Consider the following 144,179-nt stretch of genomic DNA (forward strand, 5'->3'; position numbering starts at 1 on the left):
CAGCAAACCCAGTGCTTTGGGTGAGCATATTTCCCATGTCCTCAGAAAAGAAACCAGAAGAGTGAAAACACAAATGGATGTGACTATATTTTAGTTTTGGGATGTAAACTCTGTTGAAGAAACAAGTATGACCGGATACCTGAACTATCATAACAGGGGTCGTACGTCACACAGAAGACCCCAGACTTAGCTCATGGTCTGTGAAATTTGTAAGTAAATACATTAACCTTGCAGGGTGTGCTTGAGTGCAAATGGGGATCATCACTATTTGGGATGTGAGCTCTTCCTGTGAGCCCAGAGTAAGGGTGTGGCTTCCTGGACGTGTGTTTTCCTTGGGGGTCAGTACTTCAAACAGGTGTCCTGCCCAGGCCCACGGGGTGCCAGCGCTCCTTGAAAGCAACTTTCAGGACCAGCTGCCTCTGGCAGGTTGTCCCCAACCTCTGGAAGTGCCCTGCCTCCATCTAGCCAGCACTGAATGTTGGGCACGTCTTGCCCTGCATGCTGGAGGCTGCCTCTCAGTAACATACACCCATCAGACCCCATCCAGCCCTGGGACCACTCAGATCTAATACTGTTGTGGAATATTGTTTTAACTGGGCAAAGATGTGTTACATTTGTTTATGCTGCAGAATATTAGTTTAACGATGTAAAGATGTGTTCCTTTTGTTCATGCTGCATTTGTGTAATTATGTAAAGAGGTGTTGTATTTATTTCACCTTGCCTCCACAAGGCACCTGATTGGTCTAATAAAGAGCTGAACGGCCAGCAGCTGGGCAGGAAAAGGATAGGTGGGGCTGGCAGGGAGAGAGAATAAATAGGAGGAGAAATCTAGGTTCAGAAGGGAAGAATGAGAGGAGAGGAAGAGGGACGTTCCCGGCCAAGAAGCCAGGCAGAGCCAGCCAGCCAGCCAGAAGCAATGAAAGGAAGATCTGCAGAGAAAGGTAGTAAGCCCCGAGGCAAAAGATGAACAGGTTAATTTAAGTTAAAAGAGCTAGCCAAAAATGTGCTTAAGCTCGGCCAGGCATTCAAAACTACTGAGAAGTCTGTGTGTCATGGTTTGGGAGCTGGTTGGTAGTCCAAAAGAAAAAGCCCGGTACATAATACCTATTCAAAAATGACCAAGACACTCAGAGGCCAATGTCCAGACCCACCTGGGTCAGGGCTGATCACATATCACCCCCAGTTCTTTCACCCCTTCCTTCCACTTGGCTTTGATGTGGACCTCCCTTCCTGGCCCTATGGGAACCCTTGCTGGTCATTGGCTCTAGCTGTGGGTGAGGTCAGGACTGGACACTTGGTTTGGCTGTTAGGATCCCAGAGAACCTTGCCTGCATGTTTGAATGGATACTGTTCTCCAATGGATCTGGATGTTGCTCTGCACTGGAGCCTCAGAGCAAAATGACGGGGAAAATAAAAAAAGCCTCAAATGAAAATCCTGGCACAGCCCTTAAGCCAGGTCCTCAACAGATACCTAAAAATGCATGGGATTGAATGCATCCATCTTCATACCTTGCAAAACTCAAGGGGCCTCCAGGTGAACTTCTATAATACTTATTTTTAATTATGTCATATGCGTGTGTGTGTGTGTGTGTGTGTGTGTGTGTGTGTGTGTGTGTGTATGGGATCCCTGAAGCCATTCCAAGTCACACCTGTGGAGGCAAGGCCCAAGCCTGAAGGCTTTCTAACCCCATACCACAAGCCATTCTGACCTTCATGAAATAAAGAAAAGCTCTTCAACCCACACATGCCTCACAGGTTGCAGTGTCGTGCCCCCCCCCCCCCAATCTTCCCACTATTTAGAGAAAACAGGTGGCAAACAGAGCCACAACAGCACCTCCACCCTGAGTGGCTCCTGCAGTTCACAGAAGGAAATGTGTAGAACAGCGCCACCTGCCTGCCTCAGGTACAAACTATAGTCGGGAGACTCAGCGGTCCCTATCCATCCCTCAGCAGGGATTATGTTTCTAAGACCCAAGACCATCCGTGGGTACTGGAGTTACACACTATGTTTCTTCCTTTACTTACACTCTTGCGATAAAGTTTAATTAGGCAGAGTAAGAAGTTAGCCATAAAACACAACAACTGTTGCAATGTGTTATAATAAAAGTTTACAACTTGTAGATCATTTATTTCTGGAAGTTCCCATTTAGTATTTTTGGAAGTGTGGACACTCAGAACTACACACACACACACACACACACACACACACACACACCAAATCCTAACTGATTTCTTTTTATTAACTGTTCAGTGGTTCAAGATTCCAAGAACAGTTCAGCTCACCCATACCTGGCCACACAATGGGAAAGCAAGGTCAAAGGCATAGATTTATAACCCTGGCCTTTGAAACAATGCCACATACTAACAGCCAACATCTAAATAGACTTTTATTTTTATTTTTCTTGTTTGGACAGAAAAGAAAAAGTCATTGGCCTTCGTAAGTCTCCCTAAGTGTTGGAAACACCTGAACTCAGAAAAAGTGGACCTTGTAGAAAAGCATCACAAATTAAAAATATATTTCTCCATGTGGTAAAAGTGCTTTCAATCTGATTAAGGGTACAGCAAAGGTTATCTTAAACACAATCTGAAATCGGACCCACGACCCGTGGCATCGCAGGTCCCACCACAAGTGAGGGTACTTGTGGGGAGAGAGGACACAGAAGTGACAAGGTGTGAAGGGCATACTGCCAGCTCACCTCAGCTCACTGAATGAATGAGGAAGAATGTCCCAGAGCCCCCACTGAGGACATTGTGTATCTGAAAGAAATTAGGTGGCTGTGGAGATCAGATGAAGGGGCTGCAAGGTGCAGAAATCACTTGTTTCCCATCTGTGGGGACAGTGGGTTCGCCTTGGGGCTGAGGCTCCCTGGGATGTGTCAACCTCTGACAGGAAGGGCCTGGGTTGATGGATTCCACATGCCTTCCTGTCAGCTGCTGCCTGCCCCCACTGTGGGAAGTCTCCAACCCCAGGCCGAGTCACCATGTGGTTCCCTAGCCAGGGCCTCCCAATCCAGCTGTACCTTTCTGGGGGACCACCACACACGGAGAAAGGATGGTGGGGGGTTTTGTTTTCACAATGCTACATATTTCTCAAAACAAGTAATTCTGCCAACAATGACATGGTGACAAAGTGCACAGCCTGCAGGCTCCCCAGGCCTCGGTAGGTGTAGCCGCATCTGGCCCTTCCTACACTGTCACAGGCCAGACACAGAACTGTGATCATGCAGGAAACTGTGAGGGTGTATGGGGCGGGAGAGGAGCGGACACATTTTGTTACAGTAGACCTTAAGCAACAGTAGGAAAATAACCTGAAGATATATTGAAAAATAAAAAAACGGCATCGCTCTTCACTGTGAACCTGTCGGTTCCCTCTTGGCCCTGCCCTCCAGCAGCCCCATGGAGGACGCAGCAGGAACACCCTGTTTGTAGTCAGCAAGCTGCAACCGTTCCTGTCTCATCAGCTGAGTTTTAATGGCACCACATTGCATTTCTTCTTTCAAGGGAGCCATCTAAGGTGATCACACACATCCCTAGGTGCTGAGTGGTGGCACCGAGTGGTCCATTTTGCAAGCTTGTCTGGTTTGAACTTTAGCCTGTCATAATCTCTCAAGCTCTGGGGAGCAGAGCATGGTCCACCGGTCCTATTGCTGGTACCTTCTGAGGTCACAGCCTCTCCAGTCACCTGTATCAGGCTCTGGGGAGCCCCCTTTTCGAGGGGGTGCTGAAAGCAGACCCTCTGGCCACACGTGGCCCTACAATAAGCAGGCAGGTGACAGGCTCCCTCTTTGTCCCTGCCACCCCTGGGCCAGCACAGTCTCAGTGGGCTGGTGATGCATCCTCCAGGCCCAGCAGCTCCCTGACAAGCCTCTCTCCAAACTGTGCCCGGCTGTACCTCTTCACGTGGTAGGCATCTGACATTTTGTACAGGATGTAGGCGTTGTTGACAGCAATGCTGATGGCAAACCAGAACACCTGCTGCCACGTCTTGTTTGGCTTGTGAGAGATGAAATACCTGGGGACAGAGGGGAGGTACAATGTTGTGAAGCTATTTCCCGAGGTTTAAACACTCCCTGGTGGAGGGGAGCTCTTTAAGACTCAGGAAGTAAATGAAACCCACAAAGCGCAGGAAGAAACAAACCCCACAAGGCTGAGGGAGCTCTTGGAACTCGGTGGGGTGGGGGTTGGTTTGCAAGGTCCCATCCCAAGGCTACATCAGCCCTGGCAAATACTGGGAAAGGGAGACTCTCCAACCAGCTGAGAGAGCTCCAGGAATACAGGTTCTGTGAGCTGTCACCTACGCTCCTGTTAAGTGACCATGATAAACTCACTGGTTCACCAGGTTAGACTTGGGTGGAACTATTTCTTTAATTTGTCACTAGTGCCCAATCTGGGGTCGACAGGTGTTTGCCCACCTCTCCTCAGAAAAGTCACATAGCAGGCAAGCTGGTTACAGCTCCCAGGGAAGAAGAGCTCAGACTCTACAGTTCTGCCAGTGTCTGCAGACTCCCATTTGGTGGGGGCACCAGGGACCAGCTGTGGGCAGGGCTCCGTCACAGTGAACTTCACTCAAGGAAAATGAAGAGAAAGAAGCAGCTATTTAGGGATGTGAGAGAAGGTGGGGCTCTGACAGGCCCAACCGCAGCCCCCAGCATCCCTCTTCCCAAAGTCCTTCTCTAGGCCCATCCACACCTGAACTGCTTGATCCCATAGCTCCAGGCCTGCGGTGTGCTCTCTCTTTTCCAGATGTTTCCATTATCCATTTGTCCTTCCTTGGGGAAGATGCAGGACCCTGGGACTCGCCCTGAGGACACTATTTATGCCCAGAACCTTATCACAGGATTTTCTTTCCTTATGTATTTTCTCTGCATCCTGGCCTCATCATGTCTGAAGACCACCAGAGTGTCTAGCACAGGACACTACACCCTGTGTCCACTAAACCACCACCACTTTGAAACACTGTGACACTGATGTGGCAGGTATCCTGTCAAGGCAGAAGCAGTGGCTTCTCACAGGAAGGTTAGATGCTCCAGAGAAGACACAGGTCTTGCTCTTCCCTCCCGACCAGATCAAAGGCCAAACAATTGAGGTTCCCCTGAGGCAGCCAAGCCAAGCTCGGCTACTTGGTTAGCTGAAGCAGCTTTGCTCTAGGTAGGAGACTGTGATGGAGGCATCTATGTGCTCAACAGCCTCCTCTGGTAACCAGGACACCTAGCAGGCTGGCTCTACGTACATGTAAGCCACACACATCTACTGTACACACTGCATGTGCCTTCTGTACACTGTGTGTGCACAGCACAAGCCTACACCTGATCTCAGGCATCCTTGTGTAAAGGAACCAAGGACTCAGAAAAAGACCTTGAGCTGACTCCTGGCATTGTGGACAGATGGGAGGGGGCAGGATGGACAATGCCCATAGAGGACAGAGGCTGAACTGTATGCCAAGATGCCCACGCTGGGGTATGAGCAGGGAAGGGGTCCTTGTGCTCCAATCTTACGTCCTTCAACATGTCTGGGCCGACTCTATGAACCCTACACACCACTATGCCCATGTTGCTTGCCCTCCACACCCCCTCCACCGCCATGCAAACGCACACAGGTCGCCCACACACTCACTTGCTATACTTGTCATCGTATCTACAGATATAGCTGAGATGAGCAGCAAAGGCCTCCACAGCCAGCGGACAGGGGATTTCCCCACTCCTCCTCTTGATGATGACACCTGTAGGGGAGACAGGAGCTCAGTCCCCTTCCAGGCACTTAACAGCTTCCCAATGTTCTTGGCTGCCCAGTTCCGTGGAGTGCGGTGGGGTGGGGTGAGAACTGGATCGGCACCATCCGTCAGGTGCTTTAGCAGAGCGGGGGGAGGGGGCACTGAAGGCAGCAAGGGCAAAGACATCTGCCACCAAGACTCTGTAGCTTCATGGGGGCACAGGGACAAGGACATACCCACAGGCAACTCTAAGAGGCACATATAGACTACTGCCATGACAGGCCTGAGTGGAGCTGAGGGAAAGCAGGGCTCTCTCTTCCTCCACATACTGGTTGACTTGGTCAAGGGCTGCTGGGAGGGGAACAGTGGCAGTTTCTCTGTTCCCTTTACAGTGTAGGTGGGGCCATGTCCCAGAGAAACAAGAAGGACACCACTTCCACACCAGGTCAACCCCCTCACACCTCTCAAGGGACTCTCCTGGGACCATGAGATGGAAGAAAACTCCCTACCTTCCCCACTTCGTTACCATCCACTGTCCCATCTACCCCAGAATGTTTTCTCTACACATACAAAGGGGGTGCAGACAATGCACCTCCAAAGCCATGGCACAATTCACAACCAGCAGAGCCTGGGGACCAAAAGGAAATGCATAGGACCCCACCCTTCCATTGCACCAATGGCTGCTGTGTGATGCCTGTCTCCTGGCCTGCTTATGCACTGTCTGCCCAGCCTCTGTGGGACACAGGGACAAAGATGGAGGTGTCCTTCCTAGCACCATGTGCACTGGGCATGCTTAGGGTTTCCCACTGTGCTGGCTAGCTTTAGGTGACTCTACAGAAGCATACATTTATGTGGAGAACATAAACATACACACACTGCACATGTGAACTACACATGTAAACCACACATGTAAATGACCGTATATACACTGTACACACACACACACACACACACACACACACACACACACACACACACACACGTCACACGCCATACCTCAGGGACATGCATGCTACACACCCAGCATGCACACAGGAATGCAAACTGCTGTGAACATACCATCCTGGGAGCATCTCTGTAGATTCTCTTGCAACCTCTCAATTTTTTTTTCTCAGCAGTTTAACACTGTCTTAACTGTCAGTTACTTTAAATACAGGCTCTAGGCTAATTAAGTCCCTCTGTTCTGAATCGATTTTAAGTCCCCAGAGAATTAGTGAGGAAAACAGCAGGCCGCCTGGCAGCCTGGATTACACAGGCATTTTGCTTCCAGGAGTCTGTGATGATAAAATGATCTACAGATCTCACCCAGAATGGAGCCCATCACCACGCCCCAAACAATAGAATCATCACACCCTAACAAGCAGGTGAGGCTACAAAAGCACTTGTCAATCAAATCCTCCCAGCTTGCCAAGGCAAGCTGAGGGTTCATGAGGCTCTTCCCTGCCCCTTCCCAGGACAGAACAACAAACCACTATCAACACAGACGGCATGAGGGTCCTCCAGGCTTGTGCTCTAGATGCCCCCCACTTCCTACACCCATACTCACACTCCCGACTCACCTTGCTGCACAGGGGAGTAGGCGTTGGTCAGGAAGCGGAAGTGCCCCTTGTTGTACCAGCAGATCAGAGACATGTTTCCCTTTGTCCTGATCTGGTGCTGGCCCCGGGCAAGTGGGGTGGCAGGGTTGGTCAACATGGATTGAGGGAGGCCCGTGCAGTCACTTTTCCTAGAGCTCAGTAAGCCACAGCAGTAGATCCCTGGCAGGAAAGATGCAAAATCTCACATGTGCCATTGTCAGGGTACCCAATCCACAACCCACGGAAGGAGAGACTGGTGAGAGCAGGACCCTCCAGGAGCAGCTGCTGAGGTGTTTCCTCTCTGCCCCGACCCCTTCCTCTATAGGAACTCACCCTGAGGTCACTAAGGCCACAACTAATGTAAGTAATAGATAAATGCAACAATATGGCCCAACAATGTAGCCAGAGTCCTTGGGACGACATGCCTGGCAGTTCTTAGGGCTCTTGTCACTGTAGACAAAGCACATGGTACTCCACTGCAAAGAGCTCAGTAACCCTACATGCTTCCAAAAATTTATAGTGATGTCATTTTTATATTACCTAACCTTAGAAAAAGACAAAATCCCATACTCAGTCACTCTCTTCCAGCCAGAGTTCTTTGTCCATCTTCTAGTTTGCTGAACCAGGGAATGCCTTTACCTTTGAATCTCAGAAGCAACACTTCTGACTCCTGGGGAAACAGCCCCAATGGTCCAGGCCATGCTCTGGTACCAATACTCATGCTGCTCTGCACATCTGGCACTGCCCCCCCCCCACGAATCCAACTCTTAGTGCTGATAGCAAATCCAGGAGTAGACCATCACAAATATATGCACACCATCAAAGCTTACACCTCTATATACATGCCTCCACGGACAGGCAGCAGGCTAGCTCCCCACTGTGCTTCATGGAGAGCCAGATCTCCTCCAAAGCAGCTGTGTCATGTGTTCTAGGATCAGTTCCTGTAGCTTTCCTTCCCCCCTCAGTCTGATCTCTTGCAGAGCTCATGCCACAGATGAGCTCTGAGCCTGCCTGCACCAGCCAGTGCAGAGGGTCACCCTTACCTAGCCTGCAATGCACAGAGGTGGGCTGCTCCCTCACTTCAACACGGCTTCCAAGGCCTGGGATGTAAGCTGCTTAATTCCTTCACAATACAGGAGGGTTTAGTTTTGAGGCCTGATACCCACTGTGTGGCAGAGCACAATGCCTCCATTCTAGTAGCTTCTATCTACAAGTGATAATTTCTGAGCTGTCTCCAAGCACAGCTTAGCATTTAGGTCTTCATTTTTACATCCAACTTCTATGAAAGCCATGGAGGCTTATCCAGTCCGCAAAGAACAAAGAGAACCCCTTGCCCCAAGAAACCTAAGACCTTTCTGAGGCCCATGGGATTGTTCCTGACCACAGAGGTCTCTGCCAGATGGGAAGGAGACTCACTAGTGATGGTGGGTAATTCTCGTACTTTTCAGACCCTTCTTACTGGGGCTTTTCCTCCAAGCCTTTGATGGCCAGAACCATACAGCAAAGGACACACACACACACACACACACACACACACACACACACACACACACACACGAGTGCCCAGAAGACTGGCAGAGCTCTGTGCCAATGCTGTCTCTAGATGGTGAGCCCAGGACTCACACACCTTGAGGTCACCAGAACCCAGACACAGGGCAGCAGAGACACTTATACAGTCTGTGTTAGCCACTACTCCTGTCCTCCTTATCCATTCACCACTTCCCCAAGGAGCTGGCTGTGTTGGGATGGCCATAGGACAAACCTTGCTTCTCAAATTCTTCAAACAGTGTGAGGCTGGTGATGCTGGGCCCTGTGAAGATGATATAATTCTTTCCAGCTGCGTTCCGGCACAGGCTCCGGGCAACCATGCTGTGGAGCTGTGGCTTGTTCTTCAAAGCGTCCAGGCCATCTGGGCCACCGCCTTCCTTCAGGTGGACATAGATCTTGAATGGAAATGCACAGAGGTCAGAGAGTGAAGGGTAACATGGACTATAGCCTGAAGCTGCAGGAAAGACGGGGTCAGAGAACACTGGGAAACCACTCCATTGTCTCATCAGCCTCATGCAGTCCTAGGTCACCACCATGGCAGCCCAAAACCTGAGCAGCTGGAGTGGTTTAGCCTGGAAGCTTCTTTTAGGAAAAGTCTAGGTGGGAAAGGAGCAGTTACAGAAGGCAAAACTGGCAGTCAAAAGTAATGTAAACCTGCTTCTAAGTTCCCAAACATAAATAAAAATAAAATTAAAAAAATAGAGGCCAGGGTCACTTCAAGGGCTGGGCATGTTCTTATATAGGTACTGCCCACTGGGCAAAATGACTAGTCAGCTCAGAGACAGGCAGAACGGGTCTCCTCTGTCTCACCATCCCTGAGACACAATGGAGGTCAGACACACTCCAAGGGCCAGGGAAGCAAAGTGCTACTGAGCTTAGGAGGCAGTCCCTAACACACTATCCAGACCAGCTCCATGACTGTCACCAAAGGATTGGATGTGGGAAGAGGATGGAGTCGATGTAGGGTAATGACCAGTCCCTTCCCCTAAGGAGAGTAGAAGTTCTTGGAGGTGCTTGGAGACTTCTGTAGACAGATGCTCAACAGACACCACCACTCTCCTATGCCTGCCCTTCCCTGCATCATGCTGACATTGGCGCAATCTGATCATGGCAGAACTGTTAGGAGCTGGGTTACCAACAATGCTCTCCGGGGAACACCCAGAAGGAGCATGTGGAAGACCCAGCTACCATGTCAAGACCCATCCTGTCTGATGAGTTTGGAGGTCATCTACCAAGCACAAGTGTCCTTGAGGAGAACAGCGAACATGAAGGCCCAGCTCTGTGTTTAGGTCAATGCACAGGAATGTGATTTAGCAAGAAAGCCTTCAAAAGAGTGAGCAATACTTCACTGAGAAGTAGTGTAGAATAACAGAGCCACCGGGCTCAGCAATGGCCAGAAAGCTTGTGGGTCCTGACCTGTCATGGATCTCCTGTAATACACAGCTGTTTTGACTCCACATGCATTCACACTTAGCTTCAGAAACACTATGCTCCAGGGTTTTAAAAAATGACTGCATGTACCACAGACATATATGTTGGCACCTAACGCTATAGGAGGGAAGCCTGTGCATAACATAGGTGGCTCTTGTGTTCATGGACCACAAGGTTGAAGTCAAAACATCAGCTGGTGTGTTTCTACCCAGAGCTCAAGAGCCTCCTGGGGCAATGAGACTGAGAATGTCCATCACTCTCAGAGCCATGAGGATTGTCTATGTCTCTACCCATATGGCTTCTGTCAGTCTTGTTTATATGGGCATGGTGACTACATACTCAAATGGCTACTTCTGTAGGTGGTTAGAATGCAAAATGTTCTCCACATTTGTGTGTTTGGACAGTTGGTCCCCAGCTGGTGATACTGTTCTGAGAGGTTATAGAACCTTTTGGAGGTAGGGCCTTCTTGAAGGGTGTGGTATGCTGGCCTGGAGTATTATATCCTGGTCTCTGTTTTCTATTGAGCTCTCTGCTTCCTGACTATCAACACAATGTCCCACTGACACAAGCCTGAGCTGCCACTGTGTCTGCCTAGCATTGAACTAGCAGAAACATCTCCTAAGCTGCTTCTTGTTGTGTGTTTGGTCTTAGTGACAAGAAAAGTGACTAGTACAGAGAACAGTAAGCATTTACTAGGGCTGGGGAGATGGCTCAGTGGTTAAGAGCACTGATTGCTCTTATGTTTGGTCCCAGCACTCACACGGTGGCTCACAACAGTCTGTAATCATTCCAGGACATCCAATACTCTCTTCTGGCCTCCACAGGCACCAGGCACACATGTGGCTCACGTACACTCATAGGCAAAACTCATATACATAAAACGAAAAGAAACAAATCTTAAAAAAAAAATAAATCATTTACTGGAATTACAGATGTTCTGGGTTTTGTGTGGAGGGGTGCCGAAGATAAAATTAAATTAGGAGGAGACACTAATTATAAAGACCTCCACCAGTACTGATAAGTACAGCTGAAAACTGGTGTGTTCTGGGACACAAGTTTGTGGTCACTGGTGTGTACTGCCTTCTGTGCAGGTCTGGAGATGACCGGGACTCGAAGCTAGGCCAGGATCTTGCCCTCCTGGGACTGGCAATTTTCTCAAACACCAGTAATGGGCAGCTGAGAGTTTTCCCTTGGTATTTGCAAGACCATCTGAAATTGCTCAGCACCTTGCCCACTTTGTCCAGGCACTCTTCTCAAGGTGCAGCCATGGTGTAACATGGACTTCTGCTGAGCCAACAGCCTTTCCCTGTCAAGAAATGTGGAAGCAGCACCAGAGAGGTGCTCAGAGACCCCCAAGTGCAGAGAACTCACTACTATACAATAGTAAGTTCTATGCTTTAAAAATTAAATTCATTAATTTATTGCATGTGTATATGTGTATGTGTACACATGCACGCCTCTACCTGTGAACATGCCACTGTGCACCATGGTGAGTGTGTGGAAATCAGAGGACAACAAGGGGGAATTAGTTCTCTTTCCATCATGTGGGTCCCAGGGATCAAACTCAATTGTCAGGCTTGGCAGCAAGCACCTCTACCCATTGATCCATCTCACAGAACCTCTATACTTGTTGTTTAGAGATACAGTCTCACTATGTAGCCCAGGCTGGCCTGGAACTCAACAGCATTCCTCCTGCTTCTCCCACTGATTTTTTCAAATAACATGAGGGCCACTGTGGTGACTGATCTGGCCACTGAGTTGCACCAGCTGACATTCCACTCATTGTCACTGGGGTCTGGTGCACTGGGGGTCTCTACAAAAATGAGCCAGAAGCCCCCCTACACTCACTGGCATGACTCTGTGGACGTAAAACAGGCGAATCTTGTCAGCAGCTGTGTGAGGAGAAAGGAAGGATATACATGATGCAGTCATGGGCAAACTGCACAAAGGTGCATAACTGGTACTTACAGGAAAGACACAGGTGAAATGCTGGAGGTGTGTGGCCACGCCAGAGAGCCCTGAGGCTTATATACATCGCCTCACAAGAGATACTGGAGACACAAGAGTGTGGGTGCTAGAGTGGGGGCATGGCTGCATCACTCACTGCTTGTGCAATTATAAGCATGCTTGGAGCCTCGCTTTCCTGGTTCATGAGAAAGATTTGATGCATGCAGCCTACAAGCCTACTGTGAAGTCAGGCACCCAGAAGTGTTTTGTTTTGTTTTAGCATATCTTGTTAGACAGTGTATTTCATGTATGACAGCCTGGCCTTGATCTTGTATGTAGCAGAGGATGAACTTCTGATCCTTATGCCCCAACCTCCCAAGTGCTGGGCTTACAAGCATGATCTACCATACAGGCTATGAGGTGCTAGTGATCGCATCCAGGGCTTTGTGCATGCTAGGAAAGCGCTCTACCAATTTACACCCCCAAAGTGCTTTTTAAAATTCAATCATCACCACTATCCTAGGATTGTTGCATGACCCCCAGCAGACATTTGACAGACGGTACTATTCCTTGTGTCTTGTCACACACAGTGGCTACAACTTTTGCAGTTTGAGATATGACAACAAAATGAGCCCAAACCTCCCTTCTTCACAGCTTCACAGGGAGATTCCTTCTTAGCACAGATCTTAGCAACCCGGCATTCAACTCTATTTCTCTTTCCTTATCAATTCAAGAACTTTCACCTTGCATCTAGGAGAAGCACTCTGCCATACATTTTTTGACAAATCTGAGTGGTCTGCATCATGATTCTTTTGTTTGGAGGTTATTATAAGGAAACACAGCTCATTTTGGGCACAAGCACTGTGATCTGATGTGGACAACAGCAAGGTGACTTATGGGAAGGTAGAGTACATAGAGTTGATAAAACAGTGTGGATATGCTGGGCAAATGGATGACTCACTTCTCAGATGGACCTCAGATTCCATCTCCCTACTCGAGAAAGGCACAGAACTTAAGAGCTGGTTATTTCTGAAGTGTTTTGCATGATATTTTCAGATAGCAATTCATTGCAGGTTAACTTGAAATTGTGGGCTGGTCATGTAAATGTGAACAGAGAACACAGTGCAAGTAACAGCACTTGAGACACCTGTAAGGTTGGAGGTAGCAACACAGCAATGACTAACAGGCAGCAGACAGTCAAGGTCAGCACTCTGTTGATGGACCCAGAGATAGAATGGGACTCCAACCACCCCAATGGCCTGAATGACATATGATCATCTCTATATTTGTGCCAGGGGACATGCATGGGGCATGCGGGCCCTTCATGATTCAGCCTAGAATAGTCAAGGACTAACCAATCTCAAAGCAATGACTTCAGCCATTGCCCAGTCTCTGCCATGGTCCTAGATGAACTCTATATAAAGAAGTCTGATGGCTTTCCCTCCTGAAAACCCTCCAGCTATCAGGGGCTTTTCTTTCTTTTCTTTACCCTCTCACCTTTACCTAACTCTCCTTATTAAGACTTGATTCCACTGAGACAAACTTAGAGCCAGTATCCCAGAACATCTTTGGTGCCTCTGAATGTCTAGCACCATTGGTCCTTGGATCATGTCAAAAACTCTATATGACAGGGGTGGAGTCAGGTATGACTGTGTCCTCTCCAAAGACCAGCTACCCCACAGTAGGCAAAGTGAGACCAGACTGGCCTCTGCCGGAGTGCTGGGGCCAAGTGTGACATACAGTGAGAAGACAGTGAATTAACTGGGCCTGTGGTATTCCACTTCAATGGAATACCTTCCCATCTTTCCGATGCCCGCATATCCCCAGCAGCCCCCATTTCTGACGCCTCTCACCCCCTCCACAAAGCCCCTGGCTCACCTGGATGATGAAGCCAGTAGAAGAGCACTGGCGGACCCACAGGCTGAATTTCCGCTTTTTCCTCTTCCGCAGCTCACGCTCAGTGCATGTGGCGATGAACACAGGGTCCTCATCAATCAGGGGTTCATGTAGCACCTTTGGGGGGTAGGAGGGAAAGAAGTTCTCACAGGGCATTGTAAACTCGGCTCTCAGCAACACCTTCGGAAAGCTGTGTGACCATGACTAAGTTTCCTGACTTCCCTGACCTGGAGTCTCCTTACCTGTGAAGGGTTAGTGCAATTACAGTGGCACTCTAGGGAGGGCTCAGCTAGGAAGCATGGGTTTACTCACCTACATTCTGGTGCAAAGAGGTGTTCCTTTAGCAGAGATGACCGTGGTTCTTGCTATCCTCTTTACACAGTCTCACACTGGCTGTGCCTGTAGTCTTCACCAGCATGAGACACAGGTCCATCTTTGGTGACTGTGAGTATCCTTGGGTCATGTCAAAACCCTACATCACTCAGATGGAACCAGGTATGACTGTGACCTGTATTGGTGATCTATATCACTGGCCTAGAGTCTTCAGGCCCAACTTGTGTCATTGTGTGTGGAGGTGTAAGTGTGTAGGGGTAAGGGGGGATATGTATGCACGAATGAAGGTGTGTTGTGGAATATTATTTTAAGATTGCTACATTAAGAATGCTGTGGAACATTTGTTTAATGATGCAAAGATGTGTTGTATTCTTTTATGTTGCATTTGTTTAACTCTGTGAAGCTGTGTTACTTTGCCTGTCTAAAGCACCTGACTGGTCTAATAAATAGCTGAATGGCCAATGGCAAGGCAGGAGTGGGATAGGCAGGGCTGCCAGGCAGAGAGAATAAATAGGAGGAGAAATCTAGGGAAGGGATCTAGGAGTGAGAAAAGGAGAGGAGGACATCAGGGGCCAGCCACCCAGCCACACAGTAAGAAGGAAAGAAAGGCATACAGACTAGAGAAAGGTAAAAGCCAAGAGGCAAAAGGTAGATAGGATAATTTAAGAAAAGCAGGCTAGAAGTAAGCCAAGCCAAGGCAGGGCATTCATAAGTAAGAATAGGTCTCCATGTATTTATTTGGGAGCTGGGTAGCAGGCCCCAGAGAGTAAAAACAAACAAACAAACAAACAAACAAACAAACACAACTATAGGGGCTGGAGAGATGGCTCAGAGGTTAAGAGCACTGACTGCTCTTCCAGAGGTCCTGAGTTCAATTCCCAGCAACCACATGGTGGCTCACAACCATTCATTATGAGATCTGGTGCCCTCTTCTTGTGTGCAGATATACATGGAAGCAGAATGTTGTATACACAATAAATAAATAAATCTTTTAAAAAAAGAAAAAAACCACAACTACAAAGGTGTCTATAGGGGTCTGATTCCCTGGGACTGGAGGGACAAGTGGTTGTGAGCTGTCCAATAGGAGTGCTCTAAAGTGAGCCTGGGTCCTCTGCAAGAACAGGAAGCATTCTTAGCCACTGAGCCACCTCTCCAGCTCCTACACCCCTAAGCAATTATTAACTGTATTTCACCTATGTCAACTTCTTGATAACATGATTCTATGACCTTTTCAAAGACAGTACAATACAATGAAAAGACTCCAAGTAGGTTTGTCAAACTAAAATGCTTTGGAGACTTTTGAGAACATTGTGGCAATACAGTACACACAGCAATTCCCTCCCCAGTTCTACTCCACAATTATGAATGAGAGTGCATATCTGCAGTTAAATAAGATGATGTGCAAACACAATGATTTCCACTCTACGAAATGCTCTAGATTGAGGATCATCAAACCACTGCCTATTTTTGTAAACAAAGTTTACTGGAATAATTCCCTGTTCTCATCCACTGCAGCTTTATGGCCACAGGAAAGAAGGGACAAGACCCAATAGGGACCACATAACATCTAAAGCAGTCTTTGGCCACGTGCAGAAAAAGTTCCAAGGACCTCAGCTTCTAGAGATGGTGGTTAAGTGTGTCTCTCTCTGCAGATTTGAGTCAGTCCATGGCCTGGCATGGGCACTATGGAAGGTGAGCTCTGCACTGGTGACCCAGAATTCCTTTGGTAACAGTGCCTTTGGTTCTATTTTTTAAAAGGCATCAGCCTCAGGGCTTTATAGATGGTTCCTCTTGCAGAGGGTCCATATTTGGTTTCCAGCATCCCCATGGGGGCTCACAACCTTGTGGAACTCCAGTTCTAGGGGATCCAATGCCCTCTTCTGATTTCTGTGGGCACAGCACACATGTAGTGGACTTCCATACATGCAGGCAAAACACTCATATACATAAAATAAACATCAGCCACACCTCATTGGTTTGCACTGCCACACTCTGTCCCTTGGATTTTTACTGTTGGAAAATCCTGAAAGTGAGTTCAGGATGTACCCCTACCTCTGCTTGGGATGGGAACCGACAAGTTGGACTGCCTGTGCTGCAGCCCAGACCTTCATGTCCAATTCTTCACAGGCCCTGACTCATTGTAGCTTATGAAACATTCAAAGCCCCAGGTGGAACCATCTAGCAAAAATGGAATATCTAAGGAGGTCACAGGAACAGGGAAGATGGCATCCAGGTGTCCCCAGCTCCCTGCTCTTGCCCTGCCCTTCTCCTTGTCCAGATCATGCATCTGCTGTTTCTCAGCCACCCAAGCGTCCTCCTCCTCAGTGAGCCAGTGGGCAAATCTCCACATGATCTTCAACCACATTTATAAGCGAATCCTAGCAGGGCCAGCAAGAACCTCTGAGTTTCACTTCTCCTCTAGGGAAAACAGCCAGCATCTCTTGTCATACCATGCTATCCCCGAGTTCTCTCTGTGCAACAAGCTACTCAGGTGTGCCAGGTAGCATGTATGGTACACAAAACATCTCTTACTTATTTGAATATCCCTCTCCAGGGATATTTCTCTGATTAATCTGACTCCAGTTTTGATGAAAGTAATGCCTCCTACTTGTACATGAACACACACGAAAATGGCTTCTTTTCTTGCTGGCAGATTCTGGGGTCTTCAGAGGACTCTGTAAAATCTTCTGCAAAGGGTAACATTTGCTAGAATGGTAGTTTTCAAGATTACACACTGAGAATTCATGTGTGTGTGTGTGTGTGTGTGTGTGTGTGTACGCACCCACGTATGCTATTGCACACATGTGCCTGATCATCCATGTATCTGTGTGTTCAGGGCAGAAATGATGGTGGTGGTACAGGGAGCTGGCTCTGAGTCACTCCTGGGAACCAGAGCAAGTCTGATTCCAACTCCGACAAGAGTGTGAAGAAGAACACTGTTTCAACTGGTCTCAACAGGAAAAAGGCAGACAAGTTCCCAGGCAAGAATTAGCTTGCCATCCTCTCCCACCACCCCACCTCTGGCTCTTACAAGATGGCTGGAAAGTTCTAGAACACTAGGGAAATCTGTGCTGAGTGGTCAGAAGTCTATGGACCTGAGACATGATAATATTTCCCACAAAAGCCCAGAGTTTCCAGTTGTGCAGAATAGAGGAATATTACAGACTCTAGTAGAAGTGAACTTTGGGAGCCTAGCAGGAGCCTCTTAAAGATGGTCATGGGCATAAAGAATAGTGCATCTGTGTAACTGGGTCTCTCCACAGAGGGCACTCAACTTACTTACCTAGGCACACAACTTCTTAAGTTGAGTTAGAGAGCTTTACAGATACCAGCCACCTCCTCAATGTGCCAGATCAACAGAGCGATTCTGAGGAGAGTCTGAGATTCTGACACCAGGCTGTGTGCCAGTGTGACAGTGCTGAGGACAGGTGGACATGGAAGGCAGGGTGGACCAGGAGCTGAGAGCACCTAGAGCATCCACCTCCTGGAACAGGTTAAGGGCATCTGGAAGGAGTCGGGGGGGGGGTGCTTGGGGCACCAGACCATAGAAAAGCCTCCAAGTTCTGCCCTGAGTAATCAGGTGGACCTTTGCATGTAAGAAGTCCCAATGACCAAAAGAGTAACTGCAATTCCAGCTCACCCCTTCACTGTCCAGAAGGTGAAGGCACACTACCAGGTCTATGCCCCTCAGTGAACACGACAGGGATCCTGAGGCTAGACTGTGTAAAGCCTGGTGCAAGAAGTGCCATGGAACAGGAAGGGATGAAAAGAGCTGTATCTCTGAGCAAAGGGTTGAATTCCAACTGTCTGGGAGTTGGAGTTCAAGCCCCCACTATCCTTTACAAACATGTTTGGATCATAAGGTCAACAGTATGCTAGTGACCTTAAAACGACTTGCTCAAGTCACTGTAAAAAATACGGCTGGATAGGGAGAAAGGACATCCTAAACCCTGTGCTTAGCCAAGAGAAGTCTCAGGGAATTTAGTGGCACCTGGTGCGTGCGCGCACGCACGCACGCGCACACACACACACACACACACACACACACACACACACACACACACACACACACACACTTGTGGAATCACATACATGCACACGTGCACACACACACACCAATGCACACTGGCCTCACCTGGGTCTGAGATGGCCTGAAGGCAGCATCAAAGCCACTCTGCAAGGAGTCAAGGAAGGGCTGGACCTTGTAGAGCCCATGCGTGGTCTGACTGGACCGGAAGGCCACGACATGGAAGTACTTGAGGATCTTCTCGAAGCGGGCCTGGCTCATGACGAGGGCTAGGCTCCGGTTGCTATAGAAGCCTCCACTCCAAATGCTGAGCACTGACTCACAGTGTGAGACACTGGTAGAGATCACATATCCCAGGAAGGCCTTCATCTCAGCCAATGTCACCTCCACCCAGGCACCATCACTGCCAAAGCGGTCCTGGAACTTCCTGGCATACATGTTGGTCTGTACTACCATGTTCTTGAGCACGTTGTCTGGAACAAAAAGCTGGAAGAAGTCCACTGCACTAGCGCTGGGGGGCATCTTTCTGGTTGGACCTAAAACCCAAAGAGAGGCCAAATGTTCACTCCCAAAGCCAACACTACCTGACAGGGGCCAGGTCCTCTTGGCCTTGGGCCTCAGGCCAGCAGCCCTGTCTAGCCTCCCTTTCTTCCTGAATCTGACACCTTGCCCAACTGGAGGGCATGGCCCAGCTCTCCCATCTCCTGGGCTTCTTGCCATTCAGGTGCTCTTGTCTTGTCTCCTAGGAGACATCTCTCTGTCTCCCAGAACAGACTCATCATTCCCACCTTCTTCCAAACCTGTCTCCCATAGCCCAAGCCCTGCTGTTCTGTTCCTTCCACCCCTGACCTCCTGTTGCCAGGCCCACCCATGTAGGCTGCCCCCACATATACCCTGTAGGACATCAGTGGCAATACCCTTTCAAGAATCTAGCCAAACAAGAGTCCTGCCAAATGCAGCCCACCCAGTGAAGAGAGATCTGAGGAGAGACATGGATGGGAGGGAGCGTACACAGCTCCACCATTACTCTCTAGCATGCATTGTTTAAGGAAAGGGGACTCTGTAACTACAATGCTTCAGTTGCAGCCAGTAGAAAGCAAACTTTATTAAGCATTCCCACATAATCTTTAACTATTAGTGGATTAATTTAAAGGAAGTAATACGCAACAGTTTCACCATTGGGAAACAGGCCTCACAGATTTTAACTGGTACAGCCTCTTTGCACATGTGTGTATGTGTGTAAACACACACACACACACACACACACACACACACACACACACACACACACACCTCTTCAACTTACTATAACATTCTCACCATGAACCAAAAACATCTTAAGTGGAAAATGCATGTGTCACCCTAACCAGATTGCTCTAATTCAGTCACAGCACACTGCAGGGTATTGGCTGCTTCCCTCACAGTGGCAACTGACCCAGAGCCACAGCTCAACATCACTGTTCCAAACCTCAGGAGAATTATCAGCTGACATACTGCTAGCCAGAGAAATATCCAAGTTTAAAATGCAAATATGGTTCCTACTCAAATACACCACTGCTTTTGCCTTACCCTAAAGTCAAGAACTTTGGAACTTTGTCTCTGCTCTCTCCCTCCCTCCCTCTCTCTCTCTCTCTCTCTCTCTCTCTCTCTCTCTCTCTCTCTGGGTTTGTGGTTTGTTTGGGTTTTTTTTTTTTTTTGTAGCCTTGGCTGTCCTGGAACTTGCTCTGTATATCAAGCTGTCCTCAAACTCAAACTCAGAGATTCACCTTCCTCCTCCACCTGAGTCCCGGGATTAAAGGCATGTGTCATCACTGCCCTGCTTAAGTCAACACTTAAGCTGAGGTCTCGGTCTCTCTCTTTCTCTCTCTCTCTCTCTCTCTCTCTCTCTCTCTCTCTCTCTCTCTCTCTGTGTGTGTGTGTGTGTGTGTGTGTGTGTGTGTGTGTGTGTGTGTATTTGTATGATTTAGGAGCCACTTATTGCAATTCTACTAAACAGGCTTGAAGCAGCAGCATGCTCTGATTTGTAGGAGTCAAGCTTTCTTTTGCATCTGTGTGGCAATTTTTAATAAAAACTGTGTGTATTCTCCAGAGTTCCAAAGACTTTACTTTACCAGCTTGTTCAGTCTGTGAAAAACCAAACTGTTCACAGCAAAACAAAGATAGCTAAAGCCAATGAGACAGCTGGTTTTTGAGCAGTGGCCAGATCCAGGGATGTAACTACCTACATTTTGGGTGGGTGTGATGTGTATCTGCATGTTTGCATGTGTGTGGGAACCTGTGCATTTGCACATGCACATGGAAGCCCAAAGTTGAAATTATGAACCTTCTTGATTCATTTATTTCCATCTTATTCATTGAGACAGACTTTCTCAATCAAACCCAGAGCTCACCGATACGGATCCAAATGCTAATCCTCATGCTTGCTTGGTAAGCACTTTAATCATTGAGTCACCTCCCTAGTCCCCAATTCCTTAAAAGTCAGTTCACTGTACACCAGATTTGCCAATTGCTCCCAGCTTTAGTTTTCTCTTTGTAGGATGGACTGAGTGAAATCAAAAGACTGTCTACAAAGTAAAATGAACAAGGCCACGTACCAGATTCCCAGCACAGCGCTGGCAGGAGACAAACCTAATGCTTGGCAGCTATTTCTGGAACACCAATAGGAAATCACTGAGGGTTTTGCAATGCCAATCCTGTTTTCAGTTCACCTAGACAGCAGGGCAGCCATCATAGTCACTGTCCCCAGTGACACTGTAGAAAGGTGGCCCTGCTGGCACCAGCACCACACTGACCCAGGAGGCAGTCCAGTTGGCATGGGAATACTGAAACACAGGACTATGTTTACTGGTGTTCCATAACTGCTCCGGTGAACATCTCAGCATTTCAGTAGGCTGGCAGCCTCCTGTGGGTGGAGCCATAAATTATTCAGAATGGTGGTCAGCAAGGGGGAAACCAGCATTGTAACTGCAGCATCATGCTGACTGGGAGGCGTGGGATTTTCTCTTCCTAAAGCAATCCTCCTTCCCATGCATGCCATTTCTAGATGGAGTCTCAAGGCCTGCTCCAGCCTGCTTCACAAACACTGCAAAGTGGCTGGCTTCTCTGACCCATTCAGATTGACAAGCTCCCTTGTTGGTCTTTCTTGGTTACTGTGATCTCTGCCACTTGGAATATAGTGACACAGGTTGGTTACCATGAAGAAGGTGAGTGGTTGATCCAGCTCCTACCCCAGCCTCGCAATAGAGCCACTTAGTTTTCTGCATGGCCCATATAACTTGACGTCAGCCCCAAGGGGCACCACCCCCATACAGCAGAATGTTAGAAGTAGGACATAGCCCATGCTCTCCAGGTGACTTATAGCTGGCTGGCTTTGTAGCTCTGCATGGGACTTTGCCTGCTGTCTGTGGAGATTACTAAGGATGCTACATGCATCCATGGGAACAGCAACCATGTACCTCTCTCCTCTATGACACCCTCCTGCTGTGGGGTGAAAAGGGTAAAGACACCTAATGGGTAACTAAAGGAAGCAGAGACCTTATGTGATAACTGCAAGGAGGTCTGGGGCATGGGTGGTGACTTGTCATCAGGGTCTAGTGAGAGTGAAGATCTCAGTCCAGAGCAAAAGTTGCCGCCACAGGTCACCGGGTTAAGGTCCTGCCTTTACCACCCAGTCCCCCGAACACTGCTTCCTTCCCCTCACTCTCCTCATAGCCTACTGAGCTCAGAACCCCTGAGGGAGTGTCTCTTATTCAACTCCACAGACTGTCCTCTTTGCACAAGACCCAGGATCCACTCAGACATGGCTGCCTGTGACATACACTCTCTGATTCCTATTGAAGCAAGAAGGCCAAGGTCATGGCTGTCCTATTCTTTCTGCCCTCTAGGCTTAGGATGTGGTGGGCTCAACACTTTGGACATTAACTAAGTAGGAGAAAGGGCATCACACTCCATGAGATGCAAAGGACATCTTTGCTGAGTTCAGTAGGAAGAGCAGGGTGCCTGTGTCACTGCTTGGTGACAGGTTTGGATCAGCCATGTCCACCATACCTTTAAGGGTGCCATGGAGGACTGACAGGACAAATAGAGGTCCAGTGCATGTGAGGGAGCCCACCTGAAAAGTCAGGATGTTTTGGGTATTGGTGGGGAAGTCGTAAATGCACAGCCTGCTTGGAGGCAACAATGGGTCCAGTCTTGTCCCAGCCCCTCAGCCTCCTTTCTCCAGCTAGGAAAGCCCCAGGGAACCACTCCTGGTGTTCCTGACTTCCCTCTGCCTTCCTTCCATCTCAAACACTAAGCCAAAAGCAAATAATACAACCTTTATAGTCTCCAAGTACGAGAACCACACAGCCTCACACAGGCAGGACCAACCTTGGCTGCAAGGGGCTTACTGGATTGTTCATTCTTCATTTATGCTACACATTTCTTGACCATCAATGTAGGTGCCAATAAACACCCCAAAGGTACAACGAATTCTCAGCTCCACTCACTGGAATGGAAGAGTGTCTTCTTGTGTTTCCGGAGCAGCCAGGATGCCTGGGGTAGATATGGCCATCTGAACACGTTTCGGGGCAGATACTGTCAGCAGCTTTGTGGCACAGATAAAGGTCAATTCATATTTGAAATGCTGAGTTTAAAAGCCTGCTATCACTTCTCATGTAAGTTCAAAACCATCACTAGACTGTCCCGTATCACCACAAACTGCCACTCTGGAGACACTGGGAATCTCATTTGGTGAAGGGCGGTGAAGAGGCCTGCAGCTCACTGTGTGCCTATAATTCCAGCACTTGGGAAATTGAGACAGGTGGTTCAGTGAACTACTGTGAGTTCAGTGCTAGCCTAATTTATATAGCAAGTTATAGGCCAGCCCTGTGCTTTATAGAGTGAAATCCTGCCAAGAAAAGGAGAGGAAGGGGGAAGGAAATGGAGAGGAAAGGAAAAGACAGAGGTGTTCCTTAGGAATGATGAGGAATAGAGGAAGGCGACAGGGCAGTCAGTAGTTTCAGAATTCAGTCTGGGACGGGGGCCAGCAAGAAGGAACCCTCAGACATAGAAGCAGAGCAGGAGACTGTGCTGTGCCTGTGCGCCTGTGTGCAGAAGCCATGTGTGCCCTTGGTCTAGGCCTCAGTCTCTGAAACCCTGGCTTCAAATCTTTGTTCTTATGTTCAAATGAACTTAACCAGAGGGTCACAGGGGTTCACAGGACAGGCTGGACACAGAAAACACATTTCTACTCCCATAACCCTGCCCCAGCATTTAAAAATAACTGGGTGTCCAAAGAAACAATCAAAAAGGGGGTAGCCCAGGCTAGTCTTGACCTCTGGAGAAGCCAGAGGCTCTACAAAGCTCGAGGAACAGGTCTGGTTCTTTCAGTCCAGACGAAAGGGTAAAGCTAAGACCTTTAACTCAGGCCAGACCCCTGTTTAAACACAGCTCTTTAGCAACAGCAAGACTGAGGGAAATAGATAGGGTGATGGTGATAATGACGTCACTGGCAACCACATGGCATAACAGACAGGTGTGGATGCAGCTCCTCTACTACCTGACCTAAGCTCCCTGCCCATCGTGGGAGCTGGCTCTTCCTGGCCTATGTGTGTTGTGTGCAGTGGAGACAGGACCAGACTTCCTTCCCAGATGGACCCACTTGGACGCCTGGCAAGTGGCTGCCTCCCATTCTCCTAACTTCTTCCAGCTAGAAGGCACCGAAGGTACAACCCATCCATCACAGCTCATATAGACCAATGGTCCTTCATGGACACACAGCCCAGCTCATGGGACCCAAAGAGATCTTTGCCCCACCTCCAGGCCCTCTGCTTGCTTTGACTTTGGTTATGCACTGGGGCAAAAAGTTGTAGGACACTGGGGTCAATGGCAGCAAGAGCTTGGTCCCTACATACCCATGTCCTCCTCATCGTACTGCTGTCCCAGAAAAGCGTGCAGGCTGGAGCTGCTTCTCCCTGGGTGCTAATTATATCCCTCCCCTCCCTTGTGTACCCACCCACGCCCTGCCGGGAGAGAAGAGAAAGAAGAAAATGAGAAAGGGGAGTTGGGGTACAGAAACTGATCCCAAGACGACGACCGCACTGCTCAGAAGCACAAGAATGACAAGGCACAAACTTCAGTGTCCTCATTTGACAGTGAACACTGGGCTGGGACAGAGCAGCAGACCCAGGAGACCAACAGGGCAAAGGGCTGAAGAGATACAGGTAGGGCACAACTATCTCTTTAGGACGGGCGCTGGGATTGCAGGGATCTAGCTTGCTGTCTTCTATCCACATTTCAACATACTTCAAGAGAATTAGCTCCAAAAGGATTGCCAAGGGAATACTTCACTTGTTTATCCATAAATATAAGAATGTCGAATTCACTTCATTTAACATACATACAGCATTTGCCATGCTTTTACATGTAGGCATGTGCTCTGTCTAGACGCTTCACAAATGATAATTTATTTGTTACTGGATACCAGCTCCAATCTGTTCTGTTATTAACCCCATTGACCTCAAGGGGAGACTAAGTCACAGAGGGATGTCGTTGTTGTTTTAGGGCCATTTCCACGGTCATGCATCTAGTAGTGGTTGTGGTGGTCAGTCTTCATCATCAACTTGACTGGATTAAAATCATCATGGAAATACCCCTGGGAGCATCTGTGAGGCTACTCCCAGACACTTAACTGAGATGGGGACCATCCCCAGGCTAGGGTACCAGAATGCACAAAAGAGAAGAAAGTGATCAGCAACATTCATCTCCCTTCCCTTCCTTACTGGAGACACAGTGTGACCAGCAGCCTCACGCTCCTGCCTCTGTGACTTCCCTTCCACAGTGGATCTACTTCTGAACTGTGAGCCAAAATAAACCATTCTAACAAAGCTGCTCCTGTCAGGTATTTGTCACAGCAACAGAAAAATCGACTAATACAGGGTTAGAACCAACAGCCTGGCTCTGGGGAATGCACCCCTCACTTCTCCACCTGGGTCCATTTTATCAGAAGAGTCCCCTGTACCAAAGGCCTTCAACACAACTCCACAACCTCAACACAATACAGCTCACGACTAGATGAAGAAAACCAATACCCTGAAAGCCATTATCTGCTGAGATCGAGCCCCATGTTTTAGGAATATAACCCACAGGCACAAGACAAACGTGCTCAATGAATATAGAATATAGAGAGACATGTTCCCTAATGTGACTAAGGCCTCCTCTTTCCTTCTGAATGTAGATGGAGTTGGGCGCTCAGCCCTGTCCAAGACACAGTCCCCACACACTTCAAAAGGGAGACTTATATAGAAGCTTCTAAGTACAATGACATTCATACAGCAGTCTGAGATTTTGAGACAGAATTTCATATATCCCAGGCTGTCCTTGAACTCACTATGTAGCTAAAGAAGACCTTGAACTTCTGATCTCTTGCCTCCACACCCTAAGTGCTGAAATTACAGGCATGTACCACCATGCCTCGTTTATGTATGTGGTGCTGGGAGTTAACCCCAGGGGATTCATGCATGCTTGGCAAGCACTCTACCAAGCGAGCTACATCCCAAGTCTGCCGAAGTATTTTTAAACTGCAATTTAAGCTTTCCAGCACAAAAGCTCCTCTAATTGCCCCATCTTGTGGCAACAGCTATTCTTTTCTAAGCTTCCAATTATGCGCACTTACAAAGACAAAAGCAGAGATGGGATAAAGTCCCTAGTGAGGACAGCCCCCGGGTGGAGCTTTTATTTGGGATGCAGACATTCTTGAGAACCAACTCAGACCAGTGGAAGGACAGCCAGCTGGAACCTAAACTCAACACAATTCAGAGTCTATTTTTTTTTTTTGAAGAACCAAAGATGCAAAAATGACCATTACCCATCCTCTTTACATGCATGCCATTACTTAAAAGAACACAGGATTTGGGCTGAAGAGATGACTCAATGGTTAAGAGTACTGGCTGCTCTTTAGAGGTCCTGGGTTCAATTCCCAGCACCTACATGGCAGCTCACCACTGTCTGTAATTGCAACTCCAGATGTTCTGACACCTTCAAACAGACACACATGCAAACAAACAAAAATGCACACAAAAGAAAAAAGTAAAACAAATAATTTTTAAAAACAAAGCAAGAAGAAATGTGTTAAAAACAAAAAAACAAACAAACAAAAAAACATAGGATTACAGACTCAGGGCAAGCATTTTGCTCCCAGTGAACTTGTTCAACTTTTACAGCCCTTCAGAAAGGAAGCTGCCAGTTGTGACTGGTGTGTGGGACACTAGCCTTAATTCAGCCTATGGTGTACCAGGAGGGCGGTTTAGAGCTTATCACATCCCTGAGGAAACTTTACAGATGAGGGCCGGGCACAGGGCTCAGACACACTGTCCACAGCACCCTTTGAAGGAGGTATCTAAGTCTTTGCCCAGACCAGCTCCTTTCCCAGTGACACTGTCCTCCCACTCTGGTGCTAGCAAAACCTGTAATGAGCTACTCTGTCTTGGAGAGGAGACTGGGTGGACATGAGGGAAGGAAGGATGCAGACAAAGACTCCTACAGACAGGACATCAACTCAGCCGTTCAGTGCTGAGAGGTTTGTGTTCCATTACAGTGAGGACAGCAGAACCCTCCAGAGCATGTCCCAGGACACCAAAGACAGCTGCATTCCTGTGAGATCAGGAAACAACCAACTGGAGGTGTGTGATGGAAAAGCAGGAGCCTTTTACTCAGCATGGACGCTCTGCCAGTCTCTGCACCAGGCTGGACTTCACTAGAGGTGGCTGGAGTAGTTCCACACTGTCAAGTTTCCCTGGTTTCCATTCTTATTAGAGCTAATCCCACCCTAGAAAGACCCAAATCTGTATCTCACCCTGCTGGTCTCATACACAAGAATACACACATCTAGCATGTGAGCAAAAGGGCAGGCAACTGGAGGTACAGAACATTGTGAGCCAGCCATAGCAAACACAAGATGTCTTTCCCTCTGAGGCAGGACACAAAGATCTAGGGTGACACAGGGAGAAAAGGCTGGGAGAGAAGGAAGGCTCTGGGACCTGATTTGCTTTTACTGATGAAAAGGGACAGTCTTCAGATTCCACTGACAGGGACTCACTGAAACAATGTGTGTTTTCTGAAAGGCGTCTTATCAAAGACAATAAATTGTGCTTATTTAAGGGCCAGATGAAGCGTTCCCCAAGACACTTCAATTATGACTGTCAAAAGACCATAATTAATCAAGGCTGTGGTTACTTACGGATATGCTGTTGCTAGCATTCCAGTCTCTCGGATGTAGAAGATACCTTATAAATCTAACTCACAATTTTGTTTACTGAGAAAAACTCTAAAGCTTGTTACAAATTACACTCTCTGGGCAATGTTAGAAAAAACAAGGTGGTTTCTTAGCAACCTTCAGATATCTAACTTGAGAGCCACAGATCCCACATATATGTGCAGAGGAATCGGACTCTCCAGAGCCCACACTTGTCAAATCAGATGGCTTCGATGTCTGAGAGCACTTGCCCTTTTTTTCTTTTCAACAAACCCAACTCTGCTTCATATTCAGCTCACTATGAAATGTATTTCATTGTCTAAGCCCCGAATCCTAGTTTTGCTGGAGATCTCTGAAGAGAACTCCCTGGGCTGCTGCTGCTGTGGTGTTGTGCCATGTTGCTTTCCCCAGTGACATTACCACCATCCACCCTCTTTCCCTTAGTCCTAGAGAGACTTCCTTTGTATTTGCACAAACACAAAGGACATGGGACACATCTGTCCAAGGAAAGCCCTGTGAATGGAAGTAGACAACAGGGACACGACACTTCTATCCCTTCCTAGTCACCAGCATGCTCTCCAGAGATGCCTTAACAGCCTGACAGTCCAGTGCAGGTGGACTCACTTGACAAGAGCCGATCAGCACAAAAATGCTTCTTAATTGATTCTCACCATGGCCACCTGAGGTGTCAGCAGTGCCACTCCAAGGCCTGCAGCAGGTGGCCTTGCCCTCCCCAATCTTCATCTCGGCCATCTCCTAGTACACCCCCCTCCCTTATAGTACCCTATTGCTCCAACTAAAGCTCTGCCAAGTTGCTGGCTGAAAATGAAGCTCAGCAGATGAAGTCTAGAAGGAAGGGATTTATTTTGACATTGGCTTCCAGGCACAACGGCTTCATGTAAAGGCAGGCTGAGAACACAGTGGCTATGAGGTAAGGAGGGCAATGAATGCATGGCACTATGATGGGTGCCCAGATGTCTATGGACATATCCCCACAGCTGTTTCCCAAGTCAGCCTTACACCATGGTGAAATAGGCGACCCCTGTGCAGAGATAGCACATGCCTCTGCCCTTGAGTCAATCCACCAAGTCTATACATGTGCAACAAGGAGTCTAAAGCCCCACCTGGTGCTGGGGCTGAAGGTCGATGCCTGCTTTAGTTATGGGGACCAGGGTGCTGGGGGTCATGTTCTTGCCATGCTCCCTATAGGGGGGCAATCAGAAGGAGAGTTTCTTTCCAAATATCTGAGCATTTCAAATTATTTTTATTTTATGTGTACCAGTGATAAGCATATCATGTACATGCAGTGACCTCAGAGGCCAGAGGCCAGAGGAGGGCACCAGATCCCAGGAACTAAAATTACACATGGTTGGAAGAACCCACATGGCAGCTCATAGCTGTCACTCGAGTTCCAGGGGCATCCAATGCCCTCTTCTGGCTTCTGTGGGCACTGCACACATGTAGTGCACATACATACATGTGGACAAAGCACTCATACACACAAAATAAATCTTTTAAAAAGATCATAAAGTAATATGGGGAAAACAGCCCAAACTTACTTAAAAATTTAAAAGGTGTGTTTGCAAACGTTAAGGCTAAGGGTGAGTCACACTTACTTCAGATAGAAGGATCCTAGGGGATCTCCAACTTCTTTATACATTTTGAATTATGATTTCTGCAACTCATTGTCACAACTAAACATATGGCTGGTAAAGCAACAGAGTCCCAATGGGTGTGTGTGTGTGTGTGTGTGTGTGTGTTGGGCAGCGGGGCGGGGGGGGGGGTGGTTGGTTGTTGCTGGGACCAGAACCCTAAGCCACAGTATAACAGTTAATATTGTGAACTCCACAGGATCTAGAACCACCCAAGAGACAGGCTCTTAGGCATGTCTATGAGGAATCTTCTAGATGTGATTAACTAGTGGGAGACCCACCTTGAATGTGGGCAGTATCATTCCACAGGCTGGGGTCTCAAGCCATATAACAAAGGATGTGAGCCAAGCATCAATTTATACCGCTCTCTACTTCCTGCCTGTGGATGTAATGTGACCAGCCACCTCACCCGTTCCTGCTGTCATGCCTTCTCCACCATGATGAAATGTATCCTTAAACTGTGAGCCAACATAAAGCCTTGAGTTGCTTTTGTGAGGTAGTTAGTCACAGTGCTGAGAAAAGTGACCAATAGACAAGCCAAGGATGTAATCTAAGTGCTCAGGCAGTCCTAATTCCTGATGTTCTGCCTGTCCCTCCAAGTGAAGGTCCGGTTCCACCTGCAAAAGCTACGCAGGAAGCCATGATCTCCATCCTTTCTAGAGTGGGCACTCTGTGTATTGCAATCAATCTGTCTCTGGGTCCCCATTTATCCCTAACAGGAGCCATAGAGCCCCATGGGGAGCAGATGCAGTGTTTAGCCCCAGACAGCTTTCAGAGCTCACTGTCCCCAGTGCTCACCACCTTTCCTCTTCACAGACTAACTTCTCTGGTTTCTCCCTCCTGCACAAAGTTTCCAAAAATGAATAAGAAAGCAGACAAGGAAAGCAAAATCACCCAAATGTGTATGTGAGGGCTAAAAGCAACAAACCTCAAAAGACACATGTTTAATGAGGCTATAAAAAATAAAGGAGCCCAAAAACGTTACTATGACAGTCAAATACTTGTTTATGCCTTCCACTGGTTATAAATAGCCCTCTCAATAAACAAGGGTATTGTTTGTTGAACTCAGGAAAGAAAATACAACTGTTAGCAGATGTTGGTAAAATACAAGCGAGAGTAAGAAGGCTTTACATGGGTGAGCAAGTAAGGAGAGGACATGACAGCCAAGGGCAGAGGCATCTCACACACACCCTCTTCCAGATGATTTTGAGTTGGTCCCAGACCCAAAGGCAGTTAAAATGTCTACACAGATGTTCCAGATGTACCACGGAAAACACTAACTCTATCACCCTGGACCCTACTGCAAATGCCTATAAGATCAGGTTGGACTGAGTTTTCTAAAACTCTAGCTCAGCTTTCCCTCCCTCTGTACTTTTTGTATTGTTGTGCTATTTATTTTAATTTAGTTTTTGAGATAGAATCTCATTCGGTGGCCCAGACTGGCCTAGAACTCACTCCATAGACCCAGGGTGGCCTCAAACTTATGGCAACCCTCCTACCTCAGCCTCCCAAGTGCCTGTGATTACAGATGGGAGCTATCACACCTGGCTCTTTTTGTAGAAAGGAAAAAATTCACAATAAAGTAGCAGGCCACAAATAGAATAGCACTCTTCCTCCACAGTTCTTCTGTTTTCCTTTTTATGTTTATTTGTGTATGTGTGAGCATGCATGTATACATGTGTATGTGTGGACATGAGCATGCCATGTAGTGCATGTTTAAAGCAGAGGATAACTTATGGGAGTCAAGTCTCTCCTTCTACCATGTGTGTCCCTGGGATCAAACTCAGGTTATCAGCCTTTGTGCTAAGCACCTTCGCCTGCTGGGCTGTCTCACCAGCCTCCAGATACCATTTCTTTCTTCTTCCTTCATTCTTCCCCAGTGACTAGAGAGGCTGTGAATACATGGTGTCTGCCTTGCAGAAGTGCTGCAGGAAGGAGTGAGGAGCACCTGGCATTCAGGAAATGCAGGACACTCCTACCAGTGTTACCACTTTCATTTCCTCCAGAGTAAGCCAAGAGCAGAGTGTGGCCAGAGCACCATGGGTGATTGCACTGAGTGTGCCATTATGAAGGCATATTTCCAAGACAAGTCTAGAGAGGGAATATCTTGCTAAGGGGAGGACTCAGGCTGAATATCCTTCATGCCCAAACTTGTCTAACAGTCCTTGGAGAAGCCCTTACTCCCAGGCTGAACCACCTTTCCAGCTGGATTCTCTTGTCTTTTCAGGCTGCAGGATCTTTGCATACTGGGGTCAAAATGGATATAGAAGAGAGTTATCCAGCAGTCTCATCTACCCCCAAACAAGTTGAGGACCTGGCCTCTGTGTTCTTCCCAGCCCTGCCCATCACCTAATGGTCTGTTCCCCTCACCACTGCTCAGAGTTCTCATTCTGACTCCAAGGGTTGCAGAGCCCAGGCATTATGCCAAAGCCTGAGGGCTGTGAGGAGAGCTGAGATGTTTCTCAGACAGCAGAGGGACAGAGCAGACTGGAGACACGGGCAGATGGGTTTGTGTCCCTGTGCAGATGCCAGGCAAAGGACTTCATTTCCTCCTCTACAGAATAAAAGCTGAAAATGTGCCCATTCCGGCTCTCTGAACAACTACTCCAATCAGTCAGTGTGTTCTCAATTCACTGCTGCTGCTCTCATTGTGGGAAAGGAAAAATGCCCCCCCACACACACACACCAGCAGGGCACAGGAAAAAGGCTAGATGGTCCCTGTAAAGTAGTTGTTAGCACAGTGAAGGCAGTTCTCAAAGAAGGGCAGTCATAAATATGGTAGGAACCAGGCAAAAGCCAAACAAGACACAACTTATCTATCGACAGGGCCTGGCAGTCCTCCTAGGATGGGAAAGTCCTCCAACTCCAGAGGCCCCTGACTCCAAGTACAAGGAACTACAGGTTCTTCTGACTTTAAGTCCACACAGTCCCTGGAGGTTCCCCTCCCTGACACCAGTTTCACAAAGTCTCTGGAATCTTCCTTCCACTCTAGGTATGTAACAGCCCCTGGAGCCCTTTGCCCCCAACTCCAGGTACAAGCAGCCCTCAGAAGCAGAGGCTGAAGAAATACTGGTACCATTTCCAACCCCCTTGAAGCTAATTCTCAATTCCAATACTGTGTGTTGCTGAATTTGAAGACCACAGAAGCAGAGAAGAAATGGCAACTGGGGTGAAGTGCTGAATCCTGCAGTGCCAAGCACACACAAATGCCTCACAGAGAAGATGTGATCAGGACAATGCCAACCCACAAGATGGCCTGGAATGCAGAGCCCTGGCTTTGCCAAGACAGTGCTGCCTGGAGTGGATCCCTTTGGCCAGAGGCTGGTGAAGCACCAGGCTGACCACAGTGGCTCAGGCTTTCCTGCAGAGCCTTAAGATCACCTTGTAGGAAGGCAATATCCTCCTCATCCCACCCCACCCTTTTTTTTCTTTTCTTCCCGTTTTTGAGACGGCTTCATTGAGTAGCCCAGGCTGCCCTCCAACTCTCCATCCTCCTGTGTGCCAGAATGACAGTTGTACATTACCACACCAAATTCTTCACATTAGTCAACTCAATGGGAAGAGTAGCTGTGCAACATCCTACACATTCAAGATGGGATCAGTTGCCTGCAGGGCTGTAGCAGCACCGATGGGAAAGACTTCCCTGGTCCATACAGCCACGTACCTGTGGAGGCCAGAAGAGGGTGCCTGGTCCTCTGGAACTGGGTGGTTGTGAGCTGCTTTGTGAGTGCTAGGAGCTGAGTGTGAGCTCTCTGCTGAAGTGCAAGTACTCTTAACTGCTAAGCCATTTCTCTAGGCCCATGTTTGTTTGCAGCAAGGGCTCACATATCCCAGGCTGGCCTCGAACTCATTTTGTAGCTGAGAAACTGAATTCTGATCCTCTGAAAGAACATCAAGTGCTCTTAATTGCTGAGCCATATCTCCTCACCTTTGCCCAGCAATTCCTAATCACCACATTAACCTAATCACCACATTAAATTAACCAGTGTATGGGCATGGCAGCTCTGAAGAGCAGGACACCAACTACCTCTGCTACAGACCAAGGTCCTGTGCCTCATACCCAAAGCAGCCTGGGTGGGGCACTTTCCAGAGTAATAAGGAAAATGGCAAAATAGAAGGGTGTAGCCCCACCCCAGAAGAGACAATCAGTATTTTCATGTCAACTCCCTTCACTTAATGGCATGGAGACATGAACCTTGCTTGGAATTATTAACTCAGGTGCCAAATCAGTGTCACATGCAGGCTGTCAGTCCTGCCTCCGGTGTGGAGCTCTAGGCAGGAAACATCCACTATATTGTAATGAGCAGTGACTCTAGTGTGACCATCCTGATGCCTGGACATTCAAGGCTGGAATGCCCTCACCTCTCTCTTGGTGGAACTCCACAAATGCCTGGCTGACTGGACAAGTTGATATAAGCTTTGCTGCCCACCTGTGCCCCTGCAGAAGGGAAAAGAGCTCTGTGTGCTCTTTGCTGGGGTCGGGGTAGGGGTGGGAGGGCCAGAACTCCAGGAAAGCCCTACAAGCAAAAGCATACCTGGCAGAGGAGGCACTGGGCAGAACCAGGCCACATCTGCACAGAGACCCCGCTGCTCAGTTTCTAGCCACCAGACCAATGCCGGCAGTACATAGGAGTGTTGAGCACCAAAGAGCCGAGCTGTCCCAACTAAGAGTGTGTAGCTGAAGTGACACAAAAGAGCAAAGGGCCAAGTCAACAGAAACCGAGGAACAATCAAAATGGGCACCAACAGGAAATGGTGGTACACACTATGTAATCCTAGCCCAGGGAGGTAGAAGCAGGAGGTTCATTACAAGTTCAAGATCAGCTTGGTCTACATAGTGAGGCCCATTTCAAAAACACAAAAGCAAAGAATGTGCCTCAGCCCTTGGTCACAGAAGGCAAAGTGATGGGGGAGGTCCTTCTAGGTATATGTTTGTCTTATTGGTTGATAAATAAAGTACTGTTGGCTAAACAGGGAAGCAAGTTAGGTGGGACTAGGAGTTGAGGAGGATTCTGGGAAATGTAGTAAAGAGAAGTCTTGTGGTCCAGGCAGGAAGTGATATAGCAGGCAGGCTCAGAATATATAAGCAGGGACAAGAAGGAAATCGCTCTCTTCCACCTCTTCTCTTCTCTGTGGAGCTGCCATGTGATTGCCTGGCAAGAGACGACGCATGCCACCAGTGTCCTCCGTAAGACAAGTCTTTATAAAATATATAGATTAATAGTTATAGTTGATAATTAAGACTGAGCTAGCAGATAAGAAATCCTAGTTACTGGCCAGCAGCATTGTACCTAATGTTAATCTCTGTGTGTTATTTTGGGTGCCCACGTGTCGGTGAGGCTCAGGTGGCTTGGCAGAAAGACTTATCATTACAGGTAGAGCTGCAGCAGAGTGGGGAAAGTGAGTACCCACTGCCACATTTTCCTCGGGGAAGAGGGAGAGTGAGGCAGGTACCTTCTTTGCTCATGTAGCTTTACAGTTTACATTTGCATGATCAGCCTTTAAAATGTGTGAGCTTCTGCCCAGGTACTAGGTAAGGAAACAGAAGCCTAAGCCAGGCTGCAGGATTCACTCACCCTGGCCACATTTTCTACCTGTCAATTCAGAGTGCCTGTTCTCTCAGCCTGGCTCATGAGGCAGTGGGCCACAGTCAAACCCTGACAGTGCACACAAGGCCAGCAGACTGACAGTAGAAGCCACCAGCCACTCCCTGGCTATCTCCATGCAAAGGTACCTTAGCTCTTGACTAGACTCCGGAGCCACTCAAATCTCAACCATTTCCAGGTTCCCACATGATAGGAACAGCACCTCCCACACAGTCAGAGCATCTGAAGCCAGAGGTAGGCTTACACCATGAGGGAGGGGGCTATCTCTTTCTACCCAGCAGAGGCCAACATCTGGTCTGTTCTGTGGAGGTTAACTGCCTTGGCAGATACCTTGTAGCAAGTGAGACCACCATCATGCTGTCCGAGTCCTCACTGGCCACTGACCCGAGTCCCAACTGTGTGAGCAGGGCACCCTTTACAGGCAGGCCAGACCTCTGCTCCTCTCTGAGCCCATGATAGAGCCACTCACTGCTCTTTCCTTTGAACATCACAGTTGGCACACAGGACTGAGTGGAGTTGACCTGTCCCCTCTCCCTCTCTTTTACCTTTTACTCCTAGAGCCTCAGTGTTCTGGGGATCCCTGTGGCCACACTGTGCCTTAATCTAATGCTTCCCCTTCCACATCATCCTACCCTGCTCTTCACCATCTGCAGAGCCTGCAAACCTCATTCAGCAGCCACTTCCTCTCAAAAACTTTATCGTGAAAAGGCCACATTTTTTTAAATCGGTATTTTTTTTCAAAGTTTTATTTATTTATCATGTATACAGTGGTCTGCCTACATGTGTGCCTGCAGGTCAGAAAAGGGTACCAGATCTCATTATAGATGGTTGTGAGCCATCATGTAGTTGCTGGGAATTGAACTCAGGACCTCTAGAAGAGCAGCCAGTGCTCTTAACCTCTGAGCCATCTCTCCAGCCTGAAAAGGCCACATTTTTTGCACCTTTCTCATACAAGGTTTGATCTCCAACCTTAACACAATAACTTAATGTATGATTCCATTCCTTGTGACCAAGTGGTCACTTCCTGTTGAGGGTTCTAGGCCAGTTGGAACCAATCAGCAACACGTGACACCCTGTGTTTGAGTGACAATGTTTCCCATGGTCAGGTAAGGGACATCCAGAGCTGACCACATCTGAGGCAGCACAGCACTGCAGTCTCGCTGACAGCAGGTGGGAACTCCAGCCTCTATTCTGCATGGTCATGATGGCATAGAATTGGCTTGTCACTGTTGGGAGGGTCACAGGATGAACATCTATCCAGGTTTGCAAAGGATTGAGAGATATTCCTGGACCCAAGACTTCAGCTCTGAAACCAAGACAATCAGAGCAAATTAGGATGCTCAATGTGAGGTGATAAGTTTGGTGTGAAGGTATGTCTCTTCAAGTGTCAGATGTTGGTTACTGTGGCAAGGGTGTTGACCCTTGTTCACAATGCCCTCTGGCTAGAATTGCTGGGGCAGCCACATGCCAGGCTTCTGTGCCAGCCCACTGAGTCACAGCGTCTGAGCCTGGGGCAACAGAAACAGTGCCTGGGACTGGAGAGCCTTTGAAGGACCCTATATTTGTAGTGTCCAGCCTGATCCCTAGCTGGCTTTCCCAACCTCCATTTCTAGCTACCCAAACTCTGATCTCAGACCTTGTGGACAAAAGGCTATGTGGGCTGGCCAGGCAAGCAGAGAAAGGGACAGAGGCCAGACGGTGAGAAGCCAAAACAAAGATGAGCAGAGCATGCCAGGACAATTCCCATGACATCAGAGATAAGCAGAGTGGGTGGACTCAGTGTACAACAGTGTACCTGCCTGTCCCCCCTGTGCATACCAGAGAGCCCCTCGTGTTAAGTGAGTTGGTTTGTAGGGTGCACTGCTAAGTTTAAGGTTATTGAGTATTGTGTTGAATACAGATGCTCGGAGTGGAGGAGAGAGGAATAAATGCAGATCCTTCCAATACTTTGGTTCTGACAAGAAGTGGGAAGCAGCAAGGCTAAGAGATTGAGGGATGTTTCTGGAGCTTGGCTAGATGGCTCAGAGTGGTACAGGGAGACTTCAGGACTGACACCCATCCCGATTCAACTAGCTCTGACACGTGGGGCTGTTGTCCTTTGCTGTCCTTTGTTTTCACAGCCTTCCATCTACTAAGCAGACATCAGAGTCTGGACACTCGGCTGGACATCTCTACATGTGTCTTCCCTTAGTCTCAAAAACTGTGCAGTCTTACAAATGAAATAGCCTAGCAGTAACTTGTTCAAGGCTCCTCAGGCAGAGGTGCAGAATGAGGTTAATTTGGCTCCCATGATGCCTGGCCACCTCTCACTTCCATTCCCTAATGTGGAATCTGTGGTTAGAGAACTGTGCGCCAACAGAACTGGCACCTGGTTGAGTAGCAGCCTTTCTCACTCACCTGCTTCTGTTTGGCTCACTCATTGTTCTGAAACACAGTCACCAGAAATAAAACATCAGCCCTGGGCAGCTGGCTTATCTACTCTTCTTAGAGCTGAGATATAGCAAAGTCCTGGCTAAAGAACTGATTTTATATAAATGTGTTTTCAGCCACTCAGCATAGCTCTGCCCTTGGCAAAACACACAGTGAAAGCCTTTGACTCTGCCAGCTAGCCTCGTGTACTGTCCGCTCCTTCCTCTCCAACCACATGCTCTCCCAGCCTTGAGGCTGGAATTTCAGCCTCCAGGTTCCACAGTCCCATCTCTCTCCCTGACAACCCCTATCCTTTTGCTTGCTGAATCATGGTGCCTCTGCTTGCAGGTCCTTGACTTGGAATAGAGAGACAGACGCCTGGTAATTACCAGGCTTGCTCCGGACAGCAGAAAACTGGCAAGTCACTGTCTTACTTTGAAGGGAAATTTTTGAGCTCTAAAGAGCCAGGCCAGACAGAAAAAACAGAATGGAAGTGTCTACCTTCCTAATTCAGAGTCTAGAGACTCAGAATCACGACCCTGAGATCCCAGGGACATGGTGGCACAAGGATGCTACAACCTGTCCAGTGCCATACTGAGCCACCTTATTTGTAAGTCTTCTCTGACAGACTCAAGAACACCCGCATCAGGAATGTTTAACTGCAGAATCCCCAGTGTGGCCAAACCCAAAACCATTCAATCACACTGTGTCTTCAGGCCTGCCATTGGCTCTTCCTTTAGATGACTGTCACCGGTTTTTTGAGTTGGTAAGATGCTTTTATGTATTTATAACATATGCTTTTGAAATATTACAAATATAGTACAAATTTCAAATGTGGCATTTTGCCCAGTGATGGACTATATCCCCAAATCAGGAAGAAGTTTTATGAAGGAAGGTTGAACTGGGGGCCATGTTCACCTCACTCCTGAGCCTTTCTTCCTGAAACTAGCATCAAAATCAAATTGAAGAGGCTAGAAAGACAGTTCAGCAATTAAGAACACTGGCCACTCTTCCTGTGATAACAAGGACAGTGGGCACCTGGCACAGAGCTGACAAAGAGGAAGAGCTGAAAAATTAAAAATGGCTTTACCAAAGCTTTGTGCTAGGCACTGCTGTAAGTACTTACCCACTCCCTGCCTCCCCCCCGTGTGTGTGTGTGTGTGTGTGTGTGTGTGTGTGTGTGTGTGTGTGTGTGTGTGTGTTATACATGTGTATGTATAACACCCACATAGTGGCTTGCAAACTGTCTGTTAACTCCTGTCACAAGGGACACAATGCCCTCTTCTGGCCTCTGTGGGCAGTAGGCATGCATATGTTGAACAGACAAACATCCAGGAAAATATTCACACACATAAATTAAAAAAAAAAAATCAAGGTGAAGCTGAGCCTGGTGTTGTAGGACTGTAAACACAGCTACTCGGGAGGCTGAGGCAGAAGGACTAGAAGTTCAAAGCCTCCCTGGGCTACACAGTGAGTTCAAGGCCAGCAACATTAAGAACCTGTCCCAAAATAAAATTAGAAAGAGGGCTGGGGCTATAGCTTAGTGGTAGAGTTTGCCTAGCATGCATGAGGTCCTGGGTTCAATCCACAGAATCAAAAAAACAAAACATCAAGGTGAGTTTGAGGTTTCACTTGGGGCCTGCAGGACCTCACTCTCCTCCAGAAACACAGTCTCTTCTTCCAGAGATAGCTCTAGACATATTCTTTCCACTTGGGGCCTGCAGGACCTCACTGCCCTCCAGAAACACAATCTCTTCTTCACTATCAGGTGCTAAAGTTTTAAAAGCAAGTGCCTGAAATACTTTTTATTTTTTAATAACCCCACAGCCTGGCAGACCAGCAGTCATAATGTAGAAGGCCATTTATATGAAATTTTAAATTTTCTGAAAGGTGAGCAGAGACCCAGATAGGTGCCGCACTGTAAGTTTCCTGCCCGTCTTCTGACCTCATTTCCAGACCCAGTGTTTCTGAGCCAACGGTAAATGAGGTTTTACTAAGAACACCTTTCTCTCTTGACCCTGATTCAATTCCTTGTGAAGATGTCAACCGTGTGGTTCCCAATGAAAATTAAAGGACAGGATGGGGCTTGTCTTGTGGCCCTGAGGGAAGGAGCATTTTCTTTAGCAGCAGTGAACAGGCCAGAGGCCCTGAGGCCAGGTGGCTGGGTCAGGCAGGTAGAAAGACAGAAGCTGCCTTGCTTCTCCCAAGTACTTGGTGGGTTGGCTCTCAACATGATTTTCTGGTTATCAGAAACTGAGAAAGCTGAGGCACACATTGGGGACAGCCAGGGCTCAGTGGGTCCACAGCCCCAGTGAAGGAAGTAAAATGGTCACAGAGACAGCCCCTTCCAGACTGCTTAGGAGAGGACCTGTCCAACAACCTTGACCTCATTTTCAAAGCTGTGGCAAGCTCCAGTATCACTCAGGCCCAAGTGACATCCCTAACTCAGCAAGGGGCATGCCAAAGACGGCTTTCAGGCTGTGATGGTTGTGTTGTCACCTTGACTGACCCCAAAATCACCTGGAGAGTAGACCCCGGGATAGGAGGGTTTTCTTAGTGCACCAAGGTGGAGAGACCCACCCTTTGTGAGCAAGGCCATTCTTAAACTAGAATCCTAGGCTGTAGGTGGACAGAGGGGGCTGAACAGCAGAATGCAGTGTGGCCAGCTGTGTCAAGCTTCTGCCCCTGTGACTTCCCTACGATGACGGACTATAAACAGAAACTGTTAGCTGAGAATCTTACCACTGGGACTTTCTAAGCCCACTATTCTGCCAACCAGTGCCTGTTGCCCAGAACCAAACTCCAGTATCCCTGCCCAACCATGGTAGATGGCCGCTGAAGTATAAATACATCCAAATCTGTAGATCACAGATGAGAAAAACCAGCACAGAGATTGGCTGGGACCCTTGAGACAGATACGCCAGGCCATCCATAGTCTATGAGTAGAATTTCAATGTGGCTGAAGGTAGGACTCTGGCATACAGTGGGCCAGCCATTCTACATACAGCAGGGCTGAATGAGCCCAACATTGCTCTTTCAAACACATACCCCAGCTTCCTCTGGTTTTATTACCCATATTGGCCCAGGAATAAACTGCAGAGTTAGCAGGAGAATATGAGACCTCCTGAGGAGTCAGCCACCTGTCACTGCTCTGGCAAAGAACGGGGCAAAGGGGCTCTACCGCTTTAGGCTGTGGTTGAGTCAGACCCGAGAACGGAAAGCAAGAACTTCTGCAGCTGGGTACGCCTATGCAGACACTTGTCAACCAGTTCTCTATCCATTTTGGCCAGTTTTCCAGAAAGGCTAGAAGGAAACTAAGGAAGCTGAGGTGAGCACCCTGCTGAGAAAATTCCTTCACAAGAGGAGACAACACTAAAACATTTTAGTGATGTTTCCAAACCTTTGGTTTGGAAAGTGAGTTCTGTGAAGTGAGTGGAATTTTCCTCATATAAGTATATATGGTTGGGACTGTAATTATAGCTCAGTTGTTAAGAGTGCTGCCTAGCATGTACAAAGACCTTGGCTCAGTCCTAGCACCACATAAACTGAGCACAACACCAATCCTGGCACTTGGGAGTAAAAGAAGGAGGATCTTCTGCTATATTAGGCCACCCTGTGTTACATGAGACCCTGTCTCAAAAGGAAATATGCAAACAAACAGGGCCTGGGGATAAGCACTTTCAGCCCAAGTATGAAGACTGGAGTTGAGATCCTTAGAACCCAAATAAATGACAAGTGGCTATGGGGCCCACCTGTAATTCCAGTGCTCACAAGGCAGAGACAGGGATCTCTGAAACAAGCTGACTAACAAAGGCTAGCCTGTATCAGGAGTTAAACTGAGAGACCCTGCCTCAATGAACAAGGTGGAGAATGACCAAGGAAGTCTCGATATCAACCTGGGACCTCTGCATGTACACTCACACATGTGCAGTACATGTACATACACAATCATTCACATGTAAAATACATACATGCAAAAAATAAGTAAAGAAAAACACATGGTGTTCTCATGGGTACCGTTTCCATGACAGATGAAATGTTGCCAAGACTCCCCAGGCTGGGTGCCTCCACCTACAAGGACCACAGTCTTCAGGATATTTGGGATGGGGATGGGCTGTTCATCCTGCAGGCGTGGGGCGTAGAGCCCAGAAGCTAGAGTTTTAGAAGGACCCATGGAAATGTGCAAGTTCTGCAAAAGGATTTATTAAAAACAGGAACTGAAAAGTCATTTACCCTATGTTCAGCTACAATACACAAAACTCTGCCTTAAGACACACTACAGTTTGGATCTGGAGTGTCTCATGAAAGGTCATGTGGAAGGTTGTATGCTCTAGGCATTGTGTTTGCCCCTAGGGTATGGAGCCTAGTGGAAGTTACGTTATTGGTGGGCGTGCCCTAGAAGGGAATGCCCTGCCCCAGTGATCCCTCTGACCCCTGGCTTTGAAATGAGTGGTTTTGTTCTACCACACACACTTCCCATGATGCTCTTCCGCATCATAGGCCCAAAGCGATGGAGCCAGCCAACCATGAATGGAAACTGTAAGACAAAACAAACTTCTCTTCCTCATAGGTCATTAACCTTGGGTATTATGTCATGGTAGCTAAGCCAAATCAAGAGCAACTCACAGAGTTCACCTGTGACCTGGGATGTAGGAAAATACAACCCATTTGCAATGATTTAGGACATTATCCTGCCCCAAATGGGGAGTGCCTACAATGGGAAATCTGTCCTTACTCTGTCCTCTAAGAAAAGAGGAAAGCGGGTTGGGGAGACAGCTCGTTGGTAAAGTGTTTGCTATATAAACATGAAGACTTGCACTCAACCCCCACAGCCTAGGTCTAAAAAAGGCCAGGATGGTGGTTTGAGGTTATAATCCCAGTGACTGAGAGGTAGAGGCAGGCGGATCCCTGGGGCTCAGGGGCCAGCCAGCCTAGCCCACCAGGTGAATTCCAGACCAATGAGACCCACTGATTTAAAAGACAAGATAGATGGCTCCTGAGGAAAGATGCCCACAGTTGTCCTCTGGCCTCCATACATACACGCACACATGTGCATACACACAAACAAGCATATACATAAATAAATAGAGAAACTGAGGCCCAGAGAAAAAGTGGCTTGCCCAAATCATATAGCAAGGAGGCAGAGGATAAGAAGATGAAAACTGCTTGAGTCAGCAGCTGACAGCCAAGCTGGGATAGCCTCAGCTAGGGGTCAGCAACTAATGGCCAAGGATAGAAGCAGCTGAACACAAACAATGCCCCATAATGTAGCGAGTCACCCTAGAGGTCACTCTGTCACAGGATAGCATTAGGCAGAGCAATTAGTCACCCTTTCCTGCATCCACTGGATCTGAGTGGCCACTAGTCTTTAACTCAGGTCCATGTTCCCTCTGCCTTTCAGAGCAAAAAGCTCCAGACATGGCACAACCCACCACACACCTGAATATACATACTGATCCATTGTTCCTGGTCTCAGCTTCCTTACAGACCCTGACATCACCCAGCAAAAGCCCCAGCCTCTCAGCCGTTTCTTGGCTCTTCTTCAATACATCTTTTCTGACAACAGCAAACAAAACCAATCCAGGCATGTTTGAGACACTGTGTTCCCAGAAGTCTGTCATCAGGCTTCAGAAAAAGTGAGGGCAGGCTGGAGAGTGGGCTCAGTGGTTAAGAGCACTTATTGCTCTTACAGAGAATCTGGGTTCAGTTCCGAGCTCCCACATGGCAGGTGTCTCACAACTGTTTGTAACTCCCATCCCCAGGGGAAGAGACACCTTCTTCTGACCTCTGTGGGTACCAGCACATAGGTGGTACACATACATACATGCCGACAAAACACTCACACATATAAGATACATAAATTTTGGGGGAGGGCAGACCCAAGTCCATGACCAGGTCTCTTACCTGGAGCACAGATATGATCACCAGAGTGGTCTTCTCAAATTCCACCCATCCCTCCCTCCCTGCCTGATTTGTACCTATAGCTCAGAATCAGCTGAGGATGTAGCTCAGCTGGCGGATTATCTGCTGGCATTGCATAAGCTAGGCATGGTGGTGCACGCCTATCATTCTAGCACCTGGGAAGTGGAGGCAGCAGGATCAGAAGTTCAAGGTTATTCTTGGCTATATAGCAAGTTTGAGGACAGCCTCAGTTACATGAGGTTGGGACGCAACAAATAAATAAATAAATAAAATGAATAAATAAATAAATCCTGTGGCCGGAAGGTGCCCATTTGCCTGCAACACCCTGAAGGGCCCACTCTAGAGTGGTATGGCTGCTTGCCAGCTTGTGTGCTTCATTTCATGCTGACTAGTCACTGTGCTGAAGTTACCAGGAAGGCATAACACACAGACAAAGACTGTGCTCCTGAGTGTCATGGGTGTGTGTGTGTGTGGGGTGACCGACAGTCAAATCTTGGAAACTGTGGCAGCTCAAAGTGCAGGTGCAAGGGTGGGCCCTGACTCACTCTTGTTTAGTCATTGAAGCACTTGGGAAGGAGTCAGAAACTGCACATGGAATGACAATCTAGCAGTTTTCCCATTTTGCCCCTCATTTTTGTCCCTGGGAAAACATGAATTTGCTTCATCACAAGGATGTGATGGAATCTGTGTAAACAGAGACTGTCCCAGGATGCATTGTCACATAGCAGTATACCTTAACCAATGCTGGTGTCAGGGAGAAATGTAACCACAGACGATCTTTGACACCGGCGTTTGATGGCTGGAACAGTTTCTAGGACCCCAGGTGCACACAGAGCAGTTCCAGTCACCCACAAATCCCACTTCCATGGTATTTGGAGTACAATTAAGACAATGCACTGGCTCCAGAGATAATCCCTACCCGTGCCATTACCAATGGCAATAAATAGAAGAGGCTTAAGACATGCTCAAGACGTTCGTCTGTGACACTATTAGACTAAATGAGTCCCCACCATGCCCCTTCTCTCGGTGCTCAGTGGCAGTGAGAGCAAGCTGAAAGGACCCAGCTGCCTTTCCTCTGCACAGGGAGCCAGACACGTATCCCGCTGGGCATGCGCTCATTTCACAGAGAGATGAAGTTAGGAAGGAACAGGAGATGAAATGAACAGTCACAACAGAAAGCTGGCTCGAGGCTTAAAGGCTGCAAAGCTTCCCAGCCAGATGTGCAGATGCAAACCTAACTTCCTTTGATGTCTGCTTCTCCATTTTCAGGCCTCTTCAAGCTATAAGACATTGATCCCCAGCTGACCCTGGTTCCACCCCACACCTGGACTGTGCTGAGGGGGTGGAGGGAACTGGCATCATATCACGAGGGGACCTGGGTGTGGCTCAGAAACCTCCAAGAGACTTGCAGTCTCCTCCTCTCCCTATACCCCACTGGGTAGGAGCAAAAGGTCAGAAAGGCAAAGCCCTGATGTCAGTTTTTAAGACAGGCCACCATTCAAGCCTCAGTCACAAAAGCATCAAATGGTCACTGAGTTACAGATGGCTCCTTCCCTACCAAAGCCCAGTTGCAAAGCTGTCACTTTATCTCTGTTCCCAGGAACGGGACGGTGCCTTGGAACTGCTGCTCTGTCCTACCCTTGCATCTGCTCACATGGCTTCATCCTGAGCTCCATGGAAACACATCCCTAGCCAGAAAATTGTCTGTATTTCCTACCTCCAAAACTTTGGCTCAGTGGCCCCATATCCTATTGGTCCACACATCCAGGTGAAGCCCACATGGTCAGGCTCTTATCAGCTCCTGTCCCTCCCCCAGGCTCCTGCTGAGGCTTGGAAGTTGATGCAGAGGCATGCCAAACAAAGCCTGAGGGTCAAGTTTGGAAGACAGAGCTACAGGGAACAGTAATGGCTACCAGGAAGGAGGGCCAAGGCAGGAGACTGATGGCAGCGATCCCCTCATGGCCCACCCAGCCAAGCACCTGGAACAGCAGGAGATGGGCAGCTGGGTAGAGAAGGGAGGGAAGACTTTGCTCCAGACCTGAGAACAGAACAGGACAGGAAGATGTGAGGAGGGGAGACTCACAATGAGAAGCCCATCTGGGACCTTCCACCATAGACCTCATGGGACAGGGGAAGGTCTGTCCTTCCTAGAGTAGACCAATCCAAACCCAGAGAGGAAGAAAAGATTGCACAGGCCCCTAGGGCCCACGCCTCCCTCCCATTCTCTGCTGATCATGCTGAGTGGGCTGAGAACCTTGCAGAAAACCAGATTCTCTCACCCATACTCTGCCCACAGCTCCTCAACAAATGCCCCTCACAGTCTCATTCCAGGCTCAACATGATTCACACCAGCCCATGAAGGAACACAGTTTCGGGGATACACGACTGCACCAACACACACAAGTACAAGTCAAACCTACAGAGCACACACCTGCATGAGCACACCCAAGCCTGAATGAGCACAACCATAGGAGCATACAAGTATGCCTGCATGTACATGCTTGCCTCTGTGAGCGCACACAGCTGCACACTCACTCTGAGCCTTGAACTGGTCACTGTAGATGGAGTCCCTCCAGCGATCCCAGCTTGAGACCTGTGAGGTAAAGCCCACCTGGCGAGCCTCCTTGTCTATCAAGTGGTGCTCCAACCTCACTGGCCAAATCTCTCAGCCCAAGTCCCTAAAAAGGCAATCTAAAGCAAAGCTTACTCAGCAGCACTCCGCTAGCCAGGATGACTAGCACATCACAAGAGCTAAGCACAGCCAACTGGAAATCCTGAACCCAGCTTTGATGGTGTCCTCTTCAATTAACCCTAACTTCTAAGTCTTGTTTCTGAATCCAATGTGACATTTTTATAGGGAAAGACACATCTTTAAATGGCATGCCAATCCAAGCAACACCAGGGAATTAAGAATATTTATCAAGTTGACTCCTAAGAACAGTGACATAAAGATGTCGCTGCTGTAAGGATCACTCCAGGGAATTTTCCCAACACTCCTCAAAGAACCCATGAGTGATACATATGCAGATTCAGTGAGAGCGGTGACCTCAGACTGCACATTCTCCCTTAGCTACCCTAGGTTAAAAAACAAAAACAAAAACAAAAACCAGATTGTTGGTGGCTTCTGAGTAGGGTGACATTTTCTTCATGTGATCCAACCTCTGCCACCAGGGGGGTTCCACATCCAAGGCTGTGAACATGCGGATGCCGAGTCACTCTGGGTGGCACACCCTGCCCCCATACACACAGGCTTGGAGGGTCCTCTGTTCAGGATCTGTGCCCCAGAGGAGCGGTAGGCCAGCAGCACCAGATCACCTACAAGTCTGTATTGACAGCTCTTGTTCACAGCAATGTGGTCCCAGCAGGTTATGGCTAGGGCCCACCCCCTTGAAAACATCTCTTCTGAAGCCCTAGAGTCTGCAAACCTCATCTGACCTTTCTCACCTCCTCTCATGGAGGACAGACACATCAGTTGGCTAGTTACCATAAGAAGTCCCCAGACAAGGAGTACAAGATGAAAGCCAGGTTCCTCTTGAGGCCTCTCCCCTTGACCTGTGAACCATCTTCTCTGTGTGGTCACATGTTCTCGCCCCTTTGTGTGTCTCTGTCCTAATTCCCTTTTTTTTCAAGGACACCAGTCAGACTGGACTAGGACCCCCTAATGACCTCAATTAAATTGTATTACTTTCTTTTAAGACCCTGTCTCTAAATAAAGTCCCTGTCTCTAAATAAAGATTAGATTTCAATGTGGGGGCAGGGGATGACGAGACAGGGTGACACACAGTTCAGCCCTGAACGGACAAGTGGTGACCATCAGCAGGCCAAATGCCGAGGACAGAATTCCAAACAGGTCTTGGGCAGAGCCATCTTCCCCAGTAGAGCCCACCTAAGGCCTCCATGCTTCAGCACCGACTCCGTGGTTTCCATGTCAGTTTCCAGGCACTGAGGACTCTGCAGCTCTGTGTATCATCTTCCACCTGCATCCCTCCCTGTGGTGTGCACTGCCACAGCCAGCAGGATGGTACATCCAGTTCTGGGCCTGCAAACAGCTCGTCCGTGAAGAAGAAGCTGAAGCTAAAGGTGGTCAGGACACGTGGATCACTCCCACTCTCTGATGTACAGCCCAGTCAACTGGCTAAAAAGGCTGACCCAGGAGCCCCGTGGAACCAACAAAAATCAAATAGCTCTTTCAAAGTAGAGTCCTGTTACTTAGCAACCTGACAGGTTACGAGGGTGGCATGTGCAAGGAACAAGAACTTGCCGGGAAGAGGGATCAGATTTAGTGCAGAGCTCCTAATTCAATTTAAATATCCAATAAACAGTATATGTTTGCCTATGGAAGTGTGCCCCTGAGAGACAACCTTAAACTAAGAGGTTGTTTATGCCACTGGGGTGAGTCACTCTAGTGCTACTCAAAGTCTGAACAGTCTCATTTAGACCAGCTTCCTCCAGCCTTTTCATGGAGCTTGTGATGGTTAATATTGTCAAACTGACAAGATCTAAATTACCTAAAAGACCATCCCCTGGTCATTAAAAAGACACTTTACATCTTTGAAGGACTATATATGCTGCTGATGGCATCTGTAACCTCTGCTAAATCCTAATCTTGCCAAGATGGTACTGTTTCTTTGCCCATGGTGCTGGCAATCCCTCCTTTACTCCTTTCTCAAGGTCAGTTTCTCAACCCATAAAGGCATCAGAATTCCAAACACACCCAGAAACAAACACTCCTTACCCCACCATCTATTACCAGGTTACAAGTATCCAATCACACACAGGCCCTATGGTACCTTCTCGACTCAACACATTGCTTTCAAACCCATGCTACACCCCTTCACACCTGCCCTTCCTTAACTTCCTGACCTTCCTCTTCTATGTCCCCATTTCCTGGGCTTGCTCCTAACCCCTCCTGGGGCCTTACTGCCACTGAGCTGGTAGGCCAGGCCTCAGGAAGGACTTAGCCTGCTTGTGTGGGTGCAATATCCACTTCCTGCATGGGTGCTTGGCTAACTCCCTCATGACCTGTGAGTGTGGACTTCTCAGGGAGGCCTGCCCATTCACTTAACTCTATGGTGATCCTTCCCTTGCTGTCACTTCCGAGACTCTGAACCTGCTTCTTTTGTAACATTTCTTCTAACACGCCATCAATCTGTCATGTTTCCTGCTGGCTATGGTCCCATTAGGAGCACGTGCCTCACCCAGGCGGACCTCGGTTCTGTTCGTAAGTGTGTTCCAAGAGCCTGGATCAGTACTTGAGATATAAAGTGCTCCGAACCAAGACCCTCATGTGCTTCCCCATGTACCACACAGGTACACAGGAGCAAAGGAAAAGAGCCATCTGCTTCCTGGGCACCCAAATGCCAGGCTCAGTGATGTTACATTCTAATGCCCACAGCTCCCTGGGAAGTGTGGCTGTGGCATTCTCTGCTTTGCCACTGACAGAAGCAATCAGAGATGCATGCCTATCAGCTGCAAAGCATTAGGTCATGGTTATAATCAATCAGTATCAAGACCTGTATGATCCCCTTACCATCGTGGAAACACCCCAAGTAGGGCCATTGAGCCGGCTCAGCAGGTAAAGGTGCTTTCTACCTAAACTGACTCAGTTCCATCCTTAGAGCCTACATGGTGGGAAAACCCAACCCCTCTGACCTCCACACCCGTGCCATAGCATGTGTACATGCATGTGCAGACTTGCTGTATTTCTTCAAAGAAACATATAAGATGTCTAAAGTCACCTCAGTGGTACCCACCTTTCTACCATACTTGGAATAGGTTAGAATGCAGCTTTTTAGAGGTTCATGGACTCTAGACAAGAACCAGATTTGGCACAGGCTCCCCATTTGCCTCAATAAACAGCAGCAGAGCCCTAACTCCAAAGCTGCTGCCAGAAGCAAAGTCTCATGGGAGTAGGGTGCCAGTTCCTTACCAGACCTAGATCCCAGGAGCCTGCAGGAAGTGCTGACTTTAAAAACCTCAGGAATAGAGGCAGGAAGCCTGCTGAGAAGAAACAGACCACAGGCCCCGGAAGAGAGGTTGGAGGGTACAGGTGTAGCTTGAATTTTAATTAAAATAATGACAGCACTCAAAGGGTTTCCCCTGCAATACATGAGGGGGTGTGTCATGACAGAAACACCGCAATGACACCTGATCTCCCCACTAAACAGTTCTGCCAGCAAAGGTGGTCACAATGATTACCAAATGACTGACTTGGGAGATGGAGACTGAGAAGAGCAAAGCAGGGGTGGAGGAAGAGAGCAACACAAAAGGTAAGGCCAGAGACTTCAAGCCTTCATTCTGAGATGCAGGGATGAAAGGGACAACCAAGGAGCAGCAACAAAGGGACAAGTTCTGCACAGAGGTAACAAGAAAAGCCATAGGGTGTTCACTGGTGACATTTCTTGGTCTAAGGGAAACAAAGTCCGCCTCTCAGGCAGAGTGAACTCAAACCTAAAAGAAAATGGATAGACTGGCCACGCCTCTGCCAGGGCAGCTCTGGGCAGGTGACAAGAACTGTAGTCAGGGGCCTGGGGATGCTTCCCTCTGCAAATCCACAGCTCTCAAGGTAGGAAATGCATTTTTGGAGTTGTGTGTACACCCCAGGCCCACAGCTAGGGGTAACATACAGACACACACACACACCACATCCACTACACACACACACACCACACACAAAAATAAATTGAGAATCTAAAAAGTTTTCCATATCAGAAAATTAGACAGTCAATACAAGAGTATAATAAGAATGTTGCCCAGATAACTTTTATATTTGTTTACTATTGCATGTCTATGGGTACTTTGGCTGTGAACCCTGTGTGTGCCTGATGCCCTTGGAGGCCAAAAGAGGGAGTCAGATCCCCTAGAACCAGAGTTACAAACAGATGTGTGCTGTTATGTGGGTACTGGGAATCAATCCCAGGTCCTCTGGAAGAGCACAAGTGCTCTTAACTGCTGAGCCAGCTCTCTAGTCCCAAAGCCTAGATAAACTTTATTTATAGAGTATTTATCCTTGGGGCTAGAGCTATGGCTCAAGAATCAAGAGCACTTCCTGCTCTTCCAGAGGACCCAAGTTCAGTTCCCAGCACCCTTGTCAAGTAGCTCACAAGTGCCTGTTAAGTCTCCAGATCCAAAGGATCCAACACCCTCTTCTGGCTTCTTTCTGTGGGGAACTACACACATGCACACAGACAGACAGACAGACAGACAGACAGACAGGCAGACACACACACACACACACACACACACACACACACACACACACACACACACTTTTTAAAAGAATATCCTTTCAGAGCTAACAAGATACAAGGCAGAAAAAATAGCTTAGGTTATAAAATAATCTTTGTAGAACTGTTTTATGTATTAAAATGCATAACACTGAGCTAAATAGCCCTTAAAAATTTACTGTAATTTTATAGTCATTTAATTTCATTTGGAATGTAACTGTTTCAGAGAAATGTCCTATCTGGGAATTCATCTAGTGAGTAGTTGTTAAAAGTAGAATAGCAAGAAGTTGGAAATTCAAACAGGTCAAAAATCCAGCATTCTTTATTACACCAACAGTCTCGACCTGAAAAGAATACACAAAGTATGAAAAAAAGAGAAAGTTCTAGAGAAAAACTGTCCTCACTCTTGAAACATAGGAATGTGAAATAAAGTCAATTTATTAATAATCTGTGATGCCAGCTGAGGTTGAAGCAGCTGGATTGCCCTATGTTCAAGACCAGCCTACACCACACACTGAGACCTTGTCAAAGAAGGAGGGTGGGACTACGTCCTCGTAATTTTCATTTCTAGAGACTGAAGTCCCACTCTACATAAGGGCTGATATGAGCACCAGAGACAGGCCACCATGTTTATCCACCAAGAGACAAAGGCTTGCTGAGATCTGCTCTGACTATGACTCATTGCTATTGAGTTCTTCCTGGAAAATTCGGTACTGAAAGAAAATTTCCCCTAGGTTAATGTGCATTTTCTGCCCCTGAGCAGCAGACATTTGGACATGGCAGCACATGGGCCTCTGTGGCCAACAGTCTGCAGATTAAGGAGGCTCCCAGACTTGTTTCCCCTTTGTTGCTCCCCAGGAACCCTGGGAACCAAGTGATCAGCCATGGGAGGGCAGGCATTCCTCACTGCACACCACTTATCTCTGCAGGAAGACACAAAACCAATGATTTTGTTAGCTTGAAAAAAAGCACTTTGGTGCACTGCCACATTCCTGGATTTTCCAAGTGATCCTAGGAACATGGACTATGTGCAGAAACTTGAGTTAAAACACACACACACACACACACACACACACACACACACACAGAGAGAGAGAGAGAGAGAGAGAGAGAGAGAGAGAGAGAGAGAGAGAGAGAGAAAGAGAGAGAGAGAGGTGGGGCCAACCTCTGAATCTTCCTCCTAAAAATGCCCAAAGAACACCCTGAGGCAGTGAGCAAGGTTCATCACTCCCAGCTTTGAATGAAATGGAACCAAGTCACCAAGGAAATCCTCACATCTATACTCAGACCTGTAGAGAGGAGTCAGCAGAGGAAGGGAAGCACACCCCAGATGAGGGGACCTCCCTGAACCCACTGAAAGTGAACATCTCTCTCTTTTCAATGAGCTCTTGGTAAAGCAGCTGCAGGCAAGATCCAGGCTCTGATGGGGTGAAAAATTATTAATACTGAGCTATGCCGTTGATCCTTTCAACACTCAACTCACAGATTTTAATGTAAATGCTTTTAAACAAAACTTCAGAAGGTATTCTTTTTATCTTACAAGTTCAATCTACAGTCAGCTTTAGTCATGCAAACATTTAGCCATTTGGGTAAAATGTGTATTTGATCTTGTGTGTGTGTGTGTGTGTGTGTGTGTGTGTAGGAGTGTCTGCAATCACATCCATGGATGTGTGACATGAAAAGATGGTAAGTTATAAACCTTGGAACTGTATGACAGAAAGTTAAAAATTTCTGGTGCAAAAGGTATTCTTCTTCTTTTTTTTAATTCTCAGTGCTGGGGATCAAAGCTGGCACCTTGTACGTGATAGGCAGGTGCTCGATCAGTAAGTTACGTACGTACGTTCCCCCCCCCCAGCCTACAAAGATCTTGATTGGGAAATCAGCATATTATTTTCAAATTACTGTGGAGAAATAGACATTTCATTATAAAGTATGGGAAGAAAAAGAGACATAAATAGAATTAAGATAGAAAATGGGGGCTAGGTCACATTCCTAGCATTCACAAGACCTGGCTTCAACCTCTGCAAAGAAGGGAGTCAGAGGAGGGGAGAGAGATAGATAGATAGAGAGAGAGAGAGAGAGAGAGAGAGAGAGAGAGAGAGGACTATAAATAACAGCCAACTGATATCTGACAAGGGCTCCAAAACAGTTCAATGGAGAAAAAGTGGTCTTTCCAAAGAATAGTGCTGAGAAAGTGAATATCTGCATGTGGAAGAACAAACGTACCTTACATCAGTCATTCTGAGCATAATTCAGAATGGAATGACTACGAACATAAGAGCTAAAGGGATTTAGTTCTGTGATGTCTTACACTGATTGTCAACCTAGGTCCTAGAATCACGAGCAATGGATACGCCTGTGAACGACTTCTTGCAGGGGGAAGACCACCTCTAAATATGGCCCTGGATTGCATAAAAAGGGAAAGTGAAGCAGAGTACTAGTGTTCACCTCTCTGCTTCCTGACAACAGAGGCAATGTGACCAGATCCCACAACTTCCCAACTACAATGGGCTGAACCCTTTGGCCCAAATGAACCTTCCTTAAGTTGCTTTTGCCAGGTTATTCATCAGAACAACAGGAAAAGTAGGAGAAGTTTATAGGAGAAAACACAGGGACACTGTGTAATGATTCTGACCTTGTCACTATTTCCTAGCTATGACATGAAAAGCACAAAGATAAACCAGGTAGGGGAGACATCATCAGAATGTACAGACTTTCTGCTTTTAAGGACACATTTGAAAGTTATTTATCTACTAGGAAACAAGTATCCAGAATATATAAAGAGCTCTTACAATTCAATCACAAAAAGGCAAACAAGGAAACATGAGAAAAGATTGGATTAGACTGTCCAGAGTGGGCTGAGTGAGGAGATTATTCAGTCAGTAAAGTTTGCCATATGGAACTGAGTTCAATTCCCCAGACCCACATAAAAAAGGCCAAACATGGTGGTGTGTACTTGTAATCTCAGCACTGAGGCAGCAGAGGCGGGAGGATCCCTCAGGCTCACTGGCTAGCCAGTCTAGTTGAACCAGTGAAATCCAGGAAAATTTGAGAGATCTGTCTAGAAAAAATATGGTGGTTGGGGCTGGAAAGACAGCTCAGAGGTTAAGAGCACTGGCTGCTCTTCCAGAGGTCCTGAGTTCAATCCCCAGCAACCACATGGTGACTCACAACCATCTATAATGAGCAGGCAGACATCCAGACAGAGTACTGTTTACATAATAAATAAATAAATCTTTTTTAAAAAATATGGTGGTGAGGAACTAAGGAAGGCACCCAAGGCTGACCTCTGGATTCATATGCATTTCACAAACAGGCACATGTACTAGAATACACACAAACATGTATACACACACAAAAAGAATATTAAAAAGATAATAAACATAAGGAGAGATGTTCAACTCCATGAGTCACTGGGGTAGCCCAAACCAGGACCTTCTTAGATCTACTCTGCTCTCAGTACACTGACTAAAATCAAACCCTATAACAAGTGTGAAGAAACAAGAAAAAAAAAAAAAGCCCCTAGCAAGCCACATACTGCTCTGAGACTTGCACAGTGTAGCCACAAAGGAAAATAGTCAGGGAGACCCCAAAATGTTACTGTAGGAACCAGCAACTCTTGAGGTACAGACCCAAGAAGGATGAAGACTACATTCACATGAAGATTTAAGGTTTTGGCTCTTATTCTAAAATGTAGTTACAACCCAAACAAATTTTAACCTACTAATGAACAAATAATGTAGTATGAACTGAGTACCTGTAATCTGAAAGTGAAATTCAAAATGCCCCCAAATTCAAAACTTTTTTTTTGTTTTTTTTGTTTGTTTGTTTGTTTTGAGAGAGTTTCTCTGTGTAGCTTTGGAGCCTATCCTGGAACTTGCTCTGTAGACCAGGCTGGCCTTCAACTCACAGAGATCCATCTGCCTCTGCCTCCCAAGTGTTGGGATTAAAGGCGTGCACTACCCAACGCCTGGCCAAAACTTTTAAAAATGGTATCATTCAGGTGTAGTGGTACATACAGGTGGCACTGGGGACCAAAAGTCCAGCTTGGGTTACATGTCAAGTTCCACGTCAGCCTGAGGTACTGTGTAAGACCTTGTCTCCAAAACCAAAAATTAAAATAAGTGAAGAAACTTCAAACAATAAACAAAACTCTTAGGGCTAAGGAGAAGCTGAAGAAGCGCCCCAGTAAAACAACATCAATCAAAGATCAGTACAGCACACTACAGCTTAGAGAGCAAAACAGAGTCCCTCTGCAGAGACCTTGGTGCTGCCAGTACACTATGAACATTTTACCACACTGCCTGTTCCTAGCCATCTTCCTGGAAGGCCCCCTGCCACCCACCCTCTCCAAGATCTCACTCCCACAAAACTTCTGAACCCCCCAACCCCCATGGGGGTGTCCTGTTTGCCTCAAGGTAAACTCAGAGTTCAGCTCATCAAGGTTACTTGAGATGCAACTACACAAACTCAAAGCATTCTCACCCAGGGTTCATTCACATGGGGAAACTCAGTTTCATTTGAAAGAGGCTACTCACAGCAAGATGGAGTCCCTTCCCCTTCTCTCTCTTTTCTTTTTCAAGACAGGGTTTCTCTGTGTAGCTCTGGCTGTCCTGGAACTCAGAGATCCACCTCTGCCTGGGATTCAAGGCGTACACCACCACTGCCCAGCTTCTTTCTCTTTTTAAAAATATTTATTTATTTTTATTTCTATGTGTTTTGCCTGTGTATATGTAAGTACACCATGTGCACGCAGTGCCTACAGAGGCCAGAAGCGAGTATCAGATCCCTGAAGCTAGAGTTATAAACAATTGTAAGCCATTAAGTATGTGCAGGATCAAACCTGGATCCTCTGCAAGAGGATCTTAACCACTGTGGCATCTCTCTTGAGACACTTTTCACCCCTGACTAATTTTTACTTGTTCGTACACCATGTTCTGGAATCCCATGTAAATCTCTTTCCCCTGATCACCACACACCAGGATTCATCTCTTGCTCCTCCATTTGCCACCCTCCCCTCCCCTCTCAGGTCCCAGGAGACTGAAGTTACTTATCTTCCTATCCGAGCAGGGCTCAATGTGCTTGCTGAATTAATACCTGGCATGTCTCACTCCCTGCTGAGGGAAAGTAAATGGGAAAATTGTCACCACCCACTACAGCACTGGGCCTCCACATGCAGTCATCCTGTCCCCCAGGAGACACACAGCAAAGTCCAGAAACAAGCCTGGTTACCATGGAGGAGAATGCAAAAGCAAGTGGGCTTAACATGTTCCTTGAAGCTATATGAAGCACAGGATAGAACCCCCAGACTAGAATAATCTAGTATAAAACCTCAACAGATATCTAAACTATGCCCAGCAATCTACTCTTAGATATTTGTGCCCAAAAGAAATGGATGGTTTAGAGCCATAAAAACACATGCAAGTAGGTGCAGAGATGGCTCAGTGGTTAAGAGTACTTGCTGTTCTTCTGGGGGAGCAGTGGTCAGTTCCCAGCACCCATATCAGGTAGTTCACAACCCCAGCTCCAGGGGATCTGATGCCTCTGGCTTCCTTGGGAACCTGCACTCATGTGCACATACCCACATGCACATATTTACATGTAATTTAAAATAATAAATCTTTAAAAAATTACAAGTAATTGTTTAAAAAGTTGAGATATGCAATAATGTGACTTAGTCTTGAAAGCATAATATAAGCAAAGTTACTTTAGATGACAGAACTCTAGAAGAGGGAGGTACTGGCTAGGAGGAGCAGGAGGATCCTGTGTGGGTACATGAATGCAGCATGTAAAAAATCACTGTGCCCCATGATTTTTTCAGGACACATGTACCCCATGTGTGTTACACCCTCTACATATACTTCATTGAGTGCAAGACTCTCCACAAGTCAAGGTGCATCCCCAAAATCTCATGCTGGTTTGCTATTCTGAAGAGAAGCTGCTAATCACTCTAGAGCTGAGCATCTGTCCTGATTAGCTTTCATTGTCAACTTGACAAAACCTAGAGTCACCAAGGAGGAAGGAATCTCCACACAATTGTTCGCTGATCTCCAAATGCACACCATGGCACACACGTACCCCCCCCCCAACACATCACATACACACGCATGTACAATAATAATTTTTAAGGCCTTAGGTTCAAGGCTAACCAGAGATATCATCCGAGTATTACATATCCATTAAAATTTTACAGCTTTAAAATTTAGTGGAAAATGTTCACAAGTCATTAATTGCAATTAAAACTCAGTTCAACCATCATGATGTAATCTTATATACAGGACTTATGTATTTAGCATCACAACTGGTTTTCTCCAGATAATGGAAGATTGTGGGACTAAAATTTTTTTGATAAATTTTTATTTTTTAGCCGGGTGTTGGTGGCACACGCCTTTAATCCCAGCACTCAGGAGACAGAGGCAGGTGGCTGTCTGTGAGTTCGAGGCCACCCTGGTCTACAGCGCGAGTGCCAGGATAGGCTCCAAAGCTCCACAGAGAAACCCTGTCTCGAAAAACAAACAAACAAAAAAAAATTCTTACTTTCTAGAGTGAAGATGTTTATTATGATGTTAAGAAAAATATACAAGCACAATTTTTAGAAATAAAGGTGAGTTTGACACTCTAGAAAGAGTGGGGAACCTTACACAGGCACTGTTAACATCCGTAGCCACACCTCCCGACACAGGAAGTCCCACCTCCTGAAAAGCAGCCCTATCTTCCTAGGGAAAGTAGAAACTCTTCCTGCTCTACCCTGACAAGGGTTGGTTATAAAAGTACATTCATGTGTTAAAATTCATAGAACAGTAACCCACACTCCCACCTAGTGAAAAAACAGTTCTATGTATTAACATGGAAATATGCCAGGCATGGTGGCAGAGCTGAAACAAGTTCCAGTAACAAAAGGGGGTGGAATTGCCTGTCCAGAGCTATAGGGCTGACTAGGGGATGGCGTCCTCATGTCTACCTGACCTAGTCTCTCCACCTGCTCCCACAGCTAGGAAGCTAAGACTATCTTCCTCTGCAGAAATGGCAACTTCTCTACCACAGAGTCTGTGTCAACATGACGGGTAATGACACACAGATGAGCAACATCTGATGTGCACTACACCAGAAGCTCCAAGTTCCCCATCTTGGGCAGCTTTGGAACATACAGCTCCCAGGAAGCCATCTGCACGTACCCTACATGGATGCTCAGCTGTTAGGCAGCACAGCCTGAGATTGCAGCTGTGGCTCCTGAAGTCCCAGGCTCCTCCTGTGGCCACTCAGCCTGGCATAGAGCCAAGACAGAAAGCTCCGATTCCCAGATTCCACAGGAGGGCCTTCTGCTCTCCCAGGTCATAGACCCCACTTAACTCTAGCCTTAAAAAGAAATATTTTTTCTCTTCTTATTCATTAGTTGAAAGGCTTTGCTAGATGGTGTTATTAGAGAGATTGACAAATGGTTAGAGTTCAAAGAATGACTATGGAGTGCTGGGCCATAAATGGGACATCTACATCACATCCCTGCCAGAAAGGCTCAGAAAACATTGTGGGGGGGGTGGAGAAACGTGAGAGCTAGAGGGTGGGGAGGAATGGGTGGTACCGTGTTTTCTGGACATGACAGAACCACTATAGTCAGGAATTCATAAGATCAAGATCAAGCCAGTCTACATTGCAGGATGGCTGGGGGTGGGGCACGGAGCTGCCGTGCCCCACCCCCAGCCAAGGCACTATAGGGAGTTGATATCTGCTAGGGGAGACAGTTTCCTTTAGGGCTGTGGTATCTGCTAGGTTGACCATACCCCATATCCCTGCATATACGGGCAGCATAAGTTAGACTCAGTAGGTTATAAAGGAGAGGGAGGGAGAGAGAGAGAGAGAGAGAGAACACAATGCACAATGTTGGGAGGCAGATGTGGGGAGAGGGTCTGGGAAGAGCTGGAGAGGGGAAGAGAGCATGAATATGATCAAAATACATTGCGTGCACTCATGAAACTCAAAGAATAAATATATCTAACAAATAATTATTACAAAAAAGTTAAAAATAAAAGACTATTAATAAGCCAAAGTAAGCCAAGTGTGATGGTGTACACCTTTAATCCCAGCACTTAGGAGGCATAGGGTGGCAGATCTCTGTGAATTTGAGGCCAGCCTGGTCTACAAAGTAAGTTCCAAGACAACCACATCTGTTACAAAGAGAAACCCTGTCTCGAAAATAATAATAATAATAATAATCATTATCATAAGTAATAGTAGTGATAATAATAAAATAAGCTAGCAGTAAACTCTAAGGGCAAAAATTTAACAATATTAATTTCCACCTCCATATGTTGCTCTCATCTTCCCAAGGTCAGGCTCCCACTGGAGTCTCAGGCAGTTGTTGGCAGGGTATAATGGATGGGAGGGGACCTGCCTGTGACCCTTCCTTCGAACAGCCCAACCACAGACAGTCACCAAAACAAACAAACAAAAACAAAGCTAGAACAGGAGAACCAAGACTGGTGCTGCCTGCTCCTCTGCCTCCTCTAAGGCATGACTGAAGGCCTGCTCAGAGGGGAAACCTGAAGGTCAGAGGCCCCAAACACAGGATGCCTGAATTTCACTGCTCCCAGGAGTCTTGGCACACAGCTGGTGATTTGCACAGTGGGAAGGCAAGTGAGGCTGACAGCTTGCTGGGCTATTTTAGGGGTACTAGTGGCAAGTCTGGACCCTGTGCTCCCAGAAAGCAGTTCAGTTTCCAGGAAGACTTTCCCATCAACACCAGGGTTAAAGTATGCCAACCAGCCCGCCAGCAGTTTGTATATCTAAGTCTTCCCAATGCACCCCCGCCTCCCCACCCCACCCCCACGCACCTCAGAACCCAGCCTGAGAGGTGAAAGAGCCACTCCCCTGCCATTGCTGGCTGGCTTCCCCAAGCATGCTCCATCCAGCAAGCAGAAGCCACGGAAAATAGGGGTGAGGCTGAGAAAACTTGAGCAGCCCGAAGGGTCAGGATTCTCACCAGTAACCACGGGTATCTCTCCTCCCCTCTTCTCAGCTTAGCACTGATGTCTCTCCACAATGTGCACAATCTCCACAGAGCCACAGAACCGCTCTGACAGCAACTCAATGCATAATGGCCCCCATCATGCACCTCTTTCCTCCCCAAAGCCTTAGCAAAGGTCTCCAGGTCATCAAAGGAGTCAAGAGAACAAACAGCTGCATTCTACTCAAGAGAAGAAACTCTCCCCAGCTTAACCAGCAACGGCAATGCATACATTTCCACACACTATCTGCATACTCACATTCATGCACAGATACAACTGTTTACAATGGGCAAGCCAGTAAGTTCCATATCAACCTAGAATCCCGAGCAGTCCTCACGGGACTGCAGCAGCCACAGCAATTGCAAATGTCCCATTATGAAACTGGGTAACTCATCAAAATGCCACTCTCTTCCTCTCCCCCCTCACCCTACCCACCCAATTATATCTGTTAAGAAACTGGATGGCCTAGAAGAGAGAGAGATGCAGGCAGCATTCCGGGAGGTATAGAGCAATTGTTGGAGTGTCCCTGTAGGTGAGTAGCTCAACATCTTGGCTGAGAGCTACAGCAACTGGCCGCCTAATAAACACATCCATCTCTCTGCACGATCCTGGGCTCAGGGATCTTCTCAGACCATCCTGGAAATCAGCATCTATTTTAAGCCCTGATAAATCACATTCCGGGTGCTTAAGGAGCTATCAACTTTGCCCCTTTACTCTTTCCCCATGTTTCCCTCAGGGAGATGGTTCCACAAAGAGGAAATTCTAAATTGGATCTAAATTTAAAAGATAGGACCTAGAGCAAAAAAACAACACCAGCCACAAATACCAGCAGTTACTAATGCCTTTGCCTATGGTACCTCACGGTGACTCTTAGGTTCAGGTACAAACTCTGGCACCGACAGGAAGCAGGATTTGAATCTAATGCCAATATCAGACAATACTGATGGGGAGTGTGCAGTGGGTAGAGTAAAGGGCTCTGAATCAGACTCTTGATTACAGGTTACTAAGAGGTAAACTGTGTAAAAAAAAGTCACGTTGGTGTGTTTACACTTCTCAACCCAGAATCTTCATCATTCTTACACTAGGCTTAACCCAGCACAATGTCCTTATTTTGTCCCGAGATCTATGAGTTCGCTGAGTTTTCCTCTGTAGACTTCTACCTTAAGTGCTACAACATGGGAATCACAAAAGCTTACAGCGTAAAGACTGCCAAACCGGGGCACTGGGCTGGTACAGTCCCAAGAGTCAATATGGAAAACAGCTGTCCAGCGCAGGAGATCCTTAATGGCACACTGGGAAATGTAGGATATTACAGAAGCACTATTCAGAGTATAGTTAATCACAGCCAAATGGCCCTGCTTTAAAATATACCCACTTAGAGCCTTGCACGACGATGGTAAACCTCCAAACCAGCTGCAACTTTGCCCATGCACACCGCAGCCTGGCAAGGTTGCAGACCATTCCCTCCAGGGTTGGGCCAACCTTTCTCCTTTCCAGCTCCCTGGAGCAAGGTTTCCAGATCCAGTCCCCGGGGCCTGCCTCCCCTGTACCTGCATTCTTGCTGGGCTGAACAATAACTAGTGACACTAAGCGTACACTAGCCTGGATTAATCCAAAGTGTGTGTGTCGGAGAGGGGGGTGATCATGCAAAGAGCATTCCCCTGGCGCCCATCCACACTGGTTGTGTGCACTTCACAGAATAATATGGTGTAAAATCTGCCTGCCTGGAAACCATGGAGTCTAAGCAGCAGCACCGGGGGTCAAATGGGAATGCAGCCTCCACTTTTGCAGAAAGCAGAGGGCTGAGTTGCTGCATAACAGCGGTATTTTAGAATTCGACTCTGCTGAAGCCAAGAGAAGTCACTGCACTCAACTCCAGTCATCTCCAGATAATCTGGTCTGGGTCTGGTCTATACACCTTGAAAGTAACTCGGACTAAGAAGAGCATGCGCCCTAAAGCAAAGGAATCGCCCTTCGTTCCTCTCAGTGAGAGATCGACGGGCACCACAGGAAGTTTCTCAAGGAAAACAGCTCAGTGAAGATGCTGGGTTGGCCTCTCTCACTGGGTTCTCCCTACGCTTCAGCTGCGACCAGCCTCACCCCTGGCACCTAGGTCCTACGTAGTGAAAATGACCCTGTCTCAGCCATGCCAGGTATGTGGATCCCCTACACCAGGAAGGCCATACTTTACTGACCCTACAGGTGCGACACTGCCAGATGACAGAAAGCCTCTGGCAAAGTGCTCGCATGGTCTCCACCCACGAGAAACCTGGGACCACCCCCCATGGGCAGTAGGGCCATCTGTTTAAATCCCTGCTCCCCAACCATCTGCTTCCAGAAAAATCACAGGTGTGGGTCCAGAGTGTCTGGAACCAGCCTGGCTCATACTCTAGCCTTCAGGCCGCGCCCTGCGCCCCTGCATCCCAGTGTCCCCGGTCGATCCTCACCACCGGTGTCCTCGAAGTGTGGGGGCGGGCGATCCCGCAGCGCAGAGCTCCAGCCCCCACCGGCCTCATCCTCCTCCAGCTCCAAAGGATCCACGGCTTGTGGTGGCGGGGCGGTCCCAGGAGGAGCGGGACGCTCGCGCTCATCGTCCGAGGAGGCGGCCGAGGAGGAGCGCGAGGCTGCTGAGGTGCTGTAGAAGGGGTTCCCGCCGCTGTCCGGGCCCGACTCGCCGAACACGTCGTCTGAGATGTGCAGGCTCTCGTACCGTGCGCGGGCTGCCTCCAGCAGCGCCGGAGCCCTCCTCCGCGCGCCCCCGCCGCCCTCGGCCATGGCCCCGGCCGCCGCCCTCGTGCCGACACCCCACAGCGCCTCCCAGCCGCACACGCCGGGCCCGGGACCCCCGCCGCGGCCCGCGGCTCCCCACCAGCGCAGCCCGCAGCACAGCGCGCGCCGCCCCGCGCCCGGCCGGCCCGCCGTCTTGGCCGCTCGGGCCGCGAGCCCGGGATGCGCCTTGGAGCTCGGGTGCCGCTAGATGCGGCCGCGGCGGGAAGAGACTCAGGCACTGCCCGGCGCCGCCGCGCCGCCGCCGCCGCCCCCGCCCGCTGCGTCTCCGCCGCGCCCGGCTCTGTCGCGTCCCCGTGCGCCCTCCCCGCGGCAGCCGCGTTGCGCCGCCGACCTTCCCGGGCGCGAGCCGCGGACCGGGCCCGCCTCCAGCACCTCCAGCCGCTGGCCAATGGAAATCACGGGCCTCGCGGGGGCGGGGATAGTCGGACGCCCCACCTTCTTGAGGCGTGGCACGCGGCCAGTCTGTCGCCGGGATCACCTCCCACAGGCTCCTCGCAGCCCGCGGGCGTGGGGAAGGAGGCGGGTCCTTGTGGTCCGTGAGCTCTGGCCCGCCCCTTGCGCAGCCGCGCCCGGCGCGGGGGAGCTGTCCGCCCAGCGGTTCTGAAATTCACGCAGTGAACACGCTCCAGGTGGGCAGCCCGCCAGGCTGGGCCGCGCGATCCTGTGAATTTCAGGCTACCCTCCAGGCTTCCCCGAATCTTGGTCGGTCAAACACTAAAACAGTCTCCTTCAACAACTGTCGTGTAAGGGCGGTAACACTGGACTAAAGTGGCTCGTCATTCCTCACAGTCCTTGACTCTGACACCTTCTGAACTCAAAATTGCTTCCAGGTCTATCACCACCTGCGCTCTGGTATTGCTTGCGCAGGCCTTGACACACACACACACACACACACACACACACACACACACACACACACACACACACACACACACACCCTGATAGAATAGAATATCTGGAACACACAATCTCTGGAACACACAATCTCAGAGAGGATTATATGGTCAGGAAAGAAACAGACGGGGTCGCCAGGGCTTCAGCGCTATAACAATGGAGCAGAGTTAGGTCTCCCCTCTTCTGGGGCAGGAGCATGAGGTTAGCCAGCCTCCCCTCAACAGAATGTCTTCTCCCCTCCTCCTCCCTAACATAATGCAATAAGTCACATTAATGGTAATTGGGTCATAAAGTCACTTTCACTCTGAAATAAAATAAATCCACGGAGATATGAAAGGTTTGAAAACCCTACTGGGTATACTAAATGATAATTACACAAAACAAAAGACGAAGGGTTGCTGTTTCTAAGTGTGCATATGTAAGTGTGCTGGGACCAATCTACCACCAGCTGAACCTTTCACTCGTGTCTTCCTATCCCCAGATCCTGTGACCTCCAAACCAGGTCTCTACACAATCGTGAATCCATTGATAGTCACAAGCAGACAGGGTGGGAAAAGGAAGGGACTTACATATCATTCCCTTCTGTGTAAGAAAGTATTTGCAAAGCATTACAACTCTTTTGGGAAAGTATGGCAAGGAAAGGGAGGTTTCTAGCATTCCTGTGTACAGAAAACTGCCAAAGGTTGGTAAAATTGGGTGCCTATAAACAGGCTTAATCAGAAAGTTCCATGTGGAATTATAGGTTAAAGGAACAAAACAAGACCTCATAGATCAAATTCAAATCCTGGGTAAGACTCCTGTAAGATTTTATATTATCTCTTAAAAATAATGAAGTGACTCCCCCAAAAGGGAGGGTGACATTAGAGGGTACAGTCTATAAGAAAGAGTCCACCCTTCACCAGTCAAGGATGACAAAAGCAGCTAATACCAGTGTGATTCTAGTTGCTTTGTCAGCATGGGAGCATTGAACAAAACAATAATGGCTAAAGCACAGACAGTCATTCATTGGTGCTCATACCAAGGAAATACAGGGCCTTTGTGCTTTCCAGCAGCTCATTTGGGGACAAACAGAGGGAAGAGGATTATATGGTCAGGAAAGAAACAGACTTACAGGCCTGAGGATTTAGTTCAGCTAGCAAACTGTTACCAAGCATGCAAGAACCCCTTGGTTTGATTCCCAGGAATGTGCAAACTGACTGTGGTAGTATAGTCCTGTAATCCCGGCACTTGGGAGATGAAGGCCATAGAATCAGAAGTTCAAGGTCATCCTCAGCTACATAGTGAGATAGCAAGTTGGAGGCCAATCTGTTCTTCCAGAAGACCAAGGTTCAATTGCTGGCACTTCCATAACAGCTTACAACTGGCTAACTCCAGTGTCAAGGGGTCCAATGCCCTCTTCTGGCTTCTGCAGGCACCAGGCACTCACATGATATGTGTCCATGGGAGAACACCTGCTGCTCTGAACTGCTGAGTAATCTCTTGGTCTCCCTTATCTAATTTCTATTTGATAAACTATTATACCCCATAATCTCTCTCTCTCTCTCTCTCTCTCTCTCTCTCTCTCTCTCTCTCTCTCCTTTATTTTTTTCTTTTTGAGACAGTGTCTGATGTACCTAGGCTGTCCTCCAACTTGCAGACAAAACAACCTGTGTTACTTACTTTTTTTTATTGCTGTAATAAACCATCATGACCAAGGCAACTTATAGAAGAAAGCATTTAATTGGGCTTACATTTCCAGATGGCTAGATTCCTTGATGGTGGAACAAGGCATCGGAGCAGGGACAGCTGATAGCTCTCATCTCAAGCCACAAACACAAGGTAGAGAGAACGAGCTTGAAAGGTCTGAAGTATTCTCATACCTCAAAGCCCACCTCTATCTCCTCCAACAAAGCTAAACCTTCTAATCTTCCCCTAACAGTTCTACCACCTGGGGACCAAATAACCAAATGCATGAGCCTGTGGGGGCTGCTCTCATTTAAACCACCACACACCTATAGCATTAAATAATTTTTAAAAACTAAAATTAGATGACTGCTTCAGTTCATAGTCAAGTACTTAATATATTATTTTGTTTAAGCAAGCTCTCCAAGCAAGAAAAAGTGAAAATATGCCAAGCTTTGGAGACAGACAACTGCTTTTTATACAAAATACAAAAGAGAGAGAAGACAGAACAATTAAGGGAAAAGAAATTCTCATCTGTCCTGTACCCTCTGCTTAATGCCAACATTAGTTCCTTGTCATTACCTTTAGTTGGAACATAATTTGTGAGTATAACTATAGAATGGATATTATACTGAAGTTGTTTACCTTTGAGTCATTTGAAAACATCCTCCAAATAATTTAACTTCAAAAATAATTAATCTTAAATTAACATTGAATTTTTAGTTTTTGGGTTTCTGAAAGAGTTTCAGGCAGTGAAAGCAATTAATCTATAGTAGACTTCTTAGGTTTTGTTAAACCAAAGGTGTATGTTTATATGTCAAAACCATTGGTGAGGCTAGGGAGATGGTTCAATGGTTAAGAGCACTTGCTCCTACAAAGGACTTGGTTTAATGCCCAGCACTCAAAAGGTAGCTCACAGCTGTCTATAATTCCCATTCCAGGAAATCTGATGTCCTCTTCTGGCCTCCAAGGGCAACAGGCATGCACATGGTATACATACATATATGCAGGCAAAACACTCATACACAACATAAAAATAAATAAATCTTTTTTAAAAAACTTGTCATTTTTTAATTGTGTCTGAGCCTCTTTTATTTACTTTTTATATTTTGTGATTGATTGATTGATTGATTGATTGATTGATTGATTGATTGCTGTACTTGGGATGGAATTCAGGGCCTTGCATACCTGGGCAAGAGTATTCCCAGCACCTGAGCCTCCTTTCATAGTGCACTTCCTTAGTTTATTTTTTTCCATGTTGATATGATAAAAATAGTCTGACTGGAACAATTTAAGAGAGAACAGGCTTATTCTGGCTCACAGTTTAAGGGACAGCACATGGTAAGTGCCACCTTGCCCAACTTTTGAAAAGGGTTCTGGGGATCAAACTTAAGTCTTCATGCTTATAAAGCAAGCAATTTACCAACTGATCAATTTCTGCAACCCCCCCCTTCACCTTGTATAGAGCTAAAATGATAGGAGTTGAGGGAACCTGTTTCAGTGCCAGGTTCCTTTCTAAGCAGCATCCAAAACTAATCAATAAGCCCTTTTATTACAGAGATTCCATCTCAGACTTGGGAGTTTTGGGTTAACACCCATGAGGTTGGTAAGCAAGAAGCCAGGGAAGGACATGGAAAAGGTGGGGAAGTAGTTTTTTATTTTTTTTTCTCTTGAGTTATTTAATTTACATATCCATGAGCTAATCTAAGGCAGCTAGACCCCTGCCAGGCAGCACACATAACTGATTAGTGTTTCAACCCACCTTTCTTAATCCAGGGTTTGAAATAATTTTTTCAAGTGAATATTATAAAATGCTTAGAGTGAAGAAAAAAAATACACATTGGCAAGTTTGGCTTTTATATTCTTAGATAACAGAGAGAGTTGAAGCATCTGTGCTGATTCCAAAACTCTGCAGAGTTTGTTTGTTTGTTTGTTTGTTTGTTTGTTTGTTTTTTTAAGATAAGTCATTTGTAGCAAGAGAAAAAAAAGGACTCAGAGACAGATATTGGGGTTCAAGCTGAAGATCAAGGAAGCAAAGCAGCCAAGCTACCAGTAAGCTCTTACCTCTAATAGGGCTGGGATGTTCCTATTCTCAAAATACCTGATACTGAGACCTTGCTCCTGTTTTATATACCTCCCTAGTGTTGGGATTAAAAGGATGTCATCCCAAGTGCTGAGATCAGCTTTTGTGTGAGCTGTTTCTCTTTAGAACTGGATCAGTCTTGTGTAGATCTGGGTGGCCTTGGACTCACAGAGATCTGTCTACCTCTTAATCCTGAATCCTAGGATTAAAGGTGTGTACCACCACCTCCTAGTTTCTGGCTGCTGGGATTAAAGGTGTGTGCCTGGTTTCCATGGCTTGTGACTTACTTTGCTTTTTGAATCCTCAGGCAAACTTTAATAAATCACAAATAATATATCACTACAGTCGTTTATGCTGCTCATGTTAGATTTTAGAAGTAGATCTGTCAGTCTTTCTCTCCTCTTCCTCCTCCTCTTCCTTTTCCTCTTCCTCTTCCTCCTCCTTTTTAGCTATAATCACCCAATATAGCTCATGCTGCTGGCCTTGAACTCCTAGTAATCCTCCTACAACAAAAAAACAAGGTGAAGAGTAAGGTCCAGAAAGCCTCACACAGAACTTATGGAATCAACTTTTGAAAAAACACAAGTTGGAAAAGAAGAAGGGAACTGCTGGCCAGGCACAGAGGCACATTAGAGCTCCGAATGCACTCTTTGTCTCATTGTGGTGGCAACATTGGGTGGATATTTAAAACGCTAATTAAGCATCTGATGCAGGAAGTTGTAGCTAGAATTGCTGAAGGGCTGCAGAGATGGCTCAGCAGTTAAGAGCACTTTCTGCTCTTCCAGAGGACATACATGAGTTCAGTTTCAGGAACCCATGTCTAATGGCTCATAAGTGCATGTGATTCCAGCTCCATGAGATCAAACACAGTTTTCTGGACTCCATAAGCACCTGAACATATGTGGTATGCATACAAACACACACACACACACACACACACACACACACACACACACACACACTAATAAATAAATAAATAAATAAATAAATAAATAAATAAATGTTTAAAAATAGGTCCTTAGAGCCAGGTGTTGGTGGTACACACCTTTAATCCCAGCACTTGGGAGGCAGAGGCAGGTGGATCTCCGTGAGTTCGAGGCCAGCCTGGTCTACAGAGCAAGTTACAGGACAGGCTCCAAACCAATACAGAGAAACCCTGTCTCAAAAAACAAAACAAAACAAACAAACAAATAAACAAAAAAGATCCTTAGACAGTGAAGCATGCTTGAGAAAGCCTTGTTACTATGCAAAGAAGCCAAAGACCTGGCTAATGTAACATAAAAGCCCAGCTCTTTGTACAGAATGCCCATTTGAGCTACTAAACTTTTGTCCTTCTTTGGCTAGCTTCTTCCCTTGGAAGTGTTTTGTTTGTTTGTTTGTTTGCTTGCTTGCTTTTCCTTTAAAAGTTCTCTAATGGGGTTGGTGTTGTGGCACACACCTTTTTAAAAACCATAATATTTTAATTGATTATTTGGGAATTTCGTACAATGCACGTGGATCATACTTGCTTCCCATTCCACCCAGGTAAACCTTCCCACCCTTGTTCCCTCCTCAACCAAAAAGAAAAAAAATCACCAAATCCAATTTATGTTGCCCATATACTTATTGGAGCATGGTCAAATTCCCAGTGAAGATAACTAAGTCCTCCCACAAATATGCCAGAAGCCATCAACAGTGCTCACACCTTTAATGTCAGCACTCAGGAGACAGAGGCAGATGGATCTCTGTGAATTCAAGGCCAGCATGGTCTAATAGCAAGTTCCAAGACAGCCAGGGCTACATAGAGAGACCTTGTCTCAAAAACAAACAAAAGTTCTCTCACCAGGGATGAAGCCCTTAAAAGGCCATGTTCCAGTATATCCATGCTTAGGGAAATTGTCTTATACCCTTGCACACATGGGCACTAACACCTGGACACAGTAGGTTTTTAAAAATAAATAAAAGAATATGTGAAGTTTGAAAGGAAAAGTAGTGATGGGGGGATAGAAGAAGGACTGGGGGATTTAGTCAAACCATGTTACATATGCAAATGAAATTCTTAGTTTGTTTTTTGTTTTTCAAGACAGGGTTTCTCTGTGGCTTTGGAGGCTGTCTTGGAACTAGCTCTTGTAGACCAGGCTGGTCTCAAACTCACAGAAATCCGCCTGCCTCTGCCTCCTGAGTGCTGGAATTAAAGGCGTGCGCCACCCGGCGAAATTCTTAGTTTTAAAGGGGGTCTCTTTGCTGTCTACTGTATACAGGTCTATGGCCAATTCTTTGTTGTTGGGCACAAGAACCTGGAAATCGCAGCAGGTGTTCACTAAGCCATCTCCTCATAGAATACTTTTAATGGTGGCTACCTAGGATTTATTTAGCTGTCATTTGTACCTCATTCCCCTCCCAGTACCTAAGTTAAGGAGGGATCATGCAGCAATGACCTATAGTAATTATTTGTGTCCTGAGTGGAAGGGCTGCTACACTCTAATTTGGAGCTTGGCTCTGCTCAGGAAAAGAACTTTCCTTCCAGCCAACAGTATTGTTATTCAGGAACCAATTAAGTTGCAGGGGTCACCTTCAGTGTACTGGGTCATACATGTTTCCTTAAGAACTGCAGAGAGCATGACATTCACTGGGAGATGAGAAGGAAGGATGAGGGACATTAGGAAGTAATCCGAGGTGTGTTTCTGGACAATAATGCTAAGCAGCCCTTTTGTTACCTGGAACCCTCATGCTGATTCCTGAACTGCAATTCATATTCACTTGTGGTAAAAGGCAGACACCTACAAAAAAACACCCACCAAGCTTAGGTGGGCCTTCCCCTCCACCTGCACCCTCATGGAAGAGAAAGATAGGAAATAGAAACACTCGAATTGGGACTTTCATAATATTTAGTTCAATTTCTACCCATTCTCCTAGCGTCATTCCCAGTAACTTTTTATAAATATTAGAGTTGGGGTTACAAACAGCAGCCTCGGTGTAGCTAGTACTCCCAGGATAGATCAGCAAACACATCACCCCACTTCCCAAAATTCTACTGTTTGGATGCACTCACTATCCTTTTATCAGCGAAAGCCATTTAAGGACAGAGTAACAAGTATCAGAGAAGGCTCTGGTGGGAGTCAGGTACAATCCCTCTAGAACAGAAAGCTGGTGTTCCCCATTGACATACTTCCCTAGACTTCCCACAGCCCCCCATAGACAAGCAGAACCGGTGGGACCCTTCCTTGTTTTGGTTTTGACACTCTTGCTACAGATACTATACTTGGTCCAAGAAGACAAATCAAGACTCCCTCAACCAAGATCTCTGCTCCTGCTCAGGGGCTCTGCCCCTCCTGTCCTCTGCTACCTGGCTGGAAGCCCTATCTGGTCTGCTAGACAAAAACTGGAAGTCACATACTGATACATTGCTGGGCACAAGAGATTGGACCATAATTATAGTATCCAAAAGGTAGGGATGCTCTGAGGGTTAGGAGAATGTTAAATTGACATCACAGCCTTGTGGGAAATGCCACATGTTCTTAATTGTCACATGTCCCATCTTATCAAAATAGAGGGCAAATCAGTATTTTAGATAATTGTTAGATTTTACATGCACACATGCAAATCCCATGCAAATATATGTAAATATAGGCATACAGGTATATGTGCAAAGATAATATATTAAAAAGTTAACAAATGTTTTTATATTCATCACAAGATCCCTCTCTACCTCCCTGGGTCTTGAGAGTGCCTAAGGTTCCTGAATGCCCAGCAGCAACTGAGGGTAGACCCTATGCTGCCTTGGGAGACCAGCAGGGCACAGAATGCTCAGAAGACAGTACTTTCTCACCAAAGCAGAGACACGGCCATTCCTTAGCAATGTAGCAGCTATCTGCTCCAGGCCTCTCAGCACATGAAGGCCCTCTTTTGAAGAAAAGTGCCATCAAAGGTGTCAGTGGCAGGGTTTTGGCTCCTAAAAGGTCACATGACTCTGACCTCCTCCTCCCCAGGCCCCTACCATTCCCAAACTGAAATCTTACTGACTCCAGGTTGAAACATAAGCACTTGTCTCCATAACTGTCCTTCTTTGGAATCAACAAACAGTATTCTTTTCAAGATGTTAATATGTTTTGTTAAGGACATCCCCATTGGTTGGGGAACCTTGTGTTTAGTAAGATAATGACAGCATAGCAGGATGGTGACTTCAGAATCCACTTCCCTGTCCTTTCCAAGTATCCAGGCACCTTCCTAATCACCTCATGGGCATGAGCAGCAGTCTAAATGTGTCCCTCAAATGCCATGTGCTTAGGACCCTCGCTGCCAGAACAAGAGTGTTAGGAGACTTCAATCGAGGTTATAGGAAACTGTGGACTGACATCTGGGAATGGAGAGAAGGCTTGAACAAATGCTAACTGTGTTGGAATTCTTGATTTTTCAGCTGGTTCAAAGGCTTCAAAATAGTCCTGGGAAAGGGGTCTTCTCCTCATGTTTTCCATAATTTTCCCTGTCTTCCTATCCTACTTTATGACCAGCTTTACTATGGGCAACCCACGGTGGTCCACGTCTACCCTTCAGATGGGCAGGGGCCGGGGTGGTGCTCTGCTGGTTTTGTCTTGCAGTTGTAAGTGTTTTAACTTTGAGATTGTGTCTTGGCTTACTGGAGAATGTTGCAGCATGTCACTCCTTTGGCAGCTACATGGTGTCTCTCTGGCGGCGGCTCACCCTCTGCGTCTTCTCCCCAGAATTCTCCTAGTCTGGTAGCCCCACCTACACTTCATGCCTGGCTACTGGCCAATCAGTGTTTTATTCATCAACCAATATGAGAAACATATATACAGAAGGACATCCTCCATCAAGGGATTTTTGCTTAATTTGAAGCAGAAGATTCACTTCTAACCTGGATCTTTGATGTAGGAAGACACCTTGAATCCAGATCTTTTGAGGGGGATGTACCAGCCTCTAACCTGGGCCACACCTTCTGATAGAAGCCTATGTAAGGACATGGAAGAAGGAAGCCTTTGCTCTGCTGTCACCTCCAGACCAAGTCCACTCATTTCTTGACTGGTATCAGAGCCTACTTCTTCAGGATTCCAGTGTATACTGAAAACCAGCTGAGACATCCAGCCTCCTGGACTGAACAACTACTGGATTCTTGGACCTTCTATTCATAGGCAGCCATTGTTGGATTAGCTGGACCACAGCCTATGTCATTCTAATTAATCCCATATTTATTAGAGAAAGAGAGACAGAGACAGAGACAGAGACAGAGATTCATTCTATAGGTTCTGCTACTCTAGAGAACCCTGACTATAATGCTCTTACATTAACTTAATTACTCTTCCCCACTTTTTTAGGAGACAAGTTCTCTAGCCCAGGCTGGACTCAAAGTTGCTACAAAACTAAGGATGACTGACCTTCTGATCCTCCTGCCTCTGCCTTCTTCTGGGTGCTGTGACTACAGATTTATGCCATTACACTCAGTTTATGTAGTGCTGTGAATTGAACCCAGGGCATCATATATGATAGACAGGCACCCTACCAACTGGGTTACATCTCTTAGCCCCTTTTACTTAAAGACTTGTATAAAGTTCCTGTCTCCAAACACTTTGTGCAGTATCAAGAGTTCTGACTTCAGCATATGGTTGTGGGGGTAGAAGTAACTATTCGGCTGCTTACAACAGGCAAATTACATCGAAACTAATGATATGCCTTAAAAAATAATATTACAATTTTTTGTGCTTCTCAGGTCTATACTAATACATACCTATAGCTTCCTAGTGAAACCTCCTATAGAAGAGCAAAGAGTATTTTCATATAACTCCACATGTCCACAATCAAAACAAGCCAACGGCCCCTAATTTTGGATCTGGCCACCTTATGTTCAGTGACAGAAAACACCTGCCTGGGGCTTTTCCTTTGTTCTAGCATAAAATTAACAGGGAGAAGAACTGAACATTTGGGCATCTCCGTGGAGTTTGTTTTTAATCCTACTTGATGCAGTCGTCCAAACCTAATTAGCTGCTGGCTACACAGAGCAAAGATGAGGTTAATTACATGTCACTAGCCACTGTGGCTCTCTTTCATTACTGCTAGTATTTCCGTTATTTTTACATGTAAGAGACAGGCTTCATTCAGAATCCAAAACTTATCAAATGAAAGATATTTGCTGGGTATCTTCTGTACCAATACACTTTTAATTGGTTAAAAAAAATAATAGCCATCTGCTTGCTTCTGTGAAGAGCCTATCTCTCTGTACTGTATCCATTGGGAACCTTTCTCCAGGAAGAATCCAGAATGTTCATAAAGTGCTCACCCCATCAGTGTTGTTGAAGACACAGAATCACAGCCCTATGTTGTCACTATAGCAGCCTGAGGTTGGAGACCTCAACTCAGGTAAAACTTAGCTTCAATGCAGAGAAGAATTTCAGAGTGAAACAGTACAAAATAGTGTTGGGACTTATTTAAAGGGGATCTTAATACAGATTTAAAAGCACAAGGGTCAAGAGAAAGTAAGACACTGGGGAGAAAGTGAAACACACTGGAGAAATATGTGTGCACATTCTTTTTAAGTTATTTTTATCTTTATGTTCTCATATGTGTATGGGTGTTCTGTCTGCCATGTATGTCTGCACACCATACTAGAGTTACAGACTGTTGTGAGTTGCTGTGTGGGTGCTGAGAATCAAAGCAGGATCCTTTGGAAGAGAAACAAGTACTCCTAACTGCTGAGCAATCTCGTTAGCCCCTCGTGCAAATTCAATAAAAATTCAAGTTCTTGTTGTATTGGGACCTTACAAGTCCTGACTAGTCTAGAATTGACTCTGCTGCCCAAGCTGACCTCTAACTCTCCATTTGCCTAAGGCTCCTGAGTTCTGGGATTATGGTTTAAGCCACAACTTCCTGCTTTTTCTTCTTCTTTGAGATAGGGTCTGACTATATAATCCTAGCTAGCCCAGAATTCATTGTGTAGATCTGGCTGACCTCAAATGACCTCAGACTCACTGTGTCTGCCTCCTGAGTTCTGGGAATAAAGGTGTGTGCCACCAAATAAGACATATTTTACTCTAAGTGTGTGTGTGTGTGTGTGTGTGTGTGTGTGTTAGTATGCACACAAACACATGTGTGAGTGCAAGTGCCTATGGCTACCAGAAGAAGGCGCTGGATTTCCTGGTGCTATAATTACTGGTGTTGTGAGCCAGTCAAAGTGGGGCTAGGAACCAAACTTGGGTCTTTTGCAAGAGTAGTACACACTCTTAACTGCTGGCCATCTCTCCAATCCCAGCCCTGATTTTATTTGTTTGTTTAAATTCTAGGGTTCCCACTTAATAATCCACTTTTTTGTATGGTGTGTTAAATAAAATTAACATCATTAGGAAAGTATCACAGCAACCAAGACTGGATGTCCATAATGCTCTTGAAAGCATTAGAGGATTCAGAAATGTGCAGAAAAGTGAAGAGGCAACATTAGTCTGTACATTGGTGCCAAATTCTCAAAGTGGGAAATACTTTGAGAAAAGAGGCAAGCTGGTCAGTTTTTGCCAACCTGACATAACGACAGTGTCACCTGGAAAGGGAGAATTCCTTTGACCATATGGTTTGTGGCCATGTCTGTGTTGTTTTTTCTTGATTGTTAATTGATGTAGGAGGACTCAGCCCACAGTATCATCCTTAGGCATGTGGGTTTAGGCTGTGTAAGAAAAGTAGCTGAATATGAGCCATTAAGCAGCATTTTTCCATGGTCTCTGCTTCAGTCCCTACCTCCAGTTCCTTCCTGCCTTGACTTCCCTGGATAATAGACTATAACCTGTAAGATGAAATAAACCGGTTCATCCCCAGATTGCTTTTGGTCATGGTGTTTTTCATTGACAAAACCAAACTAGAACAAGAGGTCATGAAAACTCAGCTAAGTCAACTGTGATTCAAAATTAATTTGTTGTTTGTTTTGGGGACAAGATGTGATGGTTAATCTTTATGTTAATGTGACTTGATTTATAATCACCATGGAAACACACCTCTCTGTGTGTCTTCAGAGAGGTTTGCCATTGCGTCATCAGGAAGAAAGCAAACTAAGCACCAGGTTTTATGTCTCTGCTTCCTGACTGTGGATACAATGTGACCAGCCGTCTGACAAGCCTGCTGCCATGCCTTCCCCCAGTGGTGGACTGCAGCCCTTAAAACCATAAACGAAAATAACTCCTTCCTTCCTTTAGTTACTTTTTGTAAAGTATTTGGTCATAGTAACTAGAAAAGTAACCAATACAGGGTCTCTGCATGTAGTCCAGGCTGACTTCAAATTTGTGGAGACCCTCTTGTCTCTGTCTCATCAGTGCTAGAATTACAGGCACCAGTCACCATTCCCAAATCTAAAACTTGAAAATAAACTTACTTTTCTTTGTTACAGAGGTATGGTCTTTCAAAGACAGGTTTCTGACACTGAGCAGCATAGCCTGCCAACAATCATCTAGATGCTGTGTGTTTGAGGATTACACAGCACACAGATTTACAAAACATTCAGGCTGGGTATGGAGCCTCGATGGCATGGGTAGGTCTGCAAGTGCATCTCAGTATACCTAAGGTAATAGCTTTTCAGAAGCCATTTGTCTACTTCTGGAGGTTTCAGGGTATATATAACTTTGCCAATGTAGTTTCTTGGAATTACAATGCATTTTTTAAAATTTATTTATTAGTTCAAATTAGAAACAAGCCTGCTTCGAAAGTCAATCCCTGCTCCCTTTCCCTCCCCTCCTCCCCCACTCTCCACCAACCCATCATCCCATCCCCCCTCTGCTCCCCATGGAGGTAAGGCCCTCCATGGGGGGTCCCCAAAGTCTGTCTTATCATCCTGGACAGGGCCTAGGCCCACCCCCATGTGTCCAGGCTGAGAGAGCATCTCTCCACGTGGGATGAGCTCCCAAAGTCGTTTTGTACACCAGGGATAAATACTGACCTACTACCAGAGGCCCCATAGAGTGCCAAGGCCTCCTCACTGACATCCATGTTCAGGGGTCTGGATCAGTCCCATGCTGGCCTCCCAGCCGTAAGTCTGGGGTCCATGTGCTCTCCCTTGTTCAGGTCAGCTGTTTCTGTGGGTTTCACCAGCCCGGTCTTGACCTCTTTGCTCATCACTCTTCCCTCTCTGCAACTGGGTCTAGAGTTCAGTTCAGTGTTTAGCTGTTGCTGTCTGTCTCTGCTTCCATCAGCCACTGGATGAAGGCTCTAGGATGGCGTATAAGGTAGTCATCAGTTTCATTATAGGGGAAGGGCATTTAGGGTAGCCTCTCCACTATTGCTTAGATTGCCGTTTGGTGTCATCCTTGTAGATCTCTGTAAATCTCCCTAGTGCCAGATCTCTCCTGGAACCCATAATGGCTCCCTCTATTATGGTATCTCTCATCCTGCTCTCCTCTATTCTTCCCCTGACTCAACTTTCCTGCTCCCCTATTTCCTTCTCTCCCCTCCTCTTCTCCCCCTCTCTTTCTCCCTGCTCCCTCTCCCCTCCCCCATGCTCTCAATTAGCTTAGGAGATCCTGTTCCCTTCCTCTTCTCCGGGGGACCATGCATTCTTCTCTTGGGGTCCTCCTTATTTCCTAGTTCCTCTGGTGATGTGGATTGTAGGCTGGTAATCCTTGGCTCTATGTCTAAAATCCATACCATGTTTGTCTTTTTGTTACTGGGTTACCTCACTCAGGATGGTTTCTTCTAGTTCACAGTCAGCAAGACAAAACAGCAGCCCACAGAATGGGAAAAGATCTTCACCAACCCCACATCTGACAGAGGGCTGATTACCAAAATATACAATGAACTCAAGAAGCTAGCCACCAAAACACCAAACAATGAAATTAAAAAGTGGAGTGCAGAACTAAATAGAGAATTCTCAACAGAGGAATCTAAAATGGCTGAAAGACATTTTAAGAAAGTGCTCAACATCCTTAGCCATCAGGGAAATGCAACTCAAAGCAACTCTGAGATACCATCTTACACTGGCCAGAATGGCTAAAATCAAAAACACCAGTGACAGTCTAGCCTAGAGAGGATGTGGAGAAAGAGGAACACTCCTCCATTGCTGGTGGGAGTGCAAACTTGTAAGACCACTTTGGAAATCTGTAATGGCAGTTTCTCAGGAAAATGGGAATCAGTCTACCTCAAGATCCAGCAATTCCTCTCTTGGGCATATACCCAAATAATGCACATTCATACAACAAGGACATCTGTTCAACGATGTTCATAGCAGCATTGTTTGTAATAGCCAGAACCTGGAAACAACCTAGATGCCTCTCAACTGAAGAATGGATAAAGAAAATGTGCGGAAAAAAGCAATGGAATCTTAAAATGCATTTTAAAAGCTTGAGGCTTGCAACAAAACTGGGGCAGTAAAAGATGAAACCATCATGCCAGTGTTGCAGGAAAGTGACCATGTGTAATTCCTCTGCAGTCTGGTGACCTCAGGTGACTGGATATTGTGTTTGTAATTACTGTAGTTAAAATGCAGACTTTCTGTAACTTTGTGTTTGGTGATGTCATCTTCAAACACTGCAGATTGACTGGACTTTGGTCACTACTATTATTAAGAAACAATAATCTAGAGCTGTGTGGGAGAAGCAGCCTCGTGACTCATATCTAGTATCACAGGAAAGCAGATGAGCCTGTGTCCCGTGTATTTCCTGTCAGCTCTGACCAGGACTTTCCCGGGAAAGAAGGGATACCCACAGCTTTAGCCCTGCCATTGGGTCAGGAGATCGTTTCTTTGCCTGGGGTGGCAGGCACTTCCTCACTTCCTCAGGCTGGAAACGTCTAGCTTTCCCAATGGATAGTAGTGCCAGTGTTTTTCCTATGGCCTCCTTGGCACACGGGAACAATGCCAGAAGACACTGTCTGTAGTTAGCAAGAGCAGTCATGTATCATTTAGTGACAGGATACACAGGAATCACTTTAAGAAGTGCACCATGAGACAATTTCATTCACATGTAATCCATAAGCCTGGAAGGTATAGCCAACTGTGTACCTAGCCACACAGTGTATATATGATACAGCCAATGAGTGACTCCTAAACCTACATGCATCAAACAGTGTGAGGTTAAATCACACCCAAGAAAAAGGCATATGATCAAGAGACAGGGTTGACTGGAGTGTGGCTCAGTGGGTGGAGTGTTTGCTTGCATGTTTGGGGCCCTGGTTCCATCCCCACCGCCATATGAGCCAGGGATGATAACACACAACTGCAGTCCTAGCATTCAGAGGACAGGGACAGAGGGATCAGATCAACTGACTTTGAGATGCTGTGTATCAAGGCTGCTTGTTATAGCCTGAATTCAGGATGTCCTTTCAGGCTTGGTCACCAGCTCCTAGGCTTAGGAAGTGATTATATCATGGGGGTTCTGTCTTTACAAATGAATTAACCCACTGACAGGTTGGAGTCCAGAAGAGACTGTGGGGAAATCGAAGCGTGTCTGGGAGAAGGAGGTCACTGAGGGTGTGGCTGTGGGGCCTATGTCTTGTCCGGACCCCACCTGCCTTCCTGCCTCACCCGTCTGAGCTACTCTCTTCCACCATGCTCTCCCACCACTATGGACTAAAACATTGAAACAGTGAGCCAAATAGACATTTTCTTCTTTGAGTTGTCCTGATTCGGTGTCTTGGTCCCAGCAATAAAAAGAAACATGCACAGCTGCTCTTGAGATGTGGCAAATTGCTCTACAGTAAACATATATTTTCTAAGTAGGAGCCACACTAAAATAATGATGGAAAGAAAACAGAACCACAATAGAAGCTGGTCATTCATCACTTTTCTCATTGCTGGGACCACATACCTGACAATGTGAAAGACGTCAGTTTTATTTGGGCTCCCATTTTAGGAGATATGTTCCATCTTAGTGCCAGGAACATGAAGACATCAACAGTAGAGGAACAGAAATCAAGCAGGAAGTGGTATGTAGCAATTAAACCTTATAGATGATTACAAAGTGGAGTCAGAGAAAGGTTGATAAACGGTAGCTTATTGGGGAAAAGTGCTCACGCAAGGGAGCCTGTGACCAGGTTTGCACCTGAGCAGGATGGACCCAGAAATGCTTCCTAATCAGCTCAGCCAGGCGAAAAAGAGCCGCGTGTGCACCTCCATCATTCTTAAACCCTTCTTATATAACTCTGACCAGGCCAAGTGGGTGTGGTCAGCAGTACCTCTAATCAGAATTTCTCCCTACAAAACCTCAAGTTCCACCCACAGTGACCCACTTCCTCCAGTGAGACTCCACCTTTTAAAGGTGTCTCCAAATAGGCCACTAGCTGGGGACAAAACATTTACATACATAAGCCTTTGGGGACTTATACATTCAAACTATTGTAGCTAGGCCTTATGCTATATGTGCTGGTTGGAACAGCATGGTAGGTTTGCTGACACCAAAGAGCCAAGGTACCACCTGTAATGTTGCCCTGGCTACAGTATTGCTAGTCATTTGTACTTTCCAGCTTTATTATAAACATACAGGACTGCTTTGTGCATGCCCTTCATCATCAACTGAGATGTGGTCATGAGTCTATTGCTGTAACTCACAAGAATATCCATCCTCCAAGGAGTCTTTGGCTAGAAACCCTGAGCTGATGCCACTATAGGGGAACTCCTGAGCAGAGTATCAGGCAGGCTCAGAGTTTAGGAGTAGAGCTATGTCTATCTCTTTTACCACCTGCCCTCTACAGGCAGGGCTCAGGACACAGCAGGGCAGCCAGGGTCTATTCTGATTTATCCTAGGTCCTCCTACCTCACCCATGTCCTGGGTTCTCAGATGTGGCCTTATAACTCTGAGATTGGGCTACTGGCCAGAAGCTCCCTCCCAGAGCCCTGCCTCAGCTGATGTGACTCCACAGGAGACAGCTGCTTGTTCTCACAGCCTGAGCCAGCTCTGACATCCTAACCTCTCTGTGTCACGGTGTCCCGGGAGGGATGAATGAAGAGAGACACGGCATGGAGCCAGCAATCACAGGCTCCCCGGAGCAAGCCCAGCTGTCTAGAGCAACAGAAATCATTATCCAGGTCAATAATGCAAAATCAAGAAATAATGACTTTCATTTTCTGAGATAATAAAATGACAGCACCAACCATATCTGTAACCTTTAGCAGACATTTACTCTGAGAATCAAAACGATGGTTTTAAAGGGCTTTGTCAACGAGTGGTTCCCGTAAGTTCTGTGTGAAAGAAAAGACAGATCTGAGTGAGGTTCAGAGAACAGGCTTCAGAACTGAAGGCTAACTTTGCCATTATCAAAATTGATTCAGTTTGACCCAGTTTTGCTTTGCTTCAAGCTCAGAAGCACTGTCGTCTCATGGAGCAACATTCTCCACATTCACAGATCAGAGGCCTGATGAGAGAGACTCAACCTGAGTAGGAGCAAAGAGAACCAATGGAGAACTGTCTTTTTAATTGCAAGACATGATGGCAACCTTAGGGAACACCTGTTTTGTGTTAGATAATAGGAGGCTAACTGAATTTCCTACCTTCCCTAACTTCATCCTGACAAAAATTCCATCAGGAACATATTGTGTTTCTCAGATTACACACAAGGAAATGGAAGTGTCAAGATCTCCCAGCTAGCAAATGGATCCATTTGACTATATAGCACAGCTTTCCAAGAGAAAAGAAAGAATTCCCCAACTAGTGCAGGCTAATGTTTTATTATTTAAGCATAATTATTTTTATTTTAAATTAAATGTGTGTGTGTGTGTGTGTGTGTGTGTGTGTGTGTGTGTGTGTGTGTGTGTGCATTGCCTGCAGAGGCCAGAAGAGGGCATTGGATCCTCTGGAACTAGAGTTGCAAGCAGTTTGTGAGCCACTGATGTGGGTGCTGGGAACCAAACCCAGGTCCTCTGGAAGAGCAGTAAGTGCTATTAATGACGGAGCTATCACTAGCCCTTGGTTAACATTTTAAAAGTTTTTTTTTAATTCATCTTTCATCTCTGTGCACTATGATGCCAATGTCTTGAATGACCCTTTTGTTAAGTTTAAACATTAGTCATATTTCTGGGCCCAAATCCAAAAATAGACAAAGAACTTTCATACCCAAGAATCAACACAGCAACCACCCAGGACAGCATTTCTGCTCTGCCACTGTGGGTCAGTTCTCTGGTTATGTGAACCCATCTGAAATAGAATTTTGTGTCCAACTTCTTCCCCAAAACACGAGCTTCTGAGATCCACACATACTGCTTTTTAGATAGCTGTTTGTTCTTTTTCATTGTTGCATTTCATTTCTATTTAAGAGACTGTTTGTTTACCTGTTTTTCTATTGATAGGCATTTGGATTTATCAGGAACAAGGATGTTAACTTCTGGCTCCATATGCACACATGTGTATCTACACCTGCACACACACACATGCCCTTACATGAAGGCACACACCAGTGCATAGTCCTGACTTCACTGGGTTGTAAAGTCAAAGAAGATTGTGCTTGTAAATTGTTCTTGTCATTTTTTTTTTAAAGAGAGACTTGGGCTGGGGAAATGACTCCAGTGGTTAGAGTACTTGACCCACAAACACAAAGACCAGAGTTCAGCTTCCTAGAACTCACACAAATGCCAGATGAGTGTGGTGCTCACATGAGTGGAATGTCTACAGAGGCCAGGTGGGTAGGTGGTCCACCTATAATTCCAGCATCTGGAAGGCAGAGTTAGCTAGCTAGCAACACTCTCAAATTGGGGAGCTCTGGTTCTGTTGAGAGACCCTCTCAATGAATAATATGAGAGTGACCATGGAAGATTCTGATGTAAAGCTTGGGTCTCCACATGCACACACACGGGCACCACATACATGCAAATATGCACAGGCAAACATACACACACATGAGACAAAAAAGAGACTTGGGGCTGGCATTGGTGGTGCACACCTTTAATCCCAGCACTTGGGAGGCAGAGGCAAGAGGATCTCTGTGAGTTTGAGGCCAGGCTGGTCTACAGAGTGAGCTCTGGAACAGCCAAGCCTACACAGAGAAACTGGCTCAAAAGCCCAAATTGAGAGAGAGAGACTTGGGTTTTCCTTTTTCTTTTTTGAAACAGGGTTTCTCTGTGTAGCCCTGGCCATCCTGGAACTCACTTATAGACCAAGCTGGCCTCGAGTTCAGAGACAAGTGCTGGGATTAAAGGTGTGTACCAACACTGCCCAGCTTAGGTTTTGTTTCTCATGTGATCCATTTGAGTACTTGATCCTGGAAGCTGGCCAATTGGTGCAGAGAGTCTGTGTTCCTGGTGACTTGGAACCTCCTGGGTAGGCCTGTTTGAGCCATCACTTCTGAAGGACCTGATGAGATCACTCTTGTCTTTCATGTGGCTCCTTCCTTTGGGGGGGCTGGCATGGGTATGGAATTTAGCACCCCTTCCTTGATTTCCACCCCATAGTTTTGCTTTCTCATGAGTTAGGTAAGAGGTGAGGATACAGCTTGAGTAAGACAGACCCATGGCCTTTGTACCAGCCCTCAACAGCATGACATGGGATACCTATGCTGGAGTCTGCCCCACCAGAGCCAAACCATACTGACAACCTTCCTCTGGGTTTCTTTCCCATTGTTCTTAGCACTCACCATCTGGGATGTCTCTTCTTTTTACCAAACTGCAATTTAACTGCCATTGTTTTCAGTTTCTGAAACCCTTGCTCTCAGAGTTCAACCTTGACCAATAAATAAGTTCATCAGCCAAACCGAGTTCTTCATTTGGTACCTCCCCTGGGTCTGTCTGACAGCCTGTGCCTTCTCAGAACAGGTGGCATCTCAGCTCCTCATGGTGGCTTTGGGACCAACAGAGGAGACAAGCAATATCTGAGCTCTGCTTTCCCTGCCTCCTCCTCCTCTTGCTTCCTGCCGTCCCCCAACCCCAGCATATGGTGTGGTGCTGTGGCAAGGGCTGGGGGCAGCTTGGTGAAGTAGGCTCTGTGGACAATCAGCACTGCCCCTGAGTCTCACAGGCTCTTTTTGTGAGCCTCAGATTGTTCCCACGTTTGCTGTACTGAAGAAGCCTTTGGGTTTTCTTCATGCCGTCTTAAGAAACTGCATTCTGTTCTTGTGCTATTCTGCCTTTGGAATTATGCCTTCAATTATGCAGCTTAATGTTCCTCCTTTTACTTTAGTTCTTTGTAATTGCTAAGCTTTCTAATTTCATTTTCTTCTAAAAATTCTCTTAGCACAAAAAAAAAAAGAAAAGGGAAAAGATCAAAATACTTGGGTATAAATCTAACAGTGTGTACAAGACTGTGACGGTTAAAGTTGACTGACAACTAGACAGAATCTAGAATTGCCTAGGGGACAAACCTCCAAGTAAGTATGTGAGAGGATACCTAAACCGATGTGAGAGGGCCCACCCTCAAATGCAGGCAGCACCATCCTGAATAAAAAACGATAGAGTGAGCTGAGCACAGCCTTCATCTCTTTCTGCTTCCTGACTAGATGCTGTGTGACCAGCTGCCTCACACTCCTGATGTCTGTCTTCCTTGCCTTAATGGGTTGCACCCTCAAACTGTGAACCCAAATATATGCTTCTTCCCTTAAGATGCTTTTGTTAGGTATTTAGGTAGAGCAACAAGGAAAGTTACTCCTACAAAGACCTATGTGGGAACACTACAAAGATCTGATGAGCAAAAACAAAGAGCTAAACACGAGACCAACATCCCATGTTTGTGGATGAGGAGATCTGCCCATTGAGCTGTAGCTCTGGTGTAGTCTCCATCAAAACCTCAGCAAATGATTGTGGAATGACAAACTGATCTTAATGTTCATTTAGAAAGGCAAAGGACACAGGACAGCCAGTGCAACAATGAAGGAGATGACAACTCAGAGAACTCTCCAACTTCAGACCTACCATAGCTTCGGTAACCAAGAGAGCACGTGGGATTAGCAAGAGAATAGATAGTCAGATGAGGGAACACAGCTTTCAGTGAATGGAACAGAGGGCCCAGAAACAGACCCACTCTGATACGGTCAGCTGATCTTTGGCAAAGGAGCAAAAGCAGTAAACTTCAGGGAGGAGAGTGTTTTCAATAACAGGTTCTGGAATAACGGGACATCCATAGGTAAATCCAAACATGTCAACACAGACCTCCCCAAACTCACTCAGATGAGATACATCAAGGAACAGAATTTCAAGATCATACTAGGCTGAAGGGGAGCCTGTGATTACAAACAAGATAGCAATTGGCCAGGCAGGACAGGGACCCCAAAGCAGTGAGTCTGACAAGGTCCCTGCTAGAGGCTGGGAATGCCAGAAGAGAGTTCTAGTCACTGGTTCCTTGTCTCTTACCCTTGCCTGGAAGCTACACCTGAGGATGGGACTGAAACTGAGGGGAGAGGCTCCTGGACACCCAGTGGTGGTTCCAAATGGACTGGTCACCTCATGCCCTGTTGTGGAATAAACTTTAACTATGTAAAGGTGTGTCATATTTGTTTATGTTGTAGAATATTACTTTATCTATGTAAAGGTGTGTTATATTTATTTATATTGCTGAATATTACTTTAACTATGTAAGGGTGTGTTAGATTTGATTGTGCCACATTTGTTTAATTATGTAAAGATGTGTTGTGTTTCACCTTGCCTGCCCAAGGCACCTGATTAGTCTAATAAAAAGCTAAACATCCAATAGCTAGGCAGTAGAGGGATATGTGGAGATGGGGGCAGGGAGAAAGGAGAGAACAAAGGAGAAAGAGAGGGAGATGCCCGGGGTGAGCCATCCAGGCTGCCACTAACCAGCCAGACATGGAATAGGACATACAGAATGAAAGAAAGGTAAGAAGCCCCAAGGCAAAATGTAGACAAAGAGCAATGGGTTAATTTAAGTTATAAGAGCTTGTGGGACAAGCATGTCATAAGGCCGAGTATTCACTACTAATAAGTCTTTGTGTCAAGATTTGGGAGCTGGTTGGTGGCCTAAAAGAAAGCCTGCTACAATGCCCCTCCCAGGACCTCCCCCAGTTTCTGCCATAATCTGTATAAAAAGCCCTCAGCCTATCAGCTCAATGGTATCCTGTTCCCAGGGATCTTTCCTGTTACCCAGTAGCTCTGCCCCTCCACCCCTCCTCACTCCCACCTGTGAATCTATACTAAACTCCCTAACGCTCATCTTCTGTGGTTAATGGATTTTATTCTTTGAATTCATGATGACCTCTGAGGTCTCAGTGAAGTTTTATGAGTCCTGGTTGTCCTGGAACTAACTATGTAAACCAGGCTGGCTTTGACCCCACAGAGATCCATCTGCCTCTGCCCCCACACTCCACCCCTGGTGCTGGGATTAAAGGTGAGCTCCACCATGCTGCAAAAGACATTGTTAATCAAGCTAATTTGGATGCTTTGCTCATCTCTTTAGACACATTCTTTTTATAGTTGTCCGACTTAATAGACATCTGCTTCTATTCTCTCTGCAAGTCCTGTGTATATTATTTTAATCATTTTGTATGTCTAAATATTTTCCATTCCCACTGTCATTTTGTGATGGAACAATGCGTAGCTTAGAAGTTTAGTTTTTGTAACCAAACATCATGCTGCACCCCTCCTCCAAAGACTTGAGGGATCATTGCAGAAAAGGGGGCAGAAAAAGGGCAAGAGCCAGAAGTGGTGAAAGCCTCAAGGAAACAGTGTCTTCTGGACACACCACACCACCTGCACGTATGAACTCACAGTGATTGTGACAGTATGCACAACCCCCAGTCAGGCCAAATCTCAGTATGGAGAGGTGAGTTTGATACAAATCCCACCCCAGCTGAGGAGCTACTGGCAGTTGTTAGCTGCTGGGAGAAGAAGGGCCAGATTTCTCTAAGAGCACAGACTATAATAAGTCAGCTATGCTCCAGTGGGCAGAAGGCAGAGGCAGGTGACTGAAAAGGAGGCCACCCTGGTCTACACTGTCAATTCCAGGCCAGCCGGAGTTACACAGTGAGACCCTGTCTCAAAAAACAAAAACAAAACAAATTTTAAAAAATCTAAATAGAGTATATGGGCAGCCACAAGTTGGCTTTGATGTAGGGGAAAAGAAGGGTGCAAATTTGGGTGGAAGGGGAGGGGATTAGATCTAGGAAGAGTTGGGGAGAGAGCGTTTCATTGCATCAAATACTCAAAGAATTAATTAAAAATCCATATTCAGTATGCCATGAACATACATAGTTTTTATTGGCCAAATAAAAATAAATCTTTTTGAAAATAGGTCAATTTTAAAACCCTTTTCTGTTATTGCATCTATTTGTTCACCTTTGTGCGGGGGTTGGCAATGATGTGGAACAACTTGCAAGAGCTGGTTCTTTCCCGTGTCCATGTGGTTCAGGAGCTGGAACTCAGGTCATCGTTGGCAACAGGAGCCTTCACCCATGAGCCATCTCATAACCCAAGGAGTCTGTTTTTATCACCTAGGTGTGTGATTCCCTCCAGGCTCATGCTACCATTGTCATTATCCTCTCACAGAATCACACTGTCATCTCAGGAACTGTTCTTTGCTCCCACTGGGTGGCGAGGGCTTTCTAATCTGGAAGGTGGCTCATTTCCATGGACACTGAATGCTTGTGCTTTCTCGAAGCCTGAGAGTGCATGCCCTCCTTCCCTCTTCTCGGTCTTCTCCATGTCAAGATAAGTTCCTACTTTCATGCCTACTGATCTTCTGTCCACTTGGTAGCTCACTTACAGTGTACCAACTACAGCCAACTACAGAGAGACACTTTTAGCTTTCTCACTATTTTAGACATGTCAAATTTACTTAATAAGTTTTAAATTTAAATTTCAGTTCCCACCAGTTCATTTTTACAACTTGGGCCTTTAGTTATTATTTTTATCTCTAGTATAACCTCTAGAAAATTTTACTTTCTTTAAAGTCTAATTGTCTCCTGGGGGGGGGGGCTAATGTTTGCCTAATAAATGCTTTTTCTAAGATCTTTATGTTCTAGGTACATCTTGTCATAAGAGTATGCATAGAATTATTTTTTTGTTTTTGTTTTTTATGTGTTTGAGACCAGATGTCACATTTTAGCCCAGGCTGGCCTCAAAATTGCAGTAATTCACCTTCTTCAGCCTCCCAAGTGCTGGAACCATAGGCAGGAACCACCGCACCCAGCTTAGAATTCTTTTAAATCCTAACACATTCACCTTTAAACACAGAATATGTCCACCTAGTCACTGCTGTAACAACGTACTGGTGTTTGTTGCTGTATTCTTGTCTTTGTCCTCATTTTTTCTTCCTGTACCTTCTCCTGGCATCTTTTTATTTTTGGACCTTTCTTTGGACTGATTTAGTCCCCTACCCTCCATCATTCAGTTTTTCTCTCTCGTCTCTGTTGGGAAATCACATCTCCGTTCTTTTTAAAGACCTCCATTGTGTGGATGCTTGGTTTGTTTGGACAGCTTCCTGCCTCCTGATGAACACAAGGCTCGTTTTCAACATTTTCTGATATATACACTCTTGTGAAAGGGCTTTTGCTGTTTTGGTCCCATCAGGGCTCTTTTGAGACTCGTGACTCATCCTGGCTCTTCCAGGACCCACCCTCGGGTCTATGAGGACTGAAGCTGGGCAGCATCCTGCACAGCGCTAAGACCTCTGGAAACCATGCTGACTGCTTTGGGATTCACTGGTTCCTTGGATCTAAATTTGGTGTCCTCCACAATTCTATGAAACATTTTTCTCCTAATTTTTCAGTTTTTGGAGAATGGGTCTCACATTAACCAGCTGGCCTCAAACACTGTGTAGTAGAAGTTGACCTTGAAACTGATCGTCATGCCTCCAGCCCGAGTACTGGGATTTCAGATGTGCACCACCATACCCAGTTTATGCAGTGTTGGAGGATTGAACCCAGGGCCTTATTCATGCTAGGCAAGCACACTACCAAGTGAGCTACATCCCCAGCTCCTCTTATCTTTTAAACTATGGCCTACTCTTCCACTCTAGTGCTTACACTTAAGACAAATGCTAACACAGACATTTTAGTCTCTATTGCTATCTCCCCTCCCTCCCTCCCTCCCCCTCTCTCTTCCTTCCTTCTTTCCCTCCCCCATCTCTCCCTCCCTCCCTCCCTCCCTCTTTTCCTCCCTCCCTTCTTTCTCTTAACTTTTTCTGACAGAATGTCACTCTGTAGCCCAAACTGGCCTTGAAGTCCTGACCCTCTCTGCCAAGAATTATAGTTATGCACCAGGTCTCACTAAAAAATATTCTTGACCTCTCTTTAATTTTACTAAGTGTCTCTTTTGCCATATCTAATCTATTGTTTAGGCCATCCATTTATTTGATCTCATTTATTAGTCAATCCCATTTGGTTTTTGTTTGTTTATGTCTTTTTTTTAATGTGGGAAATTTATTGGGGGAAGGGAAGGGAGCAAGGGCAGGGAAGAGGGGGGAGAGAGAAAAGAGAGAGAGAGAGACAGAGATCTGTCTGCCTCCTCAGAGAAATGGCCGAGTGTTTATGCCTTTTTCTTATGTGTATGAGGTTTGCCTCCATGTTATGTATGTGTACCAGATAAATGCCTGATGCCTTTGGAGGCCAGAAGAGCACATCAGATCTTCTGGAACTCAAGTTAGAGACTGCTGAAAGCTGCTATATGGGCACTGAGAACTGAACTCAGGTCTTCTGCAAGAGTAGCAAGTGCTCTTAACTGCAAAGCTACCTCTCCAGCCCCTCCTTTGATTTTAGATATCTTCATAGCCAGACTGCCCTCAGATCCATGCAGTTCCCTGTGATCTGCTCTGACAGCTGTTGAGTCTTCTGATTCTCTCACACACACATTATTGTTTTCTTTTCAGATTTTATGACTTGTACTGCAAGTGGCTTATACCCTTGGGCCATTGTCTAAGGAAGTCCTGTGGCCCAGCTGATATTCATAGAGAGGGCTTGTTTTGTCAGTCTCCTGGGACCGCTTTGAATAAAACATCTCCCCATGATATTTGTTGGCTGGAGAGTGGTTCTGTGGATTTGGACTAAAAACTCCTATCACTTGTTATTCTAGTTATGTATCCCAGGGTAAGTTTTTTTTTTTTCTCTATCACAAAATCTGGATGAGTGAGTGTGCTCGCCTGGTCTCCACAACAAGGCTCCTCAGTTCACTCTGACCCAGAAGCTGAAGTCCTTCAGTCTTCCCTTGTGCAGGTGTTTTGCCTCAAGTTCCTCCCTGGAGCAACAGGAGTTCCAGTGCAGACTCCTACACCCATGTACTCAAAACGATGGAGGCTTAGGTGAGACCTGCCCTCACTTGCCTATTTCTCATGCTCCTATATTCATTACTTTACTAAAGATTTATTTGTTTATCATGTATACAGTATTCTGCCTACATGTATGCCTGCAGGCCAGAAGAGGGCACCAGATCTCATTATAGATGGTTGTTAGCCACCATGTGGGTGCTGGGAATTGAACTCAGGAGCCCTAGAAGAGCATCTAGTGTTCCTAACCTCTGAGCCATCTTTCCAGCCCTATTCATTACTTATTACTATGACAGAATGCCTGGCAGAAGCAACCTAAGTTGGGGAATGGGATTTTTGACTCCCTATTATACCATTTGGTCATGGTAGGAAAGGCATCTAAGGCAGGCACTTACAGCTGATGCCTTTCACACGGAAGTCAGAGCAGGAAGCAGAGAGATTGAGGTATGACCCCAAAGGCCTACCCTCAGTAGCAAGGCCTACCCCAGCTAGCAAGACCTCACAACCACCCTACGCAGCTGGAGACCTATGGGACAAATTCCACATCTAACTTTTGACAGCCCCTGACTCTGCTTTCGCTCTGTTCCTTCTGAGTGAAAAGGAAGCATTTAGTGAGCTGTGTGGTGTTTTCATTACTATGGCTGTTCAGGGTGTTTCGACGTCCTAAGAGAGAAACAAGAGTAGCTCTGCCAATAGTAGTGGTGCAACCTTCTAGGAAGGCTGAAGCAGGAGGAGTGCAAGTTCCCTGGTCTACACAGGAGGACCTTGTCTCAGCAAGAGTCCAGCTTTGATTTTGACAGAAGGGTTTGGGAGATTTGATGGTAAAACTCAGCCCACAGAAGCCACAAAAGCTCTGCATACCAGGACTCTCCTCTGGGACAGACTTTAGATTAAACCAAACTAGCAAATTGACCAATTGTCCTGAATTATGGGTGGTGGCATTTCTGAAATGGTACCTGACACAGGCAGAGAGGGAAATTTGTTTTAAGTTGCCAATCTGTGTGTGTGTGTGTGTGTGTGTGTGTGTGTGTGTGTGTGTGTAAGCCAGAGATCAACAGTGATGTCAAGCATAATCCTCCATCAATTAGCTGTCTCACTTTTTGAGATAAGGTCTGGAGTCTGGAGCTTGCCCATTGGGCTAAACTGGTTGGCCAGGGAGCCCCAAGCATCCCAGAGGAGGAATTTTTCTAACTGATTCTTTTAAATCAGTTTGGATAGCTCTAGTGTGGAGGTAAGAGAGCTGGATGAAACTCCTCCAGCTGCCAGAGGAGCATTGCAGGGCCATTTTCAAAGTGTCCCAGAGAGAATAGCATCCAGGGTTATAATGAGCCCTCAGCAACACAGAGACTGCCAAGAATAGCTCCAGGCATCTGAAGGGTAACATCATCCTGCCTCCTGAGGCTTCTTGTTTCAGCTATATCCATGCCTCACAGAGCACACTTTAGACTGAGACCACTCAGATTGAGCTCATGGGAAGTGCATGTGATTGCACCAGGTTACACTCGACATGCATGGGAATCAGGCTGTGAAGCCACAGCATCAAAAGCAGCTCAGAAATACCTGGGTCACAACAGCAGTGAAATATCACAGTCCTGGGCTGAGACTAAATAAAGGAGGCTGCTGAATGTTTCTGAAGGGCATGCAAGCAGCTTTGTTCAAGGAAAAGGCATTTACCCAGTGGCACAGCCACATCGCCTGGCTGGAAAATATAATCTATTTAAATGGGGGTACCCAGGATGTGATGAGGCACCATCTCATCCCATCATTCATCCATAAACACTGTCAGCCATACTGCATACTTATCTGAAGTCATTTGTCCTTCGTTCACAAAACAGCTATTGACAATGTGGAAAGAGGACATGAAAGCCCATTTCCCCTGGACCTCTCACAGCACAATAGAAAGGCTAAGTCCAAATTGTCAGGTTTAAATTTTGGAAATCACTTGTTTCTTTCCTTGTCAGTTTACTCATTCTGTAACAGTGTGTGCATGGGAAAATGATGCTGGATGGATGCTATTAGATAATGAGACATAAAGCTCCATTGGCCACCTAACCCCCATCTATGTATCACCTATCTATATCTATCATCTACCTGTTACTTATCTATAACTGTTATATATCTACATAGCTGCCATTTATCTACCAGCTATTATTTGTCTGTATTTATCCAACATCTATCACTTATTTATATATCCAAGTGTGTCTATATCTATCAATTTATCTAATATCTGTATGTAATATCTATATGTATCTATCATCTCTCTATACTTATCATCTATCTATATAATCAATCATTTGTCTATACCTATCAATCTGTTATCTATATATCATAGCTATCTATTCATTACCTATCATATACATCACATTCTATCTGTCCTGCCATCTGTCCATCAGCCATCTATCATGACTAAGTGAATTTTATAAATGGAAAGTTGGATTGCAGAAATCCCATATCTGGAATGTATAGACTCCAGGGATAAGGATAGTCTCTCTCCCCTCCCTTCTCCTCTCCTCGTTCCTCTTTCACTCTTTATCCTACTGGGAAGCTCCTGTTAATTATATCCATGCTCATCCATGGCAAAGAGTGAGAAAACAGCATGTAATATCTGCCCTGTTGGAATTAGGAGTCCTGGAGTGAGAGACTGTGTTTAAAGAAGGAACAAGCTCTTGGTTAGACTGTTATGCAGATTCAGTTACTAGTGTGCTGCTGTGGGGTATTTATTAGTAGGGTGATGGTGAGGGAGAACTCTGATCACTTTGCCAAAGAGAAACCCAAGATGGCCTATTTGGTGCCACAACCACCGTGAGCCAGACAGCATATAAGCCTATTGTCTTCATGGCCAGCATGTGGAGACCCTGGACGATGGGCCAGTTCCCAAAGCTAGTTTTACATTATAGGCTGCTCTGTGCTCTGTGAATTCAGGGATCTCTAACACCCCAGTCCAGCTTGGCTGGTGGTGACCATCAGAGCTATCACATCCTCTCTTGAGGCTTTGGGACATGAGACAGGCAGCAGAAGGAGTCATGGAATGAAGACAAAGAGGATTGCCCGAGAGGAAGCACTGGAAGCCGACAGCATCCCCAGTCCTGCTGGTGGCCTACAGAGACCATTGCATGTTGTAGCCTGTCTTTGTGGGACTTCATTTGGATCCAGCCGATTTGCCCAGTTCACACCTGATAGGGGGAGTGTGGATTGAGAAACAGCAGGTAAAGTCACTAAGAGAAAGATAGAGACACGGGATAGAGTCAAGAGGGCAATCCAGTGAATACTGAATGCCCCAAGTTTATTCTTCAACATTCTTAAGTACCCCCAACCAAACAGAGAACATGGCAAAAGACTTCTTTATCATGTGTAAGAAAGAAACAGACTGTCTTCCTTTAATCCTCCAAACATTTGGTAACCACACCTTAGACTCAATTTCCCATTATCTGGCCTTGAGGGTCAAGAGTAACCACACTTCAGACCAAGTCTGTTGTTATTTAGGTAAGACATCCACTATCAAGATCAAAACATCCTGCAGTAGTCATGCCTTAGACCTTTAGGTCTTATGACTTACTAAGGACAGTTTTGATTGAACTTTCTGACCTTGATCCAAGATGACGCGGAGCCATCTTTATGGGCCCTGACAATTGCATATGCAGAGTCATATATCATCCTTCAGAGTGTCACAGGAGACGGTTGACTTAGATAGAATTATTTCTTTCAGAGAGAACAGTTTTGTTTTTGGCTCCTTTCTTATTCCACCTCATTGTGTGCCCCTTTCAACACTATGGCCACAGCACTCCAGTTTTTCTAGTAGCTTTGTTAATGTACTGTGAAAGACTGAGGTTTTGAATATGAAGGATATGTGATGTTAATATATAAATTATTGCGACCGATGGCAGAACAGTTCGTGAATCTGGCAAGATACTGAACTTGATATCTTCAGGAAGATTTGCCTGAAGTTTCAAGCTGGAAAGTTACAAGACTGTGTAGCAAAGAACGAGAAGCTACAAAGCTTTCTTGTATTCAGAATTGTAGGCAGGACTGGGAATGCAGTTCAGAGGTGCTTGATCAGCATGTGTGAGGCCCTGGACTCAATCCCCAGCACTGGAATCAAATAATAGCAGTAAACACACCTACTATTAAAAATCATTGTGCATGATGATTTTTGACATTGACAATACACAATTGATCCTGACATCTGCATATTGCCCCTCAGCATAGCTGGAAAAAAAAATCATGATACCTCATTATATGGCCTTTGAGACAGGGTGATTCAGCACTCCCAATCTTGTGTTGGAAGCTCAGAAGGTTCCTGGAGCCACTGGTCCCTAGTCGGCTAAGAATGCTTGGGAACACTTGCTCTGATGTCAGCAAAGAAATCAGCAGCAGCAACAGGGCAAATTAACTGTCTTACAAAAGGAAGGCCAAGGAGCAAAAGCCAGATAGATCTTTCTCGCCACACACACTCTTTTCATCAGGACTGCTACCAGAAGGTACCACCCATGTTCAGGGTCACCAGGACACTTCTCCAGGTGAAGCTCCATAGTCAGGTGGTTCTAATTTGTGGCAAGTTAACATTAAAAACAGTCACAAGTGCTGGAGAGATCGCTCAGCAGTTGAGAGCACTTCTGGAGAACCTGGGTTCAATTCCCAGCACCCATGGAGTGGCTCACAACAATCTGTAATCCCAGCTCCAGGAGTGTGATGCCTTCTTCTTGGCAACATGCATGAACATGGTACATAGATGTACATGGAGGCAAAACACCCATATATATAAAATAAATAAATCTCTAAATAAAATAAAACCGACTGTGATACAAAGGATATTGCATGACAGTAGAAATAAGCGAACATCACCAGCGATGATAACAAAAGGCCATTGGTGGGGGGTGTCCCAAGACATTTAAAGGACCTTAGGGAGAAATTGAGGAAATCAGGGTAAATTATAAACTTTAGCACAAAATAATATGTTTGTATTGGTTGATCCATTGTAGCAAATTAGCAACAAATTAGTGTGTTTTAAGATACTTTACTCCCGGCCGACCTGATCCATAACGAGAGCCCTCATCCAGTAGCTGATGGAAGCAGAGACAGACATCCACAGATATACACTGAGCTGAAATCTGGAATTTAGTTGAAGAGAGGGAGGAATGAAGAGCAAAGGGGTCTGTACCAGGTTGGAGAAACCCACAGAAACAATTGGCCTGAACAAGGGAGAGCACATCAACCCCAGATGCTGTCTGGGAAGTCAGTACAAGACTGATCCAGACCCCTGAACATGGATGTCAATAAGGAGGCCTCTGCACTCCAGGGAGCCTCTGGTAGTGGATTAGTATTTTTCCCTGGTGTAAGAAGGGACTTTGAGAGGCCATCCCACATGAAGGGTGCACTCTTGGCCTGGACACATGGGGAAGGGCCCAGGCCCAGCTCAGGAAGATTTGGTGGACTTTGCAGAACCCTGGTTGAGGGCCCTACCCTGCCTGGGGAGTGGTGGGTGGATGGGGTGGGGGTAGGTTGGGGTGGGGGAGGGAGAGGGAGAAGGACTTACATGTGAAACAAGCTTGTTCCCTAACTTGAACTAATAAAAAAAAAAAATTAAAAAAAAAGATACATTACTCCCAAACATGGCACTGTAGCATCTGAGAAGACAGTAGAAGCAGGAAGATCATGGCCCCTTTCGTGCCTTTCACCCCTAAACCAGAGCATCAAGACTTTGAAGGGCATAGTGGTTAATCTTCATTGTCAGGCTGATTGGATCAGGAAGAAACTAAGACTTGTGCTTCTGGGTGGGTCTGTGGGGGAGGGATTTCCAGACAGGAGTAAATGGGAGGGGGAGCCCCCCCACCCCCACCCCCAAGTGGGCAGCAGTTTCCAGCCAGAGGAAAAGGTTTGCCTGCCTTCCCTTCTTGCTCATGAGTACATCCACCCTGTTGATGGCCACTGCTGCTGTGCCGCATTCTTCTTCTGGCATCAGAACACAGCTTCCTTGGCCCTCCAATGTGGACTGCAGACCCGTGGCTCTGCAGGAACCAACCCTCCAGGGAAAGACTGGAACTGTAGACTGAGCAGCAAACATTTCTCAGCCTCTCTAGCACAGAGCCAAACATTGTTGAACTACCCAGCCCATACTGTGTAGAACAATCTAATAAATCCCCTAGTAGTATAGGTTCATCCTCCCACTAGAGAACCCTGAGTAACAAAGTGAGGTACTCTGAGACTCCCCTTAAAGAGATAGTTTCCCTGTACCTCAGAGACAGACAACCTCCTCAGAAAAGTCTACACAGGCCTCCTTAAGTTCCCCAGGTTTATTACTGCTAGACCCAACTTACTTTCACTTTCTAGGGGGCTGGGAGCAGGGTCTCACACTGTATCTCGGGTTGATCTGGAACTCAGGGGAATCTTCTTGCCCTGGTCTTCCCAGTGCTGGGGCCACATGAGCTTCCTTTTTTTCATCACATCTAAAACACACAGGTTTAACCATGACAATAAAGGTTTCCCCAGGGGAAACATAATTGACTCCTTTGCCACCACAAAAGGAGACAGATTTTCATTTATTAAGCAATTCGTGCTGACATTGCTGGTTGCCTCTGTATGTGTCCACTCTTGGGAGTTTTCATTTTAATTAGTTGTAACCTGTTACTGTTTCTCAGATTAAAGACTATGTAAAATAAACCCTTTGGTATGTGTTTGGTTTTTTTATTAGTATAAGAGCTGTAATGTTACCATTTAAGAAGCAGTCTTTAACAATATTAAAATACGGGATAACATACTAAATAAGTGGTTTACAGTAATCAAAAATAGAGCTTATTTATGAAGATCATTTAAAAATATTTATGTGTATGAGTGTTTTGCCTGGCTGTATGTCTGTGTACCACATGTGTTCCTGGTGCCCAAAGAGGTCAGAAGAGGGCATCAGATCCCCTGAAAACAGGGTTATAAATGGTTGTGAGCCTCCATGTGGGTGCTGCGAATTGAACCCAAGTCCTCTGCAAGAGCAACAAGTGCTCTTACCCATCAACAAGTACTGAGCCATTTCTCTCCTTCCATAAATGCCTTCATTGTTGTTGCTATTGTTACGTTTTGTTTTGTTTTGTTTTGTTTTGTTTTGAGACAGGGTTTCTCCGTGTCTTCGGAGGCTGTGCTGGAACTTGCTCTAGGCTGGCCTCAAACTCACAGAGATCTGCCTGCCTCTGCCTCCTGAGTGCTGGAATTAAAGGCGTGCGCTACCACCGCCCGGCTGTTGTTACTTTTTGAGATGGGTCGGACACTGTACCCAGGCTGGTCAGGAACTCCCCATCTTCTGCCTCAGCTTCGTTGATTCTGGAATTATAGATGTGTCACTATCCCTATCTCTCATTTTTAACCTCTTGGTTTCCCCTACAAGAAACTTGGGCTTTTTCTTGACATTTAAGGACACCACGTTGAATATATCTACCTCATGTTCTTCCATGAAAAGTGGAAAATACACGAGAATATTCTAAAGAGAACAGGACATGTTCTATATTATGCCATGCTTATACAAGTATAAAAACTCACCGAGCTAACTTTAAAATCTTTTTTGTGTTTGTGTTAATCATATTAGAAGAAAGAATGAAGGATGGGACAGAGGGGAGGATGGGGGTGGGGGGACAGGGAAGAAGAGGGCAGTCTCATCAAAGAATTCTGAAGGTTGTCAGTGACTAAAACATGGGTGCTCCACAGGGAAAGGGTGAGGGAGGTCGGAGTGTAACTGACTGACACAGCACATGCTTTGCATGTGAGAAGCCTTGGGTTCTGTCTCCAGTTTGCACATGTGTGATTCAGTAAGCCAGAAATGTTTTGTTTTGTGGAAGAGAGGTTCTGATATGAAAAGGGGGAAAGCAAGGAAAATTCCTATAAGCTCAATTTGAAGCCTGGAATGATATATGAACTCAAGAAGCATGTGCGCGAGCACACACACACACACACACACACACCACACACACACACACACACACGGCCACACACATACATGCACGCATGCACATGCATGCACACATACTCCTCCACTAGCCACCAAACTCCAGCTTTTTTTTTTTCCTGCAGGCAGTGAGGAGGTATGCAGGTGAGCCACCCCACATCCTGATAAGGCTGCCTTGGTGATGGATGAGATGCAAGGGAGCTGGGTGTGTGTGGCTTCCCAGGGACAGTGCAGGAGATAATTGGAGATGTGCATAACCATGGCCTGAGTGTGTGTTATTTTTAACATCCCCACAGGAGGGAAGAGCTTTGCTCCAGTTGCCAAGAAAATTGTGTTCTGAGTGATTTTGAAAGTCTTGGAAGAAATCAAGAAACTTCACAAGCCAATCTAGCTTGTGTGCTTGGACTATCCACCTGAGGACACGTGGTCATTTTTCTCTCTGGACATACATAGTGCCTTTGTGGCGCCCTGTGGGATGCTGGCTGGTAGGTGGAAGATCCTACTGCCTTATCAGGTGGCACTGAAGGAGGGCATTGGAACAGGTGCGACACCTTGGAGCCAATGGAAGTGCCAGGGCCCAGGGAGTGGTGTGGACAGACCTAGGATCCTGCTTTCCCAAAGCACATCAAAGTCTTCATCAAGATCCTGCAAATCCCTGTGTCCCCGAGCTTTGGAGGCTCCATGTGCTTCATCCCTGGGCCACTAAGGAAAGAGCCCCCAAATTGCCCTCAGCTTTGGACACAGGCCTGGGTGCAGCTGGCCAAACTGAGGTGTAGCTGGAGCTGTAGCTTTCCCCGACCTCCATCAGCACCTTCTCTATTCAGTGGTCTTGACCTAAATCTGATGTCAAATACTGATAAACACAGCTTCACACTCAGTACAGTGCAAGAATGTACCTCTGCATTCCTGACCTATTTCAATTTCAAATTCAGGATGCCACCTCAGGAACAGAGAGCCTCTTTTGATTGCTTATCAGTGTTTTCTAGAAGTAATAGGTATAGGAAAGATGAGGCTGCCTTATACTTGGCTGAGTAAATAGGAATGTTGGGCAAAAACTGCCCCTTTCTCTATCACATTCCAGTGCTAGTCCAAATATCTCCTACTACAACATAGAAGGGCCAACAATAGCTCTCCAATTCCCTGCTTACTGCTATGCATGTCACAGGGGCCAAAGCTAGTCCAACCTCCTCCAGGATAGAGCAAATATAGGCCAAGGATAGCCTAGCCTTCCCAATTGCAAGACAAAGATGCCAAGGCTAGCCCCAGTCTTACCCAGTGAATATCAATAGAGCCTTCAGCAATTGTTCAAACCTGCAAACCTCCCATTTCTTTGGTATCCCTTCACAAACAGGGGACAAACACCACACATTTGACAGAACTTGACTGTACTGTGATGATGGTGAAACAGCCAAGAAGATGAAGATGCTGTCCTCAGATGGGTACCTCAGCGTAGTATGGAAGATGCTATCCTCTGGCAAGTAGACACCTCAGAGGGGCAGAGCCTCATGCTCTGCCATGCCCAATTCAGTTTCTCCCACTGGGGTTATGGTTTGAATAGTTAATCCTGCAGTAACAACCAGTTAGCTCAGATTCCTTTTGCCACACTGAACACTCTTCAGACTTCACTGGTGACTGAAAGGCCACCAGATCCCTAGAGCCCCTGACCGCTATAGCTCCCTGTTCTGTCCCTGTGGTCCTTTGAAGGCCTTAATTTACCTCTGTGGCCTCGGCTTCCATGAAATCACCTTTCACCGTTGAAAGGCATGGAGGTGGACACTGTCAAAGCCTGTGTGACAGTGACATGTAGGAGAGAGAGGTCTCCATCTTCATGCCCCTCCATATCTTCTGAGTGGGAGGTTCTTAGTGTCCAGCAAGGCAAACAGACATCCATTTCCCATTCATGTTCCCAGGTCCTAGCAAGCACCAGAGAGAAGATAGAGCCAAGGCTCATCAGCACAGTACCTCTAAGGCCTCCACCTGTCTCCTAAAAGGTAGGCATGGCTGTCCCTGAGCAGCAGCCAACAGCAGCTATTCCCTAAGGAGATTGGATGAGCGGTAGATGACCTGTAGGTAGAGAGGGCAGAATGTTCCGGGAGTGAGGGAAGCAGCGCTCTCCTCCTACTGCCCCTACATGGGCTCTAGGCACTGGAAGTAGTAACTTCATGGTGACTTCTGTGCATTCCTCCAGACTACATATAAGATTGTATATTGGCCACTGGTAGCAGCCAGTATAGGGATGTTCTTCAAAGAAGTTCAAGTTGACCACACATCGAGGGCCAGGGTAAAAGACATGGCACTCTGGCCACCCTGAATTTGGAAAGATAATTTCTTCAGTCTAAATAGGACAGGTGTATCACCCTCATTGCCATCACCACCACCATCAACACTGCCTCCATCACCACCTCCACCATCTCACCACCACTGACCACAGCATCACTGCCACCACCACCAGGAGCATCATCACCTCCATCACCACTGTCACTGCCATCACCACCACTGTAAGGATTCAGGCAGTATGCTGGCCTGCCCTGTCACCTGGCAGAATGCACTCAGGCAGATAGGGTTCCGTGGTTGCTGTAGACTACACACAGGTGCAAAGGAATCCTTTAAGAGAAAGACCCCTGCCCACTTACGCTATCTCTCTTTCCCGCTCCGCTCTTTCCCGCTGTTCCCCTTAGGCAGACAGGGCTTTTCCTGTCTCCCTCGTCTCGTCTGTCCTCTCTCTGTCTCTGTGTCTCTATGCCTCTTTACCTTTTTCTTTTTCCTTCCCCCTCCCTCCCCTTTGTAATTAAGCTCTGTGTGCCTGGAATGTCTGTCCCCCACCTCGGTCAACCTCGACCAGCATGGAATCCACCAAGGTCCCCACACAAGATCCCCCATCGGCTTTACCAAAGCAATCACTTCCTCTCCATCGCCACTACCATCATCCATGTCTTAACCCCACCATCTACATTTCCACTTTGATCACCATTATCTTTACACCTTCACCATCATCATCATCACCCTCACCATGTCCCTCTCACCATCTCTCCTGGAAAGCTTGTTATGGTGACCCCACCCACCTGGTAGCCAAGGTCCCCAGCACAGAGCAGAGGAAACTTGACTTCATGGGTTCTGAACAGTGACCCTTGAAGGGTGTTCCGAGTGCAAGTCTGTGTTCCCTTGTGTTTTGCTTTGACTTCTTCTTCCTTCTAGGTTGTCTTTTCCTGTGGTGAGGAACAAGAGTTGGAAAGAATGAACTGGAGATACCTGAAGACTCAGCCTGCCTCCAAGTTTTTTGTTGCGTTTGGTCTGGATGTGAGTGAGGAGGAGTCTCATGGCACATGTTCGGTGGGGCAATAAATCAAATGAAATGATGTGTCAGGCAGTTATCAAAGCAGAAGGGGCTACAACTGGATACTAATAAAGCTTTTATACTAGAAGAACACATTTAATCAAAATGCTGGTCGGTAGAGGAATTACAGTGACTGGGTGGAGCTCCTGCCCCAAAGAGGTTTGTCTGTGTAGCCAGAAAGCATGGGGCAGGAGGTGGGGAGCTTGACACTGTTAGACCCCCGAAAACTCAAGTATCCGGGGTCTCAGGCCAGGTTCGCGGTCACCCCAATCACCAGGTGGATTCGAGAGCTTGCTGCAAACTGCATGAGGCTTTATTGTAATTTAACGAGCTAACCCTATGTTAGCTCGGGTCTTTCACCCACCTGCCATGGCGGACGGCTAGAAAAGACGGCTCCTACGGGCTCCCAAAAGATCTTATAGGGCAGCTTAAGGGGAGTGTCTAGGGGTACGCACAGGCTTACGCACAGGCTCATGATTGGTGTGCCTCCAGGCTTGGAGGGCTTGCCCTGTGTTGATTGGTCAACTGGTTGTTATGGCCCATAGGCCCTCCCAGGGTGGTTGCTATGCTCTCTACGTCATTGTCGTGGGCTTGTCCGTAAAGCACACCCAGGGTCGTAAAGCTTAGCGCCACCAGGTAACTTCTGATTGGCTCCCTGTCACGAGACAGGCATCTGACTTTCTAGTGTCTAGGTCAAGGTCATAGAAGCACGTGTTCGACCATTATGGCTGCCAAAAGGGAAGCCGGTTCCTTCAACACAAAATGAAGGCTCCTGGCAGTGAGGGACACCACAGGGTGGCAGGTGAGTGGTGTCCCTCTAAGTAGCAGATCAGGACTAGGACTTCAGATGAGTGTTTGCATCTCCACATCCAGGAGAGCAGGGTGACGTGGGACTGGTTAGAACAGAGGCAGAGGCAGGAGAAGGCGAGGCAGTGGGAGTGACCAGGACTCTGGTCCCAAGAGGAGGGGCTGACATAGAATCACTCAACCATATCTGTTTATCCCAGGAGGCGGGAGGGGAGTGGGGAATGCAGAGCGAGCGGAAAGGAGCATTGTCTGCTGCTAACCTGCGTGTCACTTGTGTAATGCCTGTACATGTGGCAAGACCACTTCAGTGAGGAACTGTTTTCTGGAATTTCCTTTTCAGAACAAACTTGCCAGATTGAAAGCGGAACCTTGTGTTTGCTGCTATGTCATTCACCAGGGGGGCTGTGAACTTGTGTGTTCTGTCTCACCAGCAATGGGGGAGAAACAAAGCTCCCCTGTGTTGTTTAATATGCACCCTGACTGCCTCTCTCCTGGGTGTGGCACCTGCCACTTGTCACCAGAAAGGGCCACCAGGAGAGGAAGAATTAGGACTTCAGAGCTGATGCATGCCATTCATGCTGACCTGCTTTGAACCGACCCTCCCCCCCCCCACCCCGAGACTTCTGGGCAGGAGGTGGGGAGCTTGACACAAAATGAAGGCTCCTGGAAAGCTTTTTAGGAAGTCTATAATTCAGTGGCTTTTAGTATATTTACAGAGTTGAGGAACTGTCAGCAAAACCAGTCCAAGAATGTTTTTGTCATCCCCAGAGAAATCCTCACCTTCTAGCAATGCCCTACACCTTCTCGATGTGGTCTCCTCCACCCCCAACCCCCAGCAGTGCTCATCTATTTTTGTCTGTATATTTGCCTGCTTTATGTTTTGCACAGATGGGATCACATCCCGGGCTCTCTTCTCTGTCTTTCATTTAGCATTGTGTTTTTGTTATTTTTCCCTCATTCCTCACATGGTGCTGGAAATGGAACCCATGTGCTAGCCCAGTGCTCTACACCCTAGCTACACACCCAGGCTAAGCAAGGACCAGAGAGTGCAAAAAGTAGGTGGCTTAGGGGTTGTGTTATAAGAGCAGACTCCGCCTACTGTGAATTGAAGGTCACTTCTCCCCTTCAGTGTCCCCTCTGAGCGAAGTCTCCTAAGGTATGTACGGATCGTTTGCTTATTTGATTCCAAATTCTAGAGTCCAATTCTGCTTCCCTCTGGCCTGCTCTGCCCTCCATGTGGGCACCCATGTGTTTCTCAGGCTCCTGCAGCCTGCTGTGGCCTCTGGCCTGCTGCACCCAAATGGACATCTCCTTTCTCTCCTGATCACTTCTGTCTCTTGTCCCCCAGGAGCTGCAGTCCTGCCTTGAGCAGCCTGATCCAGGAGCTGCAGTCCCGACTGGGGCAGTCTGGAACTCTTTTTTTTTTTTTTCCTTGCTTCCTCCCACTTGGAGCTACCTGCTCTATCCCTCTTTGTGCCTTCAGGGGCCTATACTTTGCTAATTTCCTTGCCTTCCCCTTAGGAGCTGTTTGCCCTGCTTCTCAGTTCCTGTTTGTTCCTCCTTGTCCCTTAACCATTCCTCTCCTTGTCCTACTCCGTAAGTGTCTCTCTGGATCCATCTTCTACACCCTTAGGGATCCCATCACATGGGCAAAGTTCTCTGTCAGCTCTGGCCTCCTACACCTAAAAGGGCCTCTCTACTAAAGACACTATTGGCTCCCTCCCCTCCCCTGCACTCCCCTGGCTGTCTCTGGCTCCAGCCGGCAGATCCCTAGCTTCAGCTCAGCTCCTCTTGGAGCTTATAGGAACATATCCGAATGGTGTTCTGTTGTGCAACCCCCCCCCCCTTCCTCCAGGGACTCAGGTTTTATTTTATTTCAGCCTGGCCTCAGGACAGAACAATGGCCAAAAATGGACAAAGTTGATTTCCAAAATCTCACAAATCAAAATGATCCCCAAATTGCTTATATCTAAACTTGTTCTGCTCTACACCTTCTCTACTTTCCACTCCTAAAAAGCTTTTGCTCTGTGATTTCTCTGTGCCCTGCTCTCAGAAAATCTCTTAAGATTATGCTGTAAACTCTTACTTCAGGATTTTTAACAAAATTTGGCTTTAAATTTATAAAAAAAGACTTGTAATTAAAAAATCTACACATAGGTATATGCATGTGATTCAACTGTTGTTTACTGTGTGTGTGTGTGTGTGTGTGTGTAACTTGTATTCAACTCTCATTAAAAAAAATAATAATTCTACTAGGAAAACATGTTTTTAAGGAGCAACTATGTGGCTCTCCTTCCTGTTGGCTGATGACTTCATCAGGGTGTAAGCAGTCATTTGGCTGGTGGCTATCTTTACTAAGGTTAAAGAACTCGCATGCTATGAGACTTCACCATCTTAAGATGTCATAAAACAACAATTGTAAAACTTCTTAGTCCTAATGAGCTCTCTGTTTTTCATTGTATCTCCTTTTTATACTAAGGAAGCAACAAGTCTCAAATATTTTGGATTGGCATATACTTTTGTATGATGGTAAAAAATTAAGGTTATATTTGCTACAACATACTAAATATGTGCTTCAACTCTGGTTTAGAATATATTATATATGGAGATAAGATGTTAAGGTTATAAAAGTCTACTCAGATTAATAAAAGCTAACTTAGAGATTTATCTAAGTTTTAGATTTAGCTAACTACTAATGTCTTTGCTAAGTGTTCAACACCAGCCTGCTAGAAAATTTAGATAAGTAACAAAATATGTTTGCTAAATAAATATATTTAATAATCAAGATGTATAAATTCCTAAGGTCTACTCAGGTTCACAGTAATATTTGTCTAACTTCTCTGTCTTTGCTCACTTTAGGCTTTAGTTATTTGGATAAATTAAGTCATACAAAACATCAGTGTTCTAGACCAGGCAGTGGTGGTACAATCCTTTAGTCCCAGAACTCGGGAGGCAGAGGCAGGCAGATCTCTGTGAGTTTGAAACAAGCCTGGTCTATAAGAGCTAGTTCCAGGACAGCCTCCAAAGCCACAGAGAAACCCTGTCTCAACCACCCCCCAAAAACAAAACAAAACAAAATGTCAGTGTTCTATAATGGTAAACTATAAAAGAATCAGTAAGCTTGCCAGTCTCCCTATGAACTGTAATTAGGATTAAAAATTTTATTTTGATACTAGAAGAGCTTCAGTTCAAAAATTGTTAATTTTTAAGGTTAAACTTAACAGGGATAGAATGTTAGTCTTAGTCTTATAAAAGCTATTAACTTATTGTAACAGTTAAGACATGCAAGCTAATCGCCAATCACCTTATAAATGATCAAATTCATTAATGTACTCGACTAATATAATTAATTACAAGAATATGTTTGATTTAGCCTCCTGTATATGTTTTTAAAATTAAGCCTGAAAAAAAGTAACAAGAAACAAGTGAAATTGGTTTAGTTTAGATATATATATTCAATAGATAATGGATGCTGAATATGGAATTTAAAGTGTTTAACAACAACAACAACAAAACCTTTTTGTGATAGACTATCAGTATCCCTGAGATCTCCAAAAATGATGGGGCACAAAAGAACTCCACCTGGAGCTTGATTTAATATGACTTAGCCAGCCACTGGGTGAAAAAGTACCTTTCACCACGCCCTGTCCAAACTATGGACAAGCAGAACACTGGGGAGTTGATTGTCTGCTTTGCCTAGACAAGGTAGACCAGTCCCCCAAATTCCTTCTCCCTCATCCACAGGAATGTCTGTGAGATCTTCTGGGCCTGGTGGCCAAAGACTGACACTGTTCTGGGACTTCTGGCCCCAGAGATCACAGAGGAACCTAGGGTGATTGTCCAGGTAGCCAGTAAGTTTCTGTCATTTTTAATAGATTCTGGAGCTCCTGGTCTGTACTTCCCACTTACTCAGGTGAAATTTATCCTCCTCAGATTTCTGATGGTGTTGCCCATTAGGCTAATGACAGCTTTCCTATTTGATTTGTTTTGTTTTTTGTTTTGTTTTTCGAGACAGGGTTTCTCTGTAGCTTTGGGGCCTGTCCTGGAGCTTGCCCTGTAGACCAGCAGGTCTCAAACTCACAGAGATCCACCTGGGATGAAAGGCATAAGCCACTACCTCCCCCAAGCTTTGCTAGTTTAACAGCAGCAACCAAGGCTTCAGCTGCCTTCTTAATTCTCTTCATATGTAAAAACTCAGGCCTCACTTTCCTAGAGCTACTGCTGGGTCTCCACACAGTCTACTTTGCTACCAGATTCTAAACAGAAAGAAACTGACAAAACAGATTTCAGTGTAAAGGTTTGCTACCCCTTTATTTAAAGGAACTCGATTTACAATGGCTGCTCTCAGTAACCACCTGTGTCTCACAATGGAAAAAAGATGTAAAGTTTATGTAAGGTCTGAGGATCTAAGAAAATGTTTTAGGGTCTAAGAAGGTGTTTCAAGGTGTGTAAATGCAAAGGCATTAGAAAGTGACTTAAGGTATATAAAAATGAAGAATGTTTCAGATCTCTTTCCCTCTCTATGCTATTGTTATATTAAGACTTCAAAAGTTCACAGTTTCAACATTAATCAATGGAGTTCTGTGGAGCTACTACTCTAGCTCTGGTAAGCACTGACTACTATTATCGTAGTCAGGAGCTCAAGATTTTACATTTCCTTTGGTTGTCTTGTAAGTACAGACTTAACAGTGCTTCTCATTGTGCTTAAAAAACAACAACAACAAACAAAAAACAAAAAAGTCGGTCTGATCTATTTGGACAGAGGAAAGAGTGTTTATTCTTTTAACCCCAAATCATTTTTGGATTCCCAAGCCTTTGCTATGACTCAAAGGTGTGAGTCTACACCTTTTCTGCTATGTAGATTTCAGTACATACTACAAACAATGGTATTGCTAATATATCTAAAACTCTTTTTGTAAACTTAAAAAATTCTTGTAAGCTTCAAGGCATCGACTTGAATCCACTTATCACAAGTCAAATGATTCTAGATGATTACTGTCAATCAACAGCCTATTTCCCCATCTGCCCATTTTTTTATTCCTGATGGTGGGATATCCCCTCCCCCCACTCCCTGATCTTGGGACTCCCCTCCTCCAACTACCAGGACCATAGACCTGAAAATTCAAATATACACCTAAGAAAATATTGTCCCCCTAAACTCCTTAACTTTACTTCTGGCCCGAATACATATCTGTTCTAGCAGCCCGCCAGCTCTAAGTATTCCCTCAAAATCTGCATCCCAGACAGCTTCAAACAGCTAACCTCAGGTGGTTCAACCTCACAGATAACTGCCTGTGCTTCCTTACCCCCAGATGGTCTTGCAGAGTCTGGACAGTGAGTGAAACAGCCTGCTCTTCCAGGACTTGGCCAGCATCCCAGCTTTCTTGGATCCCCAAAGACATCGACAACCGACAACCCCAGACAACAGAAAGCGGTTTGAAGAGCATGGTGTTCCCACTCTCCCCTACCAGTCACCCCTACCTATTTCCTTACCTTCATAATAAACAAAAAGGAGGAATGTCAGAAACCAGGTGATCCCCGAGCTCAACAGCTCAGTTTAGAGACAGTGACTCTTGAGCCCAGGATTGTGAGGGTAATGGTGACTATATTTGTAAGAAATAAAATCAGGTGTTCAGTTCCTAACCTATCAAAGCAAAACTTGTTCATGACTTGGTGTTCTCCATGTAGCCTCCCAAGGTGTGTGTGTGGGGGTGGGGAGCATCCATATGATAGTCATGGTACTACAGGGCTAGAGATGTTTCAGTGACTAAGTTTTCTATGGCAGTGGAAATCCTCAAAGCTCTAGCCTTTAGTGACCCACAGCCTTCCTAGCCAGGCGCTCATGAGTCTCTTGAGGCTGTAGGGGAAGTTTAACTGCAGAAAAAGCAGAGGCCTCAGGGTTCAATCCTACAGGCTTTGAAAAATAATTCCAGGAAGACTATTTGCTATGACAAGTCCTTTCTAGACCTTCGCCTGAAAATCTGTAGCACAAAGGTGTGAAATTTTGTCTCTATTTAGGGTGCCTCTGTTCCCAAATGCTCAGCTGTTCTCCCTGAGCTGGGAGAGGGGCCGTCTTCACACAGCCCTAACTAATGTGTTCCTTCCTTCTCATCACCTCCCTGTCACCTGTGTGTGTGTGTGTGTGTGTGTGTGTGTGTGTGTGTGTGTGTGTGTGTGTGTGTGTATGTGTATGTGTATGTGTGTGTGAGATGCAGTAACTTCAGACTGGGAGATGGCTCCCTTAATAAGGGGCTTATCTTGCAAGCATGAAGACCTGAGCTCTTCCATCACCCCTAGAACCCATGTAAAAATCCAGGCAGTAATCCTAGCACTAGGAAAGCAGAGGCAGAAAGATCCCTGGGATCCACTAGCCAGCCAGTCTAGTCTACTTGCTCCAGGACCAATGAGAGGTGTATTAAAGGAGATGGGTAGTGTTCTTGAGGATGACTGAGGTTGTCCTTTGGTGTGTGCACACATGCATGCGTGTGCATGTGCACGAACGCGCGCGCGCGCGCGCACACACACACACACACACACACACACACACACACACACTTACAAACCAGTTATAAACTCATTCCTCCATGGGCATGTGACACTTTCACTCATTCTTCCCCTACTTTCTGGACTGAGGCTTAGGCTCTGAAAGCACCAGTTTCCTGTGTGACCATGGTACAAAGGGTGATGGAGCAAATAACCATCTTGAGAACCTCCTCCCAACCTGCTCTACCTCAAAGTGAAAATGTGACTGAAATAAACCAAAACCCAAGAGAAGGAGCTCTGAGAAAGAAGAGGCTACCACACTCCTGGAAGTGACTGCACCTCTGCCCACATATGGTCCTTATTCTGGCTGGTCACTTCCTAACAAATTCAGAAACAGGGACTTTCCTTCCCAGAGAGCACTGTGGGTGTCTGGATTCCCATCTACTAAGGCCCTTTGGGAGGAGTGTTGACTATATCATTGGTTCCTCAGCACGATATGTATCCACTGGTACCCAGTGGTGTCCACTGACTCAGTGATAAAGGGAGTCACGTTTGGTTTAACTCTGACCTCTATAACAGGTGGACTAGTTAAAGGTTCTATCCTCTGTAAGACTGTTACCACTCCAGGTATAGTCTTAGACTCTGGCTTTACCTAACCACCAGCTATAAATCTGGGAGCTTCCAGGACCTCCTCAGTTTCAATACTTAGTTTACTAGTTTGACCCACAGATGCATCAAGAGCTGTACTTGGGAGTCATCGCTTTGCCCTAGAGCAGTGATGCTTTGACCATCTAGTTGAATGCCAGGGAGGGATCAACTGCTGGCCACACCGTTCAAGATAGGTGAAAACACTTACCTTAATGAAAATGAGGATGGCTTCCTAGGAGGCTTAATGTAATGATGCATGGGACACTTAGTGGAGTCCCTGACTTGGACTCAATGATCGTGCAAGAGAACTGTCTTCCACTAACTGGAGACAGATGGAAAACAGGAAGTCCTCCCTGGTGAGGGTAGGGATAGGAGTGCTCTCCCAAAGTGGGATGATGTGTCCATTGGCATGGTCATGTTGGAACACTGGCAATGTTTACCAGGGTTGAACTTGCATTTACAAGTGGGGGATCAATAGAAATGCAAACCAAGTGCACCAAGGTGTGAGTGTGAGAGCTCAGAGCAATTTGAGCACCATGCCCCAGACATGGGAACCACTTGGATGTACATCAGCATTGAGTCTCACAGTAGGACACACTGAGTCTGAAGAGCAGGCTTTGTCACACATCACATGGGTAATCTCACAACGTGATGGGGAGTGAGAAGTTACACACGGGGCTATAAGAAGAAAGAAAAGAGATGAGCTCCCACCTGAGAAGCAGGCACACAGAGGCCTACTTCTGTGTAGGCTACTATTTAACCCAGTGGACCTGCTCATAGGGCTTGTCAAACTGCATACAATACTATGTGTGCATCATGATAAATCTATTATAATTCAATAAGTATTTTTGAGACAGGGTCTCATATAGCCTAGCCTGGCCTCAAACTTGTTGCATACCTGAAGATGACGTTAAATATCTGATATTCCTGCCTCTACCTCCTGAACAGTAGGGGTTCAGATCTGTGCTATCATGTCTAGTTTGTGTAGTTCTGGGATCATATCCAAGGCTTCCTGCATGCTAATCAAACATTCTACCATCTGAGCTCCATTCCCAGACCTCATAAAACAAAAAACAAACTCTCTGAAAAGACAGGTTTAAAAACTAAGAAAGGGATTGGAGAGATGGTTCAGCAACTAAGAATGCAAACAGCTCTTGCAAAGAACCTGATTTAGTGCCTGTGTTGGGCCACTCACCACGCCCTTAACTCTAGCTACAGGGAAATCTGATGCCCTCTTGTGGCTGCATAAGAGGCTGCACTTACGTGCACAAAGCTACACATACACAACTTTTTTTTTTCTTTTTAAGATTTTATTTATTTATTATGGATACAGCATTCTGCTTCCATGTATATCTGCACACCAGAAGAGGGCACCAGATCTCATAACGGATGGTTGTGAGCCACCATGTGGTTGCTGGAAATTAAACTCCAGACCTCTGGAAGAGCAGTCAGTTCTCTTAACCTCTGAGCCATCTCTCTAGCCCCCAGCTTTTTCTTTCTTTCTTTCTTTCTTTCTTTCTTTCTTTCTTTCTTTCTTTCTTTCTTCCTTTCTTTCTTTCTTGATGTTTTTTTAACAGGGACTTACTATGTAGCCCTGGCTGGACTGGAACTGTATATGTAGACAAGGTTGGCCTTGAACTCTCAAAGATCCATCTGCCTCTGTCTACCAAATGCTGGGATTAAAGGCATATTCCATCAAACCCTCATCTAATTTTTAAAAATCTCAACAAAAATAAATAAGAAAAGCCATTTGGCCATATGTAACTATGGATGAAGTTCAGCTGAGGTATTGTAGGCTTGTCCTTGTGGATGCTTATCCCTCCAGATCCATTTGCTTGGTTACACAGAGCCTGCCACACTTTCTCAAGTCCTCGTCATAGTGATGAGTTCAGGTTTCTTGGGGAGATAGGCAGTATCACACAGATGGAGATGCATCCTCACTTGGCTATGCTGTCTGTCAGAGGAATATGGAGCAGAGCTACAGGTTCTGTACTATAAGGTCAGAAGTCACCAAGGAAGAACACAGGGATTTGCTCCACACATAAGCACCAGGGAGCTCAAGCAGGTGGCTGTTTCCACATGAACAAAGAGGGCTTGTGCCAGCCAAGTTCAGGTGTCTGAAGGAAATGCGGCTTTATTCAGAAGCCTCACACTATTGCCTCTGACATCATCCCTTTTTACTGAGAAAAGGAAAAGCAGACAAGGGGAAGAAAATTTAATATCAGGAGGAGGGAAGGCTGGGACCCTCAGCATCAGAAAGGAAAAACAGGAAGAGGCACCGGAAGGGGGACAGGTAGGAGAACAAAGCCATAGACTTCTGCAGTGGGATTTGCCTGCACGCACAGATCCTGAGAGTAAGGAACGATTATATTAGTGCAGAGATTTAATTCTCACAGCAGCCCTGTGAAATAAGATGAGCCATAATGGGATTTCCTCAAACATAAGATGTCGGTAATTAAAAATGTACATTATCCCCACATGTCATGGAGACGGCAAACAGTTGATGGGGAAACTCAGCCACCACTCTACTTATCTAACACTGCGGAGAGCCACCCAGGCACAGTGGCTCAGAGTCACCCTTCGATGGCACCTTAAAGAGCGAAACTGACACTTGAGTCTCTCTCTGGCTTCCTGTCTCCAAATGTGATCTCTTCTTCCTGTACTCCCACCCTGTGTCACCATCTGCCAAGAGATCCTTACCAGGGCCCTGCTACATCGTGTCATGCCTTTAAACCCTCACACCGAGAGCTGCACAAACGCCATCTTTGTGTAGAACTACACAAATGCCTCAGCTGTTTCATTACCATGACAAAATATAGGACTAATGAGTTTAGAAAAGACTGGTGGCCCAGATGGGGACCATAGAGCCTGGTCTTCAGGAAGAGGTGAGGTAGAGGTTGGAGAGAGCAGACTTGGGCTCAGTCAGCGTCTGGTGGGCTATGGAGTGGCCTCTTGGTGCTTCAGCACTTACTGCTGGTGGTAAATGAACAGTTATCAGCTATAACTTGAAAAAGGAGCGGAAGACCCTAAAGGAAAAGTCTCAGTTACTCCCTCTGAAGTCTTGCACACTGTACCCCAAAGTCTGCATGTACCTTCTGCACGCCTTGGCTCTGGCCCGGGTGCTCAACACACTCCCAGTATTCTGCTAGAGATTTCTGCTAAATTCCATGTCTGGTTAAAGAGGAGGAATGTAAGATAAGCTTTGTTGCTGCCTAGAGTATCCAGGGCTACTAACTGCGAATGCTAGAATGGGAACTGATTGTCTTTCATCTAGCTAACCCCCTTGGCTCGGTCTGCTTCAGTCAGAAGCACATTTTCCAGTAAACGATATTGGGGTTTTCATGGATTGGACAATTATGACTGACCTTGTTTCGTCCCCGACAAAGTGGCATGTGGCTCTTTCTCTCTTCAGCCTGGCAGGTGGCAGATAGGCGGAGGCGGAATGGTCTTCTCGGAGGAGCTAGGAGGCTTATTTTTGGCTGACCCATGGGAAGGAATTGACCTCATGATCCTGTGAGAGGATATTTTTCTTTGAAAACACTCTTTAATGTTTCTGTGTTCCACTTTCCTGGGGAATGGAGTGGTGGTGCCTTTCAGAGTGACTATGAACGGTCCAAGCAAGACCAGACACTGAATGCAGCAGAACAAGGGTAGGAAAGGCCCACGCTGACAATAGCTGAACAAAGATGCTGAAGCCTCGACTTGGATAGTGGCACAAACAGTATGGGGTGGGGAAGAAGAGGGCCTCAGGCCCAGCTTCTCAAAACTAAGGGACATGGGAAATAAGGCTCTGTTGGGATCCAGGACTCAAGAACCCCAGTGACTTCCTACCCCAGGAAACAGTGTCTGTTTAAAGGAGGATCTGGAGGGGCCCATGAAGCTAGAGCTGGGGGGCAGGTATGGGTCATGAGCCCAGTAGCCTCCCTGGATTTGCCATTTTCACCGGCCTGACTCAGAAAGTCCCTTGGTCCTCAGTGGAGGGTCTGGGTTTGTCCTGCACTCATTATAGTACTGTTCATGCTTGTCAAAAGGTTGCAAGGTGGGAGAGGTTCGAGTGGTCACTTCATAGAAGGGGCTTGAACACCTGTGGTGGTTTGTATAAGAATGGCCCCTAAAAGCTCATATATTCGAATGCTTAGTCACCAGGGAGTGGCTCTATTTAAAAGAATTAGGAGAAAGTGTGTCACTTGGGGTAGACTTTGAGGGTTCAAATGCCCAAGCCAGGTACAAGTGTCTCTCTCTTCCTGCTGCTTGTGGATTCAGATGTAGAACTCTGAGCTACTTTTCCAGCACCACTTCTGGCTGCCAGCTGCCATGCTTCCTGTCATGACAACATTGGAGTAAATCGCTGAAACTGTAAGCCAGGCCCCAATGAAATGCTTTCTTTTCTAAAGGTTGCTGTGCTCATGGTGTCTCTTCACAGCAATAGCACAGCACACATAGGTTTGGCATCACTAGGAATCTTAGAGCCCCCAGAGGGACTACTGGACTTATTGGGTCAGAAGACAAGATGAAGATAGGATCTTCTTCTTCCCATTCTGATGTCTTCTCCTGAGCACCTACTAAGAATCAGTGTTGGGCAGAGTCCCACCAAGGATACAGGCTCAGTCTTATCTGCTCTTCTGCTGGGGAACATGGCCCTCTCCATATCACAGATTAAAAAGCAGCAAGGGTGGGCTGTGGTAACACTCAAGGGTAGAGAGCTTGCCTGCTTGCAGGATATCCTGGATTCTATTTCTTGCATCACGGGGCTGGGAAAGTGAATGTGTGAAAGGAGAGAGGAGAAAAGAAGAATACAGAAGGGGGGGCAAGAGGCCAGTCACAGGTCCTGTCCAAGCCTCTACTCTCTGACCTAATAGTAAATCAGAACTCTACTGTTTCCTCCATCACTCATTAAGTCAGCAAACATTGGCAGAATGTCTTCTTTGAATAAAGCAGGCAACTTGGACCCTCCTGGAAGACACAGGTTCACTACCAGTTTCTTTGTGGTCCTGTCCCAGACCCTACTGTTCTAGATCTTGTTGAAGACCAGGAACACAGACTATGGCAATGCTTGAAGCCAGGGCCACCTATAAGCAACTTAGAGTAAGTCACAGCACTGGACAGGGTAGCAGTATGAACTCCCACCAGGTGCCATATAGTGATGTTTTTATTAACAATAATGGAGCTGAAAAATTCCTATGATCTAAATTTTTACTCTGTCTTTCGTCTGTTTAGATATGCAAATACCATTGTAGTAGAGTCCCTGCAGAATTCTATAGCAACAGGCTGTCCAGGATTGTAGCCAAGGAGCTACTGGCTGCACTGTGGTACTGAGGGAGCTGACAGGCTGCAGCATGGAGCCAAGGAGCCTGGAAGGCTGTACCATGTGTCCAAGGTGCTGCAACTGTCTGCATGATGGAGCCAAAAAGCTACAGCAGGCTGCACTGCCTAGGTTTGGGTAAGTGTACTTCATTAATACACCATAAAAACAGCCTAAGGACACATTTCTCAGAGTATATCTTCACCAAGTGACAGCTGACTGGATTTGCTTCTGATCCCATGGAGGGTGGCCACCACACACTGTCCTTTCTGTCTCAGTCACTAGAATTGATCAAGTAGCCACTGAGCAGCTAATCAATGCCTGCTGAGCATTTGTGGTTCAAGAAATGGTGAATAACCTTGAACTCGCCTCTCCACCTTACACACATTTTATCTCCAGCATAGCAGAAGGGACAAGAACTGTGCACTTTCCAAGTTTTATAAAGGCATCCCAAGACTTCACAGTTACAGTGACTTCTCAATAAAGAATATGCCAAAATAAACACTTAATAAAAGTGTTAAAATATTTATGAAGAAAAGGCTCCGATTTTGCTTCCAGTCTTAACAGGGGTGTACTTAACTCATCTGTCTCAGAGCGGCTCTTAAAAGCATGGGGGCTGTTTACGGGTAAATGGATCCCGAAAGCTGCATCTGAGCAGGGAATGTGTTCACAGAGCTTCTCCTAATGCTGCCTCTTCCCTGCTCTTTGTGTGAGTGTGTGGGTGGGTGTGCACATGCAGTGTGCATTTGTGTGGGGGAGTGTGTTCATTTATATGTGTGTGCATGTGCAGTGTGCATTTGTGGGGGTCTGTGCATTCAAATGTGGGAGTGTGTGCATCTGCAGTGTGCAGTTGTGGGTGTCGTGTGCCTGTGAAGTATGCATTTGCATGGGGCTGTATGTACAGTATATATTTGTGGGAGGGGTGCAGGTACAGTGTGCATTTGTATGTGGCATGTGTGTGCATTTGTGCATGGGGATGTGTGCATTTATATGTGTGCATGTCAGCATACATTTGTGGGGGGTTCATGTGCAGTGTGGCATTTGTGGGTGCATGTGCTGTGTGCATTTGTGGGTGCACTGTGCCTGTGAAGCATGCATTTGCATGGGGCTGTGTGTACAGTGTATACTTGTGGTAGGGTACAGTGTGCATTTGTGCAGGGGTATACGTATGTGTAGTGCATATTTAGGTGGGGGCCATGTCTGTACCCATGCAGAGGCCCGGGGACGTAAGGTGTCCTCCTCATCACTCTCTGCGCCCCTGGGATCTGCCTGTCACTGCTCCACCCCAGTTACAGGAGAGTACAGCCATACCTAGCTTTTTAATGAGTGCTAGGGACTGAACTCAGATCCTCATGCCTGCACAGCAAGTACTTTACTCACTGAGCCATCTCCCCTGACCCTCGTTCCTGCTGCTGAGGCTGTAATGAGGAGGGATCAAGAGATTGTTTCAAGACTACTGCCTCCGGTAACATGGATGATGCCTGGAGGTTGTTAATGGCAGAAGCCAGAGCCACTGTCTCAAGAGCATGAGCCCCTTATGTGAAACTGAGAGAAGACTGGTCTGTGATGATGACCGACTGCACGCAGAGGTCTTAGTTGGGAAGTGTAGCAGAATGGTTTCTGGGGCAACAGATGTTTCTATGTCTCCATCTCTTTTGAAGATAGGGTCACACCAAGGATGAAGTACATCTAGTACCAGGAACTCTCTCTCTCTCTCTCTCTCTCTCTCTCTCTCTCTCTCTCTCTCTCCCTCTCTCTCTCTCTCCCTCTCCTTCTTTCCCTCTTCCCTCTTTCTCTCTCTCCCCTCTCCCTCTTTCCCTCTTTCTCTCTCTCTCTTTTCCTCTCTCTCTCTCTCTCTCTCTCTCTCTCTCCTCTCTCTCTCTCTCCCTCTCACTACACACACACACACACACACACACACACACACACACACACACACACACACACCACATATACCACACCACATACACAGATATACTACATACCACCACATTCCTCCTATGGCACCACTCACATACATTACACACCACACACATACTGCATACACATATCTCATACATATGCAAAAGACATATACCATACCACATATACACATATGTTACATACCACACAAAGACTCTATTTTCAGGCCAATTGAACAGTTCTGCATACCATTGTTCTCTGGCACATTCACAAGATGTGTTAGTTTTTCCAGGTTCTGGAAAGTCTGCCCAAAGAGGTCTGTTGGGTGTGGCTCTCCTATGCCCTGTGCTCCATGTTTCACAGAGTGAGTTGGAAGGTTGCTGTGGGGCCATTGCCCTCTCAGAAGTATAAGGTCCCTCTGACTCTTGTCTTTCCAAATATAAAACCCTGGTGAGAAGAAATCTTAGAGGAGACTGGCAAATTCGGCAAGCAGTGCACAACACAATCCACTGAGGACCCTGCTGGGGTCCAGGGTACCCTATCTTCATGTGCAGTAAACACAGGTTCAAAGCTATGTTCTGTTGTGGAGTTGACCGAAAGGAATAAGGAACACTTCAGGAACCACCGAATCTGGCTATCTTTGGGAATCTGAGGGTTCCCCAGTTAAAGCCCTCCACTCTACTGGCTTTGAGTCTGGGATCTAGGATCAGTCCCACTGAACACAGAATGACTCAGCCACCCCCCTCCCCTGCCAAATAAGCTCTTATTACTGGGGACTCTGTGCGACTTTCAAAGCTCTTAGTAATAAGTCATCACAGGAAGTGCCCAAAAGGTGTTAAATAGTTCACTGCACCGATGTGAGTAGTAGTACACTGTGGCTTTGCTGAAGGCTGCAAAGGAGAAATGATCTGATAGAGACTAAAAAACCTGGGCCAAAAGACACTGCTGCCTGATGCTGCTTTCAGATCCATACTCCATCTCCCCTAAAGGAGGAGATGCAATGAATGGCAGCCATGGAAATGTTGGAGGTGATTGAAAATGATCTCATCCCAAAGTGTATCCCTACAATAGGAAGAGCATGGTTGGATGATTCATTACCATGAGGACTGGTGGGAATTGCTTTTGATTCTGTCTAACCTTATTTATTGAAGTTGAGTATGATGGCTTATGTCTGTGGTCCCAGCACTTGGGCATTGGAGGCAAGAGAGAGGATCAGGAATCAAGGTCATCCTTGGCAACATAATGAGTTCGAGTCATTCTCTGAGTCATTCTGTGTTACACTCAAAGTCAACAGAGTGGAGGGCCTACCTGGGCTGCTCTAAGAACCCCAGAGAGAGCCAACTCCAGTGGCTGCTACATTTCAAGGCCAGCCTGAGGTACTTGAGACCCTGTCTCAAAGCAAACAAGCAAACAGACCGACAGACAACCATTTGTTTTGTTCAAATGTACTTAAAACATTCACAAGGAAAGTACCCAACCTCTCTGCCAGGTTGTCTTTTTTTAAAGATTTATTTTGTAAAAAAAAAGAAAAAAGATGTATTTTGTTCTCAATTACATATATGTGTGTGTTTGAATGTGAGCATGTGCACACGAGTGCTTGTGCCTGAAAACACTGGAGGCGCTGAACCTCCCAGTTACTGGAATCTGGTAATCAAACTCAGGTTCTCTCTCAGACCAGTACACAGAGTCAGCCACCTGTGGTGGTTCAAATATAACACTGTGGACTGAGGTCTTTGAATGCTCATCCACAGGGAGTGGCACTATTAGGAGGTTTGGTCTTGTTGGAGTAGACATGGCCTTGTTAGAGGAAGTGTGTCACTGTAGAAACAGGCTTTAAGGTCTCGTATATGCTCAAGCCATGCCTAATGGGACAGACTCCTTCCGCTGTCTGTAGATCAAGATGCAGAACTCTCAGCTTCTTCTCCAACACCACGTCTGCCTGCACACCTCTGTGTCCTGGCATGATGGGCTAAACCTCTGAAACTGTAAGCCACCCCCAATTAAATATTTTCCTTTATAAGAGTTGCTGTAGTCATGGTGTCTCTTAACAGTAATAGGAACACTAGCTAAGACACCACTGAGCCATCTCTCCAACCCCCTTCCTGAGTGTCTTTAGGAGGCTTCACAGAGAAGCACTTTGATAAAACTCCGAGACCCATAAGCTAATCAAGAAACCCTAGACATTGCTAGAATAAGTGTAGTTTGATGGTGGTGGGAAATACTGAGAAAGGGCAGGAGACCATGGAACAGAGTGAGAGCAGCCTCATTCTACAGCAACTGCAAGGCAGGGAGAGTGAAATATCTGGAGCACCATCTGTGCACTAAACAGCAAGTGCTGAGATGAACCCTGGAGGCAGCCCGCAGATCACCATATGCGTCCTTTCAGAGCTAGCCCAGCCCCCACCCCCACCCCCCAGTAACACTGCAGTGCAATGGGAAGGCAGAATAACTGATCAAAGAGACTAGATTCCTACCTTCCCTCCAGTTCTGGGAGGTGATCAGTGACTCAGAGGTGAGAGATTAACTGCTTCTGCCTCACCAGCTATGGTCACCTACCATAGCTACCTGGTCAACTACCTGGCAAGAAACCAGGACTGAGGAGTTAGGCAAAGTAGAATTTTGGTAAGGATGGTAATGAAAATCCCTATTTTCCTGACTGTGATTCCTCTTAGATATCCAGACCCTAGCCAATAGTAGCATCCACACCAATATGGATCAGAGCTGCCGGCCTAGGTTGCATGGACCCTGTACGTTTGAAACAGCTCTAAGGAGATGGACTCCAAAGCCTTGGAATAGCCACCCAGAGAGTAGATGTTTTATATTATGAAGCTTTAGGCCTCACCAGGGAGTTATATTAACAATGTGTGTTTTGGTGGTACCTTAGGCCATGCCATCCAAGCTGGACCTTTGAGGGATCTGGAGACTGAAGGGCTGAGACCAAGCATGTAGACACTCCTAAATAGCCACTGGGTGAAGAAGCCCTACTGGGCTGTGCTCCATAGGGTACCAGCCACACAACCCACAGGGAGACGACACCTGCTAGCAGGACTCTCTGCATGTCACCCCCTCCCCATATACAACCACACAATTTGTCCTGGGCTGGTTTTGGCCCATTTCCTTAAACTTGAGTGTAGCAGCTTTGTGAGGGTTCTATGAGTCCCTTCAGTGACCGCTGACAAATGCTTCATGGAAGGACAGCCTCTAATTTGAGGGTGGTCTCAAGGTCCCCTGACCTCTTCCTTCCTGCTCCCAACAGCCTGGCTGTGCACATCTTTCTTCCCATCCCTCAAGCTCCAACCTGCCTCCCCTGGCCTCTGACTCCTGGAAAGTCAGGAATAAACCTCCCCAAGTCAGAATCTGTCTTTACCAAGTCTCCAGAGTGGCCACAGTCACTGCTGGCCCTGCAGTCAGTCTAGTGGTGCTGGCCCTCACCTCGCCCAAACATACTCTCATGAGATCCAGTTGGTGTTGCCCACTGTGTCTGTCTGTGGGTGCTGGCTTCCATGATTTTCTACTAAACAGAAGTTCCTGCCCCTACCTGGAAAGCAGAGTCTTGTCTGCCCACTAGCTCTTAGCTGATGCTGGTGGTACTGCCTCCCTGGAGCTGAACTTCCTTACATCCCCATGTGCCCCTGGCTAGACTCAGACATCTAAGTCTGGCCTCCTGGTCCAAGCTCTCCCTGTCCACTGATTTAGCTGCAAGTTACTGACTGGTTGATACCAGCTTCACTCCCTCCTCTAAACTTAAAGTGGTGAGAACAAACTTCAAGATGCTTTCTAGTCTCTGTCTGCCACGGGGCAGGGAACTCACAGTATTCACAGGAGACTCGGAGCTGCTGACCTGTCGGCAGAGGGTGAATGCCATGTCCAGCTTCCAATGGACACTTGCTCAGCTGTTTTGGCTCCTCCCACACCTAGCCACTCATCTCCCAGGGCCCAGTGTATATGCTGGCTTTTTTAGATCTTCTCTCAAGTCCTCCAGCTCCACAGGCTCCTTTGGTCTGTGCTTTATAAAACATGTCTTTCTCTGCTTGTAGTTCTGTGTATGACTGGAGCCTCATCTTTGCGCGCCGACTGTGAGCTCAAGTGTGGTACACTGCAAGTACTCACACCGAGTCCTAGGACCTAGCCCTGCACCTGACACACTGTAAGGGGATCAACCATGAATGTACTCTATCTCTCCTCTCCCCCTCTCATACCTGCCTTCTCTCACTCTTCTTCTCTTTTCTCCTCTCTCCTTTCTCTTGTCTCTCTCCCCCTCCTCCTCTTTCTTCCCTTTCTGTCTCCTCTCTCTCCTTTCCCTTTTCTCTCTTCTCTTGCTAAAATATTTTGGTAGGGTTTTGTTTTTATTAGCTTTAAAAAAAAAAAAGACAGGATAACCTGGAGCTTATGATCCAAATTGCCTCCACTTCCCAAATGTTGAAATCACTGGAATTACCAGTATGCGCTATATAATATCCATCTTAAAACTCATTCCTTAGGTTAAGTGTGAGGTATATGGATCACATCAAAACCACTTTGTATTTGTTAACATTGCCATAATGTTTCCTTCTGCATGAGAATATTCTGTCTTCATGTTCTCTTGCCTTCTGATTTGGTCATCTTCTCAAGCTTAGAAAGAAATTAGAGAAGCAATTAACTGCCAAGGCAACCATCTCTCACAGGAAAATTATAGACCTGGGTCTCTTGAGGTACAGGATGAACAAAGAACAGAGGATAATGCACAGAACAACATATAATATATTAAAAGCATAGAATTGCCTTAGTTGATCCTGCTGTGTGCAATATCCTCCACCCTGCTTCTTTCAACAAAGAACATGTCCAACATATGTCCTTGCCAGTGTATTTAGTCTGATGCTTTTTGTTTTGTTTTGTTTTTTTGTTTTTTGTTTTGTTTTGTTTTTTGAGACAGAATTTCTCTGTGTAGCTTTGGAGCCTATCCTGGCACTCACTCTGGAGACCAGGCTGGCCTTGAACTCACAGAGATCCACCTGCCTCTGCCTCTGCCTCCGGAGTGCTGGGATTAAAGGCATGTGCCACCAACGCCTGGCGATGCTTTTCTTAAACAGTCAGGCAGTGTTGGGTTCCATTATTTATTCAGCTATTTCTCTTTTCATAGAGATGTTCATTGTCTCCCATCAGACCATACCTTGTGCCACCTCCGCCAGTAAGAAGCCACCAGATGCAGCCCCTTGACTTTGACCTCTGGATACAAGCTGGGATAAACCTTTTTTCTTTATAAGTCACCCAGGCTGAACTGAATGCCACAGTTACACACATCCCTGGTCTTCATGGAGGCCAAAAGGTTTTCACATCTCCCTCCAGCCCAACACCCTCAGTGGCTTCCCACAGCCCTTACAACAAACATTCAGCTTCTCCTCATATTTCCTATGGCCCTGGAGAGCTGGCCCCATCTCGAGCCACTCCCAACCATAACCTGGATACTCTTACTACTTCCTGCTATATCAAGGTTTTCTCAATTGGGACTGTGCATCACTTCCTCTCACACCAGCTCACACTCCCTCAGGACCCTACACAGATGCTGTGTGTCCCCTCAGACTCTACTAGTCCTCTTGGTTTCCTTCATCACTGCTGCTGTGACTTGTAACTCTCCCTGCATCCTGTCATTAAGAAAGATCTCCTGCCCTGTAAAATTTACCCTGAATAAATTATTATACAACAATCTTAATGGTTTGCACTTTATCTGTTTAATTTTTAGACTCCTGAGTGCAGGGGGAGAAGGAAAAAGAACTTTGAACTCCAGGGTAAATCATAGGTGTCTACACAGAAGTGGGAAGAAGGAGCATTCGTGTTCTGTTTTGAAGCTGAATCACAAGTAAGAGCAGCTGCCCAGAGTTAGACCAAAACTCAGGTACAGCTACGTGTTTTCTGATCTTTAAGGCCATAGAGAGAAAAGTGCTTCAAAGTATGGTAATGGGAGGAGCCTGCTCACTCCAGATGACCAAGTAGGCAGTGTCTTTGGAAGGGTTTTCATTGTCTGTTGGTGACCATGGATGTGACCAGATACTTCGAGCTCCTGTCTTGACTTCCCTGCAGTGATGCATGGTAACTAGGAATAAGCTGACCTAGACTAGCCAATTGTTCTTCAGTGACAGAGTCCTGAGGAGGAGGAAGATCTATTGGGGATGAGAAAACAAAGAAGGTAAGAAAGTTAGGACCAGGAGGTCTCATATAAGCTGAAGCCTTATATCAAGCAGGTTTATTGAGTACAGCATTTTGTACAGTTTGCAGGGGGGATGGAACAGAAATAGCAGGAAGCTATCACACAATGGGACAATGTCAGCAGGAAGTTAATCATGCAATGTTGACAAAGGGAACACAGGATCCCTCACATGTGTCACGGATCTAATGCTTAGCCTTGGGGTTGATAACCACAGACCTTCAAGTGGGGGAAAAGTTAAGTTTTCAGGATCTAAAACTGAAGCTCCCCCAAGGTCTTGGCCTTGCCAAGCATGTTCCTGGTAGACAAGGAACTATGTTCCTTCTCCATATATTCTGGTCTCAGGGAAAAGCTCCAGGCCAACCTGGCCCTCAACAAATAAGCCAATAAACTCTTTCTCCTTTAAAATTGCTTGGGTCTGGGTATTCTATACAATAATAGAAATAAAACTAGACACTTGGTGTGCTGAGAGCTCTGTGTAGACACCAGTAACTACACAGAGACATAAGAAGCCTAGGATGGCCGGGCAGTGGTGGCGCACGCCTTTAATCCCAGAACTCGGGAGGCAGAGGTAGGTGGATCTCCATGAGTCCGAGGCCAGCCTGGTCTGCAGAGTGAGTTCCAGGACAAGTGGGGCTGCCATGCAAAGAAACCCTGTCTCAAAAAGCCAAAGCCAAAACAAACAAACAAAAAAACTGAAAAAAACTTAGGGCCACTCAGCCCAGACTGGAGTCAAGCTTGGACTGTGGGTATTCTGCCTCTGGGAGGCCCATTCTCAGTGCCAACCCTGAGACTCTGATATAAAGATATCACCAGGTTCCAAGCAGCAGTCAAGACTTGGCTGTGAAGGTTTTTCTGCTGTGTGGCTCAGACTCCTGTTGTCCCTTGTTGTCCCAACCCACCCTTTTCTAACACCTTGTTGTCACTGAGGTTTTATGTTTTGAAAGAGTACAGAGGTCAGTTTGAGAAGCCTCCTGAAAAACCACTAGACTCTAGACGTTCATTCTCTTTGTGAAGGAAATTGGCAAGCATATTTACATCTAAGTTCTTTCCAAGCCAGGGCTGTACTCTGAGCATGAAACAGTTGCATACAAAGTCCTGGACACCTTCACAGCCAATCATTCAATACCATGTGTGTATTAATTAAACCACTGACCACTCCACTTCATTGTAAACAAGATCTAATTTATATTTTTTTTCTTCAGTCTGTACACAAGTCATGGGGAATTGTCAGAGCCTTTATGAGTTTTCCAGACCTACCTATCCAGCAAACCCATCCCAAATAAGAGAGAACCTTTTAAGTTGCTGGGTCTTAGAATCAGCCAGTTCTCACTTCTAACACAACTGTGGGGTCTCTGCACGACCCCCCCACTTTCTCCTTAATGGAGAGTCTTTGCAAAGATTCCACGGGGGTCTGAAGCCCCCTCCAGATTCTCCTCCTGTCACAAGAGGGGGAGATAAGAGGGATTATCAGGTCAGGATTCACTTCTCTGCAGCCTTACAAAGTGGCAGGCTAGGTGAATGGTATGTTGTTCCTTTCTTGTGCTAGTCAAACCATTCTGTTGTGTTTGTTTGGTTTTTTTAATGGTGGGTTGTATGGTACAAATAGCAAATGCTACAGTGACTTGGATGCTTGCCACTCAAAGAGCTACAGGACATTTCATCAGCTCCGCCAAAACTGCCAGGAATTCAGAATTTCACTCCCTTGCAGACATACTAGGTCCAAAACCATGCAAAACAAGACCCAGGATTGCTGTTAGTTTTGACTATCAGCTTGACACAACCTAGAATTACCCAGGAAGACAGTCTCAACTGAGAAATTGTCTAAATTGTGCTGGCCTACAGGCATGTCTGTGGGAGACTGTCTCAATTATTAATTGAGACAAGAAGACCCACCCTTGCACCATGAATGTGGAAAGCACGGTTTCTCGGCTGGGCCCTAAACTGTATAAGAATGAAGAAAGCTAGCTGCATATAAGCAGCAAGTAAGCAAGTGAGGATGGATTTGGTCATCTCATTCTTGACTGCGGATTTGATGTGACTAGCTGCTAGAGTTCCTGCCTTGACTTTCCCTCAAGCATGGATGGCTTTTGCTCAGGGTGTTTTGACAGAGTAACAGAAATGAAATGATAACATGCACTTGATGTCCCCTGGCCTCTGCTTGAAGGAGAACTACAGAGCCACACTGTGTGAGATGTCATTTGGCACTGCCTGTCTCAGAAGCCATCTGCTGAGGCCGGCACTACACCTACAAGGCCAAGAAGCCAAAGGGAAAATAAGCAAGAGGCTGAGGTGTAGAAAACATTACATTCTTTCTCAGAGTGGGGGCAAATGCTAAGACCCTCCAAGGAGGGACGGCCCAATGGGCCCCCAGGCCTGGGTTTGGGACCCAAAGATTGTTTGACAGAAGGGCAGACAAACTGAAAATCTATGCCTTCCCACACAGGGCTGAAAATGAATGGCTTCCAATCAGCTCTGCCCCCACAACAGCACCATCTGCTCCAGCCACTTTGAGAAGTGAGACTTCACCCTAGGCTGGGGGTGGCTCAATGGCAGAGCACACTTAGTACAAGTGACCCTGGGGGTTCAATCCTCAGTGTCCAAAATCAATATATAAATAAAGAACAAACGTTGATCCTTTTTGGAAGACAACTAACAATATTCAGAACCTTGAATTGTCTTTTTTTACAAAAGATATCTTAAGTTATTTTATTTTATGGGTATGGGTGTTCTACTTGCATGTATGTCTGTGCTCCATGTGCATGTCTGGTGCCTACAGAGGCCAGAAGAGGGTATTGAATACCCAGAGCTGAGTTACAGATGGTTGCAAGCCACCATATGGGAGCTGGAAATAGAACTTGGGTTTTCTGGAAGAGCAGCCAGTGCTCTTAACTGATGAACTTATCTCAGTACCTGGAAGTCTGAAGCAGGAGAATGACCAAGAGTTCAAATCTAGTAAGACTATCAGAGTAAGATGATCCTGAAAACAAACCAACCAACAAACAAAACCATCAAAACAAAAACAAAGAGGGCGAAAATTGGGGGACGGTGGCAAGCAAGATGGTTCAGTGGGTAAGGGTGTTTGCTGCCAAGACTGATAACCCAAGTTTGATTTCTGGAACCCACACAGTAGAAAGAGAGAACTGACTCATGCAGTTTGTCCTCTGACCTCTACATGTGCTCCATGGCATGTGCTCTCTCACATACTTACTCAAGCACACGTGCATGCACACATTCACATAAAGAAAAATTTCCAAGCTTTTATTTATTTTTTTTTTATTTTATCTGCATGGGTGTTTTGTCTGCATGGATATCCATATACCCCATGTGTGCAGTGCTCTTGAAGGCCAGAAGAGGGCTCCGAATTACCCTGGAAGTGGAGTTGCAGATGATTGTGAGCTGCTATGAGGGTGCTAGGAATCAAACTTCCACCCGGGCATTGGTGGTGCACGCCTTTAATCCCAGCACTTGGAAGGCAGAAGCAGGCAGATCTCTGTGAGTTCGAGGCTAGCCTGGTGTACAGAGTTCCAGGACAACCTCCAAAGCAATACAGAGAATCAAACTTCCTCTGGAAGAACAGCCAGTGCTCTTAACTGTTGAGCCACCTCTCCAGGCCCTAAATAAACATTTCTTTTTTTTTCAGTTTTTTTTCTTTTTTCTTTTTTTTTTTAGACAGAATTTATTTGTGTAGCTTTGGAGCCCCTCCTGGCACTTGCTTAGTAGACCAGGCTGGCCTCAAACTCACGGAGATCCACCTGCCTCTGTCTCCCAGTAAATAAATATTTTTTAAATGGAGGAAGATATGACTTCCCCAATAATTGGTGCTAGCCTACTACCATGGTTTGAATGAAAATGGCCCCTATAGGCTCACAGAGAATGGCACTACTGGGAGGTGTGGACTTGTTGGAGTAGGTGTGGCTTGGTTTAAGGAAGAGTGTCACTGGGGGTGGGCTTTGAGGTTTCAAATGCTCAAGCCAGACCCAGCGTCTCTCTTTCTCTTCCTGCTGCCTACCAATCCAGATGTAGAACTCTTAGCTCCTTCTCCAGCACCATGTCTGCCTGCTCCCTGTGCCACCAAGCTTCTGGCCACATTGACAATGGACTAAACCTCTGAACCTGTAAGCCAGCCTCAACTAAATATTTTCCTTTATAAGAGTTGCTGTGATCATGGTGTCTCTTCACACCTATACTATATCTGCATGGTAAAATAAATGAATGAATAAATAAACCATGCTGTGTGCAAAACTAAAGCCCGTGTAGAGTGTAGATCTGAGAAGCAAAACAAGGCTTCCACATGATAATACAGGAGAGGAATTCAGAGACACTAGTTAAGTGAAGGTAGGTGTATTAAGTGCCAATCATAAAGAAAAAGATTGATAGTCCCGTCACATTAAAATGAGCTTCTCTTGATGGAAGAAGATAATAAAAAGAATAGAAAACAAAAGATACAAAGTAGAGAAAATCTTGTAATATTAATATTTGATAAAAAAATCTTAGGTACAGGGTACACACACACACACACACACACACACACACACACACCACATACACACACACACCCCAAATTCTAGTATATGGAAATAAAAGTTCAAACAACTCAATTTTAAAAAATAAGCATAAGACTTAACACTTAAAAGGGGTGGCCTCGGAGACTCAATGGGAAAAGTCTCTGCAAGCAGAGAAACCTGGGTCAAGATTCTCACCATACACTTTAAAAGCTGGATATGGCTGAATAAATAAAGATGGCTTAAAGGCTAAGTCTAAAACTCTAGGACAGTGGGGAATATCCCAGAGGCTTGCTGACCAGCCAGTCTACAAATACAACACAGTGCCACATCACTGGGTCCCCTGCTGGTTGTGGAAGTCACTACATTGCCCAACAAAGCAAGGAAGGGTCACATTTCACACTGCTAGCCCAGAAAAAGATTCAAATTCAAGATTCAAAGGACATTTTCTATCAGAGCATGGCATCACTTTCACACTATTCTAACACTGGGAAATGGGAAGTCAAGACTTGGTAAGTGAAGGTCCCTTTATGCAGAAATCCCACCCCCCTTTTGGGAAAGACGTGGGTACAACAGCCTGAAGGGAACCCACTGGTGACTTCCAAAAGGCTGCCATTTTCAACAGGGATGTGTGGAATCCTGTGCAACTTTACCTTCTGATTCTCTTCTGAGCTATGTTTATTTGTTATTTACCTGTGTCTCATCAATAAATGAGTTTATTGAAAATACAACTTGCTGGGGCTAGAGAGGTGGTTCAGGGATTAAGATCAATTGCTGCTCTTACAAAGACCCCAAGTTTCTGACCTGGCACCCACACCAGGTGGTTCATAACCACCTATAAACACCGGATTCAGGGGACCCAACAGCTTCAGGCCTTTTCCAGTGCCTGCATCAACATGGTGCACCTAAACTCACAAAAGCATATACATATACACATAAATAAAAAAATAAATCTTTAAGAAATACAACTTGATAAATAATTCATGAGAAAGTGCTTAACCTCATTAGTAACCAGTAATGTTGAAACAATCAGATACCATCTTCCACCAAGTTGAGAGGCAACAATGTTTAGCGTTGTCATTTGTTGCAAAGAGTTAGGGAAATGAGTGCTTTGACATATCGGTGCCGACATATTGGTGGCTGATCATGTATTGGTTAAAACCTTTTAAAGTGTTATTTGGAAACTAATACTAAGGAAATAATCACACTCATCTGCATAGACTTAGCTATTAGCATATTCATCCCAAGGGTGTTTTTGACAGTTAGGTGTCTAAAAAAAATTAAATGATACAAAATTAGGATTGGATACATAAATCATGTATAGTCGAATAAATATATTCACATTAAGATAAGAAAAATGTTTAGTGCCGGGCAGTGGTGGCACTACACCTTTAATCCCAGCACACAGGAGATAGAGGCAGATGGATCTCTGTGAGTTCGAGACCAGTCTGGTCTACAAGAGCTAGTTCCAGGACAGCCTCCAAAGCCACAGAGAAACCCTGTCTCAAAAAAAAAAAAATGTATAGTGTAATTGTTAAAGAGATGCTTGTGATCAACTAAAGAAAAAAAAAAGCTCTTTATAAAATACAATCTAGGGGCTGAGGATGTAGCCCAGAGGTTAAAACCCTTGGCATAAAAGGCAAGGATCAGAGTTTGGGTCCCCAGAGCCAAATGGATGCTGAGTACCCATGGACGCCTGTCTTTAATTCCAGCCTCAGAAGGGGAAGTCAGGGAATCCTTGGAGGGAGCTGGGTGGTGAGACTAATTATTTCGGTGAGTTCTGGGTCTGACTGAGAGATCCTACCTCACAAAGAACAAGGTGGGAGAGTAATCAAGGAAGATTCCTAACATCAGTTTCTGACCTCCACATTCATGTCTGTGAACACACACACACACACACACACACACACACACACACACACAGAAAAGAAAGTACAAGTTAGGCAGTAGTGACGAACACCTTTAATCCCAGCACTCAGAAGGCCGAGCCCTGTGGATCTCTGTGAATTCAAGGCCATCCTGGTCTACAGAGAGTTCCAGGACAGGCTCTAAAACTACACAGAGAAACCCTGTCTCAAATAAACAAAACAAAAAGAGAAAGAAAAGAAAGTACAATATAATTAGATCTTCTCTTATAAGGGAAATAGCCCTACATCATGTCAGTATACATACATGTCCAGTATTGCAGGCAGGTGGGTGGCAGCAGATACAAAGGCAGAAATGAAGATACACAGGGAGGCAGGAGCGACAGTGAAGCATTAATAGTTTCACAGCTGGGTAGCCAGACATAGGAGTGGCTACTCTGAGGTACATTTCCTATCTCCAGTGAATGTGCCTCTCATTTACTTAAAAGTTATAAAAAGGAGGCATTCCACCAGCAAGAAGCCATGGTAGCTTCATGTCAGGTCAAGTTTTGCTGCAGAGTAGGTGGGGTATAGAAACGTGTCTCAAAGCTCTGTGGCTCCGACAGTTTCATTGGGCATCGTGTCCCTCCACATATTTGCATTGTCATTTTCTTGTTTCCTGTGATGTCAGGAGTCTGTAAAATATGTCCATTAAGTGCTATTTTTTATATCCTTTTTTTCAATTCAGTTTCCACATTCAAGTGACTCCCAGACATATGACAGCCCAGCCTAGCTGCTTCCATCAGCTTCTCTTGTAGAGAACATGTGCCTGAATCATAGGTTCTACTCTAAGTGACATCTTCCAGACTGCAACCAGACTTGCCCCCTGCTGTCCCTCAGGTTCTCCCTGCTTGCTTGAATGTCCTTTTAGCCAGAATATCAGCACTCAGGACCTGAGGTTCCAGACAGCCCCAGCCCCACCTGCCTGCATGACCATAGAGTCATCCAAATTCCTTCTTGCCAGCATTCAGTGGCCATCCCACTGACTCTTTTCATCTAAGGAAGTACCTGTAATTTTGGGGGTGGTGGGGACAGAGTCCCATTGTGTAATCCTGGCTGTCCTGGAACTCATTATGCAGACCAGACTGAACTCACCAAGGTCTGCCTGCCTCTGCATCCCAAGTGCTGGGATTAAAGGTGTGCACCATAATGTCTGGCCACTCTAAATCATTTTTGAATAATTCATGTGGGTCTGTAATAACATGGCTATTATCATCTCTCTCTCTCTCTCTCTCTCTCTCTCTCTCTCTCTCTCTCTCTCTGTGTGTGTGTGTGTGTGTGTGTGTGTGTGTGTGTGTGTGTAAGTGTCTAAAGAGGCCAGAAGATAGCATCAGATTCACTGGAGCTAGAGTTACAGGTGGTTGTGAGCCACCCAGTATGGATGCTGGGACTTGAGTTCTGCAAGAGTAGCAAATAGTCTTAAACACTGAACCATCTCTCCAGCATGCCTCCCCTCCACCCTTTATGGCAGTGCTGTGGGTGGAACATAGGGTCTTATAAATACTACCCACATGCTTTACTATTGTTGCATGCTCTCAGTCCCTCACTGGTGGATTCTAGACCTGTGCTATGCTGTGCTCCCTGCTCCCAGCATCCTTGCTGGCTTTTTATACTAGAACCCTTGTACTCTTGTAGATTTAATTAGTAATAAAATTGTCAACTATGATTATTTTGTTTCAACATTTTAGAACTTGTTACAACTCCTGAGCCTTGAAACTGGTGCCGGGCAATAAAGGCATTGTCCCCAGAGCACTTTCAGGTTTCTGGATGGATAAACAGGTTCATGGCCCAGGTGCCTCCCTTCTGCTGCAGGCCTCAAGACCTCACTGTCCCTCGGGCACAGTGTTGCATAATAGTGCTCTTCATTCCGAAACCACCCACTAGTCATTTAAATAGTGTGCCAATTATACAATTTGCCTATGTAATGAAGTTATTTATAACTTGCCTTTCACCCAAGGGCAAGCAAATGATTTAAAAAACTTCACTTACCCAGAACTGCAGAAGTTTCAGCCTGACCCATGAAAGCTGGCTGATGCTACAGGCTGGGGAGTCTGCGGGTGAGGAGATGAGGGAGCATATCCCCCTCACTACCCTCCACTGTCATATACACTCTCAAGATCACACTAAATATAATGCTCTTCTGATCTATGTGACATTAGAACCTTCAGAAATGACCCAAGAATGTGGCCTCTCAAACACTTTTAATGGACCTGGGCGAGATGGCTCAGCAGTTAAGAGTATGGATTGCTCTTTTAGAAAACCTGGATTGGAGCTGGCCATTGGTGGCACACACTTTTAATCCCAGCACTTGGGTGGCAGAGGCAGGCAAATCTCTGTGAGTTTGAAACTAGCCTGGTCTACAAAGTGAGAAAACCTGGATTGGGTTCCCAACATTCACATTGGGAGGCTCACAATCACCTACAACTCCAGTTTCCAGGGATATGATGCCCTCTTCTGGCCTTCACAGGCAGCTGCACACACAAGGCATATACTCACATGAGGCATGCACTCACACAGACACAGAGACACATGCACAAAGAAAAGTTTTAAAAATGAATCTTTTGAAAACTCTTCAATTACCAACAATAGAGGGTATTTCTTTGACCTGAAGATGGATGAGGTAGTGAATTGGTCTGCTTTGCATTATCATAAGACCTGAGACTGGAGATTTTAAAATAAAGAAACGGAAGTTATGGATTATTTAGTTCATAATGTGGAGGCTAAATTCACTCAGGAAAATCATATGGCTGTTATCTAATGTTCAAGATCGGGCAGCCCCATCTATTCAACCTCTGATGAGGGTCCCTTGACAGGGTCACAACTGAGGTGTTGTGGTAGGAGCTTATTTGTGAGAGATCACATGCAAAGACAAGAGGTCAGAGAGATTCAGGGGCCAGACTCCTTTATAGCAGCCTGTTGGCTTCACTACACCATGAGTCCCTCTGAGAATAGTGTCCCCTTGTTGCTTGAACTTTTTTGTCCCACCTGGTCCTGCCGCTTCAGCCCCAAATGAACACACAGAGACTTATATTAATTATAAACTGTTGGCTGAATTGCCAGGGCTTTTTACTGGCTAGCTCTGTCTTAATTATTAACCCCATAACTACTAATCTATGTATTTCTACATGGTTTTATCTTACCAAAGAATTGCTGGCACATCCTATCCTTCTGGTCCCTCCATGGTGTCTCCTTCCAGCACTTCTCTGCCTACTTTCCCAGAATTCTCCTCGCCCTGCCTATCTTCCTGCCTCTATCGACCAAACAGTGTTTATTCATAAACCAATAAGAGAAACATATGTACAGAAGGACATCCCCCATCATCCCCCATGACTTAATCCTTTAGCTAAGTTCTGCCTCTTAATGGTTCCTACCACCTTCACATAGCTGTTCCTCTGTGGGAGGAAAACTACATTCTACCCACTGCAGTTAAGAAGGACCTAAAAGACTTTGCATTTATTTCAAACTTCTCAATGATTTTTTTAAAAATCAACTTATGTTAGTAGATCTTTTTTTTTTTTAGTACTGTGGGAGTTTGAATGAGAATGGACTCATATATTTGAATACTTGATTCCCTTGTTGGTGGAACTGTTTGAGAAGATTAGGAGGTGTGGCCTTGTTGGAGAAAATATGCTACTAGGGATGGACTTTGAGATTTCAAAACCCCATACCATTGTCTCTTTCCTAGTTGATCCTTTTTTTTCCTGTCTCCTGCTTGTAGATTAGATGTGAAGTCCAAACTCGTGCCCCAACACCATGCCTGTCTGGCTATTGCCATTCTCCCCGCCATGATGCTCATGGACTGTAACTGTGGAAATGCAAGCTCCCAAATTAAATGCTTTCTTTTATAAGTTGCCTTGGTCATGGTGTCTCTTCACAGCAATAGAAAGGGAACTACAACAAGTAATACTTCCAAATCCCCCTAATAGTTAATAATTTAGTTTGGTTTGAGTCAGGGTCTCATGTAGCCCAGGGTAGACTCAAACTCACCAAGTAGCCTAGGATGACTTTGAACTCCTGATTCTCCTCCTGCTACTTCCTAAGGGCTGGGATTACAGATGTGTAGCTCCAAAGTCAAATGATGGAGTTAATTTTAGAAACTTATATATGGGCTTGTTTGTAGCCTAATAAATGCCATGCTTCTCAAATGAAGTATTGTAGGCTTCTATACATCTGTGTTTTGAAGACATCGATCATTCCATGCTGTAATTTGGAGGGAGATGGTAAGTGGAGGTAAGAGCTGTAATAGACAGCAGGGGTATCCAGCTCACCAGGGACTCCCAGGGCTTTTGAGTTTAAAACCTAATGTGAACTGTTCTCTCTTAAAAGGTTGAGGGCAGGGAACAGGAATGTATATAAACAGAAAGCTGAACTGCTAAAACCTTTCTATTAAGAGCTTAAAACCACTCTGAGATACCATCTTACTCCTATCAGAATGGCTAAAATCAATAACACCAATGACAGTCTATGCTGGAGAGGATGTGGAGAAAAAGGAACACTCCTCCATTGCTGGTGGAAGTGCAAACTTGTACAACCACTTTGGAAATCAGTATGGCGGTTTCTCAGGAAAATGGCAATCAGTCTACCTCAAGATCCAGCAATTCCTCTCTTGGGCATATACCCAAAGAGTTCACATTCTTACAATAAGGACAGATGCTCAACTATGTTCATAGCAGCATTATTTGTAATAGCCAGAACATGGAAGCAACCTAGATGCCTGTCAACTGAAGAATGGATAGAGAAAATGTGGTACATTTACACAATGGAGTACTACTCAGCAGAAAAAAACAATGGAATCTTGAAATTCAAAGGCAAATGGATGGAACTGGAAGAAACCATCCTGAGTGAGGTAACCCAGTCACAGAAAGACAAATATGGTAGGTACTCACTCATTTTTGACTTTTAGACATAAGCAAAGATTACCAGTCTACAATCCACACTGCCAGAGGAGCTAGGAAACAAGGAGGACCCCAAGAAAAAATCGCATATTACCTCGAAGAAAGGGAGGGGGATGAGAACCCTTGAACAAAGTGGAATCGTGAGGCCTGGGTGGAAAGGAAGGAGGTGGGAAGGGAAGAAGGGGAGGGGGAGAGGAGAACAAGAGGCCTGAGAGAGGGGAGGAATAGAGGAGGGCAAGAAAGGAGGCAGACAATACAGGTATGGAGAGAGGTCTCACACAGGGGAAATGTTAGGGGATCCACAGGGATGACCCCAATTAAGAATCCAAGCAGTGGTGGAGAAAATGCTATTGATGCCCTTCCTCTATAATGAGATTGGTGTCTACCTTGGTTACCATTCCTAGAGCCTTCATCCAGTAGCTACTTGAAGCAGAAACAGGCACCCACAGCTGAGCACTGAGCCATACCCCTGGAATTGAATTTTGGAGAGGAAGGAGGGATAAGCAAAGAAACCAAGACGGTGTTGCAGAAACCTGCAGAAACAGTTGACCTGACCTAGTGAGAGCATGGAGACCCTAGTCATAAAGCTGTGGAAATAGCATTGGACCGAACCAAGCCCTCTGAATGTGGGTGCCAGCTAGGAGGCCAAGACAGTCTGTGGGACCTCTAACAGTGGAGCCAGCCTTTAACCCTAGAGCACAAATGGACTTTGAGAGCCCATTTTCTATGGAGGGTTACAATTGCAGCCCAGATACAGCAAGAAGGGCCTAGGCCTTCCCCTAAATGATATGACAGACTATGAAGGTGGAGGGCCTCACTATCCCTGGGGAGGAGTTAGAGGATGGGTTGGGGGGGGATTGGTGGGGAACATGGGAGGATGGGAGGGTGAGGGAATGGGGGGGAATGGATATGTAAATATGAGCAGTAATTTAAAAAAATAAAGAAAAGAAAAAAAAGATGTTGAGTAGTGCCTGGAGTGGTGGCACACGCCTTTAATCCCAGCACTCAGGAGGCAGAGGTAGGCAGATCTCTGTGAGTTCTAGGACAGCCAAAGATACACAGAGAAACCCTGTCTCAAAAAACCAAAATAAATAAGTAAATGCTGTTGAATGGCATTAAATGCAACATTTTCATATCAAAATGTGCTGAATTATGTTCAATATAACATTTACAGGTCAAGTGAAGGATTTAGGAGAGTGGCCCAGATTGCCGGACAGTCTACCCCACAATGCATTCTGCATCATGACCTGCCTCCATTCACCTGTGGGTTTTATTGTGCCCAGCTGACTTCCCAGGACCAAGTACAATAATAAAGGATATTCCTGACACCCTGACTACCCAAAGAATTACAAAGATTTTAGGAGTATTATTCCAGGATCTAGTGACAAAGACCAAAATATCTGTTTCTTATTATGAACCACAATATCACACTTTTAAAAAGCCCAGGTGGGGTTTTAAATGAGTTATTTTTTTTTTCCTTAACTCATCTGAAAGTATTTTGTTGTCACTTAACTTCAATCATTGTTACTGGGAAGTTTGTCTTCAGTCCTGGTGAGTAGACACCAGGCAAATCCTGAGGAATGTGCCCTCAGCCCCAGCCCTTGGTGACTTAACCCTGAACCTTTGAAGTGATAGCAGGGTTCTCTTTCATTCTTTTTGAGGCCTTTGTCGTTCTGTGGTTAGGTCTATTTGGGGGACTTTGAATATGCAAATTTGTATCTTGAAAGTTCTAAAATGCCAGCCATCATTTCATCCACTGTGTCTCTCTGCCTCTCGACGCTTCTCTCTCCTAAAAGTCTTGTTTAATCCATGCTGTGCTTACTTTCTTTGGGGAAACATGAGGGGGGCTGGGTATTGAACCTCAAGCCTCACTATCTAAGCAATACTCTTCCACCAAACCATGCCCTTTGTTTCCATGTTAGATGCTCCTACTATGTGCTCCTTACCTCATAACTTTGCTTGCAAGGTTCTACTTTCCTCTTTCTGTGCTGGACTTTAAATAAGAGATACATTCCTCTTCATCAGTTCTCTCTTTAGCCACATCTAAAGCATGCCGTGAAACCAGCCACACCATTTTTGAGACATATTACATTTATTTTTACATGTTCAACTTCACTCTTTTTTGGATCTCTTTGGTCATTAAAGTTTCTCAACTTTTTAATGTAAAAATATTTTAACTCTGTGTCTAATTCCAACATCAAAAACCCTTTCAAGACCTTCTCTGCTGTTTGTGTTCTGGTGGAAGGTTCACCCAGCCTCTGGCATCCATATACCAAAGAGTCTGGATGGTCCTGGTGGAAGTTCCACCCCAAACCCCCTCCCCTATTTCTTCCGAAATCCTGCTCCATCTCAGAAAGCTTGCCAAATGATGACCCCTCCCCCAGAGAAAATCAAGACCACTCCCAGAGGATATTAAACTGCCTCCCTCAGAAAACAGACTCGTGGTTTTCCAGTCTCTCTTTTCCATCTCCTCTCTAGGGGGCTGGAAGGCCAATCCGGAGTGTTGTATTCATTAAACGTGGACTTTTTTTTCTAATTCAGTTAGATTTGATCTGATTTGGATTGCTGTGTTGGTGAAGAGGCTTATTGGGGAGCAGAAACTTATCTCTCACTCGTGATATCAAAAATGTTCCCAGTAACTTGTCTTGTATCATCCTGTGAGCTAGTTGTTTGCCTAAGAAGTTTATTGGAGTAAATCAATGACCAGAGTCAAGGCAGATCCTTTTCTAGCCTTACTTTTGCGGAGGAGAAGGAGCGGGGGCTGGAATCTAGTTAGTCTAGTCCAGTGACATTGAAATTAACCATTCACCCTTGTTTCACCCATATGTAAGTCTATATATAAGGACGAGCCTATGATCCCGGCTTGATGCAGGTGGGTTCGCCTTTTGGTATGCGCTAAGGAGCTGTGTTACTTTCCCTGCAGTACTGTGGTGTGGTGGTGAGCACCAAGTGTATCTCCAGCCATGCTTGCTCTTGACAGGTTCCCTAGTGTGCCTAGAGTCTTCTAGCATAGTTTCCTCGATTGTCCCATGCCTTATCTCTCAGGACATCCCCCAGGGTTATCCCACACATACCTGCAATCCACACAGGAGACATATCTGTACTGGGTAAATGTCCCAGTTCTGCTTTATAAGCAGAGCTCTGGGGGCAGTGAAAACCAGGGCTCGGCAACTTGGCATGTTCCCCAGGCTGTAAGCTAACTGTTCACTTCCCCCAGTCCCGCTTGCCCTTGGCTTTCCCCTGTGTGTTTCTTTGTTTCTTGCCGGCTCACTGAAGCTGTAAGAAGGCTTTGATTTTTCAACCTTTTCAGTTATTTCCAACAGGAAGAATGATCTGGGTAATTAGGTTGCCATATTGCCAGGAAGAGAACCCTGCAGGGCTTGTTTTTGCAAGACATAAAGGGAAGAAGATGATATTAATAAAATGCACAGGTTGGTAAATAGCACTCAGCTATTCATCTCGTAAACAGGCATGTCAATCACATTATGTCCATATGCCCCAAAGCAGCTTTTCTTTCTTCTCCAGTGGTGTGAAATGCTGCAGGTCATTTATGTGGCTTTTTGAAGAAGTCCTGGGGGGAGGGATGTGGATGGCAGAATCAGTGGGAATAAAAGGTCTCTTCCACTCAGACCTGGGAGAGTCCAGGTAAAGGTGAATCATCTCTGTAAACCAGTGACCAACAGGTGCAGGAATATGAACAAACAACCCTGAATAAATAGCTCACAGCCTTCACACCCCACCTCAGCCTCATAAAAATAGAGCGCTCGCCTGCCAACTCCCAACTATATACATATAAAATGAACTAAATTGAGCAGGGATTCCTTTCTCTCCAACTCAGGTATTTTAAAAAAAAATGTTTTTGAAGCTGTCTCAGTGGGTAAAGTGTTTGCTACATAAGTATGAGGACCTGAGTTTGAAAACCCAGAACCCACACAAAAGAGCTGGGCACAGTAGTGGGTGTGTGCAGCCAGGGGAAGCAGAGGTACAAGGATTCCCCGGGGCTTGCTGGTCAGACAGTGTAGCCTAATGGGTGGGATCCAGGTAAAAATAAGAGAGGCTATTTCAAACCCAAGGTAGATGGCACCTGAGGAACAATGCCTGAGCTGACCTCTGGTCTCCATGTGCATAAACATTCATCCACAAGGTATTTTAGTTCAGGTGAAAAGACAAAAGCCCGTTATCAAAAAGGGAGTGAAGGTACCTCGCTGAGAGGTTTTCCAAAGAGCCATGTGGTAATTTATACTTCCTCCACTCCAAAATGGGTGGCTCCACCTCAGCAGGAGGACCTGGAGCTCCTTCCTTTCAGGAAAAGCAGAGAAGTAAACATCAGGTACCACTAGCCAGGCCTGGGCAGTGGAGACCGGAAACCAGGCCTTTTCCATAGGCTGACCATTTAGGAGCCTAGGTTCAATGTGTCATTAGCAAAACCACACACTGAACTAGATTGTGTTGAAGCCCTGATGCAGCCGACAGACAGCAAAGGCTCTGTTTGCCCAACTAGAGGGTAGGTCTGAAGCTGCTCAGTGCTCTGAGGTCCAAACTCCTGCCTCACAGTTTTCTTCACACCCTCACCTTCATTCCAGCTCTCTTAACTCTCATCTCAGTCCCCATTGCACCAGTCCAGGTAGACTCTAGACTGTTCCCATAGACAGTCTTACAGGAGACCAGTGCTGTTGGGAAGAAATGTGATGAAAGTAGACACTAGGTGTGGTGAAGTTAGCCTCTGCTGACCCTGAGCTAGGAGAACAGCCAGAAGACAGTCAAGTTCTGCTTTGTCGAAATGATATCCCTACATAGGAAATGAGCTGCATATTTCGTGGTTCTTCTACTCAAGCTTGCATTACATGCCATGATGAGGCTAAAGATGTAAGTCTATCCAGTCTGTGGCCAACTGGCTGCACGAGTCTCAGGAGAGCCATCAATGCAGCCACAGCCCACCTCCTACTTGGAATTGCCCCAATCCTGGAAGCGAACACTGGTCCACACCCTTGAGAATCCAGCTGTGTCACACATCCTTCTGACTTCATCCTATGCAGCATAGGGACCTTGCTTTGGAGCTGGCTTTGGTCTGAACAAGAAAAGGTAGGTAGGTGGTGTTTAGCTGCTGCCTCCACATTTGGCATCCCATGTCCTAGTTCCTGTAAACCATCTCCACCCCCAACCATGCTGTCCACATCCAAGTCCCCCTGTGATGTCCTGCTTCTAGTCTCTGCACTTACTTCTGAAGCACTGACTCTCCCAAGGAGGCTCTAACTGACATGAGTTTGTTTCTGAGTCCTTGATTGACATTTACTCAGTAAAGATATGCTCCATATGTGGGTCGTAAGTATATGGGTTATCTACAGCTGAGCAACATTACCTCAGAACTTAAAAACCATGAATTATTCTCACTGTTTTTTAAGGACTAGACACCAATAGTCAGCTGGGAGATTCCGTCTCAGGTCTCCTATGTGGTATTACCAAAATGCCAGTGAGACTGGAATAAAGTAGAAGCTAGATGGCCTCCATCCAAGTTCACTGTGTGACTGTCAGCAAGCCTCAGTTCTCTGCAGACTGGGAGGCCTCAGCTCTTCATTATAGAAGGCTCTCGACAAGGATTCGAAGCATCTTCAGAGGTAAGACATGAGCAAGTGTCTCTCTCCTTCTCATGCACACACACACACACACAGAGAGAGAGAGAGAGAGAGAGAGAGAGAGAGAGAGAGAGAGAGAGACAGAGACAGAGACAGAGACACAGAGGGAGGGGGAGATCCAGAGACAGAGGGAGGGGGGAGATCCAGAAGCCAGTCAGACTTGAAGTGGCCTATTTTTTTCTGCCACACCCAATGTGGACAGCATCCTGCCATGGCACTGGTACAAGGGCACAAGAGCCTCTGGGGTTCTCCTGGATACCAACAGGCATTTTCTCTCCACATTCCAGTATCTCACCAAACAATGGCAGGTCACAGTTTACTTGGCAAAGGTCCCCATTTTGGGCATGTGAAGATATTGAGTGTATCATGATGGTCCTCCCCAGGGAGACATGGCCCACGCACCTTCAGGGCTTAAAGTGCTTTCCAGACTCCCAGCTACTTGTCCTGTTACACCTGCCCATGGTCCAAGGCACTGCTTTGGCTCTGAGGCTAGACACTACGTGACATCTTTTCCATTACCCATCATTCCATCTAAGTCACCCTCCTGGCAACATACCATATCGGATTTAACTCTACTGGGTACAACTCTCTGGTCTCTCTGTGTCCCAGGCTCCTGTCATTCTTATCTATTCATTTGGTGCTTGCAATCTTCTGATGGTTTGTGGTAGCAGACAAGTTCTCACATGTGCAAATGTCTTGTGCACATACCAGGTATACATTCAGCATGTACAGCACATATTGCTATGTGTACTTACAGTTCTGAATTTTTATTTTGTTTTAGTTTTTATTGCTTTTTAAAACAAAACAGGGTCTTATATAGCCTAAACTAGCTTTGAACTCTCTATGCAGCTGAAGATGACTTTGAACTTTTGGTCCTCTCCATCCACCTCCCAGGTGTGAATGTGTACCCTATGCCTGGTTTATGTGGTGCTAGGGATCAAACCCAGAGCTTTGTGCATGATAAGCATGCTACCAACTGAGCTGCATCCAAGTTCTGAACTCAGAATTTTTTAAAAACAAGTTTTGACTCTTTATGCAATAATGACCATCATCCTTGTCTTCTCAGGTATAGTTTTGTAAATAATCTGATATACAAAATTATAACTATCAAAAAGGCATTATCTGCTGGGCACACCTTTAATCCCATCACTCGGGAGGCAAAGACACGTGGGTCTCTGTGAGTTTGAGCCCAGCCTGGTCTACAGAATGAGTTCCAGGACAGGCTTCAAAGCTACAGAAAAACCTGCCTTGAAACAAACAAACAAAATAAAAAGGTATAGCTGTGCAGAAATTCATCTATTAGCAGTCATAAGTCAAGGAGGCAAAGAAAGGTCCTGAGCAGCCTAGCTTCCCACAGCTTACCAAGTTCATGGTGGACTGTTCTCTATAACATCTAGGTTCTAAGGCTTATTTGAACATGACTTCTGGATATTCCATTGTACCCCAGAATAGGAAGAGGGGTGACTGACTTCTTTTTTTGTTTGTTTGTTTGTTTTTGTTTTTTTGTGACTGACTTCTATATTTAAAAATGATGTTCTGGCAGCAGAGTTTGAAATAAAAACTCTTGTAAGTAGTTTAATGTGTTCTAATATCTTGGGTTTAATTTGAACAAGTAAATTGATTTAATCTTCAGAAGGCAATTGAAAACCAAAGGGGGGTGCAGAATACATTAACTTCAATTAAAACTAATTGGGAATCTAGTTGAAAGTATTGCTAAGTTTAGGGACTGTTTTTTCTCTCAGTTTCTTAGATCACTATCACAGGCCTCCTCAGAAGACAAATAGTGTTGGGCATTGCAGGGGTGTATAAGTATTGCAGGGGTGCATAGACACTGCAGGGATGCATGGGCACTGAAAGGATGCATGGGCACTGCGGGGATGCATGGGTATGCAGAGGTATATGGGCACTGCAGGGATGTATGGGCACTGTAGGGATGCATGGGTATGCAGAGGTGCATGGCACTGAGGGGATGCATGGGCACTGTGGGGATGCATAGGCACTGCGGGGATGCATGGGCACTGCAGGGATGCATGGACACTATGGGTATGCATGGGTATGCAGAGGTATATGGGCATTGCATGGATGCATGGGCACTGCAGGGATGCATGGGCACTGCAAGGATGCATGGGCACTGCGGGTATGCATGGGCACTGCAGGGATGCATGGGCACTGTGGGTATGCATGGGTATGCAGAGATATATGGGCACTGCAGGGATGCATGGGCACTGCAGGGATGCATGGGCACTGTGGGTATGCATGGGTATGCAGAGGTATATGGGCATTGCATGGATGTATGGGCACTGCAGGGATGCATGGGCACTGCAGGGATGCATGGGTATGCAGAGGTGCATGGGCACTGCAAGGATGCATGGGCACTGTGGGGATGCATGGGCACAGAGCTCCTGGCACCCGCTGAGCTGGCTGGTAACATCTCTGTCCTTGGGTAAACACACAGGAATGAATCCTCAAATATGCCTGCAACCACTTGCAAAGGTTATTGAAAATGGATCACAGATCCATGTAGTCGGTCTTTCTTCAGACTGCCAGTTCTCAAATAATGACACTGAGACTTATTATTAAGTATGAAAGTTTGGCCTCAGCTTAGGGTTGTGCCCAACTGGCTCTTGTAACTTAACTAACCCATTTATATTAAGTCTACTTTCTACCACATGGCTCATTACCTCTTCTCATTACCATGCATCCTACTTCCTCCTTGTCTGGCTGGCAAATCACACCTCTTGCTTGTCTTCCCAGAGTTCCTATCTCTCCCTAGAAGTCCACCTATTCTCTCCTGCCTAGCTATTGGCCATCCAGCTCTTTATTAAACCAATCAGAAGGAGCCTTGGCAGAGACACATCATTATATCATACAAAAAGATTGTCCTACAACAGACACACACCTAAAAACTGGAACTTTAAGACTTCCAACCAACTTTGGAATGAAATTGTCCCACTTTGCACGGCACAGGGGCTGAGCAGTGGACTGTCAACCCATCCCTTCCTCTCAGTCCAAGGCAGGGCAGGTAGAACCCTGTCTTAGTCTTGGGGCTAAGACGGGTGGGTCCACCTAACATTAAGATGAATATGTTCTGACTCCAGCATGTCTCTGTCCTCAGTCTAGGTTGATACCTAGCTACAAAAAAGACTCAGTAACAACATCTCACTGGACATCTAGCACCCACAGGACCAATATTATCCACTCTTCCCACACTTAGGAACAATCTCAAAGTGCCAGGGGTTGGGGAGCTGTGTTTGTGAGGTGTTCTGAGATCTAGGAGAAGATTCTTGGGACTTAGTCAGTGCCCAAGAGTAGCCACTCACCTTAAACTACTCAACCTAAGACGAGCACATGCCTTGGAGGACACGTTAAAATAATTCAGACTGGGGTCCCCTCAGCCCATTTTGACCTGTCTGGGGATGTTTGCTCTCTTTGCCGATTTATTGCTGCCTTCCAGAATTCCACAGGCTGCTTAACTTATCATCAACAGAGATTCATGCCTCACCCTTCTAGAAATGGGGACATCTCAGAGGAAGGGACCCACCCATGTGTGAGCCTTCTTGCTGTGCTGCCCCCTGGTGGAAGGCAGAGGGTAAAATGGGCAGAGACAGAAAGTTTGGTGGTTTCTCTAAACTGTCAACTTGACAGGATTAAAAATCACCATGAAAACAAATCTCTGGGCTTGCCCGTGAGGGAGTTTCTACACTAGGTTTAACTAAGGTGGGAATGACCATCCTGCGTGTAGGTGACACCATTTCACGAACTGGGATGCTAGACTGAATTTTTAAAAAAGAGAAAATGAGCTGAACACCAACATTCATCTCCCTCTGCTTCCTGACCTCCTATAGCCATGTCTTTCTCACCAGGATACTATAGCCACGCCTTCCTCACAAGGCTACCATAGCCATGCCTTCCCCCATAGGATACTGTAGCCACGCCTTCCCCACAGGATACTTCTATGACATCTTAAACTGTAAGGATCATAAACCTTTCCACTCTAAGTTACTTCTTGCCAGGTATTTGGTGGCAGCAATGACAAAAGTATCCAAAGCAGAGAGACAAAAGAAGACTCACTTTGTTTGTTTTTCTTTTTCAAGACAGGGTTTCTCTGTAGCTTTGGAGCTCTGTAGACCAGACTGGCCTCAAACTTCCAGAGACCAGCCTGGCTCTGCCTCCAGAGTGCTCCTGCAATTCCGGAACACTGTGAGACTAGAGCTCCAGGGCTTATAGCAGCTACCCAGACCCCACCCCTTTCTCCCTAGAGCTCCTCCTCAGGCCCTGCCCCTGCCCACCCCACCCCTTCTAGACCCCACTGCCCTGGGGATTACATTTCCAGCACATGCTTTTGGGAGAATCCATTTGGAGGACAGCATCTGCATTTAAATGCTCACAGGCTATTTGTGGGTTGGAGTAAGGTGATGTGGTCGGTAATTTGGGGTGTTTGGGAGTTTAGCGTAGCACCCACTCCCACACTCCCAGCTCCTCTTCTCTACTGCCCTGGAGTGTGATGACAAGGAAAATGCCTTGAATAAAGCCATCAAAGGACTCCCGCTAGCTAGCTCCCCGGGTGTCAGAAGAAACAGGGAAGCCTGTGAAGCATGAGGAGACCCCAGCTTAGTGATGCCCTGGCCCACCCCTGTGCACCATGGGAAGCACTAATCGCAGTCATTAGGGACCTGGTGTCAGAGCATATATCATAGGAGGAGGACAGGAGTGAGGGAAAACAATTACAATTAACAAAGGAGCTAACGCAATCATGGGGCTACCCACTGAGAACAGGGATGCAGCAGGATGGGGCCTCAGAAGACACCAGAAGCCTTAGCACAGATGAGTAGGCTGGCATCACTTACAAGCAGAGCCTAAAGGGGCCTGGTAGCAGACCTCCTAAATGTTCCTGAGACTCCCTAAGGTTTAAAGGCCTCAAGGCCCTGTAGCAATCAATATCCAGAAGAAGACTAGGAAAGGAGGTTGAAATCATTCCAGAACTTTCTAAAAATCACAGCCTTCCATAGTGTAGGCTACTAACACCACTTTCCTTCCAGTGTGAAGCCTCACTACTACTTTCCAGAAGGTCACTCAGTATAAGTTTCCTTAGCATATGCACTCTGTATTTGTGGATGGTTTCCAGGGAAACCATGGTGTTTACATTGTTAAGAAGTTTTAAAGATTAAGCAGTTTTAGGGGAGCTGGGCAGTGGTGGCATATGCCTTTAATGTCTGCACTTAGGAGGCAGAGGCAGGTGGATCTCTGTGAGTTTGCCAGTGTGGTGTACAAAGCTAGATCCAGAACAGCCAGGGCTACACAAAGAAACCCTGTTTTAAAAAAAACATGAAAGAAAAAAAGTTTTAGGGGTTTGGAGAGATGGCTGAGCAGTTAAAACTACATCCTGCTCTTCCACCGGACCTGAGTTCTATTTCTATTACCCATGTGGGAACTCACAAGGCCTGTAACTCCAGCTCCAAGAGGTCCCAGGTTCTCTGTTAGCCTATGTAGGCACTGCACTCACATGCACAGACCCACACTTATACACATACCTTTTTTTCATCACATTATACATACTTTTTTAAGAAAAGAAAAACTTAGGAGGGGCTCCTATACCAATCTGCCACTCACACTCCACCGTTCCCTT

At 46.2% G+C, this 144,179-nt stretch overlaps 1 protein-coding gene and 1 long non-coding RNA gene across 2 annotated transcripts; both read right to left on the bottom strand.

The window, feature by feature from the left end:
- Nucleotides 1-3,796: 3,796 nt before the first annotated feature.
- Nucleotides 3,797-62,293, bottom strand: Pgbd5 (piggyBac transposable element derived 5). The gene is made up of 7 exons (XM_027404849.2): nt 61,966-62,293; nt 18,578-19,005; nt 14,092-14,226; nt 9,050-9,230; nt 7,270-7,467; nt 5,614-5,719; nt 3,797-4,012 (listed from the first exon to the last, which is right to left on the bottom strand). The coding sequence occupies exons 1-7, from the start codon at nt 62,291-62,293 to the stop codon at nt 3,817-3,819; spliced, it is 1,572 nt and encodes a 523-aa protein (XP_027260650.1). The 3' UTR covers nt 3,797-3,816.
- A 32,222-nt stretch (nt 62,294-94,515) lies between these two features.
- On the bottom strand, nt 94,516-100,708 carry LOC118237907. Its single transcript, XR_004768886.1, has 4 exons — nt 100,658-100,708; nt 100,022-100,165; nt 95,350-95,478; nt 94,516-95,081 (listed from the first exon to the last, which is right to left on the bottom strand). It is a non-coding gene; the product is annotated as an uncharacterized LOC118237907 (long non-coding RNA).
- Between the last annotated feature and the right edge of the window lie 43,471 nt (nt 100,709-144,179).

The sequence above is a fragment of the Cricetulus griseus genome, chromosome 3 (assembly GCF_003668045.3).
Source record: "Cricetulus griseus strain 17A/GY chromosome 3, alternate assembly CriGri-PICRH-1.0, whole genome shotgun sequence".
Taxonomy (NCBI): Eukaryota; Metazoa; Chordata; class Mammalia; order Rodentia; family Cricetidae; genus Cricetulus; species Cricetulus griseus.

Bases quoted from the DNA above. Each gene is read 5' to 3' on its own strand.
- Pgbd5 (XM_027404849.2), bottom strand. From the start codon at position 62,293: ATGGCCGAGGGCGGCGGGGGCGCGCGGAGGAGGGCTCCGGCGCTGCTG. The intron at 9,231-14,091 runs GTGAGCCAGGGG...TTTCCATTCAAG, and splicing joins CTACTGGCTTCATCATCCAG to ATCTATGTCCACCTGAAGGA. The intron at 4,013-5,613 runs GTGAGTGTGTGG...CTCTGTCCCCAG, and splicing joins TACGATGACAAGTATAGCAA to GTATTTCATCTCTCACAAGC.